General features: G+C 38.3%; 13 protein-coding genes, 1 long non-coding RNA gene and 1 pseudogene across 17 annotated transcripts; 6 read left to right on the top strand and 9 right to left on the bottom strand.

Annotated features, from left to right (window-relative positions):
- Positions 1 to 17,967: 17,967 nt before the first annotated feature.
- LOC121997152 (glycerophosphodiester phosphodiesterase GDPDL4-like) lies at positions 17,968 to 23,974 on the bottom strand. Its single transcript, XM_042551415.1, has 9 exons — positions 23,562 to 23,974; positions 21,753 to 22,046; positions 21,558 to 21,667; positions 20,950 to 21,451; positions 20,611 to 20,649; positions 20,230 to 20,517; positions 19,243 to 19,382; positions 18,595 to 19,075; positions 17,968 to 18,452 (listed from the first exon to the last, which is right to left on the bottom strand). Exons 1-9 carry the CDS (start codon positions 23,677 to 23,679, stop codon positions 18,172 to 18,174), a joined length of 2,253 nt encoding a protein of 750 aa, XP_042407349.1. The 5' UTR covers positions 23,680 to 23,974; the 3' UTR covers positions 17,968 to 18,171.
- Positions 23,975 to 26,305: 2,331 nt separating this feature from the next.
- LOC121997155 (rho GDP-dissociation inhibitor 1-like) lies at positions 26,306 to 28,174 on the top strand. Its single transcript, XM_042551417.1, has 5 exons — positions 26,306 to 26,875; positions 27,066 to 27,135; positions 27,213 to 27,431; positions 27,582 to 27,706; positions 27,853 to 28,174. Exons 1-5 carry the CDS (start codon positions 26,606 to 26,608, stop codon positions 27,931 to 27,933), a joined length of 765 nt encoding a protein of 254 aa, XP_042407351.1. The 5' UTR covers positions 26,306 to 26,605; the 3' UTR covers positions 27,934 to 28,174.
- A 114-nt stretch (positions 28,175 to 28,288) lies between these two features.
- Positions 28,289 to 32,070, bottom strand: LOC121997154 (BTB/POZ domain-containing protein At2g04740-like). The gene is made up of 5 exons (XM_042551416.1): positions 31,539 to 32,070; positions 29,585 to 30,305; positions 29,467 to 29,503; positions 29,255 to 29,388; positions 28,289 to 28,817 (listed from the first exon to the last, which is right to left on the bottom strand). Exons 1-5 carry the CDS (start codon positions 32,029 to 32,031, stop codon positions 28,487 to 28,489), a joined length of 1,716 nt encoding a protein of 571 aa, XP_042407350.1. The 5' UTR covers positions 32,032 to 32,070; the 3' UTR covers positions 28,289 to 28,486.
- A 34,831-nt stretch (positions 32,071 to 66,901) lies between these two features.
- Positions 66,902 to 68,059, top strand: LOC121994230. Its single transcript, XM_042548339.1, has 2 exons — positions 66,902 to 67,311; positions 67,433 to 68,059. Exons 1-2 carry the CDS (start codon positions 66,978 to 66,980, stop codon positions 67,936 to 67,938), a joined length of 840 nt encoding a protein of 279 aa, XP_042404273.1. The 5' UTR covers positions 66,902 to 66,977; the 3' UTR covers positions 67,939 to 68,059.
- A 398-nt stretch (positions 68,060 to 68,457) lies between these two features.
- LOC121997151 lies at positions 68,458 to 73,572 on the bottom strand. Its single transcript, XM_042551414.1, has 11 exons — positions 73,387 to 73,572; positions 71,955 to 72,258; positions 70,870 to 71,079; positions 70,667 to 70,747; positions 70,497 to 70,583; positions 70,306 to 70,401; positions 70,148 to 70,201; positions 69,111 to 70,075; positions 68,970 to 69,018; positions 68,853 to 68,892; positions 68,458 to 68,765 (listed from the first exon to the last, which is right to left on the bottom strand). The coding sequence occupies exons 2-11, from the start codon at positions 72,192 to 72,194 to the stop codon at positions 68,617 to 68,619; spliced, it is 1,971 nt and encodes a 656-aa protein (XP_042407348.1). The 5' UTR covers positions 72,195 to 72,258; positions 73,387 to 73,572; the 3' UTR covers positions 68,458 to 68,616.
- A 1,245-nt stretch (positions 73,573 to 74,817) lies between these two features.
- On the top strand, positions 74,818 to 78,227 carry LOC121997147 (heat shock protein 81-1-like). Its single transcript, XM_042551409.1, has 3 exons — positions 74,818 to 75,028; positions 75,131 to 75,553; positions 76,508 to 78,227. The coding sequence occupies exons 1-3, from the start codon at positions 74,903 to 74,905 to the stop codon at positions 78,056 to 78,058; spliced, it is 2,100 nt and encodes a 699-aa protein (XP_042407343.1). The 5' UTR covers positions 74,818 to 74,902; the 3' UTR covers positions 78,059 to 78,227.
- A 65-nt stretch (positions 78,228 to 78,292) lies between these two features.
- On the bottom strand, positions 78,293 to 80,459 carry LOC121997149 (aspartyl protease family protein At5g10770-like). The gene is made up of 2 exons (XM_042551411.1): positions 80,136 to 80,459; positions 78,293 to 79,637 (listed from the first exon to the last, which is right to left on the bottom strand). Exons 1-2 carry the CDS (start codon positions 80,353 to 80,355, stop codon positions 78,391 to 78,393), a joined length of 1,467 nt encoding a protein of 488 aa, XP_042407345.1. The 5' UTR covers positions 80,356 to 80,459; the 3' UTR covers positions 78,293 to 78,390.
- Positions 80,460 to 81,100: 641 nt separating this feature from the next.
- On the bottom strand, positions 81,101 to 83,403 carry LOC121997150 (uncharacterized CRM domain-containing protein At3g25440, chloroplastic-like). Of its 2 annotated transcripts, none has more exons than XM_042551412.1 (4): positions 83,150 to 83,403; positions 82,224 to 82,635; positions 81,709 to 82,113; positions 81,101 to 81,387 (listed from the first exon to the last, which is right to left on the bottom strand). In XM_042551412.1, the coding sequence occupies exons 1-4, from the start codon at positions 83,254 to 83,256 to the stop codon at positions 81,217 to 81,219; spliced, it is 1,095 nt and encodes a 364-aa protein (XP_042407346.1). In that variant the 5' UTR covers positions 83,257 to 83,403; the 3' UTR covers positions 81,101 to 81,216. The 2 variants fall into 2 exon arrangements, with proteins under 2 accessions (XP_042407346.1, XP_042407347.1); XM_042551413.1 differs by having other exon boundaries at positions 82,224 to 82,455; positions 83,150 to 83,284.
- Positions 83,404 to 83,477: 74 nt separating this feature from the next.
- LOC121997148 (WPP domain-interacting protein 1-like) lies at positions 83,478 to 87,741 on the top strand. Its single transcript, XM_042551410.1, has 2 exons — positions 83,478 to 85,159; positions 86,674 to 87,741. The coding sequence occupies exons 1-2, from the start codon at positions 84,025 to 84,027 to the stop codon at positions 87,339 to 87,341; spliced, it is 1,803 nt and encodes a 600-aa protein (XP_042407344.1). The 5' UTR covers positions 83,478 to 84,024; the 3' UTR covers positions 87,342 to 87,741.
- A 734-nt stretch (positions 87,742 to 88,475) lies between these two features.
- LOC121997146 lies at positions 88,476 to 104,620 on the bottom strand. Of its 3 annotated transcripts, XM_042551407.1 has the most exons (11): positions 104,443 to 104,620; positions 104,056 to 104,138; positions 102,245 to 103,676; positions 99,240 to 99,324; positions 97,401 to 97,509; positions 95,175 to 95,287; positions 94,031 to 94,128; positions 93,784 to 93,860; positions 91,606 to 91,680; positions 90,100 to 90,162; positions 88,476 to 88,826 (listed from the first exon to the last, which is right to left on the bottom strand). In XM_042551407.1, exons 3-11 carry the CDS (start codon positions 103,622 to 103,624, stop codon positions 88,691 to 88,693), a joined length of 2,136 nt encoding a protein of 711 aa, XP_042407341.1. In that variant the 5' UTR covers positions 103,625 to 103,676; positions 104,056 to 104,138; positions 104,443 to 104,620; the 3' UTR covers positions 88,476 to 88,690. The 3 variants fall into 3 exon arrangements, 2 of the variants coding, with proteins under 2 accessions (XP_042407341.1, XP_042407340.1); XM_042551406.1 differs by lacking the exon at positions 104,056 to 104,138; XR_006116228.1 differs by lacking the exon at positions 104,056 to 104,138 and having other exon boundaries at positions 88,747 to 88,826; positions 93,780 to 93,860.
- Positions 104,621 to 106,767: 2,147 nt separating this feature from the next.
- LOC121997143 lies at positions 106,768 to 118,345 on the bottom strand (annotated as a pseudogene).
- A 1,015-nt stretch (positions 118,346 to 119,360) lies between these two features.
- Positions 119,361 to 124,800, top strand: LOC121997145 (protein FATTY ACID EXPORT 1, chloroplastic-like). The gene is made up of 7 exons (XM_042551405.1): positions 119,361 to 119,560; positions 119,736 to 119,925; positions 121,001 to 121,232; positions 121,698 to 121,853; positions 124,272 to 124,318; positions 124,405 to 124,445; positions 124,526 to 124,800. The coding sequence occupies exons 2-7, from the start codon at positions 119,740 to 119,742 to the stop codon at positions 124,614 to 124,616; spliced, it is 753 nt and encodes a 250-aa protein (XP_042407339.1). The 5' UTR covers positions 119,361 to 119,560; positions 119,736 to 119,739; the 3' UTR covers positions 124,617 to 124,800.
- Positions 124,801 to 126,601: 1,801 nt separating this feature from the next.
- LOC121997142 (ras-related protein RABB1c-like) lies at positions 126,602 to 130,273 on the bottom strand. The gene is made up of 6 exons (XM_042551404.1): positions 130,059 to 130,273; positions 129,469 to 129,608; positions 129,026 to 129,108; positions 128,105 to 128,309; positions 127,939 to 128,007; positions 126,602 to 126,814 (listed from the first exon to the last, which is right to left on the bottom strand). The coding sequence occupies exons 1-6, from the start codon at positions 130,102 to 130,104 to the stop codon at positions 126,725 to 126,727; spliced, it is 633 nt and encodes a 210-aa protein (XP_042407338.1). The 5' UTR covers positions 130,105 to 130,273; the 3' UTR covers positions 126,602 to 126,724.
- Positions 130,274 to 130,470: 197 nt separating this feature from the next.
- On the bottom strand, positions 130,471 to 133,130 carry LOC121997140 (BTB/POZ domain-containing protein At1g55760-like). The gene is made up of 4 exons (XM_042551403.1): positions 132,547 to 133,130; positions 132,046 to 132,194; positions 131,851 to 131,969; positions 130,471 to 131,370 (listed from the first exon to the last, which is right to left on the bottom strand). Exons 1-4 carry the CDS (start codon positions 132,663 to 132,665, stop codon positions 130,768 to 130,770), a joined length of 990 nt encoding a protein of 329 aa, XP_042407337.1. The 5' UTR covers positions 132,666 to 133,130; the 3' UTR covers positions 130,471 to 130,767.
- On the top strand, positions 132,193 to 132,768 carry LOC121997141. Its single transcript, XR_006116227.1, has 2 exons — positions 132,193 to 132,382; positions 132,455 to 132,768. It is a non-coding gene; the product is annotated as an uncharacterized LOC121997141 (long non-coding RNA).
- Positions 133,131 to 141,675: the final 8,545 nt, after the last annotated feature.

The raw sequence follows: 141,675 nt of genomic DNA, 5'->3' as shown, positions 1-141,675 counted from the left end.
AAGTTCTGAAAAGGCTGAAATTCCATTTCAGTCAATTTCAGAAACCCCTAGAAAAATCTACAAAATTACAAAAATTATAAAAAAAACGTTGTAGACATTATTTAGGGCATATAGTATCATGGAAAAATAATTTTCTAAGAAAATACTTCATATTTTCCAAGATTGACACAAACTAGAAAACTTGTAAACACTCTAGTGTTTTCTTCAAGTTTGTGCTTAACTATTCAATGATAATTGCTATCAAAAGATAGTCTTCACCAAGGTTTTCCAAAAACATTTTAAAATGATTTTCAAAACCAATATCCAACCATGTTCCTTGGGCTCAATGCACATAACTTGTACATTAACTTTCCTAATGATTGGAAAACACATAACTATGTGTTTTGATGAACTTAAAACTCACAAGAATGCACTAAATCAACATCTTGAGTTTTGTTCATCATCCTAACATCTCACTTGTATCTAATGTGTACAAAAAGACACATACAAGTAGGGGTGTCAATTCGGGTGGGTCGGGTCGGGTTGGGTTGGGTTAGATTTTTTTTTTTTTAACCCAACCCGAACCCGACCCGAACCCGACTTCAACCCAAAACACCTAAACCCGAACCCGAACCCGACCAACCCGATCAACCCGAACCCGACCCATATAACCCGAAAATTCGATTCAAAACGACTTTTTTGGGCTATTTTCCCTATAATTCTTCACTTTTATCTCAATACTCCATCATTATCATACAAACATGATATTAATATACATAAAAACATCTAAATTTTTAAAATAAAATTTGATTTAACCCCAAAAAACCCCACAAAACCCTATATTTAAGTCAACCCGGGTCAACCCGGGTCAACCCGAACCCGACCCGACACAACCCGAAAATATTTAACCCTCCAACCCGAACCCGACCCGAACCCGAAAATGCCCAACCCGAACCTGATTTTTTTCGGGTCGACTCGGGTTGGGTCGTCGGGTCGAGTTCATTTTTGACACCCCTACATACAAGCCACCTTATAGTTCTTTGTGAGATGTAAATCTTGGTTTTGCCCTAATCTAGGGATTATGCATATCTACCTAGGCATTTTGAGGTTATGAACATCCACCAAGGATGTTATTTGTTAATAAATGTCATTTTTCCTTAAATTGCAAGGAATTAAAATAATGCATGATGTGTTATGGCATATATTAAAGAAAAATAATTTTCAAAAGAAACTTTTCTATGACTATATGATGTATGTATGACATGACATGGTATTTTTGTGATTTTCATAATAAAATATGAATGCAAAAATAAAATGATGTCATGACATATGATGGGCAAACAATCATGGCAAGTTTTAGCATAAATAAAATACCTAGATTACCTATCTAAGTATCCTAAAACCTTGGCTAACTTAAGATTTAAAACCTAGATTGCCCACTATATCCCAAGAAAATGCCAATAATCCAATTTTGACATTTCTTTTGCTTTTCCTAATTTGTGTCAATTTAAATTAAACATATTCCTCAAATTTAGACACAATTTACTCTTTTAAAGAGTAACCAATTGAGTTAAGGCATACATTGCCTTTAATTTCCTAGGAACACACCAAAATCCCAACTTGGTAGTTCTTATGATTTTTTCAATTTGTGTCACTTAAAATATCATCCAATTTATCAAATTGTGACACATTTTACTCTTATAAGAGTAAATAACAAAATTCTTTTCATTTTCAACGGTTAACAAAAACCTTGAAAATGCTCTTAGAGTGCCAACTTTATCATGATTGGGTTAACTACCCTTTCAGTTCGAGTTGACACTCTCTAACCCATCTAAGGGGTAGAGAAAATGCTCCTAGGAACCCAAAACCTATTGGTGCTCCTTGGATGCTCTAGGTATTCACTAGAGATAACTTCCCTAGATACCTTCCTAGTGACCTTATTAGGCTTCTTAGAAGCCTTGGCCACACTTTCTAGGTCAACCCTAGGGATTTCTTCCTTTGTGACCTTTATAGTGATTTTGTTAGACTTCTTAGAAGTCTTAGTCACCTTAGTTGCAAAAATACTCTTAGGAATAACCTTCCTAGTATTTTTGACTTGACCATTTGACCTAGGGTTGGTTCCATAACTATATGGAACCCTATGATAAGAAATTACATCTTTCTTATCCTTAGGTTTGTATCCCAAACCTCTATGGTCATTGGATGACTTTTGTACTCCTAGACCTAGGCTATGCTCATTTTGCCCTTTTAGGATATTTTCCATCCTTTTTAGGGTCTTTTCTAATTTATCAAGTCTTGACCTCAAGACTTGATTTTCCACCATTAAGTCCTTAGTTTTTGGGTTTTCATTAAATCCATGAGTATTTTCATTTCTAGGCTTATAACTAAAATCCTTAGAGTTATTGCCTAAATTCTTATCTACCTTCCTAACCCTAGGTGTAGTAGTTTTAGCATAAAGAGTCATATGATTTCCCTTAATGCTATCATGCTTCCTATGTTTATGGTAAATAGCATTAAAATGATATAAATTAGAACTAGCATGCTTTTTACCATTATTTAAAGGGGGTAGGCTCAATAAATGATACCTTTCGCTTTACCTTGGAGGCTCCCCCTTGACTTGTGCTTCCTTTATGAGCCTTGACCGCTTTCTTCCCCTTAGGACATTGACTTCTATAATGTCCTTTTTGATTGCAAGAAAAGCACACAATGTGCTCCTTGCTCTTTTTTATTATGGGAGCGGTCTCCTTGGGCTTCACCTTGCCCTTTAGTGCCACTTGACCCTTCTTCTTGGCCAATTTAGGGCACTTGCTCTTGTAATGCCCTTTTTCCCTACACTCAAAGCAAATAATATGATCTTTATCATTAACAATTGAAATTGATATACCTTTGCTTGTAGAGATGACATCTTTTTCTTTTAATCCGGAGGAAGAAACTTCCTCTTGATCTGACAATGATGCTCCTCCAATAGATTTTACTTGACTTGTGGAGGATGCATTGTCTTCTTCTCCATTTGACCCGGATGTGGAGACTTCTCCTTCTTCTTGATCCGGTGTCACCGAAGGTTGCTCCCCCCTCAATGCTAGAGGTGGAGGCTTCTTTATCTTCATCTTGTATGTGAAACAAAGAGAGTGCTCCCTCTTTGCCTTTTTCTTGAATTGGTACAGTGGAGGGGATCTCATGAATCTTTGCCAACTTGCTCCATAGCTCCTTGGCATCCTTGAATTCTCCAACTTGAGCCAAAATATTGCTTGGCAATAAATTGACCAAAAGCTTGGTCACTTTATCATTCGCCTTGCTCCTTTGAACTTGCTCTTGACTCCATTTGCTTTTCTTGAGAGGCTTGCCCTTGGAGTTTGTTGGAGCTTCAAAACCTTCCATGAGAGCAAACCATTGCTCTATCTCCATCATCAAGAAATTCTCGATCTTTGATTTCCAAAGCTCGAAACTTGTTGAAGTAAATGATGGAGGCACCCTTGTATCGAATCCAAGTCCGTCTTGGAATTTCATGTTGAAGTTGAGCCTTTTGATGAAGTCTTCGACTTGTAGAATTGGTTCAACTTCTTCACCCTCTAGCTCTTTGCCCCTTCCGGTGATGATTCCGGTGAAGAGCGGTCTCGCTCTGATACCACTTGTTGGGACCGATTATGTAGCTAGAGGGGGGGGGGGTGAATAGCTCGGTGCGCTCGTCGTGCTCTTCGTTGCTTGTTTCTTCAAGATATGCAGCGGAAAATACAAAGAAACAAAATACACAACGCTAACAAGAGGATTTACTTGGTATCCACCTCACAAGAGGTGACTAATCCAAGGATCCACACACTCACACACCCTCCACTATGAAATGTTGGATTTTTCGGGCCGCGAAAACCGCTTTTCCGCGTCGCGGAAACCCCGAAACTCCCTAGCCAACGGATCCGTGCGAAGAGTATAGAACAAAAATTTTACATGTACGAGTTTACTAACTAGATCTACACTTAGATCTACATGTTTAGAAGGTTACCCTTGTTGCGTGCCTTTTTGCGAATCCTGCTCGTCCAAGGTGCGCCGGATCTCGAGTGTGTTCAAACGTACACACCTCTAGTAGTATCCACACGAACAAGAAGTGTTCTCTAATACTCAAGGATGGAGAAGAGAACACCACAAGTGTGCTAGCACTTCTTGATACTCTCGGATAGGATTGGAAGATGAAGAAAGGAAAAGAAGAGAACGCACTCCTCTAAAAACTCTATGTGACTTTCACTAACCTTTCTTCTTGGATTAGATTCACTCACCTTTCTTCTTCCTTGCTTGAAACCCACGGCAACAGTAGCAAAGGAGGAGGAAGAACCCAAGGAAGAAGATGCAACAATGAACACTCATCAATACCACAAAACAAAAACTCCACACACATTAGTGTGGCCGGCCACATCTTGTAACCCCCTCATTTAATGTGGCCGGCCACATTAAGTGAATGGGATGTGTAACCTCCATGAGGTGACACACCATAATAAGGTGGAGATGATGTGGCAAGATTAGTCATGCCATGTAGGATGAGTCAACCTTCATGATGTGGCAATACATCAAGTCAAACTTGATGTTTCAGCTTCCATTTGGTCAAGTCAAAATTGACCAATTTTCTTCCTTGTTGAGTTAAATCCAACCTTTGATTCAAGTTAATTTTTAATTTAATGAATCTCAATTCATTAATATAAATTGACTTAATGAATCAAATTTAAATTAGACTCATTCAACAATTGAATCTAATCGAGTCTAACTCAATAAGTCTAATTTGAATTAATCATAATCCAATCTTTGGTGCATCATATGAACCTAATCTAATTGGTTCATCATATGAACCTAATCTCCATCCACTTGTTCTTTGTGTGTGACCCAATAGGTTCTTGTAACGTTGACAATGTTTCTAAACTCATTTAGAAATATAAGCAATGAGCGGCATCTAGCAATACATCATTGCTACCCAAGTTACAAGAATGTTGAGATCCAACATCACCTTGTGACTACTAATTGTGACTCCTCACAATATATGACAAGTGTCCTTCTATCCTAGACATCTAGATTGATCAATGTGAGGCATAGACCGTGTCATCCTCTGATCAATCTAAATCTTGAACTCCAAGTAGACTCACTAAAACAAATGAGCTCAATATCTCATATTGACTCATTTGGGCATGGCCATGCACTTCGTGGTCTCACTCTATCAAGAATACTGATGCCTCTCCCGTCATATAGGAGGGATAGATCCCATCTATATCACTCACATCCCTTTGCATAATTCGTTACATACCCAGTAATCGCCTTTATAGTCCACCCAGTTACGGGTGACGTTTGACGAAACCAAAGTACATAACTCCTTATGTAGGGATCCATAGTGACTTCAGGTCCAAGGACTAGTAGTCATACTAATAGCCACATGAGAAAATATATGACACTCATATAACGATCCATGATACTTTCTCATGGTGGGTCATTCAGTATACATTCTCTGATGCATACTGATGTGTCAACTTAATATCTCTATATCCATGACTTGTGAGATCAAGTCATCGAGTTGACCTACATGCTAGTCTTATTGCATTAACATTGTCCCTGAATGTTAATACTCGACTAGGAATGATTAAGAGTAGTGTTCCCTATATCATCTCACTATCGATTCAGCTAACCGATTGATATAGGTAAGAACCTTCTACTCAAGGACATTATTATACTTAGTTTATTTGGCACCAATACAAGTAAGTATAATAACCAAAAACCAAATGACTTTATTTATATAAGAATATGATACAACAAGTCCATAATACAATCATCAAATGATTGGATCTAGGGCTCTAACTAACAATCTCCCACTAGCACTAGTGCCAATCAGTGTAGGCAATAAGCCCCAATGACCTAGTGTGACCATCATGCTTCCTCTGTGCCAAAGCCTTGGTTAAGGGATCTGCGATGTTAGCCTCTGTAGGTACTCTGCATATCTTCACATCTCCTCTCTCGATAATCTCTCGAATGAGATAGAAGCGCCGTAGTATGTGTTTGGTCCGCTGGTGTGAGCGAGGTTCCTTCACCTGTGCTATAGCTCCATTGTTGTCACAATAGAGCTCAATAGGGTCAGCAATGCTAGGAACCACCCCAAGTTCAGTGATGAACTTGCGAATCCAAACTGCCTCCTTTGCTGCCTTTGATGCAACAATATACTCGGCCTCTGTCGTAGAATCAGCTACTGTGTCCTGCTTCGAACTCTTCCAGCTCACAGCACCACCATTTATGCAAAACACGAACCCTGACTGCGATCGATAATCATCCTAGTCAGTTTGGAAGCTAGCATCACTGTAACCCTTTACAGCTAGCTCATCATCGCCTCCATATATCAAGAAATATTCTTTAGTCCTTCTCAAGTACATAAGAATATTCTTAACCGCTATCCAGTGACTTTCACCTGGATCTGACTGGTATATGCTCGTCATGTTCAAAGCATACGAGACATCAGGACGAGTACATAGCATGACGTACATGATTGATCCTATGGCTGAGGCATAAGGGATCTGATCCATGCGGTCTCTCTCCTCTCTAGAAGAGGGACCTTGAGTCTTCGAAAGACTCACGCCATGTGACATCGGCAGAAATCCCTTCTTGGAGTTCTGCATGGCAAACCGAAGGAGTACTTTGTCAATGTATGTACTCTGACTCAGGCCAAGCAATCTCTTAGATCTATCTCTATAGATCTGTATCCCTAGAATGCAGGATGCCTCACCTAAGTCCTTCATTGAGAAGCAACTCCCTAGCCAGGTCTTAACAGACTGAAGCAAAGGGATGTCCTTCCCAATGAGTAGTATGACATCCACATACAATATGAGGAAGACAACTATATCCCCTACAACCTTCTTGTAGACAAAAGGCTCACTTCGTTCTTGATGAAACCAAACTGTTTGATTGCATCATCAAATCGAAGATTCCAGCTCCGAGAAGCTTGCTTTAGTCCATAAATGGACCTATGCAGCTTGCATACTCTGCTAGTATGCTGTGGATCTACAAAACTCTCAGGTTGTATCATGTACACATCCTCGAGTAGGTTTCCATTCAGAAATGCAGTTTTGACATCCATCTGCCATATCTCATAGTCATGGTAAGCTGCAATAGCAAGCATGATCCGAATGGACTTAAACATCGCTACTGGAGAAAAGGTTTTATCATAGTCAATACCATGAATCTGCTTGAAACATTTAGCTACCAAGCGACCCTTATAGATAAGTCCATCCATGTCAGTCTTTCTCTTAAAGACCCACTTACACCCTATGGGTTTTACCCCTTCAGGTGGATCAACCAAAGTCCATACTTGGTTGGTGTACATAGATTCCATTTCGGATCTCATGGTCTCTAGCCATTTCTCGGAATCTGGTCTCATCACAGCTTCCTGATAGGTGGTAGGCTCATCATCTATGAGCACAACGTCATCATGGTCAGACAAGAGAAATGAGTATCTCTCAGGCTGACGACGTACCCTATCAGACCTGCGAAGAGGTATGTCTACTTGAACTGGTTGTTGTTCCTCAACTCTTTGTGGAACAACATCATCCACAACATTTTGTGGTTCCAGTTCAACTTCCATCAAGGCTTCAGTGCTAGGATCCGCATCTTGAACTTCTTCAAGATCGAATGTACTCCCACTAGTCTTTCTAGAAGCAAAGTCCCTTTCTGGAAAGACTCCAGTCTTTGCCACAACTATCTTGTGCTGACTGGGAATGTAGAAGTAATATCCCTTAGTTTCCTTGGGATATCCTATAAAGTAGCACTTGTCGGATTTGGGTCCTAATTTATCTGAGACTTGACGTTTAACGTAGGCCTCACATCCCTAAATCCTCATGAAAGACACTTGGGCATCTCTCCCAGTCCATATCCTATATGGTGTCTTTATCACGGCCTTAGATGGAACTCGGTTGAGTATAAAAGCTGTCGTGTCTAGAGCATAGCCCCAAAGGAATGTTGGAAGATTTGTGTGACTCATCATAGACCGTACCATATCTAATAAGGTACGATTCCTCCTTTCGGATACACCATTCCACTGTGGTGTTCCAGGAGGAGTGAGTTGGGATAGAATCTCACACTCAGCTAGATAGTCACGAAACTCATGGCTAAGGTATTCTCCACCTCGATCTGATCGAAGTATCTTAATACTCTTGCCAAGCTGGTTCTGTACTTCATTCTTGAATTCTTTGAACTTTTCAAAGGATTCAGACTTATGTGTCATCAAGTACACATAACCATATCTACTGAAGTCATCAGTAAATGTGATGAAGTACCTATAACCGTCTCTAGTCGCGACATTGAAAGGGCCACATACATCACTATGTATAAGTCCTAACAAATCAGTCGCTCTTTCGCTGTGCCCACTAAATGGTGTCTTGGTCATCTTGCCTAGTAGGCATGACTCGCACGTCTCATAAGATTCAAAATCAAATGAGTCCAGCAAATCATCCTTATGGAGCTGGGATAAGCGCTTGTCATTTATATGACCTAAGCGACAGTGCCAGATATAGGTTTGGTTCAGGTCATTTGACTTGAACCTCTTGGTATTTATGTTATAAATAGGGCTTTCACGATCTAGAATATAGAGTCCGTTTATCAGAGGTGCACTACAATAGAACATATCATTTAAATAGACGGAACAACATTTGTTCTTTATTGTAAACGAGAAACCTTTCTTGTCCAAACAAGAAACTGATATAATGTTCTTAGTTAATGCAGACACATAACAACAATCATCTAATTCTAGTACAAGCCCAGAGGGCAGAAATAGATGATAAGTTCCTACAGCAACAGCAGCAACCCGTGCTCCATTGCCAACTCGTAGGTCTATCTCACCCTTCGTCAATGCCCTGCTATTTCTCAACGCTTGTACATTAGTATAAATGTGCGAAGCACATTCGGTATATAATACCCACGATGAAGAAATAGAGAGGTTGACTTCTATAACATGTATACCTGAAGTAGAAATCTTATTTCTCTTCTTCTTAAGATCTTCCAGGTATTCTTTGGAGTTCCTCTTCCAATGCCTTGCTTGTCCTTGATATAGGTAACAAAGATATTCAACCATATCATAAGCACTCATCAACTCATGTTGCTTCTGAAGCTCAGAGTTCATGGTCGCGAGTATAAGATAGGACACATCTAATGCGTCATCTTGATGTTTCTTATAAACATCTTTGTCAGCTCGCGTGGCAGTGGTAGGAGGTGCCTCCGGAATGGGCTGCTCCAGAACGTATAATTTACGTTCCTGAGTGAGAACTATTCTCAGATTCCTGTACCAGTCCAGGAAATTTGCTCCGTTGAGCTTGTCCTTCTTAAGGACAGAACGCAGAGAGAAGATGTTCGTGTTTGACGTCATGGCAATTCTACAACAGAAAAATGCAGAAAATAAATATCATATTCTTTTTAAATCATTTAATTAGGTCTTTAACTAAATGATGCTCCCACTGAATTCTATAATTCATGTGAGACAAGATCCACATCATACTAACCCTTGAGTTAGCTTTGGCTAATACGCCCAAGATTTAGTATCATCGGTAGGTAACGATTTACCAATTACATCTCTATGCAACTCTTGTTTATAGGATAATTATCGGCAGTTATATTAAAACTTGAGTTAGCTTTGGTTAATACGCCCAAGAATTAATATAAATGGGATCTATGTCCTATCTTTCCAACCATTGGAAGAATGCCTATAGTTGTACTTGATCCAATTGAGTTAACTAGTTACTCAATCTAATTGAGTTGTACTCACCCATGCATTGATAGGCGGGACCAAGATTGTCCCTCCGTACCCTACCAAGATAATATGTGTTGCTCTGCTTTGGCTGATTCAACAACGACATGTGATCGAGGTAGTAGTAGGTATCACGGCACGGTAGGCATTTTGAGTTGTCGTGATTTAGATCTAATCTAAATGTCGATGTTGTATCATATACTCGATATAGATCTAATCTAATCGATAGGGTGCATCTTGTACACGATGTAGATCTAATCTAATCGTAAGGGTGCATCTTGTGCACGATTTAGATCTAATCTAATCGTTAGACACTAATTAATTACTATTTTACTAGCATGCATCACATACACACATAAGCAATTAATTAAATAATTTTGTGATTATATCATGGCCCTACTACGATCTTATCAAGCCAATGAGAAGATCGGATGGTCAACCTAAGGTCAACAGCTTCTCAAGCGCCTTCCTCTTGACCACCTTGTGTTGCTCGCGCCTTCCTCGTAACTCCGTCTTGAGTGGACCTTCCACCGCTTCAAAATTTACATTACAATTTTGAAACTCGAGTTACATTCGAGCCTAAATCTAATTTACAACCAGAATATAAATAGGGAGGCACGACGCGCAGGTCGCTTATCAAATACAGCACACACAAACACATGACGGCACGCAGGCCGTATTATAAATTACAACACAAATCCAATCATATTGGGTCCTTTTGGGCCATGACTATCACAAAAATAATATATAATTCTAAATTATATATTTTTCATAATTTTCTGTAATTTTTCATAATTTTTACAATTTTATGAGTAAATTTTTCCCGGCGGTCCCGATTAGCGATTTCGGGCGCAATCGCGGAGCAAATCCCCTTGCGGGGTTAGGGGCAGTACCCCTACCCGCGATCTAACCATCGCGAGTTGCTCCTAAGCGATCCTACAGCGCCTTAGCCCGCTGTCCCAAAAGGTTTTGGGTCGAAACATTGCCGTTACGGAAAAATCTTCTCGGTAGTCGAAGCCTACAAGTGTCTAAACACTTGTGCTCCGCTTCTACGAGAAAAATACCCTTTAAAACTATAAAATTCATGAAATTACAGAAATTCACATAAACTATATTTTTCATAAAAATACAAAATAAATTCGTACATGTCTTCGCACGTGGCTCTGATACCACTGTTGGATTTTTCGGGCCGCGAAAACCGCTTTTCCGCGTCGCGGAAACCCCGAAACTCCCTAGCCAACGGATCCATGCGAAGAGCATAGAACAAAAATTTTACATGTACGAGTTTACTAACTAGATCTACACTTAGATCTACATGTTTAGAAGGTTACCCTTGTTGCGTGCCTTTTTGCGAATCCTGCTTGTCCAAGGTGCACCGGATCTCGAGTGTGTTCAAACGTACACACCTCTAGTAGTATCCACACGAACAATAAGTGTTCTCTAACACTCAAGGATGGAGAAGAGAACACCACAAGTGTGCTAGAACTTCTTGATACTCTCGGATAGGATTGGAAGATGAAGAAAGGAAAAGAAGAGAACGCATTCCTCTAAAAACTCTATGTGACTTTCACTATCCTTTCTTCTTAGATTAGATTCACTCACCTTTCTTCTTCCTTGCTTGAAACCCATGGCAACAGTAGCAAAGGAGGAGGAAGAACCCAAGAAAGAAGATGCAACAATGAACACTCATCAATACCACAAAACAAAAACTCCACACACATTAGTGTGGCCGGCCACATCTTGTAACCCCCTCATTTAATGTGGCCGACCACATTAAGTGAATGGGATGTGTAACCTCCATGAGATGGCACACCATAATAAGGTGGAGATGATGTGGCAAGATTAGTCATGCCATGTAGGATGAGTCAACTTTCATGATATGACAATACATCAAGTCAAACTTGATGTTTCAACTTCCATTTGGTCAAGTCAAAATTGACCAATTTTCTTCCTTGTTGAGTTAAATCCAACCTTTGATTCAAGTCAATTTTTAATTTAATGAATCTCAATTCATTAATATAAATTGACTCAATGAATCAAATTTAAATTAGACTCATTCAACAATTGAATCTAATCGAGTCTAACTCAATAAGTCTAATTTGAATTAATCATAATCCAATCTTTGGTGCATCATATGAACCTAATCACAATTGGTTCATCATATGAACCTAATTTCCATCCACTTGTTCTTTGTGTGTGACCCAATAGGTTCTTGTAACGTTGACAATGTTTCTAAACTCATTTAGAAACATAAGCAATGAGCGGCATCTAGCAATACATCATTGCTACCCAAGTTACAAGAATGTTGAGATCCAACATCACCTTGTGACTACTAATTGTGACTCCTCACAATATATGACAAGTGTCCTTCTATCCTAGACATCTAGATTGATCAATGTGAGGCATAGACCGTGTCATCCTCTGATCAATCTAAATCTTGAACTCCAAGTAGACTCACTAAAACAAATGAGCTCAATATCTCATATTGACTCATTTGGGCATGGCCATGCACTTCGTGGTCTCACTCTATCAAGAATACCGATGCCTCTCCCGTCATATAGGAGGGATAGATCCCATCTATATCACTCACATCCCTTTGCATAATTCGTTACATACTCAGTAATCGCCTTTATAGTCCACCCAGTTACGGGTGACGTTTGACGAAACCAAAGTACATAACTCCTTATGTAGGGATCCATGGTGACTTCAGGTCTAAGGACTAGTAGTCATACTAATAGCCACATGAGAAAATATATGACACTCATATAACGATCCATGATATTTTCTCATGGCGGGTCATTCAGTATGCATTCTCTAATGCATACCCATATGTCAACTTGATATCTCTATATCCATGACTTGTGAGATCAAGTCATCGAGTTGACCTACATGCTAGTCTTATTGCATTAACATTGTCCCTGAATGTTAATACTCGACTAGGAATGATTAAGAGTAGTGTTCCCTATATCATCTCACTATCGATTCAGCTAACCGATTGATATAGGTAAGAACCTTCTACTCAAGGACGTTATTATACTTAGTTTATTTGACACCAATACAAGTAAGTATAATAACCAAAAACCAAATGCCTTTATTTATATAAGAATATGATACAACAAGTCCATAATACAATCATCAAATGATTGATTCTAGGGCTCTAACTAACATCTAGGGCTCACCAAGTGTCCGGTCTATCCCTTTGACCTACTTAGACTTTCCACCTCGTGCAAAGTATCCGGTCAATTCCTTTGACCTACTTGGTCTTTCTAACACCAGATGTCTGATCAACCTTGATCCATCTGGATTTCCTGTGCCTGGCTTCACTCATCAGGACTTTCCTTCTGCCTAGTTTCACTCACTAGGACTTCTCATTTGCCTGGCTTCACTCACCAGGACTTTCCATACTGCCTAGCTTCACTCACTAGGTCTTTCACCTGGCTTCACTCACCAGGACTTTCCATACTGCCTAGCTTCACTCACCAAGACTTTCCTTCTGCCTAGCTTCACTCACTAGGTCTCTCCATATGTCTGGCTTCACTCACCAGGACTTTCCATCTTCTTGGCTTCACTCACCAGGACTTTCCTTCTGCCTAGCTTTACTCACTAGGTCTTTCCATCTACCTGACTTCACTCACCAGGACTTTCCCAGTCAAGTATCCAGTAAATCTTGACCTACTTGACTCTCCTTCACACATGAACAATTGCACCTGCAATCTTCATGTATTGACTACATGTATTGTCAAATATCGAAACCACAACATCAAGACTCGAGCTTGACTCAATTCAAGCTCAGTCAACACGGTCAACCTTGACCTGGGGAATATTGCACCAACAATATTCACCCCCCTCTCTAGCGCTTTCGATCCTACATATCTACCTACTCCTCACTCAACCCTTCCCATTCATTTATAGTTTGATAAAATCCGACCTCTCTAGGTCCATAAGTGGATTTTGACCAAAATCCACTAATGGACCTAGAGAGATTAGATTGCACCCAAATCAATTCCTGTGGCTTTTGCAAGCATTAAGGACTCCAACGGTGCCGTCTATTATTGATTTTGATCTCTCTGAAGGTGATCTAATTTTACGATAATTTTTAGCTAGTGCGTGGGCCTAATATTTTCCATATTAGGCCCAACTTGGGCCTGATATATTTCTATATCAGGTCCACTGTGATTCTTGGTGTGAGAATTGTATAGGTGAATAACATATAGGGTTATAAATTGAGTTTTAACTCTAAGTTACGACATAAAAATGAAGAATCTCAGTGTACTTGTAAGTTAAAATTCGAAAGTGTGTAGTGTTCATTGAATTCCAGGTAGTGCATTATGCCATGCCAAATGGCATGCCACAATAACTTCAATGACAGTGGTTAGAACCTAGGTTTGACACCATATCTACCTTCTCCTCACTCAACTTCCCATTCATTGATAGTTTGGTGAAATCAAACCTCTTTAGGTCCATCAGTGGATTTTGGTCAAAACCCACTTATGGACTTAGAGAGGTCAGATTAATCCAAATCAATTCTTGTGGATTTCACATGCATTAAGGACTCCGACGGTGTCGTCTACTGTTGATTTTGATCTCTCTGGAGGTGATCTAATTTTATGATAATTTTTAGCCAGAGTGTGAGCCTGATATGATGTCATATCAGACCCATTGTGTTTCCTGGTGTGAGAATTATATAGGTGTATAACAGATAGGGTAGTAAATTGAGCTTCAACTCTAAGTTACGACATAAAAATGAAGAATCTCGTTGTGCTTGTAAGTTAAAACTCAAAAGTGTGCAGGAAGTTTATACGTACTAGAAGAAAATAAACACAAACAAATATATATAAATGTAGAATTTACAAAATAATAAAACATCAGCATGTGCTTCCACTTTATTGGAATTAAATTTCAACAACTCCTCAATTCTTGATATGATAATGAGTTTGTTATTTGAGAAGTGAGAAAGAAAGATGTCCACCCAATGCTTGATTTGAATTAATAGGAATCGAAGCACCTCGGTTTGTAAAACCAAGCAATAAAGATACATCTCTTCATGTAAATGCAACAGGTACATCTGAAAATTACAAATTAATAGTTATATTCTAAGATATTTTGTTGCATACCAAAATGAAAAAATAAAACATTAAATTTATAAAACTATTTGGTGCTTAAGATTTTAAAATGGGAGTTGTATCTGAGAATCTAAAGGTTTGAGATGTTAAATCCCAATTTTGAAATATATTAACCAGTATATCACGGATATGTTGGATTTCTTGTATGTCCAAGAAAACACAAAAGGAGGTATGTTTGATCATCGCTATGTGTCAATCATGTAAAATAACATCTCTCTGATGTCTTCCTTGGATTATGGTGTTGGTGCAATATTCCCAGGTCAAGGTTGACCAAGTTGACTGAGCTTGGACTGAGTCAAGCTCGAGTCTTGATGTTTGGGTTTCGATGTTTGACAATACATGTAAACAACACATAGAGAGTGTAGGTGCAATTGTTCATGTGGGGAGATTATGAAGGAGAGTCAAGTAGGTCAAGGTTGACTGGATACTTGACTGGAAAGACCTGGTGAGTGAAGCCAGGCAGATAGGAAGTCCTAGTGAGTGAAGCTAGGCAGTTGAAAGTCCTGGTGAGTGAAGCCAGGCAATTGGGAAAGTCCTGGTGAGTGAAGTTAGGCAGATGTGAAGTCCTGGTGAGTGAAGCCAGGCAATTGGGAAAGTCCTGGTGAGTGAAGCCAGACAGATGAGAAGTCTTAGTGAGTGAAGCTAGGCACGAGGAAATCCAGATGGATCAAGGCTGATCGGACATCTGGTGTTGGAAAGACCAAGTAGGTCAAAGGGATTGACCGAATACTTGGCACGAGGTGGAAAGTCCAAGTAGGTCAAAGGGATTGACTGGATACTTGGCACGAGGAGGAAAGTCCAAGTGGGTCAAAGGGATTGACCGGACACTTGGTGAGCAAATCCTAGCAGGTCAAGGGCGACCGGATGCTAGGCACGATGAACCAACAGGTCATGGTTGATCGGATGTTGGTTTAAGGGACTTTAGACTTGATTTTGGGAGAAATCATGAGCTGGATCAATCAGCTGATCGATTGGCTCATGCCCAATCGATCGGCTGATCGATTGGGCGAGTCTTCGCGACAAGCCTCCTCCCAATCGATCAGTGGATTGATTGGGAGAAGTGCGTGATCGCACAGAACAGCGCTGGATCGATCAACCGATCGATCCAAAGCCCCCAATCAATCAGTGGATCGATTGGGAAGTGCGATTCTGCGTGATAAGCCCTGGATCGATCAGCTGATCGATCCAGGTCATTCCTAAGAGCACAGAGGTGCTCTGGATCAATCCGCCGATCGATCCAAAGCCTCCCCAATCGATTGGGAGCAATCCAATCGATTGGGATCCGACCGTTGGCGTCGTATTTAGCTGCTGGCGAGATGTTCTCTCAGAGAACTTCCACGGCTTCGATTCTTCTCTTCAGCGATCTTCACAGCAACTCCACAAAGTTCTCACCGCCAGATCTTGAGGGTTCTTGGAGGCATTTCCAAGTCAAGAGGCGGATCTACAGCAAGAAGAATAAATCTAGGGTTAGGGTTTTCTTGTGCTAAATTATAAGCTTTTAGCTTGTATTTTGTTCCCTTTCCCTTTCTTCTTGTAGTGTGAACTTGTAAGGCTTCTCCGCCTTTGGTAGTTACCATAAAGGAGTGTTTTCATAGTGGAGGATGCGTGAGTGTGTGGATCCTTGGATTAGTCACCTCTTTTTGAGGTGGATACCAAGTAAATCATAGAGTTAGCGTTGTGTGGTTGTTTCTTTGTAATTTCCGCTGCATATCCTTGAAGAAACAAGCAACGATGAACACGAGATCATGTCGAGCTATTCACCCCCCCCTCCTCTAGCTACATAATTGGTCCTAACATATGGATGGTAAAAAAAACGGTTAAAGTGACCTAACACACTGTTCCAATGTAATTTCTATCCAAAATCAACTACAACCTATAATTTTTATAAATTTAATTTATTAACGGCAAAAACAAAACTGGTGGAATGTTTTCCAAATCGAGATACACATTGTTCTGGAGGGTCTGAATGAGAACATATCAAGGTCACATTGGGTCTGATATTTTACCATATTAGACCCAATGTGATGATCCCATATCAGGCGTTTTCTAGATATATCATATGAGTTTCTAAGATGAACAAGTTCATGATATTTACCTTTGCTGTCGTAGTTTCTTGCTTCATTCTGAAGGGAGAGTATTTACGGCAAACAAAACCCTAAACACTTGAATGGATAGACCTCCGTGTGGATTTCGTCAGAGACCCTTAGCGTCTGTCGCTTTAGCTATATTGATTTCGTCAGAAAGCCTTGACGTCGCCTTAGAAGGACACACTGTGTGGATTCCGTTGGAAAAACCATGGACGCCGGGACACGCGAAGCCAAAGTTTTGGTGGGTGATGATGACAATGTATTTCCACGACGTAAGAAAGAGGGGAATGAGTATTGCATGCATCCTAACCATTTTATTAATTTTAAATTTAAACCTAATCTAATGTGGCTCGGATGCATTGGAAAACGACGTCGGAGGGGGAGGAGATTTAGGAGGTTGGCAGGAGGGGGAGGAAGGGAATATCACTATTTTTTGTGCTCTTTTGGATAATTTAGAAATGAGAGTACTTATTTTAGTAAATACGGAAATATGCCCACTCCTTTTAGTAAAAAGCCAAATTAAACGGACAAATAATTTTTTTTTATTTTTAATAATCACGCTCCGTCCTTAAATTCTATTAGAATTTGATTCATATTCTATTATAATAAATCTATCATCTTTTAATTAACTGAACACCCATAAAAATAAATAAATGGAGCAAATTAACTCTACATTTGTTAGCAAATCGTATGTTATCATGTAAAAGTTTTGTACGAAATGAAAGTTATTAAAATTAACAATGTTGTATTCTCATTAAATTTAATAAATGTTTGAACATTTATTTATTATTTAGTTCGTTAAATAAAGATTACGAGTGATCATGAATAAACATCCAACCGTCATATTAAATTTATAAATAAATTAAGTATTTCTCAAAATAAATAAATAAATAAATGGTAATTTTTAACTTCACTCCCTAAGTAAAAAGGCTTTTTTTTCAATTGACCCCTCAGAGTTGAAAAATTATATTGACCAACTGTTTTTCCAATATAAAACATTTACTGAATTTGTGGAAAGAACAAAACAGATTCAATACCATGAAATGCTACATCGAAATGTTTACAGTGGTTTTGATAGCTTAGAGTAGGGTAGAATAAACAATCGAAGGATGAAGAACCATCAAAAAAGGAACATAATCAAATCAAAAAGAATAGTAAAAGGGGCCAGATGATCATCACAGTAGCTTGCTTACTCGCCACGACAAATTTCATAAAAGCATTGCGGTTTGAGTCAGATAAGAAGATAGACGCAGATCATCAACAATGTAAAGAACAGTGGTGCAACGTTATGATGACCGCTCGATGGCCTTGGAGAAGGCGGTGCAGCACCGGGAGCCACAAGGGCAGAGGCAGAAGGTAGAGGTGGCTCTACCACATCGGCAATCGTCAAGGGTGGCATTGGCGATAAGGCGGGTGGCAACTCAATCGGAGCCATCAGCTGTAATAGTTGGCCAGCTTGGATAGGTTGCATGAAGTTTGGTGTATTGCTTCCCATGTTCCTGCATGAACTCCCTGCAGAATATGCAGAACCATTTGTGTCAAAAGCCAATATTCTACATTTTCAGTCGTCTTCTAAGAAAATGTAATCTTACATGTCTTACGAATGCAAAACAACTATAAATTGACATCATGTCAGAGAGTAGAGTATCCATACTTTTGTATCGACGAGCTGTCCCAGGGAAGTCCGTAATTACCCCATCAACTCCAATTCCATTGACATATGCATTGATCTCAACAGTTGCATCTGAAAGGAAGTCCCATGGTTGCGATATAAACTCATTACGAAACACATAAGCATACACGTCAAGGCCTGCCGCATGAAACTGAGAAACCAAACCCGTTTCGCCTGTAGTGAACAGCATGGATGACGGATAAATGGATTGTTTCTGAAGTGCCACGGCATTGGCAAATCTCTTGATATCCGCCACTGAGGAACTGATAGCATCACCAATGGACTTATCAATTTGATAGAGAAGCTTATAATTTGTTAGCTGCTTGAACTTCACTAGAACAGCGCTGTCGGATGACTGAATCATGACTTCTAAAGCTGTCTTGTTATAACCGGCATCATTTAGGGTAGAAATGACTGAATCTACTATGCTAAAGCCTAATTGCTGAGCCATAAAAGCAGCATGCTGTAACCATCGAGGCATTAGTATCTACTAAAGGCTTAATCCTATAAAACATTCTTATTTGCAAATTAGATATCGTCTAGAATTGCCGTCTTAAGAACTATAGAATTGGAAGAATTTTGATGATATTCATTTGGATTGGAGATATGAATGATTGTTTCTTTACTCACCTCTATGGAGATTAAGACCCCAGACAGAGGCTTGTTTTTAGCAAATGTTAGAAAATCAGATAGTGTCATGAAAGCTCCACTATTCTTGTAAAGTGGATTCCGCACCATAGTGGATGAAGCAAACGGCTGCGAAATTAATGCTACAGCATGCAAAAATAAATGTTAATAATTGATATTTAAGAGCTGGGAATAAGGAGAAGAATGTGTCATTGCTGCATGTTGATTAAAAGAATGATTAGAGCAGCAAATAAGGATAATTGCAAGCAATCCTACAAGAAACATAGAGGAAAAGAAATGTTAACTGTCTATAAAGATTAAATTAGTACTTTGAATCTTTTAGCATATAGAATTCTATACGGGATGCCTTGAAGTGGAGGAGGGGAAGGAGAGCATCTGAAAAACTCCATCTCCACCCTTATTCAGCCTCTTTTCCATTCAATTAAAAAAGGCCAAGGCTGTCTACCACCAATCGGCAGGCAGTGATTGATGATCATATCAGGCACATGATGATGGCCCATCAACAATCAATGGCCAGTGACAGCAACAACTAGCAATGGTCTGATGATGACTGGTGATACACAGATGGTGGTCTAACGTCTAGTAGCAATTAGCAGTTAGTAATGATATTGGCCCTTTATCATTTTCTTGCTCTCCTTCCGATTTGTCCATATTTGGGTACATAAATTATGGAGGAGGAGAGAGGCAAAGGAATCTCTCTTACTCTCTGTAGTTCCATCCAAGCAAACAATTGTTCTTCATCCTTTCCTCTCCATCTCCTATTTCAGCTCCTTCCCACCAAGTAGACATTATCAGAGATCCAAAACTACCGTTGATTATGCATACCAATAGGACTATGAAATTTAAAGAATTATTGATTTTACAGAAGAAACAACAATTTCTGAATACTTAACTATATATCAAGCTATCAAATTCTTCCATGCCAAGTTACCGACTACAAGAAAATATCAGGAAAGCAAATGAACTCACGTTTTAAATTCTTCTGGATTTGGTCCAATGAGAGATTGAAAGTATATATTCCAAGAGTACTCTTAAGTTGAGGAATCCTGGAGAATTGAGAACTGAACTGTGATCTTGTGACAGTGGTAGAGTCAGTAAGGTCTATAGAACTCATGCAAATTAGATGCCCATCTTTTGTAACTTGAACAGGACAATCAATAACATCTGCACCGTCGTCGACTGCTTTCTGGTAAGCCAAATCAGTGCAATCTGGATAGTCTCCACTGGCTCCTTTGTGTGAGATGATTAAGGGTTTCCCTGTATTATAATTTTACAGGAAAATATTGAGAAAAAACTATCATAAATGGCAATTTTGTCTAAAGCTGAGTGCTATAAAGGAAATCAGCATACCATGATCGACACTGCTTTTGTTTAACTGAGAGAAACAACCTGCAACAATTACAACTATGTCAAAAGAAGTAGAAGGAAATTCTAATGTGCGATTAGCTATTGGACTGTCAAAAAATAGTCATCTCAGCGATAAAAATGATGGCTGAATGCATTTAATTCTTGTTTGCATTTATCAAACTAAAAGAACATGGAAGATAGTTTGAACTTTGAAGCAAGAAGCAGAACACTTTATATGAAGCTTAGTTGCACAGCTGGTGTTTTGGAGGGAAGAAATTATTTTTTCTTACAAGAAAATAACAATTTGATTAAATCTTCAGGGCAAAAGAAAGAAAGATTTACCTATTGCTTCTGATGGAGTTATAGGGAAGTCTGTCAGTACCCCATCAACTGAGAAAACTCCATTGTTAATGTACATGAGATACTCTGCTAGTGGATCATAGCTGTAGTTAAAGCTCAAAATGTTATCATTTGAAAAGTCTGCTGCATAAATCTCCAACCCAGCTTTATGAGCATCATTCACAATGGATGTGTGAGGTAGCAGATAATTATCACTCGAAACTGGCCAAATGTAGTTCTTTGGAACAAGAATTCCAGAAGCAAACGTCTTAATAAATGTGAGATTGCTCAACAGAAAACCATACGTCCGGTTTGTAGATGGTTCACTGATGCTTTTGTCAAGAAAACGGAAAATAAGTTTTGTTCTGGTGTTTCGAAGTCTCGGTGCTATGCCACTAAGGAAAGCCACCTCCGGAGAGGACACATAGTCCACAATGATTCGCCTCACTTCAGAAAGAAGAAAGTTCCTCATGCTCAGGTTGTGTTGTGTGTAGAAAGCATTATGCTGCATTATGAACATGACCAAAGAAGTTATATAAATAAGTGCTATTGTGATACAAAATTGTATCAATATTGATAGAAGTAGTATGGAAAAGGATAATTAGGTTTACCTGTATATTTAACCAAAGAGCACTGTGGTTGATTTGTGCCCCCAAAACATCAACAGGAAGAATGGGGTAGCCATCAAATTTAGGTGTTCGAGAATAAATTGCTTGCTTTACTGATCAAGATGTAATCAATGATGAGTATAACATCCTTCACGCTTGTTTTAAAACAATGCATATGCAAACATATTTTGTACTTACAGTAAACTTGTGACAAATCATTTATGGTAAAGTCCACAGAGAACCAGCCCGATGTGTTTACGCCGTTAACCACATATGATGTCCTGCTCTGAGGATAAGAGGATACAATATCAGTGCAATTGTCTAAATTGATGTCGGGAAGACAAACCCCAATGCCATCTTTTGTCAATTGCACATTACACCATAAAGTTGTGTCATTTGAACTGGCAAGTGACACAAAATTATAGGCAATGGGACTGGAATCAGGAAACAACCCAGAAAAGCCTCCTTTAGCTATTACTGCAGGGGCTCTACCTGAAATATGACAACCTTGGTTGAGGCAGAGCACAAAGCTAATAGATGTAGTAAATCAGAAATAGACTGAAGATTATGCATTATGAAATTAAATAAGGTAATTAACTGTGCATATCATCATTGCGTCATCAGGCTATGTACAACAATAAGTCTGTCGTACACTTGTCAAATAAATCAATAAGTCACCATATTAGTTCATGGCCAAAGTACTGTGTTTTAGGCGTCAATTTTCTACATGTTAATTCACTTTGCCAATCTTTTTCCCTGATTGAAAATCAAACTTGAACAGAGCATCATTATAATAACTAACGTTTTGTCATGTGATGAAGTAATTACCCTAACTGTATGTGATTCATGGCTAAAGTGGCCAAATAATGATTGTAATTTTTCAGTAAACACGATTCAGCTTCATATTAGCCAATGGAATAGCAGTGACTGATTTAACCATGGTGCACATCATTCTGTATTTCCTAATTCCTAACAGCAATGTATGAGAAGTTCAAATTGCAAAACCGAGTAAATGTAACAATTTTCTTCCACACACTGCCAGTCTTGTTAACATGTTTGCTTCAGAACCCTTGATAAATTTCCCTCGGTCACTAGTCACAACACGCTTAGAGAACTAGCCCATCTTCTCATCAGATTAAACAACTAGGCCAAAACACTTAAGTTAATAATAGCTCCTTCATTTGAGCTAATAATGAGAAACTAAATTAGGGTGTCACCATCTCCCCACTTAAGGCTTGACATTCCGATCAAGACTCAAGTCCAACTTATATCTATAGTTATCCCTTAATGGTAGCATCTTCCATATTTCATGCCATAGGAGTGAACTTGCATCAAATGTTAACAAGCTCACACTGCTAGCTCAGCACGAATAGAAATTTCTATAAGAAAAAATAGGAAGTAGACATTTCTTCAAAAACCAACTGTAACAGTGTACATTCTCACCTGGAAGCAGAAAACTGAAGGATCCACTTTAACATATAACCTAGCACTTGAATAAACGCACAAGAACAAATAAAATAAAATAAATGTAGATAGAAGACGAAAACTTTCGAAGACTCTGGGCATTAACCATAATCAAGACTGCTGGAGGCTCTTAAATCTTTCTTGCCAAATTTCCATTTTCCACAGAATCAAATTCCTAAAAAGGCTTCCTGTGGCTGTGGGTGAACTTGCTTCAAATGTTCACAACCTCATAGCACACTAGCTTTGCATGAAATAAAAATTTCTACGAGAAAACAGCAACTAGACATTTCTGTAAACACCAACTGTATCGGTTATATCTTCATCAGGAAGTAAAAAAGAAAACTTGAAGGATCCGCTATAACCCTGGAGGAATAAATAAATAAATAAATAACAAGGTAGATGACTAGAGAGAAGGAAATCCCAAAAAAAAAAAAAAAAACCCCCCGCCTGCTCAAGAGTCAAAAACTCACAACAGATCTACAAAAAAAGGCCACCTTTACCAAGCAAGAAAGAGAGTAATCGCTAGCGAGAGGGAGAGCGCACCACTCAAGGTCAGCCATGGCGAGGTATTCTGGGCAGCGGTGAAACCCACTCGCAGAAACAGCAGCAGGAACCCCATAAGGAAGCCGGCGAGGACGCCCACGCCAGACCTCTTCGCCATCGCCCGCCCGCTCGCACGCGAAGAGACTGATCAAAAACTGGCTCCTCCGCAGTCCAGAGGAGCAAGGGAAGGTGGAACTGGGAAGTGGTGGTGGAAGGACAGCAGTGCGATGGGGGTGGTTGTACGCTTTTTTATTTTGCGAATTTTCCTACATGAAAAAGTAAAAAATCGGCACCATAACCACAATTTGCAGCGTAATCAACGTACGGAGTTAAGCTCAAACGCTGGAACAAAGTGGAAATCTCTGCTTCAATTTGTGTTTACGCGGCGGGGGATACTGCGAGATGATGGCGAGAGAGAGGAGTTGTTCCCAGCTCAGCTCCCATTATTGAGTGAAGCAGATAGGCGAAGGCGGCGGCTCGACAAGTCCCCACCCTTCTCACGTGCACAGCTTGTGCTAAATCAGATTTAAAATTTAAAATTAGTTATTTTTCTACGCCTCGCAATTATTAACTGTACAATTAACGTAACAAACATATTCGGAACAAAAAATAATGAATAAGATAACATCAGGTGATCGATCCTAATAGTCCATTTTTAGATCTAACTCTTGACGATCTATCAATCTAACCATCTAACCATGACATCCTGTACGTATTAATATCATATCATTTATCAATTAAAGAAAACGAAAATATCTTTTAACCCCTTTTATTTTTTATCCAATAATATTTTGGTTCTCTAACCAAAGTTCAATATGAAAAAAATTATAAAAAATAATTATTTCCTTATTTTTTTACATATTAAATTTATCCATAATTTACATCTATTTTTTATTTTTATTCCCTTTATTGATATTTGAACTAATTCTAAATAATTCAAATTCGTAATATTAACTTTCAACAATATATAAAGATTAATAGTTAATTATATTAATAAAATAGAATTAACTAGTTTAAAATATATATTTTGTTATCCGGTATAATTAATTTTTTTATTTTCTCCTAAATTTTAAATTTTAAATCTATCATTATCCACGATTATATAAGATTCCAAAAAATAGATAAATGTATAATTCTCTCTTTATACGCAAAGGCAGATTTTACCTTCTTCATTTTTTTTTTTTTAGTTCTTTTTACTTTTTCATACATGTACACAAACCTTACATCTCAGTCCATCATTAATTTGATCGCCAAAGAGGATAACATCGATAATGCCAACCCTATTGGATAAGTTTTGTTTTGTAGGACAATGAGAGCTTATTTTTTCCTTTTATGTATATTTTTATTATTATGTACACCATTGATCCTACTAATTAATGATATATGTAATTATTTTCCATATCAATTGAATATGTTTTTTTATCTTAAAATTATTTTAAAAATAAAAAATATAAGGTTATAATTATCTTTTATATTTTTTTCATATTTGAATTTGATAAAAAGGAGATTAAGTATTATTTTTTAAATATGACGGAATAAAATGTTACTAGATAGAACACCGAGAGAGGTTAAAAGTATATTTTCCTTAAAAAGTAATATTAACGATAATTAAGAGCCTAAAAATAATAAAAATATTATTAAAGTATATATATTTTTTCAAAAATTGTTAACTCGAACTCCACCGCTTCTCTCCTTCACGTGATTGTGGACCACGAGTTCATTGGCTTATTTAATAATGGCATTAAATTTTTCCATTTTAAAAAAATATTTCATGGTAAAAAAATTCAGTAATTTTCATTTTTCGTCCGAATATAAAATGTCAGTCTCCGAACAAATTGAATTCGAGTGAATTTAATAATGGTTTTTTTTATTGTAGCCTATTAAAAGGACGACAGCAACAGGTGTCAGGTTCTGAATGGTACCTACCAGCTATGAAATAGTGGGACCAGGGCAATGACGAATGGGCCCTTCACCCGTGGCTCGTGAATTAGTTATATCAGTTTTTGTCAAGAAAACCGTGAGCTATATACATTTTCTTTTAGTTGCCATGATTAAAGATTTTTTTTTTCAAAACGTTTATTTGAGTATCATTAATTTCATAATAAAATATAAATATATAAATCATGAAAAATATTTTATTCTAGAATAGCAATCTACCAGCTGAAAATTAATCTCAAATCTAATAGAGCATTAGACATAGTAAACATGAATGTGAGATAGAAATAGGAAATATATAATTAAAGGTAATTTTTTATAGGTACAATCTATCCCTTTTTTTTTTTCTTTCTCGACGTAAGAGTGTAAAGTTTTTATTTTTATTTATATATATTTTAAGATTTTAAAATTCATTTTTCCACTTAAAATGAATTAAAAGAATTAAACATCCATTGATAATAATAGGCGAGAGTAATTAATATTCCAGTTGTGGCCAACCTTGCCAATTAGATTCTGGTGCATTAAATAAAAAGATTTAGTTTCGCTGGATCGCATTCCACTCTAATAATAATAATAAATAAATAAATAAATAAAATTTTCCTTCTTAACTTAAATAATAGTAGTGGGCCCCAATGCTATTCCTTGGTGTTCTCTCGTATAATTATTTAACCATAACTGGAATTTAATTATGGAAATAAATGAAAATTTATCACACTTTAAATATTATTTTATTTATCTTTTAAACTTAAATTTACATTTACTGAAAAATTTCTTCCGACCAAATAAATCCTCTCCGCTACAGTCTTCTCTCTGTTTCCTTTTCCAGCCCAGAGAAGAAGCGAGGTGCCCCTCACGTTCTCTCCTCCATCTTCCTCCAATTTCAACTGCAGATTTGGAATTTTGAATTTGGCATCTGTTGCTTTCCTTAAGAACCTTTCCATCTCTTCTTTGATTCTTCCTCTCTTTCACTTCAAAATCTGTTTTCTTTGTTTCTTTACTCAACTCTCCTTGTCCTGGCTCTCTTGTTCTTCTCTTTTTGGTTTCTAGCCCTTCCTTTGTGCTCTTGAGCCATCGCTGAGTGTTCTGCTCCGCTTCATATCGTTAATGTCATGTATTCCGCCATCGGAGCACTTCCCTGCTCCAACGCCATGGCTTTGGAGCAGAAGAGCGAGAAATGCGAGAAAAATGGGATCTTGACGGCGACTGAGAACGAAAGGGAGATGACGGAGGGCGAGGTCAAGATGCAACTGAACAAGGCGTCTCTTCGTGACCCAGAGGAGGAAGAAGTAGAAGAAGAAGAAGACGATGATGAGAAAGCTGTTACAGGCGTTGACCTGGGGCCTCAGGTCAGCCTCAAAGATCAGATGGAGAAAGACAAGGTAAAACAAAAAAAAAACCCCATAATTTTCTGTATTTGATTTCTCTACTAAAAAAGGGCAGAAACAGAAGAAGAACTGAAAATGACACTATAAAACAGTATTTCCTTTTGTTCGTTTGATTGTTTTTGGGTAATCTGCTTACGCTTATTTTTCATGCTTTAATAATTTCTTCTAATTTGGTGGTTTGCAGGAGGACGAGAGCCTAAGGAAGTGGAAAGAACAACTCCTAGGAAGTGTGGATTTGAATGCTGTGGGAGGAGGTACTTCAAGTTGAATAATTCTGCAAATGCCCTCCATCTTCGTGCATTGAAAGTTCATTTTCATGGTTTTGTGGTAGAAATTTTAGAGCCAGAAGTAAAGATTTTGAGCCTCTCAATCATCTCCCCGGGGAGGCCTCACATAGTTCTCCCCCTTCTCGCCTCGCCGGATTATCGCGGCGTGTGGTTCACTTTGAAAGAAGGAAGTCACTACAGATTGAAGTTCAACTTCTCTGTCAGTAACAATATCGTCTCCGGTTTGAGATACACCAACACAGTTTGGAAAACCGGAATCAAAGGTGGTTAACCTCTCTGTCTCAAGTCTGAGATTCATTAAACTTGTCGGTTTTGAGCTTCATGAATTTACTCACACTGATCTATTTAAACACGATCCATTCTAAACTTGAAATGAAATGTGATTAGTTGTTCTTTTTATGTGTCCGTTTCAGTGGACAGAACCAAAGAAATGTTGGGCACCTTCAGTCCTCAAGTGGAACCCTACACATACGAGACGCCAGAAGAAATCACTCCTTGCGGAATATTTGCAAGAGGAACATATTCTGCGAGAACTAAAGTAAGTTACAACCACGACAATCATTAAAATCGTCTCTTACTGGGCGGGCCAACTGGTTGACCCGAAGCCCAAGGTCAATGGAAGTCAGTCAAAATATAGACTAGGATTTTCTGATTACTGATGGCATATTTCACCTCTTGTATCAGTTTGTTGATGATGATGGCAAGTGCTACTTGGAGATCAACTACACCTTTGACATTCGCAGAGAATGGCTTCCAATCAGTTGAAATTCTTCATTAGAAATTTGCAAGAATTCAAGAAATAATTAATGAAGAAATATCGTTGAGTGTGTTTCATTTTCTGCGAGTTCCGACCATTTAATGCCGTGTTTAGTCTAAATGGAGTGAGGCTTAATTAGCTGTTTGTTTTCTATTCTGTTGTTTAACTGAAGAACATTTGGCAGTGTTTGTTAGATCATAAGATAAGGTTTATTATTAATAATTATGAACTTTTTGGATTAACGGATTAGTCCTTGTTCAGACAATCTTGTATGAATTACAATATCGCATTTTAATCATATATGTTTTTTGCAATAAAGTACAACAAAAAATAATTAAATATGCCATTGAAAAATTAGAAGCAACAACAACAACAAAAACAAATCGATCTCCTCCTCTTAAATAGTATTTTGTCAATTTAAAAAACAGGGGTGCATATTGGTTTATCTCAATAGATTGACACAACAACAAAATGATCACAAGAATCGTTATTTTCTTTACCAACTATAGATATATAAAACAAGCTACATTTTGAAGACGCATTTTCAGGATGATTATATATCTATTGCATCAGAGTTTCATTGGCCTCTTGTTCTGCAACAGCCATAAGCATTTCAAGTCGCTTGTCAAACAGAGCTGCGCTTTCATCTCGCTTATCCAGCTCGGCTGCTTCGGCCTCCAACCATTTCTCTCGCAAATCATCAAGAAGGTTAGCCTGATCAGACTTTCTTGTGGTGCCTGGAGCACTTGGGCAAGTGGTTCTCAAAGAGGAGTCGCCAGATGGTGGTGGAAGAGTCAAGAGCATAGCGCGGAACTCACGAGTGTTGGCGAATGTCTCAAAATTGCATGCGATAATGTCCAAGCAGTATTCCCTGATCTTGAGAACACCATACCTGAATCACAAAATCAAGCAACTTAAAGAGAATACAAATGCTAAGTATAGTTCATTTCAACTCTCAGTCTAAGCATAAGGCAGCCTAACAAAATTTTCAGCAAACGATTGCATCCCATCTTTTCTCAAGCATCCCTCTTCTTTGGGGATTTGCATCATCCCATTGCTACGCTAAAAATATTATGTTTTGACATACATATGCATTTAAATACCATTTTGCATAACACCCAAAAAATTCTTTTTTTTCCCCAGTAATTATGTTAAACATTTTCATTTGGCTAATCTAACATGTTGTATGTTTTGAAAGTTGAACCTCTCTAAAAAAAAATACAGGCATCCAAGTTTCATACACAGGTACACGCGTTCATTAAATCAACAATCAGGCAGGGAAGTTATGAAACAAAGCAGACAAAAGAGGAATAAAGGAAGATGCATTACATGTCTGATAATACCAGCCAATGGCAAAGATCAGCAGGCAAAGCATGCTCTAGGTGAGGTAGTAGTGCATCCGCAACAGCACGTTTAAGAGGAAATAACAAGTATCTTGAAGCAGCATCAAATATTTCCTCAGCCTGTGTAATTACTCGGAATTAGGAACTGGAAGTAACAAAAACCAGGCCTTCATATTTGTCAACTCATAAACATGCTACCTGATCAGGGTCCAGGTCTTGCAAGGCATCGGTGTACCTAAGTTTAACAAGAAGTATTAGAAACAACAAACAGCATCTAAAAAAAAACTAAGAGATTTATCATAATTTTGTTGCCTACATATACTCAATCATCTTTTCAAAGGCCTCTGTGCTTAAATCATGCTCTTCAAGAAATGGAAGGGTGAAATTTGGCAGCTGGTTGTTCCCTTCAAGAAAATCTGCCATTCGAGACAACCTTGCCCGGAAATATTCTGATCTTGATGCCAGGATTACTTGGTGACACCTGAAAATCCTTCCACCAACTTTTATGCAAACATCAGCTAAGTCATTGCTGTGCTCAGGTGTACTGATAATGTTATCCATACTAGAGTTGGAAAGAGAAGCCAGTAGAATGCGGTGCAGAGCAGAAGGAAGCCTATCTTCCTCTGGGAGTGACAGACCTTGTAAGATGAATTTTTTCTGTGAGTTGTCTACATCCCTTAATGATTTGTACTCAGCATATCTTTGATGAATTAGTTCCTTCTGTAATATGTTTTGCAGTTGATCACACTTGCAAGCTCTGCACGTGTGAACAAGATCCTCCATATCATCAACTGCAACCTCGAGTCTATCTGAGTAGAAGAAATGGATAAGACTGTATAAAGCATGATAAGATAATTTTTGGCTAGAGAATCTCACTTCCTTCCTCTCCTTCCAGTCTGTCTCAAATTTCCTTCTGAAGAATGGTGACCGTGCACTTAATATGAACCTATGAGCTTCAACTGGCTTGCCATCAACATAAAACGTAATATCAGGGGGGAAAGGAAGAGAGTTGGATCCATCGCCCAGTGAAAAGTAACCTATTCATAAAGTGGTAATCCCGTCAGGAATCATTCAAACAGTAAATTTGCGTGACCAGACACACTGTCTAGGGTTCAATAACAATCAGCCATTCTAGATACATTTTATATTGGAGAGTTGATTTAGAAGATGATTGACAATGCATGATTCTCAAAATGCTTGAAATCAGGAATCTTCTATGAGGTAACAACATTATAATTGCCAATCTTAGTAGTCCCCAAAGTCATAGTACTATTATCTTAAAGAATCTTTTGAAGTTTCTCATGTCTTGTATATGGTTTGAGAATGGGTGATCGAGAGAAGAATACATAATAAATATTTCAGAAAATCAATTTGGTATTCATGCAACAATAGATGTCATTTATTTTACAATACAACAAACAACAAAATATTGGAAAAGGATTTGCAAATGATCTCTATTGACTTGAAAAGGTTACAATAGAATCCATACACAATAATTGTGGTGGATTTTAGAGAGAGAAAAAAATATCTAGAAATGCTATACAAGTATATAATTATAGTTCAGATCTACTAAGGATGTAACAGATGTTTTCCATTAGAAAATGCTATGAATTTAATAGCGTTCCATTAAAACAGTAAAAGGGTTATATGATCAGTTAGGCAAGAACAAGTATTATCAAAGAGCAATTAGGTCTAGTTCATGATAAAATCAAAAATGTATGAAAAGATTACATAATCATGTTCAAACATTACCTATAAAGTCTATAGTAGAAGAGCTGAATTGTTTATATCCTTCATATAATTCAATGGATGAATAAAATTCTCTGTAGCCAGCTTTAATAGATGGCACTAGTATGGTTTATTGTTGATGACAATGATATATTAGCTTAAATATTTCTCTTTTATACCTGGTGATGCTTCTCCTAAAAACACATAAAATTAGCTTGTCTATGAACCCTCATACACAACTTAAAATTATATAAACAAATCTCAGTAAGTCCATGGGCATTCACCTACAAACTCAAGAAGTTGGATAACAAGATCTTGGCGAATGTGTCAATGGAGATTCAAATATGTTACAAAATTCTTGGTTACCAATGCACACTGTCAAGTTTACATGTTTCAATCTTGTCGATAAGGAGATTGATGATATGCCCAAAAGAATGTGAACTAAAACCAACAGTGATAAGTAATATTTAGCTTAGTGTCGAATAACTCAGCATTTTTTTAAAAGAAATTTGAAACTTTTAGTCGATAGAATTGCAACTGACCTGCATACCATGCGGCGGCGCCAGCATCAGCTTCGCACTGCTCGATGTAGGCACGAAGATTAGCGGCGCAGGCGAGGAACGTGTCCCGAAGTGCTGCGGGCAACGAAGCGAGAGGCGGAGGTCGGGCCTCGAAGGCCTTGAGGAGGCGCCTCACGCGGAGGTTGAGCGCGGCGTAGTGGCAGCGGTCCCCATCGAAGGTGCGCTCGGAGCAGATGGCGCCGGCCTCGAGAAGCATGCGAGCCGCCTCGACGTGACCGGCGAGGCACGCATAGTAGAGCGCGACTGAGTCCCAGGCGTCCCGGGCGTTCACGTTCACGCCGGAGTCGAGGAGGTAGCGGAGGCGGTCGAGGTCGCCGGCTCGCGCTGCCTCGAATAGGTCGCCAACTGGGACCTTCTTGAGGGGGACAAAGGGGTGGAGGTCCTCCGGGTCGAGGTCGAGCTCGCCGAGCTCCGCCTCCAATTCCCACCGAGAGCGGTTCGAGGTCTCGGCCATGGCGAAATTATTGCGCCCCAAACATGAAGCGAGGGGTTCTTGATGTTTTCTCTATTGAACCCAGTCTAGGCCCAAACTTAAATCGTTCTGACTTCTGAGAACAATGTTGGGCCCAATTAGAGGACATGGGTTTTTATATTAATTTTTTACTATCATTTAGTTAATTTTAACAACAATAAATTTAGCAAAAATGAATTAGACATGATAAAGCAACCCTACAATAGTATATGATCTCATCTAAAGACGTCCCCTCGGATGGGTATAGTGGCTAGCGCATGAGGTGTTGCCACAATGATGTCTGGGGTTCGAATCTCGGCAAAGCCGAGGTAAATACCTTCCTTATGTGCTAGTTACTATTCTAAAGGCTAGTAGCTGCTCGTGATTTACCTTCTTCGTGTTAGCCTTGGGACGGACTGGCGGGGGGCGCTGGGGGCGAGCGTATTTGCCTTTTTGCCATAATGATCTCGTCTAAAGACGGTGAATTGTGGACCACTAGTGAACTGCCACGAAACTTGATCGAGAATAAGACTTCAGTCGAAGAATTTTGGGAATTCCTTGCAAACACTAGCAAAAGGAGGAGGGAAAATCATCAACAAACGAGTCAAGGGGTCTCTGACACAGTTATTCCGATGATCAAATTAAAAAATGACATCAGCAAAGTAGTCTAAATGGAAGAAAGTATGAGAAGGTGTGAGCGTGTATGCGCACGTGTGTCTATATCAGCAGAGAAAAACCCGCTTTTATAATGCTTTTTATAATCCTCGTATTTATGCTCTCTTTACTCGGATAAATGGATTAAGGAAGGAAAGGAATCATTGAAAGAAAGAAAAAATCCTTTAGGGAATGGAAGAGAAAAAAAAATGGAAGGGGAGAGAAAAAAAAAGGAAGAGATAGGAAGACCCATCTCTCCCTCGCCCCAAAATCCTTTCCTTAAAATATCGATCTTCGATCCATAGAAGTAGCCAATCCACCCTTGCAACTGGAAGCAGAAGTATCAACCTCATCTACTTCTTCTTCGTGAAGAAGCCTCCTTAGTTTTGATGGGAAGCAATTCAGATTTCTGAATATAAATCTATGTTTTGCCTTGTTCATCTTCTTAAGATGAGCCCTCATTGAACACAGTGATTCAAAAAACCTTTTTGCTTGTATTTTCCTTTGTTTTGTTTTTTTGTTCATGATTTGATTTGAGGTTGAGGGAAAAAGGAGAATGACTGCACTACAACACCTGCTAGGGAAGCAACACGATAAGTAAAAGGAGGACAAATAGGCGGTAGTAACTTTTCAAATCGGATTCCAGTTTCCTGTTCGAATCCAAACCCTTGGTGAGAAAAATTAGTGTGCTACTGAATCGAGCGGGGGTGAGGAATGAGATATTCTTGTCGTAAGAGGAGGGCCGTCAGCGACTCTTGAGGTTGAGGACAGGAGGGAGTGAGGTTGAGGACAGGAACATGAGGTTGAGGACAGGGATGCAAGAGACTCGACGAGAACGCATTCCGCCCGATTTTGGGTGGATAAAAAGTTGTTTACAAATCGATCAGTGGATGATTTTGTAAATCCATCCGTAGATTATTTCATAACAAGTAAACTAGGGAAAGGATAAATAATCCATCCCTCCTTAGGAAATAAATAGCGAAAAGTTGTCCATGGGAAAAAAATTCCTCGGTTTTTAAATTCATCGGTCCAAGTAAACTGACCATTAATGAGGCATCATCTTGTTGTCAGACAATCTGTCTCATTGTCATGCTTATATCATATTTAGTAGTCACATCGTAAGTATGAGGAGGGTATATTGTGTATCTGTACACAAATATGATCTTCTAACTTTTTGACAAACTCATGTGCTATATTAAAAGAGAAATGGACTCTCGGGCCGAAATATCCATTGGGCTGCTAGTTGGGGAATGGACTCTCCTTGGCACAGCTACTCCAATGATCAAATCAGAAAATGACAGGAGCAAAGTAATCTAAATGGAAGAAACGTATGAGGTGTGAGCGTGTATATGCACGTATACTTATATCAGCCGAGAATGACTTCCTTTTATAATGTTTTTCATAATCCCCGCATTAAAAAAAAGAAGAAAAAAAAAGATTATACTTCAATTTTTACTTGATTCGGAGCATAACCGATTCCTACTCCAAGAACCCACAACCCGTTGGATTGTATCAATGAGTTAATTCACTATCAATCTTTTGATTACAATGATATGATAAAATATACAATTAAGTACAATATTAAACTATAATGACAAGTCAAAGGATTTGAAAACAGAGTTTTCTTGTCAGAGTAGACTTTAGCATAGAAGTAGTAGAACTTGCATGATCTAAAGCATTAGCAATGAATGAAGCAATGAGTGTCTCGCTGGCTTGAACCTCGAGGGCATTCTTTATAGGAAATGTTTCGTCGACAGATAAATCGTTCCATCGACTAATCCTATCCATCGACTGATCATATCCGTTGACTAATCATCCTATCTGTCGATTGATCCTTGTTCCTTTCTTGTTTGCTCTAATCTGATCCGCCTGATGATAGAAATCATGTTGTTTTGTCGACTGATCAAAGTTATCCATTAACTGAACCCCACGCCTTTCCTTGTTTGATATGATTTGATATGTCTGATCCTGTAAATCATGTTGTTCCATCGATTGATCCAAGTTATTTACCGATGGAATCACGCTTTCCTTTTTGCTGGATCTTGCTGATTTGCTTGATCTTAACATGCCTGATCCAACGATTGATCAGTTTTATCCGTCGACTAAACATTTTCACGTATCTGTCAACGGAACCATCCTATCTATCGATGGAACCACTCAGTTCCTGTAAAACAGTATTAACATAGATATAATATTTATTCTGCAAAATAGAGTTGACATAATAGATAATAATGATGCTTGAGTATGATAGTAATGATTGTCTTAATCTCAACTTAGAAACCTCTTGATTTCTTCAGTTGGATCAGTGTCTAAGGTTTGTCCCTACTGGGGCACGACCTCACTACACTTACTCTAGAAGCTTACCTTGGTTATCATATGTGAAACTTTCATTCTTGATGTTCGATCTTTGACCCACCAGGCCTTACCTCGCCTTAATGTCTGGTTTACACTAACCCATCGAGTCATCTTGCCAGATGTCAAATCCTTTTGATCTATTTGAACTTTCTATAGTCCGATCCTCCCTGAAATGCACCTAATTATTATTATTATTATTATTATTATTTAAAATATGCGGAAGTCCCAAGTCATAATTATACTTACAACCACAACATACTCTTGATTTAACTAAGATACTTAAATAATTCTTAAAACCATTAACTAATAGCAACATTAGGTACTGGTCATATAGTTTTAAAATTTATTCTTCAAAGGAAACATTTAACTAATGTGAAAACTAAATTGGAAGGTCTTCGAATTATACTGTCATTATCCTGAGCTTGCTCACCTTTCAATGCCTCCTGCCTCATTTGTCTCATTACCTAAAATAGTTAAAATTTGTAAGTCAAGAGACTCAGCACATTCAAACCATACTATGCATTAATTAGTTCCTATATTCATGTGTCCAAAAGGGAAAACCTATCTAACTAAATCTTTATTCATAGTGGAGCATTTTCCTTGTATTTGCATACTAAAGTATAAATGTAAATATATTGCATGCAAGGACATACACATGAATGTGAACATAAAAGCATAGACATGAGCATAAACATATATAAACATAAACGTAAATAAAAGCATAAGAGCATAGGTATGGGCATAAGCATTCATAGACATAAACATACACATATACATAAGCATGAATATGAGCCTTGATGGTTTGACGCGTTCTCCGGGCATAAGTCCCTAGATCATACCACCATCCTATACATGATGTTAACTAATTTCTTAGGTAAGCTTCCCGGGCTTGTTCGGGACATATCTTACCTATCCCCTTGCTTCTACCATAATTGGTAGGGATCCAAGCCTTGGAACTGATACACTTACCTATATATACTTTAACTGATTCTATTATAGTATAAGCTCCCTGGGCTCGCCCGGGACATATCTTACCCATAGTGTGAGCTACTCGGGAGGGGATCCTTGGATCGACTCTCGAAGCTCCCTAGACAAAAGGCACCTGCACCTGAACCTTGGAACAAGAATGATACATGGTACCCGGATCTTGGCTTGGTAAGTTCCCCGGGGTATAGGATTTTCCCGGATCAACACTTTGGGAAGTTTCCTAGGCTTTCCTGAAACATATCCTCCCCATACATATATAACTAATTCTACGATAAACTTCCCGGGCATGGGTCATCGGAACATATCTTATCCATACATATATAACTAATTCTACGATAAACTTCCCGGGCATGGGTCATCGGAACATATCTTACCGATACATATATAACTGTTGGAACAATTATGCTCTAGACATTGCTCATTATTGATGTTTGGTTAAATAAGTTTAAGTTAGACATTATTTGTGATCTAACATAATTATTGAGTACGCAGATATGAAGAAAAGACCAAGTATGAAGATTGGACAAGAAAAGTCCTGGAGGAGCGACCTCTTGGCAAAAGGAGACTTAGTATGACAAAGCCAAAGATAGCACTTGAAGGCAATCGCAAGAATGAGGAATCGTGGAGATGAAAGCATCCTAAGAGCGTAAGACTGATGGAAGATGCTTGGAGGCATAAAGTCTGAGCTAAGGAGATAATTTAAGTATGTAAATGTGATGTAAAACTCAAGCTGTAAAACTGCTGTGATTCTCAAAACTATCAGATACTAGTCGACTAGTACCCACACCAGTCGATTGGTACCCACACCAATCGACTGGTACCAGGAAAACAAAACATACAGAAAGGGACAGCGGAATTGCAACTACGTACTAGTCGACTGGTACCTGACCGTTGCAGTATGACAGCAGAAAATCTTACAAAATCTTAAGTGTCGTTGAAGCGCATCAGTCGACTAATGTGCACATCAGTCGACTGATGTCGGGAAAAACTATAAAAGCAATTCTTGGAGCTGTAAGAAAGATAGAACTACTGTGCTAACAAAAGTGCTCTAAAGGGACTCTCGAGCTGCCAGATTTTTAGTCTCCTCCTTCAAAGCTCAGCTCTCATTTTGTAAAAGGAAGAGACAATCGTGTAAAGATTTCTCCACCTTCGCTCTTGTTTCGAAAAGGAGAAAGTCTTAGTGAAGTTTGATCGTGTGGGTGTGTGCCTTGGATTAGTCACCTCAAGGAGGTAGAGACTAAGTAAATCAAGGAGTTAACATTGTTCTCTTTGTTTTTCATTATTTCTATTCTACTCTATTTGCTTCCACTAACAAGTTGTAGGTGAAAAGTAAAGAAAGGTTATTCACCCCCTCTAGCCAAACACAAAGGTCCTATCAATTGGTATTAGAATGAGGTTCGCATATATCGGAAGAACTCACCGTCAACCGAAGCATCAAGATGACATTTCAAGAGGGATATAGTACCGCTAGACCACCTTTCTTTTATGGAAACGATTTCACATATTGGAAAGGTAGAATGGAATATTACTTAATGAATGATATTGAAAATTGGTTTAGTATTGTAGATGGATTTGAGAAGCCAAAAGATGGGTCAGGAGCACCTCTTCCAATTAAGGATTGGATAAAATAAATGGTAAAGAAGGCCCAAGCAAATGCAAAGGTTACAACAACCCTACAATGTGGACTTTCAAAGGAACAATTGAGCAAAATAGGATCATTCAATTCCGCCAAAGAGCTTCGGGAAAAACTCATTGAGTTAAATGAAGGATCAAGCGAATCAAGGAGGGCTAAGAGAGATCTTATGTTGGGGCAACTTCAAACCTTTACCATGAAAATCAATGAGTTCGTAAGTCAAATGCATGGTAAATTCAAGGAGATAGTCAATGGGCTTCATGTAATAGGTGAGAAAATTGATAATCGGGATCTAGTAAGGTGTGTTCTTCAATCCTTTCCCAGAACCACCTTATGGGCATGATGCATATAAGGTTTCTAGAGATCTTTCCATAGTCAAGCTTGATGAATTATTTTATGAATTTGAACTTCATGAACAAGCTAACATGTCTTCAAAAGAGAAAGCTCTCATTGTAGAAAGGAAGGAGAAGAAAAAGAAGAAATAAAAGAAAGTAGAATCCTCATCATCCGAATCTGAGCAAGAGTCATCGGATAGTGATGATGAAATGTCGACAAGTGAAGTGACGCATTATGTTAAGAAGATGATGAGAAGATCAAGGAAATTCACAAGGAAGGATGTGAAGAAAATGTTTCAACTCTCAAAAGGTAAAAGTAGTCAAAGTTCAAGTGTTAACACTAATGTCATTTGTTATGGATGTAATAAGAAAGGACACATCAAGCCAAATTACCCGGAATTAAAGAAGAAAGAAGAAGAAGGAGAAAAAGAAGAAGGAAGCCATGGTAACCCAAGCTGCATGGGGTACACCAAGCATTGACTCATCGGATGAAAATGAACTATGTCATATTACTCGACATATGACATTTATGACTTTTGAAGATGACAAAGATGAATCAAGTCAAGAGGAAGTGTCAGGTGAAGATGATTCATCAAATGAAGAGGAATCGAGTGATGAATCATCATCGAGTGATGATGAGGTAAAAGAATCTCCCAAAGTAGAATTTCTATATAAAACTATTGCACATCTTAAAAATGCCTTTGTTAAATCACAATCTAAGGTAAAGACCTTGAAGGGAAAGCTTAAGTCTATTAGAAATGATGCATGTTCTTCTAGTGACTCAAGTATGATCAAGGGAAAAAATGAAAAATTTAAGAATGATGTGATTGAGCTAAGAGCATGTCTAGAGAAGTTCACAAATGGATCCAAATATTTAGATTGATCATTAGAGACCAAAGAGCCGTTTACAACAAAGCCGGAATAGAATATAGACCTAAGGAAAAAGAAGTTGCATATATGTCTCTAATCAATGGTACTAGAAATGATGTACTTAGAAACAAAGTTAAGAAGAATCTAAAGGAAAGGTAAAACAAGCTTGGGTGCCTAAGAAATATTTGAATAACATTTTCGAATCAAATGCATGGGCACCGAAGAGTTGTGTATTTTATGTTGCTTAGGTAGAAGAGAAGAAGGATATAAGTATGTGGATTGTGGATAGCGGTTGCTCAAGACATATGACCGGTGGTGTGAGCAAGTTCTCCACAATAAACTATATAAAGAAAGGAACCGTATCATTTGGGAATAGTAGAAAGCTCAAGATTATAGGTAAATGTACAATTGAGGTATCATCTACAATTACCATTCATAAAGTTCTATTGATTAAAAATATGGAGTTTAATTTACTTAGTGTGAGTCAATTGTATGAAACCGGATACAATGTAGAGTTTTACCCCGATAAGTGCTTAATTAAGCATAAAAGTCTTGAAAATATTGTGTTAAAAGGATTTAGGAAAACAAATCTATATTATGTTGATCTTTCATATGTTTCTAACTCCTCAATTAAGTGTTTAATATCAAAAGAAGAGGAAGGATGACTATGGCATAGAAGACTTGGACATATCAACATGAAGAACATAGCCAAGGTAGTCAAGATGGAGCTTGTAAAGGGACTACCAAAAATCAAGTACATCAAGGACAAATTGTATGATGTATGCCAAGAGGGCAAGCAATCAAGGTCATCACATAAAGGTAAAACTTTAACTAGTACTTTATTACCACTAGAATTATTGCACTTGGATCTTTTTGATTGTCATAGAACACCTTCTTTGATGGGTAACATATATTGTTTGATGATAGTTGATGATTACTCTAGATATGTGTGGGTCTATTTCTTGAAACATAAGGGGGAAACTTTAGAAATAATCATAGGATTTACTAAGAGGGTAGAAAACGAAAAGAACCTAAAAATTAATAGAATTTGGAGTGACCATGGTGGAGAGTTTGAGAATTTGAACTTTTCTAGGTTTTATTTAGAAAATGGCTATAAGCATGAATTTTCTTGTCCAAAAACACCTCAACAAAATGGTGTAGTGGAAAGGAAAAATAAGGTTTTGCAAGAAGCGGCTAGGACCATGCTTAATGCATACTCCTTACCTACCTACTTGTGGGCCGAAGTGGTTAATACCGCATGTTATATCCAAAATCGTGTCTTGATTCACAAATTTTTAGGAAAAATACCCTTTGAACTATGGAATGGAACAATTCCTTCAATTCATTATTTCAAAGTGTTTGGATGTAAGGTCTACATTCTTAATACCAAAGATGACTTGAGAAAATTTGAGGCCAAGTCCGATGAGGAAATTCTAGTTGGATATTTATCTACTAGTAGAGGATATAGAGTTTACAACAAAAGGACTCTAACGGTTGAGGAATCATCCAATGTTAAATTTGATGAGTCTACTAGCACTTATCCTAGAAAATCATCTATTGATAAGGATATAATTGAACAACATCAAAATATAACTCAAGGAATACAAGACCTAAATTTAGGGGGTATTGATCAAGGGGGAGGAAGAAATATTTCAGATGATGAAATAAGCAATGAAAACAACAAACACCAAGAAGATGATGCTCTTATTATTTCTAGGACCTTAAGGCATTATCAAGATCACCCTATTGATCAAGTAGTTGGAGATGTTGCACAAAGGGTAAGGACTAGATCCTATTTTAGAGATCACACTAGTCAAATTACCCTAATATCACAATTTGAACCAAAAATAATTGATGAAGCTTTGGTTGATACGGATTGGATTCTAGCAATACAAGAAGAGTTAAACCAATTTGAATGAAGTAATGTATGAGAGTTAGTTTCAAGACCTGTGGTAGTACAATTGTTACAACAAAATGAGTTTTTATAAATAAGTTGGATGATCAAGGGAAAGTCACTAGAAATAAGGCTAGGTTGGTAGCTAGGGGATTCAATCAAGTAGAGGGACTTGATTATGATGAAACCTATGCTCCGGTAGCTCGGTTAGAGTCCATCCAAATTTTACTAGGGTATGCCGCTTACATGGGTTTTAAACTTCACCAAATGGATGTAAAATTGAGTTTTCTAAATGGATTTATCAAGGAAGAAGTTTATGTGGAACAACGACCCGGATTTGAAAATATAGATTATCCGGATCATGTTTATAAACTTAATAAAGCATTATATAGGTTAAAACAAGCTCCCCAGGTTTGGTATAAGAGACTCTCATCCTTCCTAACCTCTAAGGGCTTTAGAAGAGAAATAATTGACCCAACATTATTTCTAAAGTCTAAGGATGAAGATATTTTTGTTGCCCAAGTCTATGTTGATGACATCATTTTTGACTCCACAAATAAAGAACTTCTTCATGATTTCATTTAACACATAGAAAGTGAGTTTGAAATGAGTCTAGTTGAAGAATTAAGTTTTTTTGGGATTACAAGTCAAACAAACTAGTGAAGGGACCCATGTCTACCAAGCAAAATTTGCTAAATAACTTATCAAAAAATTTGGGTTGGAAAAATGCTAAAGGAGTTTCTACTCCTATGGGGACTAATACCAAGATAGATAGTGATCAAGAAGGAAAAGTAGTAGACCCAAAGCAATATAGGAGCATGATTAGTAGTTTGTTATACCTAACCGCTAGTAGACTGGATATACTATTTACGGTAGGTATGTGTGCAAGATACCAATCTCGTGCCAAAGAGTCTCACTTAGTAGCGGTAAAGATAATTTTGAGATATATCAAAAGCACTCTTAATGTAGGTCTTTGGTATTCTAGGACTCAAAATTTTGACCTAATTGGCTACACCGATTCCGATTATGCAGGTTGCAAATTAGATAGAAAAAATACTAGTGGCGGATGTCAATTTCTTGGAACTCCCCTTGTAAGTTGGAGTAGTAGGAAACAACCTTGTGTGGCCTTGTCCACAACCGAAGCTGAGTATGTGGCCATGGGTGGTTGTGTAGCTCAATTGCTTTGGATGATGCATACCTTAGAGGATTATGAGCTACATTATTCCAAAGTTAAGGTATTGTGTGACAATGTGAGCACCATCAATTTAACCAAAAATCTGGTGCATCACTCTCGTACGAAGCACATTGAGGTCAAACATCACTTCATTAGAGATTATGTGGCAAGAGGTGACATTGAACTAATTTATGTTGACTCTAAATCTAACATTGTCGATATCTTTACCAAGGTTTTACCCGAAGCGGAGTTCACCTCTCTTAGGAGAGAACTTGGTATATGCCTTGTAGAATAATGGATTTAGCTTTGCATGATCCCTTAAATTAACAAATAAGTTCGTACTTCAATGTATCTCACAAAGGACCTAGGATACCTTGCTTGTACTTACGTATCATGTGAGATACTAGGAAGATGCATTTGGTTCATCATGTTAGTTATGATGCATTACTTTGAGCCACAATGACATCTAGAGACATTAATCCTTCATTGGACCAATCATTGGGAAGACTTGTACAAAATTAATGTGTACATAGCTCTTTGAACATGATTGGAAATTTATCTAAATGGCATAAGTTTCATGCATAATAATTAGGACAAGATGTACCAATACCATCCCAACAAATGCAAGGAATGTATTATACGATAACATACATAGAGCTTTCATAAGAAGGTAAAAATTAGAACTTTAGCGCATGAATATATAAGCTCACTTAGCTAAGTCTTAAACCTCATATCAATCTTGGGATCTGGGGCATATATATTTTTACATATATTTTTCCCAAAAGACACTGCTATGACACACCTCTCCATAAATTTTCATGATTTTTAGAGGTCTGTAGATTTTTCGGTGAATTTCTGAAACTGATTCCAGAATAAGGCTAACAGGCGTACCGGTTGACTGATTCAGATACCAGTCGACTAGTAACAGTAAGATTTGCGAACAGAGAGTTTATGTGAGTTTTTGTTTCGGGCACCAGTCGACTGGTCGTCATGTTTTTATATCCTTCCGCGTGATAGGCGGCCTGACGGAAACCCTAGTTCCACCAGTCGCCTGTCGACGCCCGCATTCCAGAGGCATTCCTCACCACCTTCTCTCATCTCCGGCTTCCTAAAGCCCCTCCCCTTCCTCGATCTACTCTCCTCTTCCCTTGTTGTCGAGTTTGGTTTCCTTGGTTGCCTCTCGGCGCCATCAGCAACTTCCTCACTGCGACTGTGTTTTCTGTGATTTTCCTTCGATTTCAGTGGCTATGGAACGAAGGTAACTCTTCTCCCTCATAGTTCTCAAGTTCAGTTGTGATTTAACCCTAATCGTTCTGTGATGTGACTCTATTTTGTTGCACATCTTTGCTTGGCTGTCTACTGCCTGTCTATGCATTACATTTCCTTGATTAGGGTTAGGCAAAAATGCAAAGTTGGTGAGGGGACTTCCCGGCAGTCCGCCCCGGTTCCTTCGGCGGATCGTTTTCGTTTCGAATCCGAACGGCAACGATTCACCAATACTGACTTTTCTATGATGAATTGTTGGTATCTTAACCAAACCTATTTCAATGAAATCGTTCCTGATATTATGGAGACCATCTGGTATTTTGGTTTAGATAGGTTGGTTAATTGCATGCATACCATAAATTTGGATATGTGTAGGGAATTCTACAATAACTTGCATCTCATTGCCAGCACAGGTCGTGCATGGGTATCTCGCGTTGGTGGGGTGGACATTGAGTTCACTCCTAGCATCCTTTAGTCATTTTTAGGGTGTAGGGTTTCCACTAGCACATTTATATGCTTTCCTACTGTCGTTGAGCCTTTAACTGATTCATTTTCCCATCTGTCTGTTGAGTTGATCCATCAGTATTACTTTAATACTCCTAGGGCTCCTCTGCGACGTATCTTTGATGCCACATGTATGTCTGTCCACATTAACATCCTATACAAAATTGTTATTGCATGTATCCTCCCTATTGTCACTCGAGGGCAAGCCAAGATTCAGCTACCTCATATGGTCATGATGTATGCTTTAGAGCATCGGATCGATATTGGCATTGCTCTCCAGATCTTTGAGTCCATCTTACATTTCTCTAGCCCTATCCAGGGCAAATTATACATGCCCTTCTGTCGCATCTTGACTTCCTTCTTTGCATTTCGAGGTATTGATGTTGCTAGCGGCCAACAACATCAGTTGTCTAAGGATTATGATCAGATTGGGTCCAGACAGCTATCTCTAGCAGGGATTGAGCGACGCCAGGGAGTGATGGTCTGGCGCGGTCAGGCTGCCAAGGACTCTGATGATGAGGAGGCGACAGACGTTCCTACTCCAGCTCTGGCACCAGCTCCTGCACCCATGACTGTTGATGATCGATTGACGCGGTTGGAGGAGATAGTACGTCAGGGCTTTCAGGAGCTTCATGGGTTATGGCAGGATTGGGACGCCTCTCAACAGCGTCAGATAGAGATGTACGAGATGCTGCAGCGCTGGGATCTGGCTTATCAGGCTCCTCCTCCTCCTCCTAGTGATGATCTTTAGGCACACTGCCTCAGTTTCAGTTAGTGTTGAGATTTGTATTCTCTTTAGCTCTCTCCTGGCTATCTCGAACACTATTACTGCTATTCTGGTCTACTATATTTTATGACTCTACTAGTTGTATGGTTATTATCTACTTTGTATGACATTGTGTGGTTGCTATGCGTTGTTATGGTTCATTTGTCTATGGTTATATTTGTCTTTCCCTCTAGATTGTTTTTGTTCGGTTCCTCTATTTCAGATTATGCCCTCTCTATTTGTTTTTGCAATTGTTTGCTTTCTATACATTTTGCTCTTGGAGGATATCTTGGTTTTAGGGGGAGTTTAGATTCTTATTGGCATATCCTTTCTTTATCTTTTTGTTGTGTGTCAAAGGGGGAGCATTATGTGGATGGTTTAAGTTAAATATATCATTATGCCCACGCTTCATGTTATGCCTATGCTTCATGGATATTATCATGATTTATGGTTGTTGCGCATTTTAAAGACCTAACTTAAACAAATTTGTCAAACATCAAAAAAGGAGAGATTGTTGGAGCAATTATGCTCTAGACATTGTTCATTATTGATGTTTGGTTAAATAAGTTTAAGTTAGACATTATTTGTGATCTAATATAATTATTGAGTACGCAGATATGAAGAAAAGACCAAGTATGAAGACTTGACAAGAAAAGTCCCGGAGGAGCGGCCTCTTGGCAAAAGGAGACTTAGCACGACAAAACTAAAGATAGCGCTTGAAGGCAAGCGCAAGGATGAGGAGTCGTGGAGACGAAAGCATCCTAAGAGCGTAAGACTGATGGAAGATGCTTGGAGGCATAAAGTCTGAGCTAAGGAGATAATTTAAGTATGTAAATGTGATGTAAAACTCAAGCTGTAAAACTGCTGTAATTCTCAAAACTATAAGGTACCAGTCGACTGGTACCCACACCAGTTGACTCGTACCAGGAAAACAAAACACACAGAAAGGGACAACAGGATTGCAACTGCGTACCAGTCGACTGGTACCTGTACAGTCGACTGGTAAGTGACCGTTGTAGTATGACGGCATAAAATCTTATGAAATCTTAAGTGCCGTTGAAGCGCATTAGTCGACTGATGTGCACATCAGTCGACTGATGTCGGGAAAAACTATAAAAGTAATTCTTGGAGCTGTAAGAAAGATATAACTACTGTGCTAACAAAAGTGCTCCAAAGTGACTCCTGAGCTGCCAGATTTTCAGTCTCCTCCTTCAAAGCTCAGCTCTCATTTTGTAAAAGGAAGAGACAATCGTGTAAAGGTTTCTCCACCTTCGCTCTTGTTTCGAAAAGTTGAAAGTCTTAGTGAAGCTTGATCGTGTGGGTGCGTGCCTTGGATTAGTCACCTCAAAAAGGTGAAGACCAAGTAAATCAAGGAGTTAGCATTGTTCTCTTTGTTTTTCATTATTTCTATTCTACTCTATTTGCTTCCACTAACAAGTTGTAGGTGAAAAGTAAAGAAAGGTTATTCACCCCCTCTAGCCAAACACAAAGGTCCTATTGTTGGAGTGTATACTGAAAGCCTAAGCTTTTGTAAACATTTGTCTTGAATAAAGAATCACATTTGGTCAATTTATCTACATTTGTTTGTAGTTGTTCAATTAATTTATATTGTAGATAACATAGCATGTGGTGTCATATGCAGAAGATAATGTTATCAGTACCTTATAAATTATAAACAGTAGCTCACGACCAAAATGGAAAGGAACAAACCATTAGAAGGTCGTAGTGTAATTAGGTATCAGTTTATCTTGACTGTATAATTACACTAGTACACTTAGAGTGTATTGAGTAGGACCATTTGAGGTCGTTTCTTTTATACTGATTTTATAAAGAAACAAAGACCTCGGTTATTATGGAAGTGTGTGCTCTTAATCCTGATATAATAACAAACACATATATTTGATATTTATTTCTTTAATTTATCAATGGGTGAGATTTAGTTCGATGAATCAATAAGCCCGATAAGTTGGGAAATGGTATCACTTATAGTGTGTGTTGTTGATTATAGAAGGAAACTGTGTCCTAGAGATACTAGGTTGAGAATGTCCTCAAGAGGAGCTCATAAAGATTATCATGTTAAACCCTGCAGGTGGACTTAGTCCGACATGATAATAAGGTTGAGTGGTACTACTCTTGGACTTAGATATTAATTAAATGAGTTGTCAGTAACTCACTTAATTAATGGACATTCGATATCTTAAACACAGGGAGACTAACACACTCATAATAAGAAGGAGCCCAAAATGTAATTTGGGATTGGAGCGGTAGTTCAATGATAGTTCTCTAGTGGAATGAATTATCATTGATAAAATTAAGTTGTGTGTTCGGGGCGAACACGGGATGCTTAATTTTATCGGGAGACCAAAACCAATTCCTCCTCTCGGTCCCTATCGTAGCCTCTTATTTATAGAGTTCTATACCCACCTATACCCACCTTCTATACCCACCCAATTGGGGCCGGCCAAGCTAGCTTGGGAACAAGCTAGGGCCGGCCTAGGTATAAAATTGGGTGGCTGAACCCAAGCTAGTAGGGCCGCCAAATTAAATTAAAAAAGAAATTTAATTTTAATTTTTATTATTATGTGGAAGATATAATTTAAAGAGAATTAAAATTAAAATATCTCTCTTGAAAAGATCTAAGATTAAAGAAAGAGATTAGATCTCTTTCCTTATTTGTAGATTGGAGAGATGTTTTATTTTCTCTTTAAAAATTATTCACATGTTGATAAAATTAAAATTATAGAAATTTCCTTTTATTAACCATGAAGAGATTTTTAAAGAGAAATTTTATTTTTTAAAATTTCCGGAAACAAATTAGGAAGTTTTAATTTGTTGATTAAAACTCTCCTAATTTGCTCTTTTGATTGTGGCCGGCCATCACAAGTTGATTGGGAAATTTTATTTTATTTTTCTCAATTAATTCGTGTCAAGGAAAATTAAGGAAATTTTATTGTAATTAAATTTCCTAATTTGCCTAGGCCAAGGAATATAAAAGAAGGGGTAAGGGTGCCTTCATGAGACACAACCTCTATTATTTTCTCTCCCTCTTTTGTTCCTTGGTATGGCCGGCCATCCTCTCCCTCTCTTCCTCTTGTGGTGGCCGAACCTCTCTCCCTTCCTTGGAGCTCTTGTGGTGGCCGGATACTACTTGGAGAAGAAGAAGAAGAAGGAGAGAAAGCTAGCATCTCTTGGAGCTTGGTTAGTATTTTGTTTTTCCTCCTTGGTGAAGTTTCCCTTTGTGGCTGAACCTTGCTTGGAGGAGAAGAAGGTGGTTGGTGGTTTCTCATCTCGGTAGATCGTTGCCCACACAACGTCCGAGGTTAGAAGAGGAATACGGTAGAAGATCAAGAGGTTTTTCTACAAGGTATAACTAGTAATTTTATTTCGCATCATGCTAGTTATTTATGGAAATAATACCAAATACAAGAGGCTTACGTTCTAGAATTTCAAATATGTTTTTCGATCTTGTGTTCTTTTATTTTTTTCTTTTCCTTGTGATTTGATTGTTCTCTTTGGTTAACCTAAAGTTATTTTAGGAAATTAAATATTAGCTTTCTATAAAAGGTTTTGTCTAGTCGGTGGTGGTTGCTCCCATATCCAAGAAGGTCATGTGCCTCGCCACGTCAGTACTGGGAACCAATTATGGAAATTAATATTTAATGGAATTAATAACTTAAGGAGACTTGGGTCGAACGTGTAAAGTTCCGCAGGAGATCCAAGTCAAAACCTAAAAGAACAAATAGATTAAGTTTTGGATCAAACGTGTTAAGTTCCGCAGGCGATCCAAAATTTAATTTAAAAGAACACATGGTAGCTAGGAAAAGGTTCAGACCTTTGTACAAAATTTTTGTACAGTGGAACCTATAGGTTTTCCGAGTAGCAACCAACACCTATCAGTAGCTAATTCAACTGGTAAGTTTTCTGGGCACAAGCCCCCGAAACATGTCTTACCCATACATACATAACTAATTTTAATGATAATTTTCCCAAGGATGGACCCCTGGAACTTAACTGGATAAGTGGCTTGGCGTGGGTCCCTAAGGTCATACTAATTACACTTAAATATGTACATAATCATAACCATGATCACTACACAAGCATGTAACATAGACATAAATATGCGCAACAAACGTAAACAGAATCATTACATGAGTATGGACACAACCAAAGACATGCACCCTACATAAACTTGATCACTTCATAAGTATGAACATAAGCACAAACATATACTCAACACAAACCTAATCCCTACATAAGTATGGACATATACATAAACATATACATAACATGATTATGTACTTAAACATGTGATCACTACTTAAATATGTACATAAACATAAACATGATCACTACATAAGCATGACTAAGGCATTCAACATGGTTGGCTTCATATTTTTTTAAATCCCTAAAAAAAAATTAGCGACTAATGTAACATGCCAAGGGTTCAAAACACGTTTGGTTTCAAAGCCACCTAACCCTAGTTCGAAATTAATTTGCATTATAATGATATCAAAACATAATTGCTAACTTTTAATTAGAAACAAGTAGAAGAACCTAAGCATGGTTGTAAAGTAAAAACATGATTATTAACCCCTAAAAATAGTGAGGAAAATAATTCCTACATAATCTGAAATCTACAAATTTTACAAACCATTTTGAACGTAATAAATTTACTAACTTCTAAGTAGAAAAAAAATAACATGATTATGATTATAGAGCAAGAACATGTTTAGCAGCCCCTAACAACAGTGAGGATAATAACTTCCATATAAATCATATTCCACAAAGTTACAAGAACTAACTAATGCATGTACAAGGTAGAGAACGTGCATGATCACATGGTATGATGCAACTATCAAAACATGAAGATTTCAAGGCCTCCTAACATCATTAAAATCAAATTTCAAGAGTATTTAAACATCCATGAATTTAAGGAACTAAATAAAGCATAACAAAGTATAGAACATGCCTTAAACTTTTGCTACCAAAACCCCTCCCTCCTCCTCTCCTTTGTTTGAAGCTTAATAACTGGCGGGAATCGGTGAGGGTTAAAGCTCTAGGGCCGACGATTTGGGAGGGTTAAGGGGGGTCCTTAATTTTCTTTCTTCCCAAAACTCCGTATCCAAATTTCATAGGGGAATTTATATATAAGGTTGTGCCAAGTCTATCCCAAAGAAAATTTGAAAGATTTCATAACAAATTAAAATTTTATACACATTAATTTTCATATCAATTTTTCTATGGTAAAATTTGGATCTATATCTCAAATTTATTACATACTATATATGTGTAATAAATTTTTATACATAATAAAAATTTGCATTAAAGGAAATTTGAAAGATTCCATAACAAACTAAAATTTTATACATATTAATTTTCATATCAATTTTTCTATGGAAAAATTCAAATCTATATCTCAAATCTATTACACATTATATATGTATAATAAATTTTTATACGTAATAAAAATTTACATCAAAGTAAATTTGAAAGATTCCATAACAAATTAAATTTTATACATATTAATTTTTATATCAAATTTATGAAAAAAATTTTGGATCTATATCTCAAATTTATTACATACTATATATGTGTAATAAATTTTGAAAAAAAAATTACATCTATGAGACATAAATTTATACAACCTAAACCATATTTTATAAAAATTTCAGATATATATATATAGGGTTTTAGGGTTTATATAAATTTATGTCCTCGAGTCATATAAATTTTTATGCATACTGATCCGGTGGTAAGGTGGGGCCCGCCCGGGAGGAGGTCAGAGTGGTCAACGTCATAGGTAGGTGTCCGATCGAGAAAACTACCTTCCCGATCAATAGTAAGAGTAGCTGGTCAGACACTTTGACAGCTCGGTCTGACACCGAGTTTCCGACGCTTATAAAGCTCAGCAGGGAGGGACGAAGGCCGAGCGGCCTCCTCGCTTGGCTAAACAGTGGATGCAGCCTTGCCTCGGCAGACAGGGCTCCCTCTCTCGGCAGGACGGAGCCGAGTAGCAGGTCATCGACCGAGCGAACGCTCGACCCAACCATTGTATCACCCAGACGATAAACTGGTCGAGCGGCTCTCCCGCTCGACCCAATAACAGACAAAAGGGGCAGTTTGTGATATCTTCCTAGGGACAAGTGTCACCGACGGGCTGCTTGGTTGGCGGCATGGTCGGGTAGAGAATCGTACAGGGAAAGCTTCCACTGTCACGTTAGGGATATGCTCCGGCTGCTCGGGTATGGCGTCAGACACGCTTTTCTGACACGTTATTTCTGGGTATGCTTTGAGAAGGGCACACACCTTGGGAAGCGTGCACACGCCTTCCGATAACATTATATAAGGACCTCCAGGCTTCGACGGAGGTATGTTCACTACTATAGCTACAGTTACACTGCTGCTCCTTTCTCCTCTACTTCGTTCGTTTTCCGCTGGTAACTGACTTGAGCGTCGGAGGGCCATCGCCGGGGAACCCCGCCCCGGCTCGACACTAACGACTTGTGGTTGTAGGCTTAGCTCGTTGGAGGTCCATGTCATTTTCAGTCGATATCCAGTCAGCATGAACACCACCTCCCCAGCGTCCGTCGACTCACTCTTGGACGGGATCAAATTTGGCGTTGTCTGTGGGAACGCACCTGAATCTGAGCAGAGGAGATGGAGGAAGTTGGACGTCTCCACACTGTGACACTCACTCCAGAGGAGCTCGATGCGCTCATTCAAGTACGAGTGGCAAAGATAGCCGAGCAGCAACAGCAAAAGGCACTAGCCGACCGGCTGGCGCAACAAGCATCTTCGGCCTCGGGAGGCCTGGCGGCACACGAAGATCGACCAGAGCAACTCTCCATATGGGGACAGAACAAGATACCGATCGCCACTCCAGGAGAGGTTCTACCAACGCCCATTCCGTTTCACCGGGCAGTATTTCAGATGCCCTCAGAGATTGCTCAGGCTAACCATGACAAGGACTCTTCTTCAGATGAGGCCCCCGTTCGGGACATAAGAAAGGGCAAAGTGCCCCGAGCTGATTCTTCGCCCGAGTGGATCAACCGACAATTCTCCGAGACCATTCTGCAGGATCCGCTGCCGAGGTACTACGCTCCCTTGACGATCGGAGAATATAACGGGTCGACCGACCTGGACGACCATCTCGGTAAGTTCGATAACGCCGCTACCCTTCACTAGTACACAAATGGAGTCAAGTGCCGAGTTTTCCTCACCACTCTCTCCGGCTCGGCGCAATGATGGTTTCGAAGGTTGCTGGTCGGGTTGATTAGAAGCTTTAAAGACTTTCGAATGGTGTTCCTTCACCACTTCGCGAGCAGCAGACACTATCAAAAAACAAGCGTCAGCTTGTTCTCCATGAAGCAGGGTCAGAGGGAGACTCTCCGAGCCTACATCCAATGCTTCAACCAGGCGGCGATGGATATCCCCTCGGTCTCGTCCAAGACCATGATGAATGTGTTCACGCAAGGGCTCGTGGACAGGGACTTCTTCCGGTCGCTCGTCAAGAAACCTCCTCGCGATTACGACCACATGCTGAAGAAGGCCAACGAGTACATCAATGTAGAGGAAGCTCAGGCAGCAAGGAGGAAGGAGGCACCATCCCAGCCGCCCTCGGCGACCGAACGAAGGCCGTCGGTCAGCCATCAACCTTCGAGAGGGCCCCGAGCCGAAGGAGTACGCTCACACTAAGAAACAAGGTCGTACACCATCCAGCATGTTGCCGCCGAGCGATCGAGACCCAAGGGGAAGGTATGGACCCCTTTGTTCTACTCATTCCATCAGTCTGTAACTCACAACACCCGCGACTGTCGCGGATTCAACCCAGTCGTCCAACCGACGTCTAAGAGTTATCGTCGCTGGTCTCCCTCTCCTGACCGGCGGCACGAGCACCATCGTTCCGGTCATCGAGAGGACACAAGAAGATCCCCACAGCCACCTCGTCGAAGAAGCACCGATCTGACCAGAGCAGCACGCAACCGAAGCAGGCCGCCCACTCGTGAGGAAGAAAATAGAAGTAACACCGCACAGGGCAAAATCAACATCATCGATGGTGGGCCGACCAACGGAGACTCTAACCGGGGTCGAAAGTTTTATGCTCGATGGTTGGAGATCCATGCTGTAGGTTGCAGCAGGGAAAAGGCGAGCAGACCAGAGATCAGCTTCGGCCCCAGTGATCTTGAAGGAGTTGAAGTGTCGCACGACGACACCCTCATTATCTGAGTGATAATCGCCAACTATACCATTCATCGTGTATTCGTTGATTCTAGTAGCTCGGTCAACATCATCTTCAAAAAGACATTCCATCAACTCCAAATCGATTGCGGAGAGCTGCTGCTGATGACAACCCCACTGTACAGGTTCACCGGCAATGAGGTCCAACCGATCGGCCAAATCAAGTTGGCCATATCACTTGGGGAGGAGCCGCTCAGAAGGACGAGGACCACAAACTTCATCGTGGTAAACACCCCCTCCGCCTACAATGTCATTTTGGGCCGACCGACCCTCAATGAATTTTGAGCGGCCGTCTCGACTTTCTGCCAGAAAATCAAGTTCCCGGTGGAAGAGAAGCAAGAGGAGATCAATTGGTCGCTTGGCGCTGCTATGTCGAATGATCAAGACGGAAGTAAAGTCTGCTCGGAAGACGCCCCGATTGGAGGTAAGTGCCATAACCGAGAAGCCTCCTTTAGTTTATGAAGAAAAGGAGGAAGTACAGATACATCCGGGCCTAGCAGAAGTGACGATCTTTATAGCGTCTGACCTGGAGGCCGAGCAGAAGGCCGAACTGATTAGATGCCTTCAGCAGAATCATGATGTCTTTGCATGGTTAACGCACAGCTGCCCGACATTTCCCTGAGCGTCGCGCATCATGAGCTCCACGTCCGACCCGACGCTCTGCCGGTGAAGCAGAGGAAGAGAGACTTTAGTGCCGAGCAGAATCTGATTATCCGGACGGAGATTGAGAAGCTACTGGAGGCCGGCCATATACGCGAGGTCCAATTCCCAAGCTGACTCACCAATGTGGTGTTGGTCTCCAAGCCAGGCAATAAATGGAGGGTCTGCATCAACTTCCGGGATCTTAACAAGGCATGCCCAAAGGACTTCTATCCCTTGCCTAGGATAGACCAGATGGTAGACTCCATGGCTGGGTGCGAGCTGATATACATGCTGGACGCATATCAAGGGTATCATCAAGTGTCGCTCGCCCGTGAAGACCAAGAGAAAGTCAGCTTCATCACTGTCGATGGTACGCACTGCTACAACGTAATACTGTTCGGCCTAAAGAATGCAGGAGCCACCTACCAAAGGCTGATGAACAAAGTATTTCGGCGGTAGATCAGCAGCAACATGGAAGTATATGTCGACGATATACTAATTAAATCCCTCCGAGCTGTCGATCTCTATGCAGATATCCAAGAGACCTGCCAAACTCTCTTGGCATACGGAATCAAGTTAAATCCTCAGAAGTGTCTGTTCGGCGTGAAAAGTGGGTGCTTCCTGGGATATATCGTCACCGAGCAGGGCATTGAAGCAAACCCTAGCAAGGTGAAGGCACTTCAAGATATGCCACCACCAAGAAACTTGAAGGAAGCTCAGCGCCTCATCGGTCGGATAACAGCATTATTACGATTCATCTCCAAGTTGTCCGACCGGAGCCTTCCTTTCTTCAAGATTCTGCGCCGAGCCACCAAGTTTCAGTGGGACGAGGAGTGTGACCAGGCCTTCGAGGAACTCAAGGCGTATCTGAACTCGTTACCCGTACTAGCGAAGCCTACTGCCGATGAACCACTCCAGAGCTCATAAGAATTGTCATGTAAACCCTGCAGGTGGACTTAGTCTGACATGACGATAAGGTTGAGTGGTACTACTCTTGGAACTAGATATTAATTAAGTGAGTTATCAGTAGCTCATTTAATTAGTGGACATTCGATATCTTAAACACAGAGAGATTAACACACTCATGATAAGAAGGAGCTTATATAGTAATATGGGATTGGTGCGGTAGTTCAATAATAACTCTTTAGTGATATGAGTTATTATTGATGAACTCGAGTTGAGTGTTCGGGGCGAACACGGGAAGCTTAAGTTCATCGGGAGACCAAAACCAATTCCTTCTCTCGGTCTCTGTCGTAGCCTCTTATTTATAAAATCTTATATTCACCCATACCCACCTTTTTACCCACCTTAAGGTGGTCGGCCAAGCTTAGCTTAGAGCCCAAGATAGGGCCGTCCAAACCAAGGTTAAATGGGTCAAGTAGGTGGCCGACCCTAGCTTGAACCCAAGCTTAGGTGGCCGGACACAATTAAATTAAAAGGGATTTTAATTTTTAAAATCTTTTCTTATGTGGGTTGGTACAATTAGGATGGTATCATGCATGAAAATATGGCATTAGGGTCATATTTCATAAAAATTAGTTTTTTGATGTATAGATGCCATATAAATTCATGCTAGGGAAGTATTGTGATTTATTATGGGCGGATACATCAAGAGAAAGCCAAAACTAAGACTTCTCCACAAAATATATTTATATATATATATTTCCCAAGTAGAGAATGTTAAAATAGACTTCTCCACAAAATTTGAGAATTTTGGGAGGTTTGTAGAATTTCTGATGTATTTTTGAAGTTGGTCAGAAAAGATTAATTCTTACAGAAATAGAGTACCAGTCGACTGGTACAGTTACCAGTCGATTGGTAACAGCAATTTTGAGCATGGAATGTCTCTGTAAACTTATTTTAACAATGACAATCAACTGAGACTTATGACAGTCGACTGATATGGTCTGAAAATATTTTTTAGCATTAAAAAATGACTAAAAGAGTGATGAATATGTATGTAATCTTATGGGAGATTAATACATGATGCTTATGGTCATTAGGGGTCAAAGAGTTCAATAATTGGGATCTTGTTAGAGTTCTTTTTGATGAATGACAAAGGGGAGAAGTTTAGGTTTAAGTGGGAAACCTACATACCTTTGCAAGAAATCCTAACTCAATGGGGAGCTTAGGTGAAGGGAGAGCGATTACTCATTTATTTGCAAAGGAGGAGAAGTTTGCCTTTTGCGTGGGAGCTTAGGTGAAGGGGAGCCTAGGATTAGGTTCCATGATTTATGCATGTGTAGATTGCATGTTTATTTGCATTATTATTGCTATATTGTTTCCCTAACTTAAACGGGTTACCAAACATCAAAAAAGGAGAGATTGTTGGAGCAATCTGAGTATCCTAGGTTTTGATGTTTGGGCAAAGGTTTAAGTTAGGTTTATTGTTGTATTTGATATGCATTATGAGTGTGCAGGATACAGGTACAACAAAGAAAGTCCAAGTGTGATCTTGGCAAAAGAGGAAAGTCCAAGGACGAGTCTTGGTGGTGTAAGTCCAAGCATGCAATCTTGGCAATATAAGTCCAAGTATGACTTGACAATGGATAAAGTCTCGTAGGCGCAACTTCTTGGCAAAGGAAGACCCGACAACAATGACAAAGCCGATGGAAGCTCCAGAAGGCAAGACGTGAAGGATGGGGAGATATCCGAGGGACGCAAGACTGATGGAGAAGGCTAGAAGAATAGGTCTAGGTTGGTCGGGCAAAAACGAGTACTGAGTGAATGTACTCGGGGGTTAAATCTTAGGATTAGGGCTTCACTGCACTGTTACTATAGTAGTAATGTAGCATTACTGTAGCAGTACTGTAGAAGTCGACTGATATTTTCATCAGTCGACTGGAAGCGAACAGAATGCTTCTGTTCGTTCGGTTAGTGTGGAGCAATCGACTGATGGAAGTATCAGTTGACTGGTATTGAGCCGTTGGATTGTAACGGTCGAATCTCCACAGAGGGTAGTCGACTGATGGTTTTGGCAATCGACTAGTAGGCGGGATTTTTTAACTCGTGGCCTTTATAACCAAGCATTGGAAGTTTGGTTAAGGTTGATGAAAATAAAGGTGGTTAACCCCTATTAAAGTCTCCAAGGTCTTCTTGAGTGATCAAAAGCTTGTGCGAGTTTGTGGCGAGATTTCTCCACCCACAAGGAGCTACTCGAGCTAGCCGGAGGTTTTCCGGGGAGTCATCCAATGATGGATCGGGATCGTCCATCTTACGGATAGCCGTGGAGTAGGAGCTTTATCTCCAAACCACGTTAAATCAACGTATTAGGTTTGTTTTCTCTTGTTAGTATTTGTTTTTGTATTTCGTTGTGCATACTAACCATTGTAGGAAGTAAACGTTGGGTGAGTCGCTATTCACCCCTCCTAGTGGACGTCAAGGTCCCAACATTATTCACCCGAGGCCTTTTGTACTCCCTTTGTCCTATAAAATATGTTAGTCCAATATAAAACTATTTAACCTTCAACATAAATTTATCACAATAATAATATAATTAATTTATGACTTAGACTCTGTCCTCCAAACCAGGATCTAGTTAGGGTTTCAATTTAGGTTTCTAAAATGGACATAAATTAAATTGACGCCTATTGTCCCTTCAATCGGGATGTGCATTTATCAAGTTACTCTCCTCCAATGACTTACCCTTCACTTATCAAGTGTTGAGTTACCTCCTCAACATCCAATCTGACCCACCCGGTCTTCCTGCCAGAATGACACATCCGGACTTCACCTGTCGGGAATTGAACATCCTGATCTTATGCTAAAATCCCACATATGGACTTCACCAATCAGGAATCGCACATCCTGACTGGACTTCCTTCCTAGTATCTGATCCTCTTGACCCGTTAAGTTAGTCAACTTTGTACACTTGATAACAAGGTTAGATCATAAATACATATAACTTTAATCCACTTATCATTCATCAAAACTCAGATTTAATCATTGGTGCCAACTATAGCAACATCGGTGTCCACAAAAACTCTGCCACCTTAGAGTTGGCAATAATGACTTTGATAATTAAGACATCGTCATGGGGGAGCTCTATCCCTTCAAGATCTTGTCGTCCAAAGCTAATTTGGGGGCCCTCTGCTTTCTCTCGAGCAGAACAGACCGCGTGGATTAAGAGTCTATGACCTTGGATTTTTGTGCTTTGTTGGAATCTCTATCAGTGAATCCCTCAAAAATCATGCCCACCCTTCTTACTACCGCATTACTTTGATGTTCCTCCTATCTAGTCTGAGTATGTTCCACACCATCGTGAGGGGCAAAGAGGTTACTTTGTAATGACCGTAATTGGCCTGCCAACCGACTATACCAGGGCTTGACGTTGGAAGTTTGATCTGAAGGCCTAACTTAACCTTCCATTATCCCCCTTTGTCACACATCAAAAAACTGAAAACAAACTCTTCTTCATAAGAGTTAACTGTTGTTGTTTACAACCTCATATGTTGTTAACAACCCCACAATGAAGATCTCATATTCGTCATTGCCACCTAAGCTCCCCCTTGACCTCTACTTCACTTCAAAATACTCATCCTAGAGCAGTAATCTTCTTTTCAATACTCATCCAAGAACATTTTTCACTTTATCAATGAAGGTCCGATCCCCTTCATTAACCCAATACTTCTCCTTTAGCAGTAATCTTCTTCATAATGCTCATCCAAGAGCATTTATCATCCTAGCAGTGAAGATAACCAATCTTCCACTGTTCCCCAATACTCGACCTTGAGTATTATCCATCATGAAGGTTTAACCCCCTTCCAAGGTCCTTGAAGATAAATTTTCATGCATTCAAGGAGTAGCTCCCCCTAAAAACATGGTTAAACTTCTATCATTGCATCAACAATGACTTGGAGTTCCTAAACAGTCAGGAAAATCAAAACTTGAAGTTTTGAGGTTCAAAATTCAACAATGAAACTAAACCTCACCCTAAACTTCATCTAACTCTACCTTAACCAATCCATACTTGCTTTCATCATGAAAGCTCTCCCTAAATGTATACAAGTATATTTCAAAGGGTGAGGAATGATTAATGATCCTTGAAAATCAAAACTTGAAGTTTTGAGGGTCCAAAATTCGAAATTGAAACTAAACCTCATCCTAAACTTCACTTTGATTTATCTTAACCAATCAATACTTGTTTTCATCAAGAAAACTTCCCCTGAATGTATACAAATGTATTCCAAGGGATTTGAAATAGTTATTGGAGCTTGAAGTGGCTTAAAGTGCTGAAATCAGGCTTTTTAGGCCAAAATCAGACTTCCCAATCGATTGAAGTTGAGACTCAATCGATTGAAGCTACTTCAATCGATCCACTAATCGATTTTGCAAGCTTCTGCTCGTAGAAATTCCTTCTGAATTGATCAACTGATCGATTAACTGACCTTCTGTTCATGGGAATGGACTTTCCAATCAATTTACTGATCGATCAAAACTCCTCAAATCGATCGACTGATTGATTGAGTTTCTGATTTTTCTGAAATTCAATTTCAGCAGACTTCAGAAACTTTCCAAAAATTCTACTAAACTCTAAAAATCATGAAAACTCATGTAGACATTATTTAGGGTATATTCTATCAGGGAAAAATAGTTTTCTATAAAAATACTTCTTATTTTCAAAGATTGACGCAAATTTGAAACCTCTTGAAAATTTTAATATTTTCTTCTAGTTTGTGTCTAACTTTTTAATGATGAATACCATCAAAAGATAGTCTTCACCAAGGGTTTCAAAAGCATTTTAAAAACATTTTCAAAACTAATATCCAACCATGTTCTTTGGGCTCAATCCACATGACTTGTACATTAGTTTTCCCAATGATTGGAAGACACATAACTATGTGTTTTGATGAACCTAAAACTTCACAAGATGCACTAGATCAACATCTTGAGTTTTGTTTGCCATCCTAACATCTCACTAGTGTCTAATACGTACTAAACACATACAAGTCACCTTATGATTCTTCGTGAGATGTAGATTTGGTTTTACCCTAAACTAAAGGATCATGCATATCTATCTAAGCATTATGAAATTTATGATCATCCACCTAGGATGTCACTTGGTATACTCCCACTTGTTGGAATATTTACCATTCATAATTAGATGTCATTTTGTCCTTAATAGAAAGAGAATTAAAATAATGCATGATATTATATGGCATACATCAAGATGAGCAATTTTTCAGAAGAAAGACATGCTACTGCTACATGATGTATGTATGACATGACATAGTATTTTTGTGTATTTTTTTTAATAAAGATGAATGCAACATATAATGTCATGACATGTGATAGGCAATCAATCATGACACTTTAGCATAGATAACATATATCTAGATAGACTATCTATGTATCCTTAATCCCTTAGCTAAGCCTTTAAATTCTAATCCTAGATTGCCTATTTCTTGAAGAAATGCCAAAATCCAACTTGACATGTCTTTTATCCTTTCCTATTTGTGCCAATTGAGATTAAGAATTAAATCCTTAAAATTTTGTTTAGCACATGTTACTCTTTCCAATGAGTAATCGATCCGATTAAGGCTTAGGTTTGCCTTAATCCACTAATAGAACACCAAAATCTCAACTTAGTATCTCTTATGGTTTTCCTTTAAATGTGTCAATTTAACCTAATTTCAAATCCTCAAAACTTGGCACCTTTTTGCTCTTCAAGGCTTAATCACATTTGATTAAAGCATGGGGTTTCTCTTAATTTCTTAAGAAAGTATCAAAATTCTAACTTGATTTTTCTTATACTTTTCTTAAGTGTGTCAATTTAGACTAAGTTTAACTCTTCAAATTTTGACGTATTTTACTCTTTCAAAGAGTAACACTAATAATCCTTTTCATTTTTAAAAGTTAACAATAACCTTGAAAATGCTCTCAAATGTCAACTTTAACAAGGTTGGGTTACCTACCCTTCCAATTAGTGTTAACATCCTCTAAACCCATCTAGGGTGTAGAGAATATGCTCCTAGGAACCCAATACCTATTGGTGCTCCTTGGATGCTCTAGGTACTCGCTAGGGATAACTTCCCTAGATACCTTCCTAAGGACATTTCTAGGCTTCTTAGAAGCCTTGGTCACTTCTACTAGGTCACTCCTAGGGATAACTTCCCTTGTAACCTTCTTTGTGACTTTGTTAGACTTCTTGGAAGTCTTAGTCACATTGGTCTTGTCAAAAAAATTTTTAGGGATTCCTTCCCTAGTATCCTTGACTTGACCTCTACATCTAGGGTTGGTCTCATAGCTATATGGAACCCTATGAAAAGAAGTCACATCCTTCTTGACTTTAGGTTTGTATCCCAAACCCCTATAGCCATTAGACGACTCTTATTTAGCTTTTCCTAGGTTATGCTCATTTTGACCCCTAAACATGTTTTCCATTCTTGCTAGAGTCCTTTCTAAATTATCAAGTCTTGTTCTCAAGCCTTGATTTTGACTCAATAAATCTCTAGATTTTGATTTTTCCTTAAATTCTTGAGCATTTCTATTCTTAGGCATATATCTAAAGTCCTTGGTGTTATTGCCTAAGTTGTTATTTACCTTCCTAATCTTAGGTGTGGTAAATTAGCATGAGGAGGAATATATTTTCCCTTAACGCTATCATGGTTCCTACTTTCATGATAATTTGCATTAAAATGATAAGGGTTATTTCTAACATGCATTTTATCATGACTAAGAGGAATTGCACTATTGAAGGTTACCTTGAGTTTTCTCTTAAAAGCTCCCCCTTGAGTTGTGCTTCCTCCTTTGACTTTAGTTGCCTTCTTCCCTTTAGACATTGACTTCGATAATTTCCATTTTGGTTTCACAAGAAACACACAATGTGCTCCTTGCTTTTGCGTTCCACGGGATCAACCACTTTAGGCTTCTCCGTAGTCTTGGTGGCCACTTGACCCTTCTTCTTGGCCAATTTTGGATACTTGCTCTTATAGTGTCCATGTTCCCTACACTCAAAATAAATGACATGATTTTTATTTTTAATTGAGCTAATTATACCTTCACATGTAGAAATGGTGCTTGATCCTCCATTTGATTTATCTTGCATTGTGGAGGTTGCATCATCTTCTTCTTCTTCTCTTTTTGAGGATGTGGGTGCTTCCACCTCTTCCTCTCTTGAAGTTGTGGATGATCTCTCTTCATCTTCCTTCTCCTCCTCTTTCTTTTCTTCCTCGAATGTGCCCTCGTGTCAACATCGGATTGGTCCTTCTCTTCTTGGACCAATGAGCCCTTCTCCTTAGGCTCATCCACTCTTTGAAATTGAGTGGGGTTCTCATGATAGGCAATGACCTTTTTCCAAAGATCACTTGCACTCGTGCATTCACCTGCACTCAAAATTATGTTAGAGGGTAATATATTTAGCAAAATTTTTGTTACCTCCTTATCCGCCTCCGCTTGCTCCCTTTATTCCTCGGTCCAAAGTCGAGGTCGGAGGCGCTTCCCCTTTTTGTCCTTTGGAGGCTCAAATGGATCTTCCAATACAACCCATTGGTTCGAATCCATTTGGAACCAAGTTTCCAACCTCGTCCTCCAATAGTTGAAATCTTCTTTGTCATATGGAGGTGGAATTCGGATATCTCATCCGAGTGATCCTTCGGACTCATCTTCTTCTTCCTCTAGCTTCTTGCTCTCTTGGCGGTTAGTTCATAGAAGAGCGACCTTGCTCTGATACCAAGCAGGGGGAGTTTACCCTCTAGGAAAGGGAGAGAATGAAGGAAACCTTCATTTAAGCATTGGTATAAAGAAGAAGTTAAGACTATGAGATTTAACCTTGTGATAAAGAAGAGGTTAAGGCTATGAGATTTAACCTTGTGATAAAGAAGAGGTTAAGGCTATGAGATTTAACCTTGGTATAAAGAAGAGGTTAAGGCTATGTGATTTAGCCTTGTGATAAAGAAGAGGTTAAGGCTATGGGATTTAGCCTTGTGATAAAGAAGAGGTTAAGGCTATGGGATTTAGCCTTAGTATAAAGAAGAGGTTAAGGCTATGGAATTTAGCCTTGTGATAAAGAAGAGGTTAAGGCTATGTGATTTAGCCTTGGTATAAAGAAGAGGTTAAGGCTATGAGATTTAGCCTCGTGATAAAGAAGAGGTTAAGGTTATGAGATTTAGTTTAACTTAGAGGTATTGTCAAACATCAAAAAGGGGGAGATTGTTGGGGCAATTTCCCTAGGTCAAGTTTGACCAGTTTGACTAAGCTTGAGTCAGGATTTGAGTTTTGATGTTTGATAATATAAGGAGATTGCTGGAGCAATCGTCCGGTTATGGAGATGGTCAAAGGGTTGACCAGGTTGATGAGAATACAAGTCAAGTAGGTCAAGGTTGACAGGAGACTTGACTGGGAAAGTCCGAACTGGATGTTAAGCATTTGGAAAGTCCTAGTGAGGAGCTAGGTAGGAGAAAGTCCTGGTGAGGATCCAAGCAACGGGAAAGTCCTAGTGAGGAGCTAGGCAGGAGAAAGTCCTGGTGAGGAGCCAAGCATTTGGAAAGCCCTAGTGAGGAGCTAGGTAGGGGAAAGTCCTGATGAGGAGTCAGGCAAGGAGAAAGTCCTGGTAAGGAGCCAGACATTTGGAAAGTACTAGTGTGACTTGGCAAGGAGAACCCGATAACTAAGATGAGGGCGAAGGAAGCTCCTGAAGGTAAGACGTGAAGGATGGGAAGATATCTGAGGGGTGCAAGACTGATGGAGGAGGTTAGAAGGCTAGTTCGAGGTTGGTCGAGTGTGACCAAATGCTAGGCATGGAGATCCAACAGGTCACGGTTGACCGGGAGTTGGGTTGGAGACTTTGGACTTGAGATTGAGTCAAGTCTAGGCTGGTCAATCGATTGGGCATTCGATTGAACCAGGATCCAATCGATCAGCCGATCGATTGGAGTGTGCTGTGAAGGAAGAAATGACTTAATCGATTAGTCGATCGATTGGGAGCATGAGTCGCCATCACAGAGGCCTTCCCAATCGATCGAACAATTGATTGGAAACCTCCAATCAATCGATCGATCGATTGGAGCTGGGAGTTCTCGCGCAATCGCGAGAACACAGAGAGCATCTGAATCGATCCACCGATCGATTCAGACTGTCCTAATCGATTGGCTGATCAATTGGGATTCGACCGTTGCGTAGGATGCAGGTGATGGATGGCTGGGATTGTGCGGAGCTGACGTGGCAATCGATTGGGGTTGATTTCAATCGATTGGGAGCACAGGATATAGCCGTTGCGGAGCGTTTTCTCTGCAGATCTTTGCGATCTTCTCCTGCGAGCTTACAACGATCTTCACAGCGATTTCTTTAGCACTCACGCCAGTTCTTGAAGGCACTTAGGGAGCATCTCCAAGGTTCAAGAGGCAACAACAAGTAGCAAGAAGAAAGGTGTATTCATTTGTATTCTTAGAGTTTCTTCTTGTATTTGTATTTGTGTTGTGTGTGAGTTTGTACGAGGCTTCTCCGCCTCCGGCTGCGACCGAGAAGGAGTTGTCTTAGTGGAGATAGCGTGTCATGTGTGGATCCTTGGATTAGTCACCTCTTCTTGAGGTGGATACCAAGTAAATCCTAGGTGTAAGCATTTTGGTTTGTTGTGTCTTTCTTTCTGCTGCATATCATCAAGACGATGCAACCAACGAGCAAGCGATGAGAAGCTATTCACCCCCCTCTAGCTGGACACGACGGTCCCAACATGATCAACTGCGGAGCAATTAGGGGAGGTAGTCATCCTTGTTCAGCCACTCGACAACTGTCCTAGGCATACTGTTGGCAATCTTGGATATTATGCGTCTTGGTTTGGCGGTAGGTACAGAAAGTGGGTATCCACCGTCGGACCTCGACAAAAGAGGTTCGTTCCACTTCCACGTGCTAGACTATCCTTCTTTCCAGAGTAGTAGGGAGGGGGTTCGACCGAAGCTCTTTATGTCGCATGGGTGGCGGAGGGGCCTTCTACTCGGCTTGGAAGGAGGGGTTTGGAGCAGACACTTCCTTCTTCCAAATAGCTTGAGCTTCTTCCATATTGATATATTCAAAGGTTTGCCCCAATAGACTATCAAAGTCCTTGGAGGGCTTCCTCACTACGGAATGAAAACAATCTCCATCAATGAGTCCTTGAGAAAAGACACTCACCAGCATTTCAGAGGTGGCAGAGGGAACATCCATGGCTACCTGATTGAAATTTTTTATGTAAGCCTTCAAAGATTCCTTTACTCCTTGCTTAAGGGTGAAGAGAGTCAAATTTGTTTTGTAGTTCTTTCGGTTGTTAGCAAAATGAAGCAAGAATGCCCTCTTAAAATCTTTGAAGCATGAAATAGGACCTCCTGGGAGCCGGTAGAACCATCTCTACGCGGATAGGACAGAGTGGTTAAAAACACTCGACACTTAACTCCATCTGTGTTCTGTGCAGTAGAGTGGTGTTCTCGAATCACCATAGATTATCTTCAGGATCGATAGAACCTCCATATTCTCCGACCGGTGGCAATAAAAAATGCTTGGGTAGCTTGTCTTCCAAAACCTTCTGATTGAACATTACATTTGGTCGCTCGGGGAAATTGTTTATGGTGGGGACCTTTCCCCGCCTAGGATCGTAGGGAGGTGAATCTGTAGCAGCGGAGGCTTGGGACGGTTTGGCTTTGGCCGAGTCCTTTGTCGGCGCTCATAGAAAGGCTCTGGGGAACTCTATCTGCTGCCTTAGCTTGGATCTTCTATCGATGGCTTGTGGTCCTTCTGAATGTAGCCGGCGCCTTTGAAAGGGTCGAGTCTGCCGCCTATTGCCTTTGCGCCAAAGTTTGTGCTTTGGCCATAATCAACATATCTAAATCTTCTTGTGACAAAATAACAGTTGTAAATTTATCTATGTTGTCCATCTTCATGTTCCAAATTAGACTAAGAAGTTTCCACAACAGTGTCAAATGTGATCCCGTCTGGAAGCAGTGAGCTGTGGACCACCAGTGAATTGGTGCAGAACTTGACCGGGAATAAGACCTCAGTTGAAGAACTCTGGGAATCACCTGCAAACACTAGCAAAAGGAGAATGAAAAATCGTTAGCAAGTGAGCCAGGGGAGATCCTTGGCGCAGTTACTCCGTCGATCAAGCCAGAAAATGGCAAGAGCAAAGTAGTATAAATGGAAGAAAGTATGAGAATGTGTGAGCATGTATGCATGAATGTACCTATATCAATGGAGAAGGACCCCTCTTCTATAATACCTCTCACAATCTCCGTAATTAATGAGACATCATCTTATTGTTAGACATCCTATCCAATCACCATGCTTACACTATATCTAGTAGTCACATTGTGGGTATGAGGAGGGCATATTGTGTATCTGTACACAAATATGATTTTATGGCCTTTTGACAAAATCCATGTGCTGTATTAATGGCGAAATGAGCTCCTGGGTTGGGAGGCCCATTGGGCTTCTAGTTGGGGGATGAGCCTTGCGTAGAGGGTCCACTTTCTTATGAGGCCTAAATGGTTTGTGACAATATCCCAAGAGGGAGTGGAGCTCTACAAGCAATCCAACAAATTATAATGTTAGCCCTTTGATCCCCTGTCCGATTGGCGATAGCTAATCGGGAGTGAATGGGGAGCAGATCCCTGTGCGGATTTAGCAAAGCCAGAGAGTGGGACATGTAGAGAGCTTTTCTAATCGACGGTAGCCAATCAGGAGAGAACGGCGAGTGGATTCCCGTGCGAGTCTTGCAGAGCTAGGGACTGGAGCCTGTAGTGAGCCTATTCGACTGGCGGTAGCCAATCGAGAGAGAATGAGGAGTAGAGCCTCGTATAAGTCCGGCAGAGCAGGGGAGTGGGGCTTGTAGTGAGCATGTCCGATTGATGGTAGCTAATCTAGAGAGAACGGGGAGCAGAGCCTCGTGCGAGTCTGGCAGAGCCGAGGAGTGGGACCCATATAGAGCATGCCCGATTAGAGGGAACATAAAGTGGAGCTCCGTGTGGGTCTGGCAGAGTTGGAGAGTAAGGTCCGTAGGGAGCCTGTTCGATCGACGATACTTGATCGGGAGAGAATGGAAAGCAGAGTCCCGTGCGGATTCGATAAAGTCAAGGAGTGGGGTCTGTAGAGAGCTTGTATAATCAACGATAATCGATTGGGATAGAATGAGGAGTGGGGCTTCGGCTTTTAACCAGACACTTGTACTGAGCTATTGACCTTGGCCCCACTAAAGAGTTCTTCCCTATTCACTCTATCAATATATATATTTATACTCTTACATAAAATAAGGTTAATATAATACATTATTTATACTAGTGAAAAATAATTTTAGATTTTAAAAATATTTTTATTACTCTAAAATAATTACATTTATTTTACACGTTTAATTCACCCATAAAATTACGTTATTCATTCCTCGAACACTCCAACTCCAATATTACGGCCACATACATACAATGAATGATACATTGAATCTGGTCACTCACAATGCGATACATTGATCCTAGACTGGTTTTGATTACCACACGAGTGGCAGCGAGCCATCGACGACGTGCATACCCATGATTATAAAGGCGTCAACGAGTGGCCTCGCTCTCACAACTTTTTATTGTAATTAAGTATTCTCGCTATCAAATATATATTATTTATATATTTTGTAGATATTTGAAAATACAGAGAGAGTGAGCGAGGAGGAGATTGGCGCGATGATGATTAACTTGGCGGCGGCGTCGGTGACGGCGACGGCACGGCGTAGCCCGGAGCAACTGTCCTTTGGCCCGTACGGTTTGGCGGACCTGGTCGACTCGTTCTACTTCGGGGAGGAGGATGAGGAAGAGATGGAGGAAGAGGAGGAGGAAGATAAGGACACGGATTGGAGCGCGCTGGAAGCGGCACTGGAGGAATCGGAGGCCGACTCGGTGGCGTGTCGAATCAGAGCGGAGGCGGAGCGGGCCGTGGAAGCGGTGGGATTCGAGCAGAGAGGCGACGAGTTGAAGATGCGAGTCGTGGGCTGGCTCCGAGACCGAGGATTCGATGCCGGTAAGTGCTCGTTTTTTTTTCTCCGTTGTAGTCTTTAGTTGGAATCGATCGTTTCACATTGAGTCAATATTTTCACCGAGTTTAAAGAAATCTAGATCTAAATCGGCGTCGTAATCGGCAGGGCTCTGCTCCTCCGCGTGGGAACGATCCACCGACGGAGTCGTCACCGTCGCCGGCCGCCACGACTTCATCGACGTGATCCACCTCGGCGGCCGCCGGCGCTACATCTTGGAGATAGACTTCACCTCCGAGTTCGCGATCCCACGGCCGACGGCCGCCTACACCGCTTTCCTACGGCGGATCCCGTCGGCATTCGCCGGGACGGAGGTGACCGTGGGGCGCGTGGTGGGCGTGATGTGCGAAGCGATGAGGGACTCGATGAAGAGCGCCGGGATGCCGCTTCCGCCGTGGCGGCGGAAGGAGTATGTTGAGGCGAAGTGGCTGAGCGAGTACGTGAGGCGGCGGGGCGACCGGGAGACGGAGCAGGGAGGGGGCGAGGGGAGGAAGGAGGAGAAGAAGAAGGCACGGATGATAGAAGGTTGCAGAGAGGCGGAGGTGCGGCGTGGGGAAGGCTGGCGGCGGTGCAAATTGGACGTCGGTCAAAAGGAAAATATGGTTTTTAGTTAAAAGTTCTAAAATTTTGTTTATAATCAGGTCTTATTGACTTTGTTCGGAATTAGTTAGTTTTTATCGGAGACATGTATTTATTTATTTATTTTTGGGGGAGCTACAATTTTTTGTTTTCGTAAACATTCTATCTGACTTGATAATTTTTTTTAATGTCAAAAGTTCTTAAATAAGATATTTTTTTATAAAGTTTTAAAAATACTTGGGAATATTTATTAGTTATGCGAAAAAGTTCCTTTTAACCAAAATTTTATTTAGTCATCTAAGTTTGTTCTTTTTTTTAATATTAAAAGAAACTTTTATTCATCATCGGAATCGAATGACTTAACTAAATAAATTTGCAGGTCACTTTTCTTTTGCTAATCTCACAATTAATTTGCAGGTCTAAAGGATCAAAATTATAAATTTATATACAATTACAATTTAGAATACCTCAAATTGATCATGTTAAATTCTAATAAAAAATATAATAAAAGTACGCATATCAGCATGCAACGAGAAGCACAAGATATACTACGATTGAGACAAAAGGTATCAACTTTATTACAAATCCATACTCTTCAGAATTTACTTTTTAAAAGATACATGAAAGTTGTCGCTAAAAATAAAGCAGGAGGAGCTACAACATACATGGATGTATAATGTACACTGATGACAGATATGATGTTGATACCAGCACTAAGCTATAGACAGCTCCAGAGAAGATTTTGCAAGCCACAATAAACCGGGATCATTTCTTTTCAACACCAAAAACGTTTCCACCATCCCAATTTCATCAGAAATAACATCTTCGCAGAAACCTACCAATGCGAGAATCTCCATTGCAGCTGTTTTAGCATATAATATAGTCTAAGATAAGGTTAATAAGAAAAAAAAATGGATGCAAGGGATTAAAAATCAAAGAAAGTGCCGACCTTTATAATTTGCCACATTCCTTTGGAACTGAGGATTGGCCTAAAGGATCAGAAGACAAATAGTAAGAAACAATGGATGCACTATGAAAATTGAAGCGGGACTTTATTTTAGAATACCTTTCTTAGTCTTCTAAATTTGATCTCCCCTGGGTGTTCTATCACATTCCTATGAGCAGTAAGGACAAACAAATCAATCCAACTGGAGGTAAAAGTTCGAAGTTGATGTAGAAAAATATGAAAATTTTGAAGAAGCAATACCTGATGATCTTGAAAAGTGTCTGAAGAGCTGTGGCAGCTTGTGAAGGCGCTGCCTCTGATTTTAGAATATCAATGACCTTCTGGAGGCGTGAACAAAAAATAGCAGCAGGTTCTTCAATTCTCTGTACCTCTTGATTGTCGAAACCATAGGCATCATCAACTTTCATCGACTCATCTGCAACTGGTGAAGTTTCAGAACTTTGTTGGAACCTCTCCTGGGCTTCTGAAAGCATATCTTTGGTGGATTCATCCGGATCAGGCTCTCCATGGAGTTTTGTGAGATTTAATTCTTCCATTTGTACATCCAGGATTATTCTGCTACTCGTCGACTCGTCAGGACCAAGTTCCAAATTTCTTTGCTGCTGTGTATCTAACTTGCTTGACACGATACCTGCAGTATCATGCCTCATGATAGTTTTAACAGCATCAACAGATAGGTTGTTATCAGGATCATGTTCATTTTCTGTTGCTGCAATATCTACAGGAACAGTTTTGCTCTCAGTAGTCAGAACGCTGATAGTGGGAGCATCATCTGGATCAGGCTCAAGCACATTCTCATTATTTAAGGAATCATCGTGATCAGGCTCATCATGCACAGCCGTGTATGACTTAGAAGATGATGCCTTGGTGTTTTTCACCATTTCAAGAATGGAAGCATTTCCAAATGAAGTCACCATATCATCTGGGTCAGGTTCAGAATCAAAACTAACTTGATTTCCCACAAACTTATTGTCATCAAGAAGGGGCTCCTTGGCTGAAACATTTACAAGTCGGTTGTAGGCTGCTGCAACAGATGATGCACGAACAGACGCAAATGAATTCATTGCTCCTCCGAGTTTTTGGCCAATACTCTCTCTACTTGCATTGATATAAGCATCTTCTTCATAGTTGTCAGTGTATATTCTACCACTCAATGTGTGGCTGGTTGATTTTGTCCAGTCTAGATTAGCAGCTTCTTCATTCAACTATGGTCAAACAAAATCATTAGCAAATAAACATCAACAAATGACTTAATTTTCATGTGTTTTATGATGTACCTGCTTGTTTAGAGCAAAGAATTTGGAATCATGTTCTGAGTACACCATGTGGGCCTGAAATGAATTTTGAAAGAAAACCATAAGAAACCTCACCGACAGGGTTACATGAATATGACAGGATCACAAACAAAGGACTCAAGATACAGAAAAGAACATACAAGTTCATGTAGCAGTGTTTTTTTTATGCTTTCATATTTCCTAAATCCTTTGAGATCATCTGTACGTAGTCTAAGGGATATTTCTTCCCCGTGATTCTGCACACGAGAAAGTTTAAAAAAAAAAGGGATAACCATCCTGGATTTGCTTAAGAATTTAGTAAAACAATTAAACCACGCAGAAACATGCTTACCTTGTTAAAACCTAGAATGCATTCTGGACTTATTCCTACATATCCTTCTGGTGCCATTTCAGTCATAATACCGACCCGCCATCGATGCTGACAGAATAACAAAAAGCATCTTATAAGATGGCTATAAGCCGTTAAAGAAAACCATCATTTTCAGAGAAATGAGTCATTACCTTATTCATGATGGCAATAATCCCACGATCACAGGCAAGCATGTGCATTCTTTTCAATGCCTCAGAAGGTGGTGGAGTTAACTACCACAGAGAAAATTGATCGGACGTGAGAAAGAGAAGAAAGTAGTCCATAATTTTTCAGGTTTTACATGTTTTCAGGGAGACAATAAGTGCACCAGATATTGCTTTTCTTAAAAGAATACCTGTATTCCTGGAATTTGGAGTGTCTGAAATTCACAGAAAATGTAGTCTCCCTGAGGAAGTTTTAGAGAAGATTGAGGCCTATAAGTTGCTCTTTGTTTCAATCGCTTTTCTTCTTCATCAAACCCAACTATCCTTAGGTCATTTTTACTATTTTGAGAAACATCATCAATCTCATCTTTTAAAACACCCATCATCCGGATTGGTTTCCCCTGAATAATAATAATAATAAATAAGAAATCAAATTAAACATGTGATAGCTCCAAAGACAAACAAATTAAATATCATGCACCAAAAAAAAGAACAACATGCTTATGAGGTATTTGTTCAGGGAGGAAAACAGAGACTTGGTCCAGAAACAATAAGCATTTAACCTAAAGACTAGAGGACAACTTTGCTGTCTGCATATGAGTAGATTAGATATTATCTAATCTTTCACAATCATACTTTGTGTTAAATTGACCAACATGAATATGCACCTAATATTTTTCAAAGCATGTTGAAATAGTAAATAAGAAGGGGAGTCTTGGCGCAACGGTAAAGTTGTTGCCATGTGACCAAAAGGTTACGGGTTCGAATCGAAATAGCCTCTTGCAAAAAACAGAGTAAGGCTGCGTACAATGGATCCTTCCCCGGGACCCCGCATGGCAGGAGCTTCGTGCACCGGGCTGCCCTTTTGTTGAAATAGTAAATGAAATCATTTTTATGTCAAATTGTAATCATTCCTAAACATATAAATATAGTTTAACAAATTATTCATTTACTTCTTGAACTTATTGCAAGGAATGTTACAAGAAGATACAAGTCCATAAAATCCAACAAATGGGAATGGTAGAGAATTTTCCTACAAAGAACATAGGAAAGAAAGACAAGTCGAGCACAAGCTTATTTTTTCACTGAGAATGATAACTACTATCCTCTCTCTCTCTCTCTCTCTCTCTATATATATATATATATATATATAAACCACAGAAGATGAAGAAATAGAAAGTAGATTATTAGCTTCAGTTTGGTGGCAAATTTCTTGCAAACATATTTCCTTAGGTAACAGTTTCAATTTATGTTGCATTAAGAATGTATATCTTACCTGAAGAATAGCAGCTTCTTGCAAGCTTAACATGGAATGAGCATCAGAAAATGGACTAAGCATCCATGATCCTTTGTTATTAGTTTGTGGAACAAAAAATCTCATTGTGTCAGGTTTGACATGAGTCAATTCCTGAAGCTTCTGACCAAACTCCTTCACATTAGAGTTTGAGTTAACATCCACACTCAACTTCATGCCTCTCCAAACAACTAGAACATTGCAATTATTCAGTTTCTCCATTTGGATTAGAACAGATATAAGTGGATGCAAATAGACAGACAATGATAAGTTATTTCTTGTCAATCTGCAAAAATGAAAAGATAGTTAGAAAGCAAAATTAATGTTGGTGCTAAGAACTAGACATTCTTTTATTATCATTATGCTATAAACCAACAAAGCCACTACTAATGAAGAGGGAAAAGAAAATAGTAGATTATTATGGACTGGATTATGAAATCAAATTGTTGAAAGGAAGATAACTAAGGGAAGAGTTGTCATTAAATGTTTCCAAGCATTTATATATTATTGATAATCATTATAAATAAGATCTATAGAAAAAAGTTGCGAACTTATTACAAGTTCAGAAAGCCAGTGCTTTGTTATGTGCTATATATATAACTTCAATCCATACTCAATTCTCTGGTTCCAGATGAACTTGTGAATGGATAGAAATGACATTTCACTTATGTGAAAGAAGTAAAAAGAAAAACATAGCAAACATATTTAGTCATGTTCCTATGGTTATTATATGTGTATAAATGTAAAAGAATCAATTTCAGACATTAAACTTAAGGATGCATGAAGAGAACCAAGTCCCAATGTAAAAACAATTATCCTCCTCTTCAAGATGTTTCTCCCAACTATATATCTTGCCTTTTTGAATTCTATGCAACACTATATTACAGGTGATCCAATTCTACATCGACCCTTTATTTTGCACGAGAGTAAACTGAAGATGCAGAACTACTCTCTGCCACAAAGAAACCACAGAGCAAACTAAAACAACAAAAGGAGATTGATTTTTGCTATTATGAACAAAGGTCTAAACTAGACTGGGGCTAAGAACAAAGGTCCTATTCTAAATCGCTAATTCTACTAAGCAGCCAACATATCCATCCAAATCTATCTATTCAAGTGAGGTTATTCCAAGGCAAACTTGTTCGATTTCAACTTTGCTTCTACAAGTTCGCCTCGTCTCCAATCGCCTAGAAAGGTGAAAACAAGGATGAAAAATACTAAACTCGACCAAGAATCAGGTAAGTCAAAATAAATAAAAGCACTCAACCACAACAATTTGATAAAAAAAATATCACAACCAAAAGGTAAGAACACTGCTATAATTCATTCAAGCATACAAAAAAAAAATCGTTCAAAGCAACATCGATTGGCAACTGGATCGCAGAAACCTCAAACTATGGCGTGGCGATCTTACCTCCGACAGCAGCGCCGACGCGAACCACACGATCGACCTCTGCAGAGTTGGGAGCTTGCGGTAGAAATCGATGTACGCGAGAACCTACGGAGAATGCGATGACTCCCGGTGGATGGCGTAAAATTAACTCGTCTGGGTCTCTGTTTCTTGCGGAAGGGGAAAACGTCAAGGCGTTTAGGGCTTTTGTTTCATTTTGGTGCGGGGTGACATTACCGCGTGTTATAAGCGACGCCCGTGTGTTCTGGAAGCTAAAGTCAGCGTCTCATCGGACGGCGGACGAAAAAGAATATTCCCGAAGATGGACGCGCAATGTTAGAAATAGGATGGAGGATACGGTTTAGGCTGAGTTTGTTAGGTGTCATCAGTTTAAATTTGTAATATAATTAAATTTATAATATAATTAATATTATATTTTATATTTAATGATAATTATTTTTTTATAAAAAATATAATTTATATTATAAAATAATAAAAATATCCTACCATCTTTATCCATGATTGTCAACGATCTCTACCAATAGTGAGCAACAACACCGTAAGCGGCCCACAATCAATAACGGTGGGTGGCAATGGTCGGTGGCAGTCGACAGGCGACGACTATTGGTGGACAATGATGATTACCGACGACGGTTAGCTAATGATGATAATAATGGATGTGAACGATAACTGATGATTAATCGCTATCGATTGTTACAGGAAATAGACTAAGAATATATTTGACATATTAAATTTTAAATAGGATTAAGATTAAAATATAATACAGATCTTATAATTTAAATTATAAAAAATTATTATCTTTTATAATTTATATTATATCATATTATAAATTTTAAATTATATTAAAATAATTAGGATTAATAAGTTGATTACCAGCGGATGATTGAGCTGGACCGTTTCCAATGATGATATGATTTTGAGTCGGATCAAGTGACGCCCTCGCAACAGGGAACACCCAATTGAGGCTCGTTAAGAAAAGTTTGCGAAGGAGGAGAGAGAAAAGAATAAATTCAACTGATATTCCACCTTAATTAGACATGGAATTTCGGTTATTTCGTGGTTGGTTCAATTCAGCTGATAAAAAATAAATATATTGAGATTTTAAATATCTGATTCAAATTCTCATTAATTTGATCTCAACCGATGTTGAGGTCGAGTTGGCCGTACATCAAATTGAATTTTGCTTATTTTAAAAATATTATAAATAATTTATTGTGTGTTTTTCAAAATTATAGATACCTTTTTTTTTTATTGGTAGCCAATCACGTGGTAGGTTGCCATGAATGGGGCCGAAGAAAGATCTAGAACTCTTATCGGATCCGGATCCTACAACTCAACATGGGTCTGTTTGACCTGTTATCGTGGATCTATGGAATAATCTAGAACCTCGCGCAGCTTCCCCTGTTCTATATATCATACCTCTGGTCAGAACCCTAATCCTCACCCTTGCTAACGCCGTCGCGTCATTTGATCTCGTTTTTCTCTAGTTCTAGAGCATTCTTTTCGCTAGGGTTCAGTCATGGCGGCCGAGACGGAGACCTTCGCCTTTCAGGCAGAGATCAACCAGCTTCTCAGCCTCATCATCAACACTTTTTACTCCAATAAGGAGATCTTCCTTCGGGAGCTCATCAGCAACTCCTCCGATGTGAGTTCTCGTTATCTGCTGTCTCGAGTGGAGCGAAAACTTCTTCTTCTTCCTTTTTTTTTTTTTTGATTTTTTTTAAACTCTAAAATGGCTTTGGTACAGGCCTTGGACAAGATCCGGTTTGAGGGCCTTACCGACAAGAGCAAGCTCGACGCACAGCCGGAGCTCTTCATCCATATCATCCCCGACAAGTCCACAAACACTTTGTCCATCATTGACAGCGGTATCGGCATGACAAAGTCCGATCTGGTCAACAATCTCGGCACCATTGCACGATCTGGCACCAAGGAATTCATGGAGGCGCTAGCTGCTGGGGCTGACGTCAGCATGATTGGCCAGTTCGGTGTGGGGTTCTATTCTGCTTATCTCGTTTCCGAGCGAGTCGTGGTGACGACCAAGCACAACGACGATGAACAGTACGTTTGGGAGTCGCAGGCCGGAGGTTCGTTCACTGTTACACGGGATACCTCAGGGGAGAACCTCGGAAGGGGAACAAAGATCACTCTCTTTCTCAAAGAGGATCAGGTAAACACTAATTATTGTATACGTAAAATAGGAAAAGAGTAATCAGTAGTTTTGTATAGTCCGAATGGAGTACTCTGTTTGAAATCATGAAACTCAAGAATTTGATTTACAAATATCAAGGCTTTAGGGTTTTACAATTCACATCGTGGGTGTTTGCACCCACTAAATTGACTTGCATATTAGATATAGAAGTAGACACAAGTTTTCATAATATGTAATGCATTGAGTTCTATCTACTACTCTTCTGAACAACTTTGAGAGCTGGTGGGTTTAGTATCAATTATAGTCATATATTTCCCTTTGTCCATAATTCACTATTAGCGATAGTTTGCTTTCTTGTCCTTGGCTAGCGTTTCCATTGTCCGAAATTAAGTGATAATTACGAAGTTAGCTGCACACGATATATGTTTGGTATTATGCTTTTATTTTATGTAACTAAGAAGATCTGGAGATTGACATCAACTATTTTTGTTCTTTGCTGGTTATTCTATCATTTATCTTCTATTGTCTACATTTGTTTCGCTTGATGTATCAATTTTAGCAATCGAATTCCTTATTTCCATAATTGACCAATAGCATCAGCTTGCTTTATTATACCTGCTTTGGGTTTTCATCGTGTGGAATCAAGTGATAATGATGAAGTTTAACTGCACACGATATGTGTTTTGTAGTATGCTTTAACCTCATGTGACTAGGAAGATTTCTAGATTGACATCAACATCGATTTTTTGTTCTTTGCTAGCTATCGCATCATTGGCCTTCTCCTGTGTACATTTGTTTCGCTTGAACTTTGTAACTGGTTTAGCATTTGAGTCAATTTATTGCTATTTTTGTACCATGCTGTTCTTATATGATCTTCTTTGCATTATAAATTTGTTTCTTATTCGTTTTGAACTGATATTCTTGTTTGACGTCTTGTGTGCATTATTACTATGTTTCAATGTGTTATTGCAGTTGGAGTATCTTGAGGAGCGCCGACTCAAAGACTTGATCAAGAAGCATTCTGAGTTCATCAGCTATCCCATCTCCCTGTGGACCGAGAAGACCACAGAGAAGGAAATCTCGGACGATGAGGACGAAGACGACAAGAAAGACACCGAGGAAGGCAAAGTGGAGGAAGTTGACGAGGAAAAGGAAGAGAAAGAGAAGAAAAAGAAGAAGATCAAGGAGGTTTCCCACGAATGGTCTTTGGTCAACAAGCAGAAGCCGATCTGGATGAGGAAGCCTGAAGAGATCACAAAGGAAGAATATGCTGCTTTCTACAAGAGTCTCACCAATGATTGGGAAGAGCATTTGGCTGTGAAGCACTTCTCTGTGGAAGGCCAGCTCGAATTCAAGGCCGTCCTTTTCGTGCCAAAAAGGGCTCCTTTTGATCTCTTCGACACGAGGAAGAAGCTTAACAACATTAAACTCTATGTGCGCCGCGTGTTCATCATGGATAACTGCGAGGAACTGATTCCCGAGTACTTGAGCTTTATCAAGGGGATTGTGGATTCCGAGGACCTTCCACTTAACATCTCCAGAGAGACGCTGCAGCAGAACAAAATCCTCAAGGTCATCCGCAAGAATCTCGTTAAAAAATGCATCGAGCTCTTCTTCGAGATCGCTGAAAACAAGGAGGATTACAACAAGTTCTACGAGGCATTCTCAAAGAATCTCAAGCTTGGAATACATGAAGATTCTCAAAACAGGTCGAAGATTGCCGAACTATTGAGGTTCCACTCCACCAAGAGCGGGGATGAGATGACCAGCTTGAAGGATTATGTTACAAGAATGAAGGAGGGCCAGAATGACATCTACTACATCACTGGCGAGAGCAAAAAGGCTGTGGAGAATTCTCCGTTTCTTGAGAAGCTGAGAAAGAAGGGCTACGAGGTTCTCTTCATGATAGATGCGATCGATGAGTATGCTGTCGGTCAGCTGAAGGAATTCGAGGGTAAGAAGCTGGTGTCTGCTACAAAGGAGGGACTGAAACTCGACGAGAGCGAGGATGAGAAGAAGAAGCAGGAATCTCTAAAGGAGAAGTTCGAGGGACTCTGCAAGGTTATCAAGGAAGTGCTGGGTGACAAGGTGGAGAAGGTGGTGGTCTCTGATCGAGTGGTCGATTCGCCCTGTTGTTTGGTGACAGGCGAGTACGGATGGACTGCAAACATGGAAAGGATCATGAAGGCACAGGCGCTCAGGGATTCAAGCATGTCAGGCTACATGTCGAGCAAGAAGACGATGGAGATCAACCCTGAGAACCCGATCATGGAGGAGCTGCGGAAGAGGGCGGACGCAGACAAGAACGACAAGTCTGTCAAGGACCTCACCCTGTTGCTCTACGAGACTGCCCTGCTCACCTCTGGTTTTAGCCTTGACGACCCCAACACCTTCGGCAACCGGATCCACCGCATGCTCAAGTTGGGACTCAGCATTGATGAGGACGACAAGGTCGAGGACACCGACATGCCTGCCCTTGAGGAAGGCGACGCTGACGAGAGCAAGATGGAGGAAGTCGACTAATAAGCTATTTCAAGGTCTCTTTATGTTTGCTTGGTAACTTTGGAAGTTGTAGTACCAGTCTAGTAGTCTTAAACTCTTAGGTTATAATTTTGGCGTGGAGGTCTTTACTTCTCATTATCAACGTTGGACGTGTGTTCATTCTAGAATCTAGAATGGTCGTTATGGATCAGTGGCAGTGCGTTGCATCTTATGCATGTTTCTCTTTTATGTTAATAATTTCTTAAATGACAATGCTTAAAATAGTTGGACATTATCGCCCATTCGATTAAAATTGGCCCCCTCAAATAAATCAAATGCCATTTTTGTTTGTATCATAAAACTATGTTTTATCTTTACCCACAAGCTTGGGCGCCGAATCCGATTTTCTTTCCGGCGACGTCGTAGACGACGGTGTATGTCTTCTGCTGCATGTTTCCGACGATTGCCACGTCCTCTGCCATCTCGTTTCCGGCGAAAGCCAGACACGCTTGCGCCGCGCTCGCCACGTACAGTATCCCACTGAAGGCCATCTGCACCTCCGTCCTGCTCGCGAACACCAGCGCCACCGTCGGCACCGACACTCTCTCGTACCCCGTGAAGTTGTAGCAGGTGTCCAGTATCGATAGCGCCGGCGCCGCCTCGTACTGCCCCATCTGCCCCCGGAACGCCGTCCTCAGCGCCGCGTACGCCGCCGGTGGCAGCCGCGTGATCACGGTCCCCGAGTCAATCAGCGTCCCCGCTTTCCGGAACACCGCCTTCTGGATCGACAGCTGTTTTCCCCCCACCTTAATCGCCACCAGATCCGCGAAGTAGAAAGAGAGCAAACCCGGCACCGACCTCATCCGCGTGTACGAGACGTTCGACGAAATGCCCCGTCCGATCGTGAGGTACCCCGTCTCGCTTGATCGCGACGGCAGGCAGTAGGAGAATACTGCGCCGTACTTCCTCGCCGCCTGCAACGCCAGCGAGACGCTGCCGCGGCCGAGGCCGAGGAGCCCCGCTGCTCGGCCGAAGAGGCCGCGGTTGGCTTCGCCGCACCCGAACAGGAAGCCCGGGAGCGCGGAGCTGGGGGACAGCGTGAGCACGTCGCGGCCGAAGGTGCCCTCCGTCTCCGATTGGTCGCCGTACTGCACGCTGTACCGGCACCGGTTGTCGGTGGAGCAGGAGTTGGAGTAGAGCCGGCCGCAGTCGGTGGAGTTGCAGAGGAAGGCGGCGTAGGTAGAGGATGCCTCCGGGTCGAACACCGGCTCCTCCTGCGCGTAGCAGTCGTTGCACGGCGCGCACTGGATCCACGACAAATCACTGCCGGTGTCGAAGATGACCGAAAATTTTCTCCCAGGGGTGCCGAAGCCCACCGTGACGACATAGTTCCCGGTGCCAAGCGAGCTGCCGGTGCGCGCGGGGATATTCACCGGCGGCGACCCCCTGCCTAATTTTTCAACATCAACCGGGGCCGTCGCCGCAGACATCTGTCGCTGGATCGACAAGACTCGTTCCCGGTCTCCGTCCAGGACTTCACGGTGACTCAGCTTCTGGTCATCGGTCAACGGCGAGCACGGCCCGTGCCCGTGGACGACTTGCAACCTCGAAGAACTATAACCTGCTTTCAGATCAGAACACGGAGCGATCAGCATCAGGAACTACAAAGGTATCAAAAATGAATCTCATTCACTTTTTCGACGGAAATTATAACTTAAAATCATGTTCAGTGACCATAAAGAATCACTAGCGGCTTTCACATCAGAAGTTGGAGAAATCATCACCATCACCAGGACATACATTAACATTAAAAAATGGCTGCAACTATCACCAGGTACTGCAATTTCAATTAATTTTTTCCTTTTTCTTTTTCTGCATTACTGAGTTTTTTAGGTGGTAATTATTAGTTCACCGAGATCATGAAGATGACTGAAACTGTGATAACATTAAATCACTATAAACTTATCATGTTCAGTAACCATGAAGAATCATAAGCTGCTGAGTTTTTGGCTCAAATTTTGCATGCATTCGCTCATTTGTTGAACTCCCTACAAAACATAGCATTCAGTAGAGACTGCAACGCTAGGAGAGTCCAGTTTCAAGTGCCAAGTAAATTCACCTTTTGGGGAAGCAGAGCAGATTGAGTTGGGGAGCAAGTCACGAACCCAAAACGTATGCACTTCTGAAGCTTTGGCCTCTCCACAAGCCAAGTGGAGAGGAAGAGCGAGTAGCCATAGGAGGATGAGACATGAGGCCATGGTTAGCAGCACTTGAATGGTTGGGGAAGTAGGAAAATGGTGCCTTAAGTAGGGCAGGAAGGGTTGCAATTGGTGGCACATCCTTTTCCTGCATTTGTCTCCCTCCTCTAGAGATCAAATTAGGTCATAGGTCATCACAGAAAATACCAATGAATCCGATCAATTGGTCAATGGAGGTCCCTCACGAATGTTTGAGGGCTCCCTAGTGCATTCACTAGTGGAAGGGAAACCAAAAAACAAACAAGGTGCATCACAAGCTGGAAAGCACTAAATTGGATCAAATATTTCTCATTTTTTTAAAAAAGATTTCCGCGTATCATACACTATAATTGTCTCAAGAATTAATCGCATTTTAACAATATTTATTGAGAGGAGAATATTTGTTTTAAAATATTTATCATCTACATTTTTACCCTTTTTGATTATCATCTGCAATTCTTCACTTATTAAGAGGAGAGAAGAGTAGTTTAAAAATTAAAATAGAAACTTTGAAGAGCATTTTAGCAATATTAAAAAGTTAGAGATGTAATAAATAAATCTGGTAGATAACCCCATAATCACTTCAATTGGTGTAGTAATATGAGACCTTGTATTTTTCAAGTAATCAGGATTTAATTCTCATAGTATATCATTAAATTACTGGTGAAGTTAGGGTGATACCTCAGGAGCTACTGTACTTTTTATATTTATTTGATGGACCATCTATCTTAAAATTAACTGTCCAGATTTGAATACTTGATTTCCAAGTTCACTTAGATACATAGCATCGCTAGTCAAATCACCTCTTGATTATTCTTCAGCAAATGTGAATTAAGTACACTTGATATTTAAGTTTAGAAATTATAGATTTATTTTATATTTAAATGTAATGAGTTGAATTGAACTTCCAAATCAGCAGTTTCCACACCAAAAAAAGCAGCCAACAATTCAGTTGAATAATGTTTATACACTGTCAGCATTACATTCTTCATTGGCTGTTTCTTCGGTAGAGATATCTTTATTCTTCTTGTGCAATGCAACATACTTGTGGTACTCTTCTAAGTCCTGTTCTAGCTTTTCAATAACTTGACTAGTGCCCTCAAGAGATTGCTCAAATCTATATTTCTCCAATGCCTGTAGAACATTTTTTTTTTTTTTAAAAAAAATGTAAAGCAGAATTAGTTAACGATCACTTTGGATGAAAAATGAAAATATTAGGCAAGTAAAAATTTTCACCTTGTTTTTGAATATGTGCTGATTTAGTTTGTAAAATGACATTATTGATAACTTTATGTAGAATGCAGTAGAAACAATAATGTCTACATTATGGCAACAAGTATTAGTTCACAATTCACATGGTTCTTTATGATGTAAGAAGAGATTTGAGGTTTCGTAGTCATTGCGAATGAAGGAAAAGGATTACTTGTCATAATAAAGTGAATTTGAGATTAATACCTCTGGCTTAGAAAGTGTATCAGGAGGTGACATTATATCGGGTCGAACATAGTTCTTCCCCCTGTAAAATATGATAGTGTTGTTGTTGGCCTTAATATCGATCACCGTTCCCTGGCTGAGCCTCTCGAGTTCTTCGGCATATTCATTAATCTGGCCTGGTCTACAAGGCTTGCAAACTACTTTCACTGTCTCATGCTTCTTCCAATGCATATGCATATTTAGGACCACACCACCAAATACGCCTCGCCTCCCGACAGGCACATAATTCTCCTTCTTCTCGCTTGTGCGTTTTAGATAAAATTTCTCTTCATCAGTGAGGATTTCAGGAGCATGTACTGGCAATGGAGCTTTTGGAATTTCATATTTACTCAGCTTCTCGATCAGCCACTCTTCTTTTCTTTTTGCCTGGAAAGTAAAAAACATTAATTTAGTGAGTCAACTATAAGGATGCCTGAAATGGTCCATAAAGAGATCATGTTCATTCAAGAGGAAACAAGGATCATCTAGCATCGAACCTTTTCAAGCTTGCACCGAATCCTGACTTCAGGGTCCGGTGATTCCATCTTCTTTCTCGTCCTCCGGCGGTACATTTTGAGCTCATCCAATTTCACTTTTCTCCACTTCTTCTGTGGCTTTTTTACTGAGACTCCTAGTTTGGCATTTGGTATGCCAATGGAAAATCTGGCCACATCACCATCTGTATCAAGAGTCACCAGTGCACTGCTGCTAAATCTGACTGATTGCCACCTAATTGTGTTTCGATAGACCAAAGAAGTTATTGGCCACTGAGACAAAGGTGCCACAGACTTGTCGCTATACAAGTCGGAAAATGCAGATAAAGAAAAATGTGGAATACATATGTTGTTCAGCATATATGATGTTCCATCTTTCAAGTAATTTCCATTGTCAAATCTCTTAAAGGAGTAACTGCAACGAAAAAAAAAAAAACCAAAACAAAGTTACGAATGCTTCCCTAAAAGCCACTTGCTAGAACTTAATAGAAGAGGTCACACTCTAATGTTCTCGGTCCGCTAGATGTAAATTGATAGAAACAGATAATTGAGCAAATTTACGAGTTGCATCCTGAAGCATCAAAAATAGGCTTCCAGCCAAATTTTCAAAATAGTGAAAACTAATCCAGAAGATACATTCAGCCAAATTTTCAAAATATATTCATGCTTAGAATGTAAAGTCATGGATTCTTAGAAATTCATCGGTTAGTAGTAGCATCCAACTTTTCTGTGTGCTAATCAATTAGTGGAATGACAGCGATGAAGGGACCGGAAGATGAACCAAGAAAGTATCAATCCTCAAGGATAGACAAAGTAACAGCCAACATAGAGCGCGTGAAAATTTCAGGAAGACGCTTCGAGTAGAACATCAATCGCCTAGGAGAAAGCAAAAAACAGACAACTCAAACTCAAAGACAGAAAATCGCCACCTTGTCCGATCGAAAAGAGGGTTCCTTGAGCGCCCGCACGTAGAAATCACTCCACGGAACAACCCGACTCTCTCGCTCTTCGCAAGACGACGACACGCCGAAATCATGGGAAGCCGCCGTCGCGTCTCCTAATGGTCACGGTCGCCGAAAGAGGAGAGGCGCGGTGGAGAGCGCGGCCGTCGTCTCCGGCGACAACCAGAGCAGGTCTGTTAGGGTTTAGTCCAGCGATCGCCGCAACCGAATTTGGGTTTCAGCGTTACGTCTTTTGAGCGCACCAATCACAAATAAGATACGTTTACTTGCAAATGTTTAATTGATTAGCACTAATCGATTTTATAATCATATGATAGCCGAACAATTAACACTTATTCATAGCGTAATTAGTTGTTTATCATGAATAACTAATAGATTTAATTAATTGTATACGATGGGATCCGAAACGGCTAATCGGGGCCCAGCCCACGCGCGTATCGATCTGGTTCCGATGTAAACTAAACCAACCTTAGAAATATTCTCGAATTAACCTAATTTTACTCCCTTTTGACAACGCACGCAGAGGCAGCACACCGATCTTGAGAACTTCGCATTTTTTTTTTTTTCCTCGGGCCGATCCTCTTCTGGTAAATCATTTTGCGATCTTAGTTTCAATCCAGCGACTCCCGCAAAGGTTCAATTTTTCCGCTCGTTTTGTGTTATATTTCCTTTTTCCTGTTCGGGCTACTGGATTCTACGGAATTGTTCTGTCATCCTCTTCGTGCGGAGGAGGGATCTATGCTTCTTGTTGAAGCTTCCGGCGGATTCTTCCGGTTTCCTCACTGCCTGGGGAAATACATTTGTTGTCGTTGTCGTCGAGGGTTGAGACTCGTGTCTTTGATATGAAGTCGGAGGAAGATTTGGGCAGCGGGCTGCCGGGAGTGCAGGAATATGAAAACGCAGAAAAGGTGGCTCCTCTGGGCGAAATCGAGGTGCAATTCAATGGAGTATTAGACCTTGAGGAAGCTTCTTCGGGCGGTGGAGATCGAGGTCATGAGGGGAGGAGCGTTTTTCCAGCTGAAACACAGGCGGATGTGAAGGACAATGGTGATGCTGCGGGGAATGAGCTTTCAGCCGAATCGACATTGAATTTGATGGGATTTCCTTGTGGTGATGCAGAACCTGTATCAGGGTCAAAGTCGGCACCTCCTAAGGGTTATGGTCTGAAGAAATGGAGGAGGATTCGGAGGGATTCAAGCAAAGATGAGGCCAGCATTGCTGATTCTGCTCAGATTCACAAACGCAGGCTTTCATTCGCCGAACCATCAAAAGCTAATGACAGCAAGCACAAGAACGATGATGAGGATGAGGGTGGAGGTTCAGTTGCCTCGTTGGTCTCCATGAACATAAGCAGCACCCCCCTTCCAATGATCCCAGCCACTTTATGTCCAGAGCTTGGTTTATTAATAACACCTTCTGGCTTCAATATTGGGATAGACTCTGAGAATAGTGATGACCAAAGTAGTAAATCATCGACAGCTGCAAGTGCCCTGAGGTTCCGTTATGAAGCAATTGGACTTTGGGGTGACAGAAGCAGAACAAAGGTTGTTGGTGGAAAAGGAGCCAGGCATGCTGTGCTCCAACAAGGTCAACGGGCTAAAGAAGGCAGATCTGATAGGAATAGGATACTTAGAGAAAACCAGGTCAAAATTGAGATGGAAAACTCCTATTCGAGCATTGAATCTGACTTGGGAAGTTCAAATGCCACTTTTGTGCACATGGGAAGTGTGGCTAGCAATAATAAGCAGAGCGAGAAATCTATAAAAAATAACGGTGATCAGAATGTTGCTGCTTGGCCAAGTGAAGAAGTTAGATCATATCAACTCAGAGATCTGTCAAGGGGATATTTAGATGGCGATCTGTCTGGGAAAGTGAATAATACTAAATGTGAGAGTAGCCAACAAGGGCCAGATCTTGATCCCTTTTTTCTTGAGTCAATTGATTCTCTTCAAACAACAAAAGAAGCACTAGAAAAAGGTATGCCTTATATCATGTCTTTGCAGCTATGTTCAATACTGCTTATTTTACCTTTTTTAAAATCACTGTTCTGACCTTTAAGATGTCAATACTCGACATAACCATATAATAGTTGGGCTTTAGCTACTGTTGGTATTCACAAATGCAGCTGTCAAAAATTCATGCTTATTTTACTGCCTAAGCCTCTTCTCTTCGCTGACATTCTCTCATATACTTAGACTATCGAACTACTATCGTTGTACTCATGTCAAACATGAACATTCTGTCATTATTGACACATTGAGTCAACACCTAGCTCTCTATCTCAAGTGTAAATTTTTTAGAAATATTAACACTTGTGCAAGATACTTGTACCCTATATGAGTAACATAGACAATATTCATCTTATTCATGTGTAAGCTTAAGTTCATTTTGCTTTGACATAATTAGGGATATCAACTATGTCTTCTCCTTCTTGACTAGCACTTTGAGGTGCTTCTTGATCATTTGCTTAGGAACTTAATGTTTCATCTAATATTATCCTATATATTCATTATTTAGATGTTCAAATTCTTTGTAATTAAACAAGAACCTAGTGTACTTAACTGCAAATATCTTGTTGGCAATTTCAGTTATCTATACCTGATATGACTTTGATCCTTGCTCCAGGCTTTTGCAGTGTTTGTAGTAAATTTTGCATGGGAAACTTACTTGTATGTTTCTGTTGCTTAATCTCTTTTATATAACCATGGATTGTGCTCGAGCATCTCAATCATCCATCTAGTTACTGATTTCAACTAAGAGTTTGATGATTATTGATTCTGAGTGTACTTTGTGTCTGGGATTTTATGGTGCTTATATGTAAAAAAAAAAACAAAAGGGCAGCTCGGTATATGAAGCTCCCGTCATGCGGGGTCCCGGGGAAGGATCCATTGTACGCAGCCTTACCCTGCTTTTTTGCAAGAGGTTGTTTCCAAGATTCGAACCCGTGACCTTTTGGTCACATGACAATAATTTTACCGTTGCGCCAAGGCTCCCCTTCATAGTGCTTATATGTATGTTATATTATTTGAAGTCGAATCTGTTCTTATGCTTGATGTCATTTGATATACCTGATATGGACTCTGTATGCATCTGTGGTAGGAAAAAGTCAAATATGCGGCCCAGTGGCCCACATTAACCTATACATTACCTTCAGGATACCCTGCATTTATCTGGTAGAATGTGGATTCTTATGACATCACAATGGTTAGTCTTCTGAATGAGACACAATCTATCCAGCACGGTGACATGCCAATTCATTATTGCAATGGACTAAAAGTGTCCTTATTAGAACTACACATACACACTTCAATAGATTATGTACTCTATGAACAGTATGAATTGTTTAATCCATAAACATATACCTTCAGTTTTTGATAACTCAGTTACGTGAGAAAAGATTTAGTGATGTATAAGGTGGTATTACTTATCTGTTTTTTTCCTAGCAAATCTGATCACCGAGCAGAATGATCTGTTTTCTGATATTTGTGCAGAAATCCAAAACTTTGAGCAACTTAGGAAAGGCAACATATTTGATGATTATGATAGTGAATATGAAAACATGGACGGGGCTAGCCCTGTGAGGGCCCAATCAGATTCTGTCCAACTAAATCAGAAGATTGAGCATCTGAACTGGAAATTAGGAGAAGCAATAGCTGTTGCCAAGGCCAAAGAATCAAAGGTAAATGAGCTCGAAGCTGCCCTGAAGAGCATAGGAGTACCGAACAAGAACATAACTAGCTGCAAGCTCTCATTCCTCCAAGAGAAGTGCAAGGAAATGGAAATAGATTTCGAAGAACTGCTTGAAAAGAAGATTGAGGCAGAAATCCTGTGTCTGATAATGAAAAGATATTCTGAAAGCTGTAGAGTCATAACAGAAGATCACATTGCTCTCTGTGAGGAGAACATTCAATCTGAAGAACAGTCAAAAGTGATGCTCAAGCTGAAGAATTTCGAGAACGAGTCTATCATGCTTAGTAAACGAGCTGAAGAGTTAGAGGAAGACCTGGCAATGACTGAAGAAGCCTTGAGATTGCAAAGACAAATGCTGAAGTACTCCTTTTACCTTTTTGTCCAGATGATCACCCTTTGTATCGCATTAGTATTGTTCATCATGTACTTGCTGCCTTCATCATTGTTGGATGGGGTCACACCGACATGATCTCTGCAGGAAAGCCCTTTGTATTTTTCCGGCTGTTATAGGACTTTCCCATATGTTGCTGCTCTCAGGAGCACAGGCAATGCGCTAATTTCCTTTTGGACAAGGTATACCTTGTCGTTAAGTTTTTGAGATCCGACTCAAATCGTTGGCACGCCACCGACTCGTGTTCTTAATGCAGGTATGTATTTTGTTGGATTTTTTAGGTTTTGAAGTTTTCTCTGGAAGTTGGCTTTTGAGACATTATTATGCTTATATTAGTCCCTGTAATCCAAGTGAATGTAAATCCTGTTTTAGGAGGATAAGTTAGGGAAATGAGTCATATTCTGTTCTGTAAAAGGGTCATCTAATTATTATGTAAGCTACTTTGTAATTTAATAAATATTCTCTTTTCTGACTTCAATTCTGTGCGAGAATGTTAGCTGCAATTCTATTAATTTAGCTTTTTTAGTTCTTCGTTTATTAAGCGAAATTTATCAATTAATTTGTCAAAATAAAAACTCCATTATTAAATATTTAAAAAATTAAGAAGACGTTTTACCACTAAACCGTTTCTTCACTGCAAGGGCAATAGTTCACTCATCCGTCACCTGTTTATTAGGGATCTGCCGTTGGAAATCAAAAAGATTTTGTTAGAGGTTTATCTTCTAATGCTGATATGCAAACCTGATTAAAGAAAGCACGCTGGGCGGATCTCAGTTGTTGTGCAAGTTATGAAACCGGTACTTTTATTTAATATTTATGGTCACATTCTTTTCACAAACTTGACTTTAAGCTGATGCATTATTTAGTTTTTTTTTTCCTTCTATAAAGATGTCCTCGTTCACGGCTGAATTTTAGTGCATGCCTCGAAGCTTCATATCGATGTCCTTGAAACAAAGCTTTTTTAAAGAAATTAAATACCTTTGTTAAGAAATCAGTTAAATTTTGATCCATTTAGACCTGCGATGAAGAATTATAAAAAAAAAAAATACAAACTAGAGAATTAATACATAAATTTAAAGGTTTTTTTTGTCAAATCTAAATATCATATTAAAATCTCGTCTTGCGATTCTATTAACTTTTTTAAATAAATAAATAAAAGATTAAATTATCCTCAATTTGTCAATCAAAACATCACTTAAATAAATAAGCAACTATTCAAAAGCATTTTTAACCAACTAGGCATAGGTCAGTCCTCTCGTTAACATCTGTGTCATGGTTATAATTTGTCTTTACAAGTTCCAAAACTTTTGTTCCTATTTTGCATCCATACAAATAAAAAACAAGACCTCAATTGAGGGTTTCGTGTCAACCATTCGGAAGCACAGTTAAACCAGTTCTTTAAACACACCATGCCCCAGAAGGAACACTCACTGTCGATATTCAATCATCTCAGAGCAATAGCGTTTGGAGAGCACTTCCACCTGTTCAATAAAAGGCCTCACCTTGTTCATGCCAATAAATCGTACCATTTCAGTCCATCGCCTCTGGCAAACAGCCCCAGGTCTGTAAGTGAAAAAAAAAAAATTAGAAAAGTTGTAACGTGCATCGTTGATAAATACTTCTAGAGTTGGTTTGTCACATAATATGGTGTTACTATCGCTTAGTAAAAATGCTCTAAGAAACTGGTCAATAAGATTTATTAAAGGTAATAATAAACTAATAAAGCACATAATTGAATATCCTTTGAGCATAAGGGGACACACGATGATAATAAAAAGAACAAATTTGCAAAATTGTTGCAATTGAAGTACATCTTTAGCATAGAATCCAACTAACATGCTCGTGTTGTCAATTGAAAAATTGGTCTTAGTTCATGTATGTAATTTTGTTTGTGTTGGCCTAGGGAAGGGTTGGCGGGAGTACTGGGGCGTGCGAATCGCCTTTTGTCACATGTATGTGATTTTGTTAAGTTACATGTATTTGATAATGAACTACAATCTATATAGTAATTAGATATACAAAAAATTTAAATTAGATGAAAGCAAACAGAAGTGCTCCTTAACGGATGGATTTAATTGAGTGCTTGCATAAGTTCATGTATCATTGCAAAATATGCATAGTTCATGTTTAAATACTGCAGCTAGCTTACTTGAAATAATGTATCACATCATATAAAATGTTCTTTAAGAATCTTAACTAATTTACTGCTATTTTCCATCAATACATATCCAATAAAAGGAAACCACTTAAAGTTCTGACCCGGCAACAAAAATTATAACCCCTAAGCAAGTTATTCATGTGGTTGAAGACTACTTTATGGTTGAGGTAAGGGAGTCAATATGGTGCAAACATATACTCCACTCTGTTTAGATATAAACATATGATATTCTAGGATTGGTCATGTGATATGGAGCATTACAATAAGGCTTCTTTACTTAGAACATAATAAAGTAACATCAGTCAATGAAAAATGAAAGGTTACATTACTATAAAAAGAAAAAAAGGACAGCCTGGTGCACGAAGCTCCCGCCATGCGGGGTCCCGGGGAAGAATCCATTGTACGCAGCCTTACCCTGCTTTTTACAAGAGGTTGTTTCCAGGATTCGAACCTGTGACCTTTTGGTCACATGGCAACAACTTTACCGTTGCGCCAAAGCTCCCCTTCAAAGGTTACATTACTATATGAAAAATAATTATAATGACAAATAGCTTAATAAGTTATGTGAGATGATAACAATACATTTTATAACCAATGTGAGCATGTACAATATTAGTGAGAGATTTCAAGAGCTGATAATCAGATTCACATTTAAAGAAATAAAAAAAGCACACAAACCTGTGCTCAAGAAGATTGTCCCAGTCAACATCTTCGTAACAGCAAGCATCTAAATTCCTTAGCCTGCAAATCCACGTTGACAATCATGACAATGCATATCTGGATAACTTTAGCAGTTTCACGTAAAATGTAACATCAGCAACTAAAGGAAGACAAGATTCAAGACCACCTATATATTAGGCTCGGATTAATCGATTTTGGTACGTAGAAATTGAGAATAGATAGGAAATGAAACCTACGGGATGATAAAACTGCTACAAAAATGCAAAACAAACAAATCAAAGATTCTACTGATTTGAGGCAGCATCTCTTGAATAAAAAATGTTTACCAAGACCTCACAAAACATTGACACTCAAGAATGTTGAGGTGGAGATAATACTTAATTTGATGGTTCCAATAGTAAACAAAGTATCACTAACACTTGGGTGTGATACTGCAATGATTTATGTCTCAACAAATTTTTTTTTTTGCTGATTCTTAATGCCAAAATTAATGATTTTTCTGTAGCAGAACTTTTCCAGATCAAGATCCAAGCATGCTTAAAATCTTGGTCCAATACCAACACATGTTCACGCTTGGGCGAGTAACATAATACTTTGATATGGATAAGCAAGAAATAACACACCATTGCAATTGTGTATCTCCAGAAACGGAGAGATGTTATTAGCATTGAGCCCATAATACCAAACAGCTAAGTTTTATCTCATGCCATTCCAAGATCACCTTCAAAGTTCATTCTTCAGAATTTTAAGTTCTCATTAACTTAATGATTTAAAAAAATAGTTTTATATATTCCTTTTCTCATATTTTTCTTGCTCCATTGTTTATAACATCTTTTTTTTTTGTTTACAACTATAACAGTAGAACACATAAATAAGGTTGGATTCTACATTTGTCTTTAAACTATTGACAAGAACTTAGCATACAATACATGATTAATAAAAAGCGATATGATGCCTTCTATTTTCTTACATTCTAAATCAAAGATCTAGTCATATTCAACACCTATTTTGAATAAGGCTAGATAGTTCAATGCCTACCAAACTATAAATCCCAATGCTGATTATCTTATACTAGGAAAAAACACTTTTACTGCTTGTGCTCTCTCGCATGTTGGTAAATTAATATGGTTATATTTAGTCACTGAAATTTTGGAAATTCTTATTCAGATACTGAGGAACAAATTTATACATTCAAGGTTGACTGCTCAAGAATGACTTCATAGAGTAGCCAAAGGAAGGTGATAGCAAGAAAAGAAAAACATAAGATGCTGACTGCTGAGAATCTCCATGTGATTTTAACAGGCTGCAGTTAGGATGTGAAATACTTGCACTGAATCAGAAATGAGAAGATGATGCTAGAATAGGAACAAACGACTAGGGTAGAGTAATTAGCATTTGAAATTCAACAAATAGACAAATAAAAGAACCAGATTCCAGTTTGGCTGCTAATAAACTATCCAAAAAAATTACAATGTCAACAACAATGGAACAAAATTGTCTTACGCATCCACCAAAAGGTAGTCATCCCTGTCATTCCATATTTCTCTCTTGACCAAAGGAGATACTAATTGTTGATACCTACAAGGGAAGCATGACACAATTGATAAATATCAAAGTAAAGAAGAGAAACATTAAAAGGGAGAATCTGGTACATGAAGCTCCCGCCAATGTGGGATCCTAGGGAAGGGGTAGACCACATTGGGTCAATTGTATGTAGCCTTACGTTGCATTTTTGCAAAAGGTTATTTCCGCAATTCGAACTCATGACCTCAAGGTCACATGGCAACAACTTTACCGTTGCGCTAAAGTTCCCCTTCAAAGATGAGAAACATTAAATTGGAAAATAAAATTTTTGCTTCTCTTAAATATTAGAAAGATAACATTGATATAGGAGAGACAACTACGCCATTGGACTCGATACTCTACTATAACCTCATCTATATTTTAATGAATTTTATCATATTTTATAATTGCTAACTAAGTCTTCTTTGGTCTCTCTCTTCCTCGATTAATATGCATACTTATTGGTCTCACATCTCCTAATTGGAGCATTTATTAGTTGCCGAAGTGCATGTTCATATCATGTTTAACACATCTCTCATAGTTTTTTCTTAATAGTCGCAACTCCGACTTTCTTTATAATATTCTCATCTCTTATCATGTTAATCTTTATATATCCGTAGATCTGCCTTAACATCCTCATATCTACAACTCTCATCTTCTACTAGTGTACTCAATTCATAACCTAACATTTAGCTTCAGATAATATACAAATCTAACCACCATTTTATAAAACTTTCCTTTATACTTTAGAGGTACCGTATAACACAAAGCACACCTAACACCCTCCTCCATTTCAACGATTCTACTTATGTCATATGTAAAACATCTCTATCAATTCCTCTATCCTTTTGCAAAAAGTATCCTATATACTTAAAACTCCCCGTTACAAGTGCCTTGTCATTTCTTAACAATTGATTTACTATGTCTAATACTATTAAATTTAAATTTATATATTCTTTCTTTACTCTAATAAGACCTTTTACTTTCATGAATAGCTCCTATTGTCCATCTTTCAAATATGAATCCTGATTGATTTTTGGTCATCTTGGTCACCTTTCTTAATTTTTTTTAATTACTCTTTACCAAAATTCCATAATACGATTCATTAGTTTAATGACCCTACAATTCACACAATTTTGTACATTTTCTTGATTTTTATACAGGGAATAAAGTATTTATCCTCCACTTATCAAGCATTTTCTTTGTTTTCAATATTAAGATGAATGACTTCGTAAGTCATTCCATACCCTACTCCCTACACCCTTCTATATCTCTATTGAAATATTATTCGGTCCAACCACTTTTCCATTTGACATCGCACTTAATGTATGCTCTACTTTTGAAATTTAAATTTTTCAATAAAAATTTAATATTTTATACTCTTGTGGCCTACATAATTCCTAACATAAGTTGGTCACCTAAAGCTTGATTAAAAGGTTGATGAAAATACCTCTTCTATGACTTTTATTTCTTCATCCTTTCACTATGCTTGGATTCAACTCAAAAGTAACTCAACTTTAGACTTATTGTTGTTGCACTTGTCGCAAGTAGAGATTATCATGTTGCACTTGTTGTTAGTTGCAATCATAGAAAACAAGATTGGTACATTGTTGTCTAATCATATCATAGCAAAAAGTTGTTGTGAACTCACATGACTTTTATGAAGCATGCACTTGTGTTCATACTGTTCACACAGCATTTCATAGATAATGCATTCGTAAATCATACTTATTGCAAAGACCTCATTGATGTTGCTTCTCAGTGATTGAAAAGAACATAAGATGTATTTTGTTAAGTGCTAGATTACTTGTGGGCACACAAGAAAAAGCTTTCTAAAACTGTGATCCTATATTCTAAAAAATGGCGACCAGCAGTACACAGTGCAACACCAGATGCTGGTTAGATAGGCTAATGGGACTGATGAGCAGTGCAGTACAAGATGATGGTTAACACAGACTTAGAATCTGACTGATGAATATTACAGTGCCTGATGATTATTGATACAGATTTGCTATGTCACTAAAATTAGTAAAAGTAAGAATGCAATAATAAAAATATCAGCATCACTTGTCTAAGAAAGTAACCAAAGAATATCAAACTAATTAAGAAATTACCAACCACTTCAGACAGCAAGAACCAGGAAATCGTGTAACCAACTTCTGACTGATTACATCCCAGGATATATTGTCTCTAAGCTACCAAAAAGAAAATGGATCATTAAGATTGGAAAAAATAACATAGAAATTTCTTTAATTAAATGGCGATAGATAACTAAATATTTAAAAACACATCAACGACAAGCGAGAAACATAGTATCCTTGGAAACAGAAACAACAGCAAATGTGGGTAATGAATGGGAGCCAACCATGTAATTCTTAGCACTTTTCTCTTCAAAAACTTTCAATCGTAAATCCATGTTTACTAGATCAAATAGAGTCTGATATTCTTCCTGTGACCAGGTTCCTGTACCAAGATAAGCAACAAATTGGTTGGATTCGTCAAGATCTTATTCTTTATATGAAATGAACAAATAAAAAAAAAGAGAGCCCGGTGCACGAAGCTCCCGCCATGCGGGATCCCGGAAAAGATCCATTGTACGCAGCCTTACCCTGCTTTTTGCAAGAGCCTGTTTCCACGATTCGAACCCGTGACCTTTTGGTCACATAGCAACAACTTTACCATTGCGCCAAGGCTCCCCTTCATAAATGAACAAATATAGCATACAAACAAATATAGCATACAAACAGATTATATCATAGAGCGTCAGCCAACACAATCTATGAAAAGCAACTAGGACAAGAAACTAGTTAAGTGCAGAACATTAATTCATTTCTGTTTCTTTATAGATTGAGGCTGTTTTTAGCTGATTGCAAAGCATAAGTGATGGCAAAAATAGAGAAAGATAGGAGTGAAGCTTTTTTTTCTTCTTTTGGTTACTTGAATGAAAATGAGAAAGAAAAAAGAGGAAAAGTTGAGGGAATATTGCAAGAGATGCGTTCAAGGTGGTATTGGCACGTACTTAGATATTCATTAAATGTCATAGTTAGACAATGTAAGGTCATGACAAATACGCATATTAATAGAGGAAGAGGAAGGCCAAAGAAGAAATGATTAGTAATGACACACCACGATGCAATTCATTTAAATTTAGATGATGATAAATAGGAGATTGAGTCCGATGATGTAAGAGGATCCATATAACCAATCTCACTTGTTGGATAAAGGTTTGGTTGTTGTTGTTGTTCAAGGCCTGAGCAGTTTAAGTTTTTTAATCACATGCAAGTATCCATATATGTACACAAGCATCTACACCGAATGATACACTAAACAAGCATACAATTTTAGTAATTTCACATTTAAAGAAACAGAAAATTAAAATGGAGTGATGAGTAAAAAACAAGTTAGAATTCAGCTTAGGAGTTGAATAGAAACAAGGGTTCCAAACATCATCTTCCAAATGCTATATAAAGCAGTAAGTGTCCAGAAATCAGTGATAATAGAAAGCAAACCTTTTCTATAGTGTGGTGATCTGATACTTCGCCAAGTATCTTTAACATGTACCCGATGTCTCCCAAGTTCGTGTGCAATTTTTTTCCATTTTGGCCCATATTTTGAGTACAAACTACATGCATAAACAGAAAATGGTAAAACAAAAATTGACATGGTACCAATAATGCCATCAATATGGTCAGAGAATTTGTTATCACATGGAACAAATTGTGTATTGGCAGTGCCTTGCAAAATATGTAGTATCAACAATTTATAATATCCACAACTTGGCAAAGCATGGTAAATAGCAGATCAACCGCTTTTCTTTATTCCAGATTAGACCAGGATGCCAATCAAAAGAAGATAATCATTTCCACATTTATATCTAGGAGTAATCAGTTCATATGATAAAATTCTGAAAACAAGCAACTCATTCCAGTAATGGTGTTTATCTGATGTATAAGTAACAAAAAAGCTGTAACATACAACACCATAAACCATAAATTTAGTCAACAAAAAGAAGTCAGATACTATAAACCAAGGCTAAGAATAAAGAAGAATGCTATATCACAAACTTGATTAAACGGTTTGCCCGCAAGAACAATCACTTGCTTCATCTTTGAGAAGGATGAATTCTACCAATTCATTTAACCATTTGTGAATGACACTTAAAACATATGATGCATGTCCAACTTTTGACAATCTAGACCAACCAACATGCATCTTCATTGTCAAAAACTTAAATTATCACGAAAATCATTTTTGAGTAGGATGAATTCTACCAATTCATTTAATCATTTATGTATGACGCTTAAACATATGAAACATGTCCAACTTAACAACCTGGACCAACCAACATGCATCAACATTGTCACACAAATTATCACAAAATTCATCTTTCAGAAGGAAGAATTCTACCAATTCATTTAATAATTTATGCATAACAATTAACACACAAAACATGTCCAACATGAAACCTAGACCAACCAACATGCATCAGCATATACATTGTCAAACACTTAAATTATCCCCAAATTCAACTTCGAGTGGGATGGATTCTACCAATTCATTTAATCATTAATGTATTACACTTTAAACATATGGTGCAAGTCAACTTGACAACCTAGACCAACCAACAGGCATCTCCATTGTCAAACACTTAAATTATCCCAAAAATCATTGTAACCATGATAACTTATGAAAGCCTAATAGGTATGCAGATTTTACTGTATTTAGATTTTGCAACGCTCTTACAAATCAAGTTAAATCAACTTCTTTGCAAAGATAAAAACAGTTACCCAGCTCTCCAAATAATAACACAACCTAGATTTTGCTTTTGCAGGGAACCTAAAACATTGGATGAATTCAATTTATAGTTCATATTGTTGTTCACGGATAGTCAATAAGGAAAGTTATGTGAACCATATGCTTCAAATAGTACATATCAGTGATTAAAACTCAAGCGATATTGATTGGCATGGGTAAAATTCTTCATTCCATCTGTTGAGAAGTTCTGAAAAACTCTGATACCTAAGCAGACAAGTAGAACTTAGTGGTTCCCATTGTTGTGAAAAGCCATGAGCCTCACAATCCCTCATCCTTTGTCCCCATCTTCTGTGAAAAGCTCTTAATCAAGAGCTCCTCCTCAATGTCCAAGTGTTTTAACAACTCTCGAGGCAACATGAGTTGGCAAAGATTCTACAGTTCACATCAATGTAATTAAGGTGAGGTAAAACAAAACTCCAGCACATCTACGAAGCTTCCACTATCTACTCTTCCCCCTTCTCTTCCACTTGCCAAAGTGTTTTCCTGACTTGATTGAGGCAACGCAAGTCGGTGAAGCATTTTGAAGACAATTGAGGAGGAGATAACATGGTCGATCATCCATGATCAAGGTAACATGAGTCAGGAAAGCTTTTGCAACTTACATTGAAGACTATTGAGGGGAAGCAACATGGTTGATTGTCCATTATCAAGGCGATGCAAATAGGTGAAGCTTTTGCAACTCACATTGAAGACAATTGAGGCGAAGTGAGGTGGAATGAATCTTTAGCATGTCAGTAAAACTTTCGTTATTTGCTCTTTTCACCCTTCTCCTCATCGTCAACTATCGGATACACCAACCCACACCAAAACCAACCCCCAACACTCGGTATGACTTGTTTTGATGGGGGGCTCAAAAGCAGATTCCAAAACTAGGATACATATATCACGGGACAAACAATTCGACACAAATTGTAAATTACCTCAAAAGCGCTTCATAGTCTTCTGGTTCCCACTTGCTCTTACCCCTTTCAAGTAGAACATGTGCTCGATAATATATAGCCATACCACGTCGATTTGGCAAACAACCTTCTGCAGTAACATAATGCCTCGCAATTAATCACCTGGATAAGCTAAGCAACTAATAGATTTTGAGGAAATAGTTAGCTGACAAGTTAATACAAGATCCATTATTACTATGAGAATAACAGACAAATTCTATTAATTGGAAAACTAAATAATCACATCCACATATATGACTTCAACATAATACAATTAAACACTATATATCCCAAAACACTATATGTATATATCAATGTTCAACTTATAACACAAAATAGTAAAATCTAACAAATAAAACATAGCACTTGCACAAAGATTGGTAGCTTTGATAACTTGATGCTGTAGTTGATGCTTGACCATAACATTCTTCCTTCTTTAACTCCCGTTCAAACTGAAGATACCATAAATTTGAAGTTTGAAAAGATAAAAGCAGAAACTTTTCTTAGGATTGCATAGACATAGATTAATACCCCAATATCTACTTTAAAAAAAAGGAGAGGTTGACACCAAAAGAGGGAGATTGATAGTGTTCTCCTTGATCTCACATGACCTCCACAGAGAGCCAGTATCGGGATGCTGTGGTTGTCAGTGACACTGCCACTATGGTGGTAAGCGTGCAACAGTGATGCAGGAGGGACAGTGACACCCAAACACCACGTAACGTTGCCACTAGTAGTTGGCAAAGATGGGCACCTAAGGCCCACCATGGGAATGCACTCCGTGCAACAATGACTATGGGGAGGCTTACCTACTCTTGATCTTGAAACAAAAGTGAGATCGGACCACAAGAGAAGAGCTGCGTGACTCCTCTCAACAGACCTCACAAATAGATTATAGTTCATTTGAACAAGTACGGTTGGAGCAAAAAGGTTATGGTGTTCTTATTCTTGTGTGCAAAGCTGCAATCGTTGAAGTTTATGATAGAGAATGAGAGGAGAGAAAGGGAGTGAAAGTATTAAACTGAATAGCAATTTGGCTATAACTTCACTTCATGCAACACGATATTATATATACTGTGTTTTATATTGTAAAATTAACATGTATATTTTTTGTTCTCCATCAAATTATGATTTGGATAAGTTGATTAATGAACTTTTGTACAATTTAGTCATTTTTATTTAGTTATACAATATAGATATTTTTTAAGGATTTTAATTTAGACTATATCTGCCTCTATATATTCTCCTGCATACTATATATGTAATATCTTGCAGATAGGAATGCATATCATCTACATGCATATGCCTTTTAAAGCCTTGAAGATCTTTATCTACATCTTTTTATTGAATAGTATATTCATCAATTTTGAAACTCTTAAAGTTGATTCAATTTTTATTATTGAACATATTCATAATTGCTTTATATCAATAATTTAAAATGATAATATGATTAAATCCTGCATCACATAAGTTGTCAACTAAGTTTACTAGTATTACGTAATATGAGGATATAATGTAAGTGGGTAAATAAATAATAACTAATTATTTCCAAACAAACTTCTTGAATCTCAAAAACATATTCATCACACGTTATAGTAAAGCTCAGATAGTTTTTTTGAGTAGATGAAAAGAAAAGGAATCTCTGATTATCTATTAAAAAATAGTACACAGATGAAAAATTTTATGAATATGCAACAAAATCAAGCTACAAATATTTAGAATGGAGATGATATAATTTCAATAAAACTAAGTAATATTTTTCAATAAAACTAGACTAATAAATATGCAAGTTCAGAATAAATTTATGAAAATGATGCCTACCAATTACCCTCCAACAATTTTTGACTTCTGGATAGTCTCGACAGTGGAGAATCATATGCATACCCTCCGCCCCTAACTGATGTGCCTGAAAGAAAAAACCGTCACATGTTGCATTAGGCAGAAGGAGAAGAGAAAAAAAAATCAGAGTGAGTAAAAGTTAATGATGTACTGCATTAGATTTGAAACATGGAATGATCATCTGACATCAAGAACTAAAAACTAGATTAATCTAACTCCAATAAGCAACTATAAATTTTTGTTTCAAATTTCGTGTTGCATCTGACATGGACGTGCTAAAGGATTTTTGCCATCTTCCTGTGAAAGATGCAACTTCAGAGTTTACAACAGTAAAAGCATTTCAACCATGGTCTAACACAAACAATATTGTACCATACCATGTATGCCTACATACAAGCCTGACTAATTGCCACAACATAGAGGAGTCAAGTACAAGTAAAAAATAATAAATATCCAGAATTTCAGTTTACCCAATTTGCTTATACCTGTCTCCGCTTTGCTTGTTCCCTCCTCTCCCCTTTATTTTTATCTTATGCATTATCCTTTCTTCACCCTTTCTTTATCCTTTATCCATTCTTTTTTATTCTACACAATTTGTTTATGCCTTTCAATTGTTTTGCACTTATCTTATTGATTTTCTTCATTTTTCCCTCCAATTTTCTGGGTTTTGCCCCTCAGTTGCCCAGTTCTACTTTCAATTTTTTTCTACCTTGCTCATCCTCTTCTACTCATGCTTCGTCCCACTCAAGTGTTTGAGTGTTGGCAGCCAATATGAATCCATGTCCCAAACAGTACACACAGATTGGTAACAGTACAGTGACAGCCTGATCACCAATTGATATCCTCAATCATTTGATACAGTGCAAGGACCCATGATTCACAGGGCAACCACCGCATGAGAGAAAAAGTGAAAAGGGAATAGTCCAGGGAAGCCAAAATATAATTTGATTCATAATCATGACAAACTTGAATGTCTTATAATTATGTCTATATATAGGCTTTTATTCCCAAGAGACATAATAATGAAATAAATTGTGCCAATATAGGCTTTTGTGCCTAAGATAATCATGATAATAATAAAATATTGATTTAACCAATGGACTAGTTCTATTTTTATTGCAATTTTGTGGGTCAGTTGAATAAAGTGGGTTTTTTTAAAAAAATTGCAGCAAACCAAAAACAATTCTGGTCCCCAGCAATTCCATCTTGACTGGGCTAGACTGGTTTATTCTAAATAACTATAATTCAAAGTGTATGCCTTAAAGGGCATAACCAGTTTAATTAAATAAATATCCTTATAGCCTGCGCATATCATCTGCAAGTTCCATGAAAATATCATCTGCAAGTTCCATGAAAGTGGCTAAAAAAGACTTGGCAATATCGTGACCTTTCGTGGTACTTATGTGTGACAAGAATACATCTCATCATCAAATTTCATTGCCTTTTCATTTTTCCTAACAATTTGAAAATTTAATAATCATCATAGGATATGTTGACATGCAGTATCAAGGAAGAGTAAATTTACTATCAAGATGGCATGATATCCAGATTCAAGAAAGTAGAACATTCTTGCATACAGATGGCAATAAGGCATGGCATTGAAGCCGAGCATATATTTAGACAATAAGAAAAACATAAATCTAAAACATACTTTCAATGTGGTGGTAAAAGGCGAATACGCTCGCCCCCAGCGCCCCTGCCAACCCGTCCCAGGGCCAACACGGAGGAGGTAAATCACGGGCGACTACTAACTTTTGGAATAGTGACTAGCACATAAGGGAGACATTTACCTCGGCTTTGCCGAGATTCGAACCCCAGACCTCATGGTGGTAACACCTCATGCACTAGCCACTAGACCCATCCAAGGGGACAATGAGAGAGGGAAAATAAAATAAAATTTTCAATACGAATAAGAAGATAAAAAGAATTACATACATTGGAAAGATGAACAAAATGGATTTCTAGCTTGTTTTATTTTTAATATTTAATATAAAGGAAAAGTGAGAGAGTGAAAATTAGAAATAAAATTTGACTATTAGTTTTTGTTTCCACAATCTATCTTTGACCTAGTATTGAGAAAAGGAAAAGACTATCTCTTCATTTCCTTTTTCCAATTTGTGTTTCCAGTCCATCCTTCTAAAACTGAATCCAAGTTTTAAAATTTTGACTCGTGCCAAGGTTTCGATCCTGGACCGGAACGATACGGTTTCAGTACCGTATCGTGCCGTGCTAATATAGTTTCGGTATTTTTTAAATATAAAATATATTAATTAAAAAAATAAAATATTTAACATAAATATTTAAAACATAAACAAAATAAACAATATAAAAAATAATTTTTTAAAAAACGAAAAGATATGAAAATAGATAAATAAATAAATAAAAATTTTATTATAATTTTTAAATTAAAATAAATGTAATATAAAATTAATTAGATAATTTTATTAGGGTTTAATAAAGTCTCTTTAGATTATCTCCATCGAGTTAATTAAAATAATTAACCTAAGTTTAATTAAAAAAATCCGAAATTCGACACCACTCGCGTGCTGGCTCGACTTCGGCGCTATCGCGGGGTTGTGCGACCCCTCAGCCATGGCCGTGAGGATCGCGTGACTCCTCCGATGCGACCGCGGTGGTCGTGTGACCCCTACGCAGTGGTCGCAGGGTTGCGCGACGCCTCCGCAACGGCAGCAAAAGGGTTATGCGACCTCTCCGTTGCTGTTACGAGGTAGAGCAACCCCTCTGCTATGGCCACGGGGTCACGCAACATGTCGCAGTTGTTGTGGGTCCGGTGTCAGGGTCGTGCCGGTGTCGGTCGCCCGACGGAACGAGATGTTTCGCCCGTTTCGACCGTCTCGACTCGGCACTTTAAACCATGACTGAATCCTTCCAATATATCTTCCATATAACGACACCTATTGTGAACCATCAAGGAAATAGCAATTACCAATTCAAACTTTTTTTTGTAGAATAGTTGATAAACTAACCTTAATGTAGTCATCTATTGCTTCGAGTATCTTCTGGTCTTCTTCTTTAGTGAAGCGTTTGCCTTGGATTATAGGCATTTCAGCATTTTCTTCATTTTCTTCATTGTGAGAACCAATCCCATAGGGAAACACCTCAACTTCACTTGAAAAACTTACTTTCTTTTTCTTTAGGGAAGATACATCTGAACCATTTTTAAAGCACTTCTTGTTCTTTGAGCTACAGACCTCTGAGTCGTCTGTTGCCTTCTCCTTCCTCACACTTGATGTCTCCTTATTTCCTTCAACTTCTGCAGCTTGAATGGGTTTTCTTTGCTTGTCCTTGTCCTTCAGTATGTTTTCGGAATCTTTTTCTGCTTCTTGATTCTCTGTATTTTCATCCTTCTTGCTCTTCTTTCTCTTCCTGTTAAGTATTGTTGTTGCAGATGGCATTTCACTGATTTCTTGTGCTTCCTTCCAAACTTCCATGCCCAATGATTGGTTTCCATTTGTACATGTCTCATGTGAATCCACTTTAAATTCACAGGTATCATGTGCCTTTTTCACTTTCATTTTTGCTTTATCCACTGAAATATGAAGCTTATCATGGTTTGTTGAGACTTCATTTTCTGCGGCCATTGCTCTTTCAGCATCACGGATTTCAAGCATGTGAGGATTCTCAAGTTTCTTGTCATTCTTTTTCCTTCTTACCTTGACATTTTCCATCTTGTCTCTACCACTGTCACAAACAATATTGCTATCAGCAGCAGCAACCTTGCCACCTTCGCTGTTTTTATCCCCAGAAACTTCACCAGCAGTAGGCCCTGTAGAAAGGGCACTGACTTTCAATACATTATCCTTCTTTCTCTTTTTAATATTGGTATCAACAGTCAAGTTGACTAAATCACCATCTCTCTGCTTCCTCTTCCAATTTTCCTCTGCCTTTGGTGCCTCACTGCCTCCTCTATCACCATCTCTATCTTTCCTTCTCTTTTTCATATTGGTATCAACCGTCAGGATCACTAAACCATCATCTCCCTGCTTCCTCTTCCTATATTCCTCTCCTTTTGATGCCTCACTGCCTCCACCATCACCATCTCTAGCTTTCCTTCTCTTCTTCTTGCCATCTTGACTACCATGTTGTTCTATTTCTGCCTCTTCCACATCTTTTTCCCCATCTGTCTCAAATTTACCATTAGAAACCCCTCGACCTCCCTCACTCATGAGATTCTTAGTTTTCTTCTTCTTATGCTTCTTCAATGCTACTTGATTTTCCACCAAGGAGGAGCCTGAATGCTCTTCCAAAATACTGCTGCTCGTGCCATCCATCATCCCGTTATCTTCCAGTTGCTTTTTCTTCTTATATTTCTTTTTCTCGTGTTCACTCATTGCTCCTGCTTGCATGGTTAGATCGAACAATTTATCTCCTCCCTCAGAAAGTTCATCTAGATAGGCCCTATTATTTAAAAAAACCAAAGTAAATAAAATTAGATCAAATTATAATAAAATAAATTAGTAATGGACACTGCGTTCATCACACAAATACGCAAATACAAAGAGAAAACGAGTTAAAATAAAACTGAATTCACCCACGGCAGGAGTAGGAGGCGGCGACGGAAATCGGCAATTGAAGGTCTAGATTTTCAAACTAGGGTTCAAGAAAATGTGCTTTGCTGCAGGTACCCGGCTAATGGTATAGGCTACAGCTGAATCACAAGAAGAGATGCAGAGAAGAGATGCAGAAGGCCTTCACGGCGTGCCCCACGAGCACGGGTACTGTCAACGCACGTTAACAGACACACAGAGAGAGAGAGAGAGAGAGAGAGGAAAGCTACCTCTGAAGCGGGAGCAGCGTGATCTCTTGTTCGGGGGTTGCAGCAAAAGGGAAGAAGGTCGCCGGCGCACGGAGTCGGGCAGACTGGCGGCGGATGGGTTCGAGATAATCGAAAGACAGAATTTTAGGGCAAAAACAGAATAAACCGATCATATATCATTTTAACTTTCTAAAAATCAATATTGATCCTTCCTCTTGCTCACTGTGGAAGCAAACTGCAGCAGAAAAAGAAAGGGAACCAAAAGGAAAGGGGGAAAAAAAGAATAGAAGTAGAACAAGGGAATCAGAGGGGAAAAGCAAAAGAAAAAAAAAGGAATAGTAGAAGTAAAACCGAAAACGAAGCATAAGGCGCTACTTGCGGAGCTGACGGCGAGAGCGGGTGTCCCACCTGCCATTGCGTCCGGAGTCGGGCGAGAGGAGCCGACGGCGAGAGCCTGAGTTGTCGAAGCCGCAGAGGGGGAGGGCGTCGAGGCCGGGGCAGAAGCTAAGGAGTCGGCGAAGAGTGACGAGATCCTCGGATGTGCAGCAGCGTGGAGGAGAGAAGGAACCAAATTAGGGATTTATATTGCTTTGGGATTTATTTGGTTCAATATAGATTTTAGTATTTATTTATTCGATTTAACCAAATTTCTATTTTTTTTTAAAAAAAATCGAAATCTAATCAGTAATCGTTTTTTTTTTTAAAAAAAAATTCAAATTCGGATTAATTCAGTTTAACTGATTTTTTTTTTAACTCAACCGGTCGGCCGGTTTAATTTTGGTTCATGAAATATTCGATTCGTGTGCGATCTAAACCCGATTCAGGTTCAAGCCAAACTCGAGTCGAGTCACACCTCATCAACTATTAACCAATCTAACTAAATCAAATCGTATCAAATATTATCCCTTAAACACACAGTTCGATTTTAATCATCTTTCTATTTAAACACAGGCTCGATTTTAATCTCAGTGAATAACTAATTAATTTAATAAAGTTTAAAATTAAATTACATTAATGTATGTTTTTTACATTAAAAATAATTTTAAAATTTATTAATAATTTCTATAAATGTATTAATAATTTTAAAATTTATTAATAATTTTTATAAGGACATCTTCTTAAAGTTTTGAATGATTTTTTTTTTTAAGATTTCAATATGTCACATCAACATTATAAAAATTCATTGAAATATTCCTAATAGTTAAAGTTCTAAGTGAGTTTTTTTATAATTCTCTCCACATGTAATTGCACGGCTCATGCACATTGATTCTGGACTTATTATTAATTATTTATAAAATGAAACATTATAAAATATTATGGCAATCATTGACATTAATTATTAGCTTATGTTTAAGAGAAAAAAGCAGGTTTAGAAACTCAAACTTGCTTTTAAATTAAAAACCTCAAACCTTATTGATCCTGTCCGAATGCTGAACCAATGGACGCTGGGCACGTGGCGCTCCCCCGCTGCTGGTGTGGATCTTCGACTGGTTGCACGAAGCTCCGGCGAACCTACACAGAAGTCGGGCCGGGAAGGGGTTCCCGGCGGCGACCCTTCGACGCTCAGGTCAGGCAAGCAAGCAGTGGCAAGTGGCTCTCGAAATATCAAAATGCGTACCTCAGGCGAAGGATGAGGGCCTTTATATAGGGCAGCGGAGAAGCGAGTGCACACATATCGAGGTGTACACGTGTCCGTAGCCCATACCCCAGTAAGGGCTTGTCAGTGAGCTTACCTGACCCATACTGCTACAGTCCAAGCATGTCCTCGATGGGACAACGGAACCCCCTGTCGCGTGATTTGGAGTATGACCATATCACGAAGCATGTCAGCTGTCAGAAGATGTCCCTTGTCTTTTTCCCTGAACTCCTGCCAGGCATCCGACCGGCCCACGACCATCTTCCGTCCGACCGGTCATATATGATGGTCCACTTGGGAAATTACCGGTAATGTGTTTTGTGGCGACTGTTAGCAGTATGCTTCATGCCTTTGGCCGAGCGTGCCGTTCGCTCGGCCCTACGATCTTGCTCAATGAGCGCCGGAACCCCGACCTCCATATGGGTGCCTTTTGCCATCGGCTAAACACCGGGCGACCGCCTGGTCGGTCAGACCCCTTCTCCGGTCGGCCTAGCTGGTCCGACCTTCTTCGATGGACCGCCCGGCTCTTTGACTTCCACGTGGCGTTGACCCCTTTCAACGAGGGTCCTCTGTTCTTATCGCCGGATCACTTATTATTAGCTTATGTTTAAGAGAAAAAAAGCAGGTTTGGAAACTCAAACTTGCTTTTAAATTAAAAACCCCAAACCTTATATACACAACCATAAAAGCTCTTTTGGGTGTGGTTTTTCAATTTTACAAACCTTTAATAAAACTTGCATTGGAGATGCTCTAAATGTATTAACTTTTCTCACGTAAAAAATAATTTTAAAATTTATTAATAATCAGGGATTTAAAGTCTAAGACTTGATATATTATCAAAAAAATTTCTCATTAATCAATTATAGATATAAATTTGAGACTCGTATTATTGAATATTTTTCTTATCAATAAATTTTTTAAATTTTCTTTAATCCCACCCCTTAAGATTGATAATAGAACGAAAAAACTTATATACACCTTGTACCGGCAACATTAGAAATCATACAATTTTTTTTAAAAAAAAGATAAGTATGTATGATATTAAAAGTATGATTTTATTACAATCCAACTCTAGTAAATTAAACAATTACAAAAACTAAAGAATAAACATTCATTTTATTTCTATTGTAGATAAGCAAGATGTGAGAAACTATATTACACAACAATAGAAATTAAATAAATACATTAAGATTCAAAGTGGCACCTCATAATTTGCACAAAAATCTCACAACAATACAAGCACGTCCAAGTGAACGAGCAAACTGCGAGAGAACCAAAGACCTCATTCATCCAAAGGCAGCCATTCCAGTTCCAGTTCCATCTCCCCGGACTCGACATTCTGGAGCTTCAGATGCAGCTCTTGCTTGATCCTTCCATTCACAATGTTGACAAGGCTGTCCTCGACGAGTGCATTGTCGCTTGTTTTCAGCCACTTCCCTACCTGCATGTTCCCAGGAATATCCGAATCCCCGAAAGCCAATGCCGCCGTGATCATAGCCTGAAGGTCGATCTCGGCCTCGCCCATTATGTCATCAGCGGATATAACATCGTGGTCATACACTTGCTGGTAGAAGAGAGAAACATGTCATTTTTGGTTCAGAGTTTATGTTGGCAGTAACATTCTATGCCATTTTCAGAGACGCAACGATTCTAGCATCAACTGGAGCTAAACATTTCAAAAGCAAAAGAACTAAGTTTTTCCACTTCGCAAGGTTAAAGTATGCTGAAACAAGTCAAGTAACTGAAACCTTGATATACAATATTATTTTCAAAGTCAGAGGTTAGATACTGAAGCAATGATCGAATAGATAGCTAATTTTGGCAATCTACTGATCCAATAAGTAAATAAATAAATAATCAAACTAACCAACTTCAGAGCGCCGTAATTCTGTGGAATTGAAAACCTGAGCTCTTCATTCCAAACTGGATTCAAGTTGCTGTTCTTTACTGTGGTCTGGACTTTCTGGTACACTCGATAAGCATTAGAATATGAATCAGAAGTAGCTTTATTCAAATTCAATGTTTACAGCACCTAACCCATTTAGCAGTCCAAATGAAAAAAGAAAGAAACAAGAAAAATCACACACAGTAAGTCACCTGTTGTCCGAGCATTAAAACAACATACGGGTCACTAGTCAACATGTCCCTGACTGCTAATTTTGATCCTCGAACTACTTTGACCTTCAAATTTCCGATGAATTGCCTCGTTTCCACCTGTGATCATTCTAGAAACCTGATTATTTACGTACCAACAGAGAAACTGTTGATACAAATCTTGAAACAGATGTTGATAAATGATCTCACTTACATTCTTCTTTGTACTTTTGGAACCAAAGGTAGAAGCTGAACTTTTTGAAGATTCAACATATTAGAACGAACTCTTTGTTGATACAATACGCAAGCTTGGCGTTAAAAATTCTTGCAACGCATACTTGGACCTATCGAAGAAGAGAAGAAATAAACGTCAGTCAACGCACGTTGCAGCATAAACGTGTCAGACATGCTCTACCTGATAAACTTGGTCCTGTCCTCCTCACTTGAGTCTGGTTTTGGTTTTGGATAGTTTCTTGGAAGAAAAGCTTCATAAATTGAGTTGGCGTAGGAGTTTCCACCAACTTCAATGACTGATTCCATGTCACTTTCAGACCATTCATCCAGTGTCAGGGAAAGCACCTGAATGACAAGAATCGAAAAAGGAAAATTGATCAAAATACAACAATGTCACTTTCATAAGGTTGACACAAACTAGGCTAACATGATAAGCATCTCGTAAACCAGAATATGGGAGGCTGAAACCAGGACAAAAACAGACCACACTTATCTTAACTATTTTATTGAGAGCCAAACAGAAATTGTAAACACTCCATAACCCTGACAGGCAAAAGAAAATTCATAGCAATTATTAACAACCTCATACAACAACAACAACAACAACAAACCCCAGGATTTATAAAATTTTACCCCTGGGCGCCTTCTTAGTTCCCAGGCATTCAAGGATCGAGTCTCAGTTTTAGCGAATTAACGGATGAATTTACCTTAATAGGCGGTTGACCTAAGAACGCTGGGCTGATCGGTCGTCTGTTGTGAGCACTTTCTGATTTACCTTGGTGGAGGGTGGAAAACTTCCAGGGGATCGGGCCGGTCACCCCAAGATTAGTTAGCATAAGTTAGATACCTAGTTCTAATTAAAACAACAACAACAGTCAAGCCTTATCCAATTAGGTGGGGTTGGATATATAGATCCTTCTACACTATTGAGTTTTATCCCCTATTATATCATCATCTATATGTAAATAAATTTTATCTTATTTTATTCTTGCTAATCAAGTCTTTTTGGTTTTCCTCATTTGATGTGCATATTTGTCATAATTTCACATCGCTTAACTAGAACATTTATTGGTCGTCTAAAACATGTTCATACCATCTTAAACGTATCTCTCGTATCTCTCGGAGTTTTCTTTCAATAGATGCAACCCCAACTTTCTCTTTAATACTCTCATTTCTTATGATGTCTATCCTCATATGTCCACACAACCACCTTAACATCCTTGTCTCTACAACTATCATCTTCTGTTCATGTGCTCGATTCATAACTCAACATTCAACTTCATATAACATAGCAAGTCTAACCATCATTTTGTAGAACTTTCCTTTTAAGTTTTAAGAGTACTTTACGATCATATAAAACATCCGACGCTCTCCTCTATTCCAACCATCCTACTTGTATTTTACATAAGACATTTCTCTCCATCTCTCCATCCTTTGCAAAAATGAACCTAAATACTTAAAACTCTCAGTTTCTCTAGATAACTCGTTATTGTTGGTACTCCAAAGTAGTTTAGATGTGATCAAACAAGTTAAGTTAGGTCCTGTTGTGTTTAATCCTGTGTCTAAGTGTGCAGGAGCTTAAGAGCACAGGAAGTCGAGCAAAAGACGCAGCTAGCGTGAAGGACGGCACGGGAGAGAGCCGACGGGCTCAGTGCGTCTGAGGGACGAGATGCTGCGGAAGAGGACGAGGTGCTGCGGACGAGAAGGAGGCGCGCAGCGTTTCCGAGGGACGAGAACCCGGAGAGGAAGCTTACTCGAGAAGACCAGAAGTTGGGTTCTGGTGAGCCCTATTCCAGATGGCCAAGATCACCCAAGCTAGAAGAACCGGAGCGGAAGACCCGGATCAAGGCGAGCGAAACCGAAGCGAAAGGCCCGGACTGAAAAAGTCAACTTGGTTGACAATCCAGGTGCCCGGACTCAGACTCCGAGCGCCCGGAACCCTTCCAAGCGCCCGGAATCGGATTTTATTTGGATCGCGTTTGACCACAATCCATTTCGAAGGGGATAAAATTTTATCCCCCTCCAGGTGCCTGGAACCCTTCCAAGTGCCCCGAGCAAGGCTATCCCAAAACTAATTAACAACTAGAAATACAAAGAAACAACACCTGTGTGCTCCTAGTGTTTTGTTTAGCTTCTTTTCTGTGGGTTCATTGTTGTAAGAGGCTTCTCCGTCTGAAGGAGATTTTTTAGTGCACTTTTTCGCCTTGGATTAACAACCTCCCCGGTTGTAACCAAGTAATTCGCTGTGTTTCTTTCTTTTCAGTTTCTTTATTATTCTTTTATGCAAGTGCTCATTTTATTTAAGTTATAAATTCAAGGAATGTATTTTTGTTTTGATTTGTGTAGAGGCTATTCACCCCCCTCTAGTAAGCCGCTAAGAGTCCTAACAAGTGGTATTAGAGGCAGGACGCTTCAAGAGGACTAACCGTCAAACGAAGTACACGAGATGGCAGGACCGAGCATCTATCCACCGAAGTTCGAGGGGGAGTTCGCGGGCTGGAAAAAGAAAATGGAGGTATTCTTTAAAACCGACTTTGGATTACTTCTAATAATGAAATTCGGCTTTGTAGCACCCGAAGAAAAGGAAGAATACCAATGGACGAAGGAGCAGGCCGACTTCGTGACAAACGGCAAAGCAGAATTCCATCTGTTGAGTGTCCTACCGCCACAAGAAGTCAGGGTTCCATCTGTTGAGCATCCTATCGCCACAAGAAGTCAACCAGATCGGCGCCTACGACTCAGCAAAGGAATTTTGGGAGAAGTTCCTTAAGCTACACAAAGGGACATCCGAAGCCAAGCTCGCGAGACGAGATATGTTAAGGAATCAGTTAAGCAATAAAAAACTGGAAGCAGAAGAAACCGTTGCACATCTTCACTCGAGAATGAAGGAACTAATCACCGGACTCACGAATCTCGGAGAAAAGGCAAGCAACCAAGATTCGCTAAGGTATGCGCTTAATGCATTTCCTAGATCGATTGAGTGGGCATCATTAGTAGATGCTTACTATATTTCTAAAGATTTAAATTCTGTTACCTTAGAAGAAATGTTTTCAACATTTGAAGTCCATGAAACGAGATGTGCAGATCCGAAGGAGCCGAAACACAACGTTACCTTTAAGGCAAGGATGGACGAACAAGATTCAGAATCCTCTCTCGACAACGAAGAAACGGTAATGATGGTAAGACAATTTAAAAAATTATTTAAATCTAGAAAAACTAACCATCTGCGGGGTAGAAAGAAAAGAACAATCAGATGCTACCACTACAATAAAGAAGGACACGTTAAAGACAACTGCCCTAAGTTAAAGGTCAAGGACAAGGACAAAGGAAAGAACACGAAGCCTGTCCAATCTAACAAGTACAAGACACTAAAGGCGACATGGGAAGAAACATCGTTCGAATCAGAAGTTGAAGCGGTTGCTGGACTTGCGTTAATGGCAAGTCATCAAGACGACGAAAACGAAGCAAGCTCGTCCGAAATGAGCATCGAGAGCATCGATGAAGGGGGAGCGACATCGGAAGAGAGCAGCAGTTCAGGGGGAGCTACGGATAACGAGATTGACAAGATAAGTCAGGTACGATCTCTTCCTCCCGAAAAGTTATTTAAATTTGTTAAATTATTATCTAAAGACTGTTGCAAACTAGAAAAAGAAAATAAAGAATTAAAGTTAATTCTAGCCAAATCTTGTCTATTAAAAGATTTTGAAAAATTAAAATTAGAAAATGATAAATTAAAAATACAACTAGAAGACTTGAAAAATCGTGCATGCTTAAATGTTAAAAATCAAAATATTAGGAAATATAATAATTTAAACTGGTATTTTAATTACCACAAGGGACAAATTAAGAAACTTTTTCAGAAATATATTCCTAAGAGATTTTTAATTAACCCAATTGGCTGGAACCTATATTGGGTTCCAAAGTCTTGTCTAAATTAAACTTTAATTAGAGTTAGGACTTTCAGCAAAAAAATTAAATGTTTGAATTCCTTAAGAGGGTTTGTCTAGAAAGTGATTGTTCTCCAATAACAAAGAAGGTCTAGCGCTTCGCCACAGTCTGAAAGCCAATTAATGAAATAAAATTTTAATTGACTAACTGATAAAGCATTTAATTGTAAATAAATAATGCTTTAAATAGTTACTCAAACATTTTTTTTTGTTTTTAACTTAGAATTTTTTTTTAAAAAAAAGACAGTTTTTTTTAGAAGTATCAACTTTACTTTTACCAAAATTATTTCTACAAAATTAGTTTTTGCAAATTTGTTTAACTTAGAAAATTATTGATGTTATAATTTTTTTTTGGTGATATCAAAAATATTTTTTACTTAGATTTTTTTTTTAATTATTGCAATTTTTTTAAGTGCTATCAAAATTATTTTCAAAATTTTCAAAAACTTTATAAGTTTTTCAAAATGTTGAAAATCAGATTTTTTTTTCTAACTAAAAACTTTCCTATTCTTTGAAAAATTTACCCTTAGATTTCTTTTGGTACCCCATTTTTTATGTGATCAAAGGGGGAGAAGAGAAAATTAAGTCTAGAGGGAGGTAATTTAACTTTTTTCAATTTTTTGCACTTTTATTGCAAAATTTATTTCTATTACTTTATGTTAGTTTACCTTAACTTAACTTGGGTTACTCACATAAAAAAGGAGGAGATTGTTGGTATCCCAAGGTAGTTTTGATGTGATCAAACAAGTTAAGTTAGATCCTGTTGTGTTTAATCCTGTGTCTAAGTGTGCAGGAACTTAGGAACACAGGAAGTCGAGCAAAAGGCGCAGCTAGCGTGAAGGACGGCACGGGAGAGAGCCGACGGACACAGTTAGTGTGAAGGACGGCACGGAAGAGAGTCGACGGGCTCGGTGTGTCTGAGGGACGAGGTGTTGCGGAAGAGTACACGGACGGACGAGAAGGAGACGCACGGCGTTTCTGAAGGACGAGAAGTCGGAGCGGAAGCTTGCTCGAGAAGGCCGGAAGTTGGGTTCAGGTGAGCCCTATTCCAAATGGCCGAGATCACCCAAGCAAGAGGAAACGGAGCGGAAGACCCGAACCAATGCCAGCAAAACAGGAGCGGAAGGCCTGGATTGAAAAAGTCAACTTGGTTGACTTTACTAGTCCGAGCGCCTAGACTCAGACTCCGAGCGCACGAAATCGAATTTTATCCGGATCGCGTTTGACCGTGATCCGTTGCGAAAAGGATAAAATTTTATCCCCTCCATGTGTCTGGAACCCTTCCAGGAGCCCCGAGCAAGGCTATATAAGTAGCCTTGCTCCCAAAGCTAAATAACAACAAGAAATACAAAGAAACAACACTTATGCGCTCCTAGTTTTTTGTTTAGCTTCTTTTCTGTGCGTTCATTGCTGTAAGAGGCTTCTCCGCCTGAAGAAGATTTTTTAGTGCGTTTTTTCGCCTTGGATTAATAACCTCCTCGGTCGTAATTAAGTAATTCGCTATGCCTCTTTCTTTTTAGTTTCTTTATTATTCTTTTATGCAAGTGTTCATTTTATTTAAGTTATAAGTTCGAGGAAGGTATTTTTGTTTTGATTTGTGTAGGGGTTATTCCACCCCCACCCCCCCTCTAGTCGGCCGCCAAAGGTCCTAACAATTATCTCTTATCTTAATAATTGTCTTATTGTGTCTAATTTGATAAACTTAAATTTCATATATTCTGTCTTTATTTTACTAAGTCTAAAATCTTTCACTTCTAGTGCTTCCCACCAAGATTCAAGTTTAAAAAGATTAAGACTTAGAGAGTTTCATAGTATAACTTATTAGTTTAATTCCCTATAGTTTGCACAATTTTATATGTCTCCTTTATTCTTATATAAGGGAACTAGAGTACTTACCCTCCGTTAATCAGTTTTTTTTTTTCGTTTTTAATATCAGGTTAAATAACTTTGTAAGTCATTTAATTCCCTGTTTTTCTAAATACTTTCATACCTTTATCGGAATATCATCTTGTCCAACTACTTTTCTATTTTACATCCCATTTAAAGCTTGTTATTCTTCTCACATTTTAATTCTATGATAAAATTTTAAATTTCTATACTCATTCGACCTACTTAAATTACCTAAGTTAAATTGTTCACCTAAACTTTTATTGAAAAATTGATGAAAATGCATCTTCCACCACTCTTTTATTTCCTCATCATTTACTACTACTTTATTACATTCATCTTTAATATATCTTTTTTGAATAAAATCTCTTATCTTCCTCTCACTCACTTTAGCTATTTTGCAAATGTCTCTTTCTCCTTTTATATTTAATTTTTGATATAAGCATTCAAAAGTTTCATTTTTTTTTTTTTGCTTCATTCATTGTTTTTTTAGTCTCTTTCTTGGTTATTCCAGATTTTTTAAATTTTCCTCTTACACGTATATAATACCTTATAAGTTGCTCATTTGCCAACACTTTCTCCTGTATTTTCTCATTCCACTATTAAAATTCTTACTTGGGGGTGCACATCCATTTGACTCATTGACCACCCTCTTAGTTACTATTTTCAACTTGGATATCATCTTATCTCATGCCATATTTGAGTCGTCATATATTTCCCTTAATACTTATACTCCTACTCTCTCCTTAAATATATTTTGTTTCTTATTCTTTAACCTCCGCCACTTAATTCTAGGAGTCGTGCATATTTTCCTTCTATTGATAGTTTGATACTATGTTTGAGATGTATATCCAATACTATTAACCTATGTTGGATAGTTAAATTTTCTCAGAGATGACTTTATAATCTTTATAAATGTTTCTATCATTCTTCCTAACTATAAGAAAATCAATTTGTGATTTATTATTCCCACTTTTGAACGTGACCAAGTGTTCTTCTCTTTTCTTATATTAACAACCTCATAGCTAATCAAAAATAATTTGGACTGACAAATTGTTATTCTGGAAAATAAGAAAAGTTGTGCAAGTCTTAACAGTAAGATTTGGAAGATCGAGGACGATATTGATGAATGAAGTATGAATAATTGGCTAACTAAAAGGAGGACCAAACGATCCAAATATAAATGGATGGAAAAAAGAGTCAATACCATGAGGGCAACAAGAGTGGGTAAATAGAGTAGGAGTGACAAAAGGGAGAAGAGAAAACATGAATTTCAATTCTTAATTGGTGTTGCTCAAGTAAGGTTCATATATTTAAGACATAAATTTCCTACAAAGTGATTATTAATTTATTATAATCATTAAATGACCTAAGTCCAAAGGCAACACTTACCTTAAGAATCTCTATACAAGTATGGACTCCAACACAATTCCATTTTCAGAAGTTGGCTTATAAATTCCTAAATGTGGCTTGGTTTCCTCTGCCTACATAAACCTTGCTAAAATATATGACCAATTGAACAAAAACAAAATTGCAGAATTTCATGTTCTTTTTCTAGACCTAAGCATCATTAGTTTAAATCCTCTTTTGAATGAGTACCCCTCTGTTTTCAATATCCCTACCCGTTACATGTATGATCATGAAACACAATGCATTATCACTAATCAAATAAGAGAGAGCACAGTAGAAAATGTGGATAAACTGTCAAAATCAGCAAAAAGAGATGCTTGAAGAATTGAGTAACTACACGCATACAACAATTTGTGAGGACAATAGAGCCAATTCAACTCAGCAACCGAGCACCGAAACCAATACCTTAGAAGTATCAACCCCAAGGCTTCGGTGGACCTCACTGCATTTCAGGCATAGAAAAACCCCAATATTAGCAGATCTGTAATAACAAGCATGTTTTATATCAGAAAAATTCAAGCTTAAGAACAAGCCAGTAAAAAAGACGATCTCATGGATTTAGGATAGAAATGTTAAATCAACTGCCATGCCATCCATGATTATCTAGGCCAGAAATGATGAACTAGGCAACAATATCACATGAAATTAATTACTCAATATTCAGTATGCTTGAGGTGATCAGATATCCATAGACAAAGTCGTGCAATTATAGGGCAGTTAGTAAAGATACTATAATCCTAAAATACATGAGAAAACTAAGGGTTCTCTTGTAACTTTGGGTCAGAGATAAATTTGCATGATCCCTTAATATTTAAGAATTGAGTCTAAATGCTGATATTAGACAATTTTGATAATTCCTAAATGCATTAGATAAACTAATGATTATCGTAAATTTGACTAAGAATAACTTCTTTGCACAATCACTTAATATGAAATATATTATCTTAACACCCATGCTGGGCCGACAAATTTATTAGCATTGCATACAAAATACCAAGGCAAACTTCTTGATAATGAACCAAAAGCTTTTTTAAATAATGAATAAGATAAAAGGTATTTGCTGCTTAGTGAAACACTGAAAGTACGTGAGTACCATTCTCTTTCATAGTGCTGATGATTCCAATCAAGATTAGCACCGATGATTTACAAAACAGATCACTACTAGGCATGCACCTCATATATGCAACAAGATGACCATTTACAACACTTACACCCATTTTGGATCTGGAGCACTACAATCTGCACAAATTCGATTATCGCTTTTCATACTAAGATCCCGCAGTTTCTTCCATTTGCCTGTTATAGAAATAAGAAATTATAATAAACTAAGACAAATTAATCTATAAACATGTCATAACATGTCAAGCTTGCAATTGACATGTGGCATAACATGTCAAGCTTGAAGCATATAATCTATAAACACCATCTCTAGTATGCATCTGATGAATCCAGAAATGAAAATAATTAAACTAAGTAGTGTTTTATTTTTCTTATCAGGCTAGTCCATCAGTTTGGTAGCATGTATTGGAAGATGATATATGCATGCACAACAAACTGTCTAATTAACCAGTACAATTAGATTTTTTTTCTATCTAGGATACAGAAAACATCATAAAAAATAAAAAATTGAAAAAGTCAGAGAACATAATCTATAGATTATACTAAACAGTAAGCATGTTTACCAATCCTCAAAGCAAAAGTACTTGGTTGCTGATTTTTTTTTTTTTTTTTTGCCTTGGACCTATTTGATTAATGGATGCAACTAGAAAAACTATTCCTTTCAGACAATTACCCATCTCAGGCTCCAAAGAGGAGTTTAAACCTTATAAAACGACTAATGATTTCCCTATCAACCTGAACTGATCTAGAAATACATCAAACTCTAAATTAAGAATACACCATATTGTTGTAGATTAGCTAAACATGACCACAAAAGTAATCCAAAAATTCTCAAGGAATGATAATTTGTCTAATCCATGTTCAAGGTGTCATCTGGAAAAATGCTTCCACATATATTCCTCAGTTTGGGAACTGATTACCTATTAGAAGATGTAGTCAAACATAGTACATATGATGCTTAGAAAAAAAAATCCAATGCAAGAACACCAACTCCAGATTTTTCTAGCAATTAAATGATAGACAGCATCTTTGACTTTGTAAATGCTCCTATTAACGTTCATCTAGGCATATAACGAGGAATGACAGCAGTAACAAGTATGAACAGATGAGGTCTTGTGTACCTGGCACTGTCTTGTCAGGCCTGTCGTACTGAGAACTCATTTATTCAGTAATCCACAGAATGCTAAATTTCACAAATGAAAGAGGGAAAATCAACAAAACTTGAACAGCTACAAGTCAAGCTGCTTAGGAATGCATAATATTTTAAGATGATCAGGTAACACATCAAGAAAAGTTCATTTGCTTTCGATTGTTATTACTATCAAATTACTACATGGCACAAGAACATTGTGGAGCGAAGTTTGTATCCAATTTTTGGTCAGTAAAACTGTAAAAAGCAAAGGATTCATTAGTGGATTTCTAAATCTTGATAGGGGAAAGCTAAACAGACAACAAAATTAAGAGTCAAACAAAATGGAAAAAAAAATCGAAGATGGCAAGAGGGGAACTAGTGAACCACAAAAGCAAAAGTCAGCCATAAAATCCTTAACCATCTGTGCCACCACAAGAGCATCTCGTAAACCTAAGTTCAACAACACTGTTCCCGTTCGCTAAAAAAGATCAGATCCAGCAGATTAGGTTTCTTACTCAACCTAACGACTGGAAAACAAGCTAAACCATCCAAGGAGTAAACTTGAAGCGATCGAGACGAATATCCCACCAGAATAAAGTCAGAATACGGATCAGATCTTTCGGAAAGGAAACTACTAAATGCACGAATCAATAACCCACTCGAATCGTCAGAAATGCGTCGCAAGCGAAATCCAAGCATCATTCTGTAAACTTACCTGGAAAACTAGCAGCTATTCGAGCAAAATCTTCCGGAATTGAGATGGAAAATGGAGTTCAGTGGTCGTCTCCTCCACAGTCCATCGGAAGATTGCCTATAAATATACAATTTATTGCCCATAAATAAATCAAAAAAGTCATTTTTTTCTAATATATCTAAGAAATTTTAAACCGTTCTTTGGTTAAAAATAATAATTTTTACTCAATCGACTAAAAGAGTTTAGAATTTAATCAATTTTTGAATGAATTCAACCATAACATACAATTCTGATTTTGAAAAAAAATATATATTGTTGAGCAGAATCAAATCACTTTAAGTAGATTAATAGGATAATTTAAGGGTAAAGACTACAATATAATCACAATCATAGTTTTACATGCAGTTCTCAATCATAAAAAAATTTTATTTTCACTCTTTATATGTAAAGTATTATTTGTTTCTCTCTCATATAAATATTGTTACCTAAATTATCCCTCAACTTTTTACGTATAAAAAGTTTAAAAATAAATATGTAGGGAGTTAAATTCAGCACTTTATATTAGAATCCAGTACTTTATATTAGAATCGAGTATATTTTCTATCAAAATTAACCCTCATATTTTTTAGTACAAATAGTCTAAAAATGAATATAATTCCTATCAAATTCAGCACATAAACTAGAATTGAGTATATTTTCTATTAAATTGAGCACGATTTTTTTCTTATTTAATATAATTCCTTGTAAATTCAGCATCATTTACCATTTAAAAAAAATCTAGTATATTTTTTATCAAATTGAATATTATTTAAAGAAAATCTAGTATATTTTCTATCCAATTGAGGTGAAAAAAAATCGTACTCAATTTGATAGAAAATATACTAGATTCTAATTTAATATACTGAATTTAAAAAATAATATACTGATTTTTAGATTTTTTATATTGAAAAATATTATGGATAATTAGGTAAATATATTTGATTAGGGAATGAAAATAAAAATTTTTATGAATGGGGACTGTATGAAAGCTGAGTTTATAATTAAGAACTGTATGCAAATTTACTGATTTAATATGAAACGACAGCCCAGGGTTTGAGAAGTAAATATTTGATAAATTTTAGGGTCAAAATGAAAATTTTTCTGAAAGACGTTAAAAACTGGTCAAAGGAAATCGGCAAATAAGCTTTGCTTCGCCTGCACGGCGCCGCCCTTGCAGTCTTCTCTATCGAGAAACACCGACGCCGGCATCGCCACTCTCTACGCGACGACGAAGCCGCTCACCTCGAGCACGTGTCGCCTCTTCTCGGATCGCCGGCTCGATAGCTCCTACCCTCTTCTCCTTCGACCTTTGTCGAAACTGTCGCTGCTGGAAGGTCCGCGTGCCTCCATCTAAACCTCCTGGAATCTTGGAGACGATCTCCGTCTCTATGAACACCACGAGGAATAGTGGATCTCAACGTTTTCTTATCGATCTCCGATTTCTGGCTTCCTGTGGTGATTCTGATGGTATTGTGTTGATTTTTGTGTCATGGGTTTCGTGGAGTCCAGATCGATGGCTTTCGCCCAGATTAATTGTCTTGCGTTGGGAATGAGAACGAGCATGAAGCCATCCTTAGGAGGGATTCGCCCTTTACCACTGTTGGCATTGCGTAGGTTTTCTTCTCCCGATCTTATGGAGCAGAGGGCCAAGTGGTTCAGAGTTCCTGCCGTTAGGGTTTCCAACGTCAGCAACAAAAAGGTTGTTTTTTAAAATCTCTTTAATTTTTCTTAGCCGTGGTCAAGTCTGGAGATTCACTGTTGGCAATTTGGGGTTTAGCTTAGATGCACAAAGTGGCGTTGTCCCTTTCATCTAGTTTTGCTGTTCAAATTTTCCTTAAAAGATCACAAACTTACTGGGGCAGGCTTCTCATCTTTTTATGCTGGCGCCATCTTCTGGATGCATGATTTCCCTATCAGATAACAATAGCATTTATAAACTGCCCAAATTATAATAAATAATAAGAAATCATTTAGTCCATGCTTTTTCTTTCCTCCTACTTTTGATGTGAAGTAATGGTAAAGCAAGGGTTGATCACAAAAATGAATGTCCATCCTTCTTTGTATTGGTTAGAGGGTTGGCATCTACAGTCATCTCAGAATCGAGACATTCTTTAAAATTGGATTAGGGGAATCCTACTTTAAGCTATTATTTGTCTCCTCTCTGCCTTTCCTGATGTACATGATTAGTAATTATATATTAGACTTAACTTCAGGTATGCATGATAAATGCTGTTTTGACTCCTCTTGCAAATAATTTTTTTTTTCATTATGCTGCTCTTGATTATGATATCCAAGATGTGAACAAATGCATAATTTATTGACCAAGTTTGCTTTCTTGCTCTCAACTATCATTCTTGTGAAGTTGACAAACAGGGGGTTATCATTCTTTTTGTCCTTCTGATGCTGATTCCCATGCAGTGAAATTCATTTGATAATTACCAAAACTTACTATTGGTCAAATTTTCCTTTCATAACTATTTTACACTAGACTGAATAACTGTTGTATTTTTTCAACACTTCTCTTGGAGTCTCGCTGATATCCTCATCTTTTCTTGGTTCATGAATATATTCAAAATCAAGCAATTGGCGTCCTACAAATGTAGTCAAAAGACATGCACTTAGGGAAGCTATTTATTCTCTAAAACCAAAAGGGAAAAGTGAAAATTGAACTCAAAGAAAGAAGCAAAAGAAAATTTTTCTGTCTGAATTAGAGCTTACTCATTGATCTTATCTTCATTTGTTGGTGCATTAACTCTAATTTTTCTTCAACTCAGCTTTTCGTTTCCATGTGCGTCAATGGAAGTAGCTCTCAGAGCAATTTAGAGGCTGATACTGCTACAATTTATCCAGAGGATAAGCTAGATAAAACTGACTCTATTGAGTCTAGTCCAGTTGTGGAACTAGTCAATGAAAAAACAGGTACTGAGATTCATCATCAAGAAGAGGCTGTCATCCCAACCCAAAGAAGTGCAAGAATACATGATTTTTGCTTGGGAATCCCCTATGGTATGCCATTTCAAATTTTAGTTCAACCATTGGGATAATACTTCTTGTTGTGAGTACATAGGCAAGAAATTTTAATCCTTGATATAGACTAATTAGCGCAATGCATACAATGGCCAGCCAACATACAACAAAATTTAGACCTTGACATAGACTAATGGTCAAAATACGGACTAGGGCCAAAGGCGGGTACACTAATGTTGCACTAACATGTAAATGCAGTTTGTTTGTTTCTTCCATTGTTTGCCCATACTAGTTTTTAGTGTTATTGTTAAGATTCATCATTATTGTACCTCTGACTCAAGCTGTCATGCGTTTGTTCTCTAGGATCTTACTGCTAGGAGAAAGTTCTTCCTTATCACAACATTTTCAAATATTTGTTATATGCTGTTGAAGATGTGAGATCGGACAGTCTGCACGCCTTTTAAGATATGCAGTCAATCACAACGTTCTTTTTTTTCTTTGTAGGTGGATTTCTGTTCTTTGGTGGGTTGCTTGGATTTGTTTTCTCCAGAAATCCTACAGGTTTGATATTTGGTAGTGCTATCTCAGCTCTGAGTATATTTAGTCTAATGGTTTGGAGCGCTGGAGGATCCAGCATACCATTCATTTTGGGTCAAACAGGTATTCCTCAGTCTTTATATCAAAACAAGGAATGCATTCAGACATAGTATTTCATGTATCTGCTTGTAATTGGTGGTTCAGTAAAATGAAAAATGGCTTATTTTTACACGTTTTCCTGTGGCTCAAATTCACAAATTGGACATTGTTGGCATTTGCCAATTTTGAAATGGAGAAAAGCTTCTGGAATTGTATGTTCCCTAGACCAGCATAAATTTTATAAGACTAGTATGGGATGATTTTTTATAAAGATCAGAATGTGCAGGCGGAAAACAACAAGTACGAAAAGTTAATATAGCAAGATGTGAGAGTACTAAAATGGACGTCTGAAAAAGATATAAAAGAGGAGCACTTAAGTTATGGCTCCAGTAGATGTACAATAGAGAAAATAGGTAAATATGGTGTTGAGTATGGGCATTTCAAAGACAATAAAATATTTGTACTTCCATCTGGGTGTGTGTATGGACATTTCAAAGAACATAAAAGGATTTCATAGCTGTACGAATCAAATTAACTAAAGTTATGAGGGAAGGGATTTAGAGTGATTGAAAATATCTAGTTGACATAAACAGGAGAGGCAATTTAAGAGATTCCAATATTGCTTGTAACCTAGCGTTATATAGTGTTCAAAGAGGTGATGCATATGATGTTGCTCTAAATGGTCGTGATTAACACAATTTGATGCTGATGATGCCTAGCTTGTCTTTTTCTTTAGGTCTTTTTTTTTATTGTGTTGTGAAAATATAATTGTGTGCAATATATTGTCATATTGTTATTGCTTCAAGGAAAATTTCATATGTATATTGTTCTTAATTCTTATTAGTCTAGTGGCTAGTGGCTAGCACATGAGGTGTTGCCACCAATGAGGTCTAGGTTCAAATCTCGACAAAACCGAGGTAAATACCTCCCTTATGTGCTAGTCACTATTCCAAAGGCTAGTAGCCGTCCGTGATTTACCTCCTCCGTGTTGGCCCTGGGACGGATTGGCGGGGGCGCTGGGGGCAAGCCTTTTGCCACCAATTAATTCTTATCAGTCTGATACATTTTGCAACTAAGGTTTACACTGTATGGCCTGTTAATGTATCATCCTTATAATGATTTCTCTCATTTCTGTCTAAGTAAATGAACATATGTTATTATTCTTATCAGTATAGAACATTTGACAACTAAAGTTTATAGTTTGCAGCCTCATTATGTATCATCCCTATAATGATTCGTCTCATTTCGCTCCAAGTAAACAAAGCTATAAAAACATAACTTTCACATAGTTACCTACTAATCCAAATATAATGGGAAGCCATGTAATCACTTTTGGTGCATTTGGTTTAAGGCATAAAAATTTTGTTGTGGGAGAAATACAACAAATACAATAATCAAGCCTTTTCTCACTAGGTGGGATCGACTGTATGAATCCTTTTACGTCATTGAGCTCTATCTCCTATTATATCATCATCTATATTTAAATAAATTTTATCTTATTTTATTGTTGCTAACTAAGTCTTTTTTGGTCTTGCTTTTCCTCGTTTGATATGCATGTTTATCATAGTTTCACATCGCCTGAAACATTTATTGGTCGTCTAAGTACATGTCCGTACTATCTTAAGCGTCTCTCGGAGTTTTTCCTAAATAAATGCAACTCCGACTTTCTCTCTAATGCTCTCATTTCTTATTTTGTCCATCTTCGTTTGTCCACGCATCTATCTTAACATCTTCATCTCTGCAACTCTCATCTTCTGCTCATGTGCTTGAGTCATAGCCCAACATTCAATTCCATATAACATAGCAGGTATATAAACCTAAAAATAGTTATTTTCTCAAAATTTAGGCCTTGGGATGTAGCCCAAATGCATACAATATTAATAAATTAAGTCTTAGTAATATGCTGCTCTTACAATTTTTATTTCAACTGAGAAAAATAATGTGAGATCCGGTCTTGAGATTCATGATTCTCCTTTTTCTTATTTTTGTTGCAATTTTCTGCTTATTATATGATAATGATGATAATTTCTCAACTTGTTCTGTATATAGAAAAGAATGAAATCAAAATATAGATGGAATATAATGAAATAGAGCCACTTTGAGTATCATAATGACTTAGGCATGGAAAGAAGCCACTACCTACAAGTTCTAGCTTATAGGGACAACTGTAGGGATAGTCTCCACTATATTAAATTCTCTACAAAATAATATTTCATCATCCCGATTCACATGACCAAATGCAAAACTGAACTCATAAACCGTAGAGCTAATGATTTTTTCAAGCACCACAGGCAACCATAATGCTTGGACACTAGCACAGTTTGTCTGTGCTGGATGTGTCACTGGATTTTCCTTTATTTGTGTTATAATGCTAAGTCCTTCCACTTGTAATACACGATTTTAAAATCTCTTCATGTATTAATTTTCTTTCTATTGCGGCAGCATTTTCTGTTGCGTTTCTCTGGAGGCATTTGCAGTCATTCTCCTTGGCAAGTACCTTATCAAACTTCTCATCTATAAGAATCAAACTATTTGCTTGATGAGATAACAACTGCTTATTTTATAATTGTTGCAGTCAAAGAAGCTCTTCCCTGCAGTACTCTACATAGCATTAAGGTATATTCTTGTCCATTGATGAACAAAATTAGCCGCTGGCATCCTTACATATTACTCATCACTACTTCAATGTTTTGCAGCGCTGCAATGATCTGCTTCTATGCGTATGTGCTCATCTCCGGTGGAAACCCACCGCCAAAGAAGTTAGCAAAAGCTCGATCGGCGCAGTAACCAGCACAAATTAATACTAAAACTACTAGAGCTTGACGATGCTGCAGAATCTATGGTTTTGATAACCCAAGAGCACAGTGATTATATAGCGGAAAATAAAATTCATTATGACATAAATACAAACTTGCTACTGTGGTTATGATAGAATATTTTTTTATAATAGCTGCTGAAATAATTTGATGCATTTGGTATAAAAAGTCTATTTCATGGGTGCGGTTCAAATTAGTTTCAGCATATGATTCATTGTGGGGTAGAATTGTAAACAAGTCAAGTCGAAACAAACCAATCTGTTAAAATCATTGTTTAAGTTTTTTTTCTTAATCGGAATTTGGTTCATTTAGATGCTATGGAGGCTTGTTTAATTATTTAAAAGTTTTTATAATTTTTTTACTTGATTATTGAGTTTAATAATATAAATTAATTTTTAATTTTTAATTTTTAATTTTTAATTTTTAATTTTATTGTTTATTTAATCATAAGAATTTTATGAATTAATATTGTTAATCATAAGAATTTTATTGAATTTAATTTTAAATTTATGAATTAATCATAATAATATAAAAGTTAACAAAACTTTTATATTTTTAACTTGATTTTCGAGTTTAATAATATAATTTTAAAAATAATAAGAGTTTAATCTTAATTTAAATTTGTTTAATTATTTGAAATTTGATATTTTTACTTTTATTATTTAATTTAATAATATAAATTTATTTTTAATTTCTTTTTGTTTATTTAACAGTTTTATCAATGAATATTGTTTAATAAATTAAAGTTCAAATTTATGTATTTAATTTAAAGAGTTATTCAAATTTATTTATTTAATTAATCTTTTATGTATACTAGTGTGAGCGTGAAACCAAGAATTGGGTCTTTGAAAATTTGAATTGGTTGAATTTTCTAGTGTCATCCTTACAAACCAAGAATTAATTATTTGGGTAAAATTCGTCAGACTCATATAATAGTGACGCCAGAGAATCCCAATAACGGGTTTCCCTATGTAAAAAATTATTTTAATTTAATATTATACTTGTCTTAGTAAAAAAAATTAAGAAAAATATATTTTTTAACATCGTCGGTCTAAAATATTTATAGAAGCTTCTTTGATCATAGTATTGTCAATTCTAAGATATGAGACTAAAAAGAACTATATTTTTTTATATAAAACAACCAGATAAAATTAATGATAAAAAAAATTTATAATAATACGTAGCTGAGTCTCGAACTCTAGATCACTGAATGTTTCGCTTGTGAAATTACTAATAAATCTTGAAATTATTTTGAGTGTAAATAGAAAAAAGGACATTAACGTAAATACATTTTAGGCTTCGTCAAAGTTAGTTAATAAAGAGGGAAAATTTTTAATAAAATAGTAAGATATATAGGTAGGAATATAAATAATCTCTTATTAAATTAAACCTCAAATTAATTTTTTCACAAATGTTTAATTTATTTACAATACTAAATACAAAAAATGTAATCCGATATAAGAAACTACCGCAATGTAAGAAACTCTCGCAATGTGAAGCTTGGAGAAAGGAGGGCAGATTTTTTGGACCACTTTTTGCGGTCTAGGAGATGTCCCTTAGTATGAATTGGTGAAATGAATGGTCTTCATTCATAAAATAGATGGGGACCATTCATCCCCACCAATCCACATCAAGGGATCATCCCCTAGACCGCAAAAAACGTTCTAGAGGATCCGGGCTGCGGAGAAAGAAAGATCCATCTATTTACAATACTAAACACAACCTAACAGACAATGGACCGCACAGGATCCACTAAAATCTCTAATGTACACAGTTTGCTCTTTTCTCTGCACGCAAGGCTCCACCTGCATTTCCAATTTATCCTTAAATAAAATTTACATATCTTTTAACTAGACAAAAAAATCTAAATAGTAAAAGAGACATCAAATGCAAAATGGAGACACCAACAGAGCACCCGGGAGAAAAGCAGCAAAAAACAAAAAAAAAAACCAATACTAAAAGAATTCAAATCCATGTAACTTATGCACATGAGAAAAGAAAGAATGGTCTAAGTTTATTGTTGAAATAAGAAGGGTAGCTTTAAGATACAATGTCATTGTTAAGGGTGAAAAATGGACGTCAACTGCAGCAAGCACCACCTTGAGAAGATGAATCCCTTCCACCTGATGGACCAGGAACCCCTCCATATCCAATTTTGATTCCATATGACTGCAACATCAATTCGCAATAAATCATGGTTAGAGTGGTAAAGATTCAATCGTTGTTATAAGAATTCTTTGTTATGGGTTCCAGATACAAGTTCTTGTGGTTACAAATGAAAGAATTCAGTAAATCTAACAAACAACAATTCCATGAATTCAGCAATTGCAAGGTCCAAAGAAATGATCGAGGATGCTGTCAAGGCAGCTTGGTCGATTGCATAAGGCATGGCAGTAAGGTAACTTGGTTGATCGCAAGCAAGCACATCGGTAAGGTAACTTTGTCAATAGAGAGGCATGCTAGCAAGGGAACTTTGGTAGATCATGAGGCAGGCCTGCTGACAAGGACAGCTAGTCAATGGTGAATAGCCTGAAGTACCGAGAGATGCACACTGTATTGTAAGATGTTTTAAATACAGTTTTATTGTTTCAGTCGTGAAACATTCAGGCCAATAAGGAGGATAACACCTCCTATGAGAATAGCTACTAGAACTGGACCCAACCAACTAAAAGACCTCAAAACCCCAAGTTCCAATCCAAGTCTTCCAATCAGATTGAATCTAAATCCAGACCAGTTAAAAAAAGGTTGAACCTGACAATTTTTATCAATTTGAAAGAACTAATCAGTTTGGTTGAAAGCAAACAGTTTTGGCATTCTCTTGAAAACATTCATTTATCTACTTCAAGGAAGATGGGTAAGTATAAAGATGTCATTTTATAATCTTAACACAACAATATAATAACCAATAACATTAAAAAAAAATCTAAGAAATCTTAATAGAACAACATGAAATCATAACCAACCCTTGGTTAATGTGTAAATACAATACATAGTTTATAACACATTTTTTTGTCAGGGAAGCTAGATATATTTCTATTGATTAATGTATAAATATGAATTTTAAAACTAATATTTAGGATTATTGTCATAGTTATCAAATGAACTAGTTAATGAGAGCATGTCCAACGAGTTAGCTTAGGAAATTCTCTTTCAGGAACATAAACAGCCAATGGTTGCAACCAGCATGTATTTTATCAAGCACAACAAATTCTAAAGAGGATTAAAAAATGCATGATCTAACTGTGTAGCTTTGATTTGCATCTTGTTATTTTGGTAGGATGTCCACATCTCACCTCATTTGATACATCGAAGACACCATCCTGAATTTTCTTGTATATTGTTGCAGCAGTTCTGATAAAAGCCTGAGGGGAAAAAGGATTTCCAATGTAAATTCATATACGTAAGTTCATGGCATAAAAGGTACAATGATTTGAAGGAAAACAAAAGTTGCCATTTCACCTCCTCAACATTCTGTGCTGTTTTGGCAGATGCCTCCATGAAAATTAAACCATGCTCCTTAGCGAACTGTTCGCCTTCCTCAGTGCTAACAGCTCTTCTGTGAGCCAAATCACACTTATTGCCAATCAACATAATCGTCATATTAGCATTAGCGTGTTGCCTTGCATCTTCTAACCAGCTAGCAAGATGATTGAATGTCTCCCTCCTGACAATTAATTGAAAGGTGCATCACAAAAGCACCTAATATGTCCTCTAAATCAAGATCTATGTTATTCAGACTTAGATACAAATATTTCACGCTGGACACGGGTATGAACCTGGAAGACCGACACATGAATTTTTATTTTCAAAATTGAAGCATGTGAAAAAAGTGGACCAAGCAGAGGCACAACCAATCTTAACAATATAAATGTTAATGTATGGAACACATATTGCATAGTAAATGTATATGGTATATAATGTTTGTTGCATGTATGTATACAATATAATGTTTATAATTTAAGGGACGTTTTGAAAATGTCTACAAATTTATCATTTTTTAAGTGTTATAGGTTAGGGGTCATTTTGAAAAAAAAAATAAAAAATAAAAAAGCATTAGGGGCTTTTTGAGATGTTATAGTATAGGAATATTTTGAAAATTCCTAAAAGAAGGCTTAATGTTCTCTTCCATCACCACAACAGAAGTCTTCCCTCTCTCCTAATCCCTACAACACATTCAACTGCAAGGTATATCCTTCCTCTTCCTTTCCAGTGAAGCCCTAAGTAAGCTTTCTCCTCAGTCTCTTTCTTCTTCTTTCTCCGTAGATGAGTTCAACAGCTCGACTCTTTTTCCATACCCATACCCATACCCATATCGTCAAGGATATAGGTGTATAAGCTGAGTCTGAATAACACAGCAAAATAATGCTTATCAATCAATACCTGGTGATGTCATAAACAAGAAGGGCACCTGCGGCACCTCTATAATAAGATCTTGTAATTGATCGAAATGACTCTTGACCAGCCTGCAAAATTTACAAATTGTAGCCCAAGTAAAATGGCAAAATATTCAAAATATCCTAAAAATTTGAGTTGTTAAAAAAGAAATCAATCTACTTATCTACATGTATAGTGTTTGTTCAACATCAGGCGTGGAGGGTTATGATAAATATTTGCATTTTCTTAATTACGTATTGCAAATATTCAAGAAACATAATGGCAAATACAATTTTGAAGATTCTTACAATAAAGTCAGCAAAGGCAGATACAATGTGTGAAATGTTTGGAAAAGAAAGAAAAGAAATATTTTCATTTGCAAGCATTTATGTTGATCTAGTTATAACTATAATAATGAGAAACAAATATAGGGAGAGGTAGAAACCAACTGTATCCCATATCTGCAACTTAATGGGCTTGTTGTCAATATTAATCATTCTAGCCCCAAATTCCACACCAATTGTCAGGTCATGCACAGGTTGGAAACGCTTGTCAGTGAATTGCAAAAGAAGACATGATTTCCCCACTCCTACAATGAGAAAAACCAGTGACAACTCAACTTTTTCAGAGTTTAATATTCAAAACTAGGATAGTTATCTTTCACCTATCCATTTACAACAAAACAGTCAAAAAAAAAAAAAATGGCATTCGTAGCATGTAATTAAAAGCAACTACTTTAAAAGTTAGTCAACGCAATGGAAAAAAGATACATTTTAGAAAAAAATTATAAAGCAACTAAAAATCGCAAAGCTACCGCACCTAGGTATATAAAGATGGTGCGCAATTCCTATAAATAAATGAAGAGACACGCTTCAGATGAGCCCAATTGTGACAGCTTAACAAAGAAAACTAAAAGAATAAGAATCAAAACTTAAAACCTGCTCCGATACCAGACTATCACCAAATAGAATCCCTAGCCCAAATGGATCTTACTCCTGTGACGAATTATAAACCCTAGGGAGGAACAGGAAGAGAGTACCCGTGTCGCCGATGATGATATACTTGAACAGATAAGCGTACGACATCCTCCCTCGAATCCAAAACCACCCGGCTTCGAATCCGAGATCGAGATCGAGGAAGAGAGGAAACTTAGGAACGAACTCGAATCGACCGAAAACGGAGGAGCAGATGACAGCCGCAACGGATTTGGGATCCTCCGCAAAGTTCGCGTGAGAGGAGGCGGAAGAGACGTTTCGCGTTGCTTTCGGCGTAAGCAGCCTGCCCTTTATAGGGGGATGAAATGGACCCTTCGAATGGCCGACCTGTCGCAAAGAGAGTACATTGGCGGGTGGCGCGGTCATGGGGACGCCGGGTTTTATCGGATTGCACGGATCACAACAAATTGAACACTAATAAAAAAAATCAAAACAAATTGAATTGATAATTGAAAATTTCACAGAAATTTATCAGGCTCTGAATTCATATTTCATAATAACCAAATGACATATAACAATACATTGGAACATAATCTTTTGTGTCCATGACACAAATCTACTTGTTCCAATCGAAATATACATCTTTATTCACTAAAGATTTTACCTACTCACCATAATATATTTTTGTACAGTAGTTTCAATTTCAGTTTCAGCATCCCTTTGTGTACAATAACAATTAGACCCAAGTAGACAAAGAATTACTCACGCCATTTAGCAGCCATTTGGTTTCAGTCATTTGAATGTTTCAGCCATTTATATACCTCTCCAAGCAGCAAGAACCTCATGAAATACTTCAGCTATGTGTTCTCTATCGGCGCTCTGCATAAAGTTGTTAAATTCTTCGTGAATCTCGTATATCTTTCCAAAGTTCACTAGGTATCGGAAGCAGGAACTCTTTAGCTTGGACAAGTGGTGGAGATGGGCAATCTGGAGCCTCTCGAGAACATTCCTAGTATCAATGTCTTCTACTAGGCTTTCGTGGCATGCCTCCTTTAGGTCGGAGATATCATACTTGTCAGCTGCTCGGAGGAGGGCAATGCGGTGTACCATGAACTCTTCGAGCTGGAAGTTGCCATAAATGAAGTTGAGGAAGGCTTGGCAAGCATCAAAGGACATGTCCGAGATGTTGATGGTGGAATGTTCTTTCTCCCTGAGGTTGTGGGAGAACATGCTGTCGAAAACGGGAGATCTTGTAGCGAGGACGGCCCTGTGCGCACCAATGCTACCATCAGTGACATTGATTGTGATGTCAGTGTGGATGCTCTCACTCAGCATCCTTCCGAGTGAGTTGAGGACTGCAGCTTCAGTTTGCTTTGTTGCCTGATAGCTGGTCCAAATCGAGGCAGGTTCACCACCCTGAAACCCATTAAGTAAATTCAAGAAATTGCAAATGCCATTCTTTTCTAAAAAAATTTAAGAACTTCAATCGACCATCTAACAAGAGGTGAGTTAAATCCGAAGATCAAACTCGAGAAAGGAAGTTTCTCTTTGCTGCCCCTCCAATCTCAGGCAAGAAAATTATGTGCATACATGTATGAAAGGGAAAATGGAGCAAAAATGTTTTCATATCCTCCATCATATCTGATTTTTGAGAAACTGAAGTCTCTTGTATCCCTCAAACAATTGAAAGATGAAGAAGTAAATATCTGAAAGCAATTGGAAACAATAACAGTCCAGACAATTCAGTTAATATGTCACCATCAGCCTAATATCTGACATGAAATATTTAGTCTATGTGGAAGATGAGAAGGGGCCAACAACGATACATAACCTACTTCTATAGTTCTATGCATAAAGTTTAGGATCAAACAACTCTTATCCTCCCAACATACTTACTGATGGAGGTACAATCTTTAGATCAAGGAACTCGACGTCGATGATGAATCGTCCAGTGAACAAGGTGTCAATGGCCCAGACACAGTCGCCACTGTTCTTTAGCAGCTTGTCAGAAATTCCTGCACACGGAAAGAAGCATAACTATTTCTTTGGCATCTTGAGAAAATGTCTAGTTATCAAGGCATAAATCAAAACCTGGATGAATGAGGGTGTTGCGGTTTGGTGCAGACAGAGAAACAATCTTGATAATCAAGGAAGCAATCGGTGGCTTCTCCTTTGTCAAGTTTGAACCCTCAGGATATAGCTTCACAAGGAGTTGCCTGTTCTTCTCAACTGCAAGGTACCTGTTTAACAAATTTAAAGAGATACCTGATGATTAGGTTTAGTCCGTCTCTACCACCAAATCAGATATCAATTCACGGAGGGGGAAAAAAAAATCAAAAGCATATACGCAGTAAATACAAAGCAGCAGCATAGAACGCAACACAATCTTAAACCACAAGGAACAACGAGAAGAAAATGCCCTAAAATGGTAACAAAATTCGAATTTTTTTCTTCAAGAAATCCATTGAAGGTGAGATTTTTACACCAAAAGAAATCTTAGATTGACTGCAGGTAAAAAGAAAGAAGCATCGGGAAACAAGGGCCTTCGGACACCAGTTCGAGAGGGAGGAGGAAAAGATAGGGTTTTGGTACCAGTTCCAGAGACCGATCTTGAAGGGGTCGGACTTGCGAAAGGAGAAAGGGGAGAGGGTATCGATCCTCCATTGAGCGAGCCGCGGCGTGGTCTCCACCCGGTACGCGCGCTCGCTCATCCTCGCTGCCGACGCCGCGATCGCTGCGGCGACGTCATTGATACAGTCGAAGATCCCCAGCAAGTCCTCCGCCTTTCCCAGTTTCGCCTGCTGCTCTTCCACGGTTCCTTCTCCTCATCAACACCCCGCGCAGGCGCAGAAGCAGAGGCACTCCCCTCCTCCGTTACTCCCACCAAAACCTAGAAATAGCCAAAAGTGGACAAGGAAACGGAGAATCCGTCAAGGAATCCAGCACGCAAAGCTCACCAGCAATTGCTTCTACGCCATTTGTTTTATGCGGAGTGGAGGAGGGACAGCGAAAGTAAAGGAGCTTCTTTTAACGGCCTCGGCCATGTCCTAATTCTCAAGCTTCAGACCTTCCCTATTTATAAACAAATGGAGATGAAAAAAAAAATTAAAACAAAGTTAAAATCAAAATTAAAACATAGAAATTGATAAATTTTATTAAGGATCTTTCAAGGCGATGCCATTAAATTGTTTGATTAATGTTCCATTAATAATTCTGATTTTATTTAAAAAAAAAAGAGGATATTTTTTAATTTTGTTGTTATGAAAGTTAATTATAGAAGAAAAGTTCAATATTCCACTTGATTATATTCGGATTCATTGTGGCCCCCACTCCCCCAAATAGAATCTAATCGAAATCAAATCTTACAAGCAACAACAATATTTTTTAAAAAAATAAAAAATCTCATTGATTTTTTTTAGTTGTTTCAAACTTCATTTCTGAAGTCTTTGAATGGTAGGTGGGGAAGGTCTGAATTTTGGAGAGCAAAGCTTATTTTATTATTTGTAAAGCTAAAAATTAAAGAAAAAAAAATAATCTTTTGGAACATTCCAAATTGTAATAATTTTTAAAACATATTCGACAAGACGAAAAACACATTGTGATTCCTTATTTTTAAAGTGCCTACCATTCTTATCTGAAAGTTAGGACCCAAGGGACTATTTGGAGGAAGGATATATTTTTTTTTAAATTCTCATTTTTAAAAAAAAATAATTAAATACATTTTTGGTTCAGAATTTAAAAAATAAATAAATATACGTTTGGTAGATGAAAAAATTCAATTTCAAAAATTGAAAAGCACTTTCTAAAAATTTACACTTCTTTTTTAAATATAGGCTTTATAACCTATTAAAGATATAATGAAATCCGTAATTATTTTTATAATCAAATAGCATTAAATAAAGATAGTTATTTGAGCAAATGGCAGCGTGATACGAGTTACCAATTTCATAGGATGGTGTTGAGAATGTGGCCCACAAGACCGAAGCTTACCATTGGACACCTGGTTCATGCAATTAAGAAGAGGTCGACAAGAAGAGTAGATAAGATTGGGTAGGTTTAATTAGGTTGGCGTGGATGAAAGCAACGTCACATTATATATATAATTTTTTTTACATCTACACCCTCAGCCTAGTCACTTTAACCTGCACGTCTCGTGAGGACCTTAAATTTTTTAGTATATTTTTTTATACATAATACTATAACTTAACTCTAATACAATCAAAAAATATTTAAAAAGTATGAAATATATAGTTGCCCATGAGGATCGTTCATCATTTGTATGTGTGTAAGTGTGCAGTCTGCACATCCGTGAGTGTGTCATTCTGTGGACGTCTGAATAAATTTAGGGCGTCCAAAAATTAATTGAGATATTCGACTCACTTTTGAGTGCCCTAAGTTTACTTAATCGCACATGACGGATGTGCAGGTTAAAAAGTTCACTAATGGGTTAGCATAATCTGCACGTATCAAATGTCTCAAATGTCTGATCAATCAAAGTAAAATTTACCCAAGTGATAAAATTTGACCTGTGCGCATAGAATCTCTTTTTGTTACATATTTAAGAGTGTAACCGAAACATTAAACTCATTAATGATGATTTTATAACGTCTCGACAATAATAGCTGATATTAAATCCACTAATGATGATTTTATAACGTCTTGACAATAATAGCTGACATTAAATCTATTAATGATGTTTTTGTAATGTCTCAGTAATAATGGCTGACATTAAATACATTAATAGTGATTTCGTAACGTCTTTGGCAAAAATGACCGATAACCCGGTCATTCATTACAGTCAGTGGTGAGCTCTCCTATATAAGGAGGCTAGATCTTAAGCAAAGAAGGAAGTGAAAGCAATAGCAAAAGAATTCCTCCACCTTCATTCCTTGATTCTTTCCTCTCAGTCGTGCATTTGCTCAGCTAAACTACTTGTGATAGTATTCAGGTGTGTTGGGGTTCAATCAAAATCCCACATTGGAAAGACTTGGTAAAGATCATGGGGTTAAAAGAATGCATGATATCTCCATTGACGTGAGACCTTTTGAGGAGAGCCCAAGAGCAAAGTCATGAGGGCCTAGGGCCAAAGTGGACAATATCATGCTATTGTGGAGATATGTGTACATCCTTTGGGCACAACAAGGTGCGCTCTCAGTTCACCACAAACAATCAGTGCTTAGTTGTGTGCATGGTTCTATAGTTATATCCTGAAAAATAGACGACCCGAGAGAACCTCGAAGTATAATCGAAGGTGAGGCGAATCTGTTTCAAGGAAACTGCTTGAAGCAAGCCTCGACATCTCCTGACTTAGAGACACAACTTCCAAACTCCTCTCAGCATCTCCCTACTCGGTGACTTGGCTTCTCGACTCCTCTCGACATCTCTTGACTCGGCGTCCACTCGAGAGTTCGTACTCGGACTGGGTAGTAGACAACCATCTTCTAGAGAATCTAGCAGCTCAGCCTGACTTTCAAGGCCGACAATATGAGATTATCTACTTAAGTCATCTCGATAGATAAGTTGGAATTGATCTTATGTAATTTCAATTCAGCTAAATTTTCCCTCTATCATCAGTAACAGATTATTCAACAATCTTGAAATACATTCTGTTCAGTTGAGATGACCACAAAAACAGTTGAGATACAATAGACTCAATGTTCTAATCAACTACGAAAAAATGCCAGAGAAGTTCATTAGGTTGAACTTTAAGAAGTGATAGTAGAATATGTTCTTCTACTTAACCATACTTAATCTGGCTCAGTGCTTTACCGAGGGTACACCCAAGCATGTTGATGTTCAGACTATCAGTGCAGTAGAGGCATGCACTCATTCTGAATACCTATGCCAAAACTATATTCTCAACAGTCTTGTTGACTCGCTATATAATATGTATAGTATAAAGAAAACGACTAAAGAGACGTGGGAGTTCTTGGACAAGAAGTACAAGACGAAAGATGCAAAGACTAAGAAATTCATTATGGGTCGATTCCTAGACTATAAGATAGTTGACTCCAAGATAGTGATCGGCCAAGCCCAGGAGCTTTAGGTGATTCTGCATGAGATTCACTCAGAAGGTATGGTGCTGAGTGAAACCTTCTAGATGACAATGTTAGTTGGTCCTAGGAAGATCGTACCGGTTCCACTGTACAAAAATTTTGTACAAGTGTCGAACCTTTCCTAAACCTATTATGTTCTTTAGAAATTAAATTCGGAATCGCAAACGGAACTTAACATTATTGATTCCAAATTTAACTTATCTGTTCTTAATGGTTTAGACTTGAATCGCAAGCGGAACTTAACATTATTGACCCAAATTCACCTATGTTATAAATTCTATTAAATATTAATTTCAAAAATTGGCTCTCAGGTCAAACATGGCGAGACACATGGTCGTCTTGGGTATGGGAGCATCCACCACTGCCTCCACAAAGTCTCTTAACGAAATTCAATATTTAATTTCCTAAAATAACATTAGGTTTAACCAAAAAGAACAATCGAATCACAAATTCGAAAAATAAAAAAAAAACAAAACCTCGAATCACAAATTCGAAACTCTAGAATCATATGTCTCTTGTGTTTGGAATTCATACAAAGAAAAAACTAGTACGATGCGGAAAATAATTACTAGTTATACCTTTCTTTGTATGCAACGACCTCTTGATTTTCTACTGTGTTCCTCTTCTTATCTCGGTGTAGGCAACGATCTACCGAGATGAGAACCACCCAAGCTCTTCTTCTTCCTCACCAAGTTTCAGCCACCAAGACTCCTCCAAGGATGCAGAGGTTCGACCACCACCACCAAGCTCCAAGGGATGCAAGAAACAAAGACTCCTTTTTCTCCTTCTTCTCCAAGCAATATTCGGCCACCTTCCAAGCTCCAAAGGATGAAGAGTTTCGGCCAAGGAGAAGAAAGAAAAAGGAGAAGGGAAAACTAGAAGGGCCGACCACACCACCAAGGAAGAAAGGGAGGAAAAATAGAATAGAGTTGTTAGCCATGAAGTCACCTCTACCCCCTCTTTTATAATCCTTGGTCTTGGAAAATAAGGAAAAATTAAATAAAATCTTCCTTATTTTATTTGCCATGAAAACAAAATTTTAATTAATTAAAACCAATTTCCTTTTCTTAAATCAAGTGGTCGGCCACCTCATAATCCCAAGGAAGGAAAGTTTTAACAAGAATTAAAACTTCCTAATTTGTTTTAAGAAATTTTTAAAATAAAATTTCTCTAATAATTTATCCCTTCATGGTTGGTTATAAAAAGAAATATATAAATTAAAATTTCTCTATTAAAATATGTGGATGATTTCCAAAAAGGAAAGCTATCTCTAAAATTAAAATCTCCTTTCAATTTACAAATAAGGTAAGATATCAATTCTTTTCTTAATCTTTTGTAGAAACTTATAAAAAGAAATATTTAATTTTAAAACTCTCTTTTAAATCATGAACATGGTTACATAAAAGGAAAGTTTTCTCAAAATTAAAATCTTCCTTTCAATTTACAAATAAGAAAAGATATCATATCTTTTCTTAATCTTTTGTAAAAAGTTATAAAAGTAAAGATTTAAATTTTAAACTCTCTTTTAAAACCATGAAATTCACATAAGAAAAATTTTTAAAATAAAATCCTTTTATTGTGGCCGACCACCTAAGCTTAGACTCAAGCTAGGGCCGACCACCACTTGGTTCATCCGAGGATTAACTTGGTTGACCCTTTGCTTGGGCTCCAAGAGAGGCTTGGCCCGCCACCTTAGGATGTGTATAAAGGTGGGTATAGGTGAGTATAATTCTCTATATACAAAATGTTGGTGCAATATCCCTTAGGTCAAGGTTGACTGATTTGACCAAGCTTGAGTCTTGGTCATAGTTTCGATGTTTGACAATACATGTAGACACATGGACAATGCAGGTGCAGTTGTTCATATGGGGAGATTCTGATCAGGGACTGATCAGTGTGAATGAAGAAGAGTCAAGTAGGTATACCTGACTGGATGGAAATCCTGGTGAGTGAAGCCAGGTGAAAGTCCTAGTGAGTGAAGCTAGGCAGATGAATATCCTGGTGAGTGAAGCCAGGTGAAAGTTCTAGTGAGTGAAGCTAGGCAGTATGAAAATCCTGGTAAGTGAAGCCAGGTGAAAGACCTAGTGAGTGAAGCTAGGCAGATTGAAAACCCTAGTGAGTGAAGCTAGGTGAAAGTCTAAGTAGGTCAAGAGAGTGACCGGATACTTGGCATGAAAGAAAAGTCCAAGTGGGTCAAAGGGATTGACCGGACACTTGGTGAGGGAGTCCTAGCAGGTCAAGGGAGTGACTAGATGCTAGGCATGATGTACCAACAGGTTAAGTTTGACCGGATGTTGGTTTGGGAGGTTTGGGACTTGGTTTTGGGCAAAAACCAAGCTCTAGATCGATCAGTGGATCGATCCAGGCTATGGATCGATCAGTGGATCGATCCAGACCTTTCCCAGCGAACAGAAAGCCTCTGGATCGATCAGTGGATCGATCCAGAGGTCCCAATCGATCCGTGGATCGATTGGGACGCTGCTGCTTCGCGCGATAAGCGCTGGATCGATCTGTGGATCGATCCAAGCGTTTTTCCAGAGCACAGAGGTGCTCTGGATCGATCCGTGGATCGATCCAAAGCCTCCCCGATCGATTGGGAGCAATCCAATCGATTGGGATCCGACCGTTGCGTCGTATTTGAGCCGCAGGCGAGCGCTGTCTTCGAATTAACTTCATAGATTCATTTCAGATCTTCACCAGCTCCTCCACAACTCTTCTCAAGCTCGAGATCGCCAGTTCTTGAAGGTTCTTGGAGGCTCTTCCAAGTCAAGAGGCGGATCAAAGCAAGAAGAAGAAACTAGGGTTAGGGTTTTTGCACTCATTGTAAGCTTGTATTTCTTTACTACCCTTTCTTATTCTTGTATTGAGTCTTGTAGGGCTTCTCCGCCCTTGGTAGTTACCATAAAGGAGAGTTTCATTAGTGGAGGGTGCGTGCGTTGTGTGGATCCTTGGATTAGTCACCTCCCTTGGAGGTGGATACCAAGTAAAATCCAAGTGTTAGCGTGTTTGTATTTGTTTCTTTGTATTTCCGCTGCACATCCTTGAAGAAACAAGCAACGCCGAGCAACGAGCACGCGAAGAGCTATTCCCCCCCCCCCCCCCCTCTAGCTACTTTTCGGACCTAACACAAAAGGCTACGATAGGGACCGAGAGGAGGAATTGGTTTTGGTCTCCCGATGAAATTAAACTTTCCGTGTTCGCCCCGAACACCCAACTTCATTTCATCAATAATAATTCATACCACTAAATAATTATTATTGAACTACCGCACCAATCCCAAATTATATTTTGGGTTCTTTCTTATTATGAGTGTGTTAATCTCCCTGTGTTTAAGATGTCGGATGTCCACTAATTGATTGAGTTACTGACAACTCACTTTAATTAATATCTTAGTCCAAGAGTAGTACCACTCAACCTTATCGTCATGTCGGACTAAGTTCACCTGTAGGGTTTAACAATACAATCCTTATGAGCTCCTCTTGGGGATATTATCAACCTAGATTACTAGGACACAGTTTCTTTCTATAATCAACAACACACACTATAAGTAATATCATTTCCCAACTTATCGGGTCTATTGATTTATCGAGCTAAATCTCACTCTTTGATAAGTCAAAGAAATAAATACTAAATATATGTGATTGCTATTATATTAAGATTAAGAGCACACACTTCCATAATAACTAAGGTCTTGTTTTTTTATTAAGTCAGTATAAAAAGAACTTACCTTAAATGATCCTACTCAATACACTTAGAGTGTACTAGTGTAATTTATTAGTCAAGATAAACTAATACCTAATTACTACGACTATTCCAACAGTTTGTTCCTTTCCATCTTAGTCGTGAACAATTGTTTATAATTTATAAAGAACTGATAACATGATTTCTATGAGTGACACCACTCACCATGTTATCTACAATATAAATTAATTGAACAACTACACTTAACAAATAAATGTAGACATTTGACCAATATGATTCTTTTATTTCAAAATAGATGTTTACAAAAAGCTAGGCTTTTAGTATACACTCTAACAATCTCCCACTTATACTAAAAGACTATGTTGTCATATATCCTGTCATACATCTTATTCTCATCCCTTCAACATACCCATCAAAAACTCTTGCCTTAAGAGCCTTAGTGAAAAGATCCAAGTTATCATCTGATGCAATCCAAGCGACAGTAACTTTTCCTCGTTATACGATATCTCATATTGGGTGGTACTTGCGCTTTATTGTGTTTACTTGCCTTATGGGCTCGTGGTTTCTTCGAGTTTGCTACTGCACCACTTATTATCACAATTCATTGTAATAATTTTGGCAAACCAGGAATCACATCTAAGTTCATAAAGTTTCTGAGCCATACAGCTTCTATGGCTGCCTCAGAGGCTGCTACATACTCAACTTCTATGGTGGAGTCCGAAAAATAACTATGCTTAACACTCCTCCATTGTTATGGTTTTACCTCCTAAAGTAAATACAAAACTCCGAGATCGACTTACTATTGTCCCTATCTGATTGAAAGTCAAAATCCATGTAACCCACAGGGATCAAATTATCTGCCTTGTAAACTAGCATATAATCTCTAATCCCTCTAAGGTACTTTAATATATGCATTACGACAGTCTAGTGTCCCGGTCCTGGGTTACTTCAATATTTGCTAACTATGCTCTGGGCAAAACAGATATCCGGTCTCGTTCACAATATAGCATACATTAGGCTTCCGAAGCATAAGGAACTGCCTTCATGTCCTCTATCTTCTTTGATGTCTTTGGAGACATCTCTTTAGATAAAACTACTCCATGCCTTAAAGGTAGAAAACCTTTCTTGGAGTCTTACATGCTAAAAACGAGCTAGGATAGTGTCGATTATGAAGCTCGGGATAAGCACAACATTCTTTTCTTGTGATCCCTATTATCCCGAGAATATATGTGCATTCTCCTAAGTCCTTCATATCAACTTGCTTGGACAACTATACCCTTACTTCTGACAATACTTTGATATTGTTTCCAACTACCAAAAATGTCATCTATGTATGGTACAAGAAATACCACCACGTTTCCATCACACTTCTTGTATACACAAGACTCATCCATTCACTGAATAAATCCAAAGGTTTGGATTATTTCATTAAACCGGATGTTTTAAGACCTTGAAGTTTTGTTTTAGTCCATAAATAGACTGATTGAGTTTATATGCTAGATACTCTTTGCCCTTTGCAATGAATGTCTCTGGTTGTTTTATATGGATGCTTTCATCAAGACTTCTATTAAGGAAAGCTGTCTTGACATCCACTTGCCAAATCTCAATAGATAAAAGAATCCGAATAGACTTAAGCATGACTACTGGTAAAATGTTTACCTTTTTCAACAAGTCTTGCTTTGAAAGTTTCCACCTTCCCGTCTGTCCCTCTTTTTCTATTATAGACTTATTTTCACCCAATGGCTTTTACACCATTTGGTGGTTCTACATATATTCTAATATTGTTATTCATTGCTCTTTGCCAAGATGTTGCATCCTTATCTTGGAGCGCTTCGTCATATGTCCATGGATCAGGTTCATTCACCAGGGATCAAGTCCAAAGACTGATCTCCCAAAACATGAATCTTTTAGGTTGCCTAAAAACCCTCTCACTACAACGAGGCACTGTCTGCATTGTGCATTA

This window comes from Zingiber officinale, chromosome 6A (genome assembly GCF_018446385.1).
Source record: "Zingiber officinale cultivar Zhangliang chromosome 6A, Zo_v1.1, whole genome shotgun sequence".
NCBI classification, from domain to species: domain Eukaryota; kingdom Viridiplantae; phylum Streptophyta; class Magnoliopsida; order Zingiberales; family Zingiberaceae; genus Zingiber; species Zingiber officinale.
This window is presented reverse-complemented; position numbering and strand designations above follow the sequence as displayed.

Coding starts and splice junctions, on each gene's coding strand:
- LOC121997152 (XM_042551415.1), bottom strand. CDS start 23,679: ATGGCGAAGAGGTCTGGCGTGGGCGTCCTCGCCGGCTTCCTTATGGGG. Junction 22,047..23,561: donor GCCATGGCTGACCTTGAGTG/GTGCGCTCTCCC, acceptor GTCATATTTCAG/GTAGAGCCCCTGCAGTAATA. Junction 19,383..20,229: donor AATCCAGAAGAATTTAAAAC/GTGAGTTCATTT, acceptor TGCATGCTGTAG/CATTAATTTCGCAGCCGTTT.
- LOC121997155 (XM_042551417.1), top strand. CDS start 26,606: ATGTATTCCGCCATCGGAGCACTTCCCTGCTCCAACGCCATGGCTTTG. Junction 27,136..27,212: donor TTTGAATGCTGTGGGAGGAG/GTACTTCAAGTT, acceptor GTTTTGTGGTAG/AAATTTTAGAGCCAGAAGTA. Junction 27,432..27,581: donor TTGGAAAACCGGAATCAAAG/GTGGTTAACCTC, acceptor TGTCCGTTTCAG/TGGACAGAACCAAAGAAATG.
- LOC121997154 (XM_042551416.1), bottom strand. CDS start 32,031: ATGGCCGAGACCTCGAACCGCTCTCGGTGGGAATTGGAGGCGGAGCTC. Junction 30,306..31,538: donor CGCCGCCGCATGGTATGCAG/GTCAGTTGCAAT, acceptor CTTTATGAATAG/GTTACTTTTCACTGGGCGAT. Junction 29,389..29,466: donor AAGACCTGGACCCTGATCAG/GTAGCATGTTTA, acceptor GTAATTACACAG/GCTGAGGAAATATTTGATGC.
- LOC121994230 (XM_042548339.1), top strand. CDS start 66,978: ATGATGATTAACTTGGCGGCGGCGTCGGTGACGGCGACGGCACGGCGT. Junction 67,312..67,432: donor AGACCGAGGATTCGATGCCG/GTAAGTGCTCGT, acceptor CGTAATCGGCAG/GGCTCTGCTCCTCCGCGTGG.
- LOC121997151 (XM_042551414.1), bottom strand. CDS start 72,194: ATGGAGAAACTGAATAATTGCAATGTTCTAGTTGTTTGGAGAGGCATG. Junction 70,076..70,147: donor TCTTTGCTCTAAACAAGCAG/GTACATCATAAA, acceptor GTTTGACCATAG/TTGAATGAAGAAGCTGCTAA. Junction 69,019..69,110: donor ACACTTTTCAAGATCATCAG/GTATTGCTTCTT, acceptor TACTGCTCATAG/GAATGTGATAGAACACCCAG.
- LOC121997147 (XM_042551409.1), top strand. CDS start 74,903: ATGGCGGCCGAGACGGAGACCTTCGCCTTTCAGGCAGAGATCAACCAG. Junction 75,029..75,130: donor TCATCAGCAACTCCTCCGAT/GTGAGTTCTCGT, acceptor GCTTTGGTACAG/GCCTTGGACAAGATCCGGTT. Junction 75,554..76,507: donor TCTTTCTCAAAGAGGATCAG/GTAAACACTAAT, acceptor GTGTTATTGCAG/TTGGAGTATCTTGAGGAGCG.
- LOC121997149 (XM_042551411.1), bottom strand. CDS start 80,355: ATGTGCCACCAATTGCAACCCTTCCTGCCCTACTTAAGGCACCATTTT. Junction 79,638..80,135: donor CTGCTCTGCTTCCCCAAAAG/GTGAATTTACTT, acceptor ATCTGAAAGCAG/GTTATAGTTCTTCGAGGTTG.
- LOC121997150 (XM_042551412.1), bottom strand. CDS start 83,256: ATGATTTCGGCGTGTCGTCGTCTTGCGAAGAGCGAGAGAGTCGGGTTG. Junction 82,636..83,149: donor CCTCTTTTCGATCGGACAAG/GTGGCGATTTTC, acceptor TTTTCGTTGCAG/TTACTCCTTTAAGAGATTTG. Junction 81,388..81,708: donor ATACACTTTCTAAGCCAGAG/GTATTAATCTCA, acceptor AATGTTCTACAG/GCATTGGAGAAATATAGATT.
- LOC121997148 (XM_042551410.1), top strand. CDS start 84,025: ATGAAGTCGGAGGAAGATTTGGGCAGCGGGCTGCCGGGAGTGCAGGAA. Junction 85,160..86,673: donor AAAAGAAGCACTAGAAAAAG/GTATGCCTTATA, acceptor ATATTTGTGCAG/AAATCCAAAACTTTGAGCAA.
- LOC121997146 (XM_042551407.1), bottom strand. CDS start 103,624: ATGCAAGCAGGAGCAATGAGTGAACACGAGAAAAAGAAATATAAGAAG. Junction 91,681..93,783: donor GGTTCTTGCTGTCTGAAGTG/GTTGGTAATTTC, acceptor CTTCCCTTGTAG/GTATCAACAATTAGTATCTC. Junction 88,827..90,099: donor GACAATCTTCTTGAGCACAG/GTTTGTGTGCTT, acceptor TTTCACTTACAG/ACCTGGGGCTGTTTGCCAGA.
- LOC121997145 (XM_042551405.1), top strand. CDS start 119,740: ATGGCTTTCGCCCAGATTAATTGTCTTGCGTTGGGAATGAGAACGAGC. Junction 121,854..124,271: donor ATTCATTTTGGGTCAAACAG/GTATTCCTCAGT, acceptor CTATTGCGGCAG/CATTTTCTGTTGCGTTTCTC. Junction 124,319..124,404: donor ATTTGCAGTCATTCTCCTTG/GCAAGTACCTTA, acceptor TAATTGTTGCAG/TCAAAGAAGCTCTTCCCTGC.
- LOC121997142 (XM_042551404.1), bottom strand. CDS start 130,104: ATGTCGTACGCTTATCTGTTCAAGTATATCATCATCGGCGACACGG. Junction 129,609..130,058: donor TATCATCATCGGCGACACGG/GTACTCTCTTCC, acceptor TTCTCATTGTAG/GAGTGGGGAAATCATGTCTT. Junction 126,815..127,938: donor TCTTCGATGTATCAAATGAG/GTGAGATGTGGA, acceptor TTGATGTTGCAG/TCATATGGAATCAAAATTGG.
- LOC121997140 (XM_042551403.1), bottom strand. CDS start 132,665: ATGAGCGAGCGCGCGTACCGGGTGGAGACCACGCCGCGGCTCGCTCAA. Junction 132,195..132,546: donor AAGATCGGTCTCTGGAACTG/GTACCAAAACCC, acceptor TTTGTTAAACAG/GTACCTTGCAGTTGAGAAGA. Junction 131,371..131,850: donor TAAAGATTGTACCTCCATCA/GTAAGTATGTTG, acceptor AATGGGTTTCAG/GGTGGTGAACCTGCCTCGAT.